Here is a 119,484-nt window from a genome sequence, read left to right on the forward strand (position 1 = left end):
AACAAGGTTGTTCCTAAACTGAATTCAGATTTGAAACTTTCATTGAATCCAAGGAGATAAATGGGAAATGCTCCTTGGATAATTCACACCTGAAATTAAACAAATGGTGAAAAGAATTCCCCATTAGCGATAAATACAGAGGATGAATAGTTCTGCTCTGATGATAAATGAATTTTATAGACAATAGTGACAAGGGGAAGGTTAATCAGAGTCTGGATTTCCACTGAACCAATAAGACTACAACAAGTAACAAGTCACTGAGTTCTCACTGGAAACCCCATTAAAACTAATCATCTTCGCACAGTGGCATGTTCATTTCCATGACAATCTACAAATACAGTTTACAATCAATGCTGAGCTGAGTACTGACCAGTGCAGAAGCCAAAGTGTTCAAATTAATCCTCAGTGAAGTAAATACCAGAATGCTTGCAGAGTACATCGCTATTTCACAGAGGTGTCTGTCTTTCCTTCGCCACAAATCCTGCATTCAGCTTGGTCACTTCATCTGTACACGGCTACAATGGAAATAGAAAAGGTCCAGTCGAGAGTCAGGGCTGTTCAGGCCGAGTGTCTGGGGTGCCTCTCCAGTCCAATCTCTAGTCAAGCAGGAGGAAGACTTGTCTGTGCCTGCCATGGCTCAGATCTCACCTCCACTGGCCCTGGGCAACACAAGTCCTCCCCTCTGTGCCTCACAGGCCCTGCTGTTACCACACAGCTTAGAGGTAGGTGTACACTAAGCCTCGAGCCCTCCAAGCGTCTCCCTGCAGTGTCCAGCTCATTGGCAGATTTAGAGTTAGTGGGGCCCCCCGGCCCTGTGCTCAGCTTCATTTTGGGGGCCCCTCCTTGGGACCCAGCCAAGAAAAAGGACATTCTCTCTTAGCTCCCTCCTGTCCCCATTTTTCTTCCTCCTCCTCCTATAAGTAATAGGAAGTAAATGAAAATAAAGTGAGGTATCTTGATTGTTTTTGTAGTCTAACTTATTTTTCCACAGGCCACTTGAAAATTGCAGAGGGTCTCAACGGACCACTTAATGATCTTTCTAAATATTGTTTGTACCATTAGCTAACTATTGTAAAGTGCTTTGGATAAGAGCGCTTTATAAAAAAAAATAATGTAAAAAAACATTGGGGTGCGGGGTCTGACCAGGACTTAGGGTGTGGGAGGGGGCTCAGGGCTGGAGGTGCAGGGTCTGGGAGGAAGTTAGGGTGCAGGAGCAGGCCAGGGGTTGGGGTGCAGGGTCTGGCCAGGAGTTAGGGTGTGGGAGGAGGCTCAGGGCTGGGGTAGGGGCTTGGGGTGCGGAGCTCTTACCTGGGGCAGCTCTTGTTTGGTGCAAGGGGTGCAGGTGGGGAAGGTGCAGGAGTCAGGGAGGGCAGGGGGCTGGGGGTGTGTGAGGGGGTGCAGGAGTCATGGCTGGGAGTGTGTGAGGGGGTGCAGGAGTTAGGGCTGGGGGTGCAGGGTCTGGGAGGGAGTTAGGATGCAGGAGGGGGTTCAGAGTTGGGGTAGGAGGTTGCGGTATGGAGCGCTTACCTGGGGCAGCTCCCATTCGGTGCGAGGGTTGCAGGTGGGTATGTCGGGGGGGTGCAGGAGCTCCTGTTTGGTGCTCAGGTTGGGGATGGGGGGGTGCAGGAGTCAGGGCATGAGGTGTGGGGGGGCTGGGTATGTGGGGGGGTTACAGGAGTCAGGGAGGGAAGGGAGCTGGGAGTGTGTGAGGGGGGTGCAGGAGGCAGGCAAGAGGCTGTGGTTGTGGCGGTGAGGTCGTGGGGGTGCTCCCAGCTCCCTGCCCCATCCCACTCCATCTCCCTGCCCCATCCCACTCCAGCCCCCTGCCATGAGCAGCTCATGGCACGGGACTGGGGGGTATGTGAAGGGGGAGTACAGGGGCCCTGCCCTTGCTCCGCCCTGCCCTGATTCCAGCCCCTGCCCCAAGGCCCCGCCCCCACGTCTTCTCCGCCTCCTCCCACAAGGGTGCTGTGGCCCCTCTCCTCCCGCTCCCTCCCCGAGCGACCTGAGTGCCGGCAAACAGCTGCTTGGCGGCGGGGGAAGCGCTGGGAGGGAGAGGGAGGGGCAGGAACGCAGCACGCTCAGGGGAGGAGGTGGGAAAGAGGCGGGGGAGGGGGGAGCCTGGCTGCCGGTGCCTGCAGAGTCTGCAGCAGGAGTCCCAGGAGTCGGCAGGACCAAGCTTCGGCCCCCACAGCTGCCTGGCCCTGGGGCCCCCTGTCATTGGGGGGCCCCATGCCAGGGCACCCTGTGTTTTACTGTAAATCCTCCTCCGGTCCAGCTTCTCATCCCCAAGGCACTCACAGTATTCATGGAGTCATTGCTTTAAAAGAAGCTGTGGAACCCAGCTTAGCAGTTACACCTCCGATCACTGCTCCACTCATCATACAGCACTTAGATATGCTTCTAGCTAAATCAAGTGTAAGTTTATTTAACAAAGACAGAGATTCAAGCAGTAGCAAGCAGAAGTATTGGACAGAAATTATGTATAAAACAAAATTGTAACATGCCTTCTGCAGCCCGGATTTAATTAACAAGACACTCTCATGTCTTGTAGAATAATCCTTACCCAAAACACTTGCAGCGTTTTACAGCATCGCTGGCTGTGACCCTCCTTTCATGAGTCAAGTACACTGGCAGCTTGCCTCCAAAGTGAAGGATCCCGTGTGTTCCTTTGCCCCCCCAAAATATACCAGTCCCATGCTTTGTCTTGATTCATAAAAAGGACACCCCCCGCTCTTTTGTTTCTTCTTGTAGAAGTTCTCTCTTGTAGATTTTGCAGACTTTCCACTTCCTCTGGCTCAGAAGACAAATAGGCTTCCATTGTGAGGAGTGCAATACACAATACAAACAACCGGACAGGGAGATAGGTGTCTGTTACCCCCTGCTTGAGAGGACCATTTCAGAGGTATGTCACCTCCTGGTGACCAGCCTTAACTCCTTAGGTATCATCTGTACAGACATTCTGCAATGGTTATGACAACTGCTGGGCTACTGGCTCTTGGTAGATGCCTCATATGCCACCCATTAGTGAACTATGCTGCCTATATCTGACCCAGGGAATCCTTGTGAAATACTGTGCACCATCGGGTTCCTGGCTCACACCAGTTCCTTCCTCTGGCATTGTGACCTGGTGCATGGGGTCGCAGAGCCACTGGGTTCTGGTCCTGCTGCCCCTCCATCATCTGTCATTATGAATGGGTGCCCAGTCCAAACCTGAGAGGTACTGCAACACCGTGAGTCAGGCTGCGATGCCACTTACTCAAATGTGGCCCAGCACCCCCTTGACTTGATGGAGGAGCGGCCAGGGCACTCCTGGGAGGCCCTGCATCCCTATGTGCCAGGTCACAGTGCCCGGAGCAGGGAGCTGGGCCCAGCCCTGCAGGACGGGAACCACCACTGCAGGCTCTCCAACCCCAGAACCCGCCCCACCCGCCCCACCCCTCCTGTACAGGCCAGGGTTTGGATTGTGGTGCCAGCCTGGAGGGTGCATACAAGTCGTGGTGGGTTGCAAGAAAAGCGAAGTGCAGTTAGTGGGTTGTCTTAGCAACAAGCTGGGGAACCGCGGCTCTAATCTACCAGCTCAGGTACCGGAGCAGTGACACTGGGGCCGCACAAGTTTCAACGCAGGCTAGTCCCACGGTAATTACCCAGGGTTCTGGGTGGGCTGGTAGAGACGTGCTGAAGCACATGATGCCTGGTACCTGAGCTAGCTACATTAAAGCTCGTGCTGGTACGTCCGCTCAAGCTGTGATCACACTTTGTGACTGCAGTGCAGACGTACCCTCCACAGTGAAAGGAAAGCAAAAGGCAGTGAATAGCGTAGCTGAAGTCGATGTACTTAGATCTACTCACCGCAGTGTCGACGGGAGAGCGCTCGGCCGTCAACTTATTGTGTCTAGACTACATCGACCCCTGCTGGGTCGATTGCTGCCCATCGATCTAGCGGGTAATGCAGACAAGCCCTCAGAAAAGTCTGCAAAGAAGGCTGGACATAAGAGCAACATCAGACATCTCTATGAAGCTGAACTGGGTGATTTCAGATGATCTTAGCCTCGACCCCAGTCTGTTGTTGAAGGGGTCCAGACTAGTCATCCCCACATGGGGGTGAAAAAGGACATTCTGCATAAACTGCACGGGGGCCACCAAGCCAGACCAAAATGTGCAGAAACAGCTCAACAGTGGCCCTCACTGAGCAACAAGTACCCGAGAGAGAGGTGAGAACTCTGAGATCTGCATTCACATGAGAACCAACCAACCAGAACCATCGTTTCCTTCCCTCTCCCAGACACACCATGGTGGAAGATCTTCTCCAGCTGGCTAATCGAACCTCCCTTCCATTCACTGGCTGCTTGTCAAGACTTATTGAAATAGCCAAGGTGCTGACCACTACATCCCAGACAGTGGGGTCAGGAGGAAATCCGTGTTTGACTGCAATGGAATCCCACTGTAAGTCTGCTCTGATAATGATCCTCAGTTACTATCAGACACTGTTAAATTTACAAATCCCTGCAGTTTCACTCATTACATCAGTTGCCAGTTTTCATAAAACCATGGGGAAGCACAACTCTCTGTGAAAACAGTGGAACAAATTCTTACAATATCTGGCCTTGTTCCCCTGCTTGCCAGCATCTCTGGCAAATGGATTCAGGCCCAATGAGTAGCTGAGTTGAGTTCCATCATCCCAACAATCCCTTCACGATTAGATCTTAGTTGGACTGAATTTCTAATGCTACGAAGAAAGGAAGAACAATCTAAAAGCCGTCAGAAGAGAAACTTTGTCAGGAGTCACAGACTCAGTCCCATGAGGGAGCTGAACGCAGGAGATCAAGTGTGGTTGAAAGGCTCTGCAGAAGAAGGAATAGGACAGGCACAGCTGAACACCCCTCGATCTTACCCTGTTCGGGTTCTGGAGTATCATTTCACACCAGGTTTTTTCAGCAGGTAAATCTCATGGACCATTCAGATCCGTACTTCCGGGCTGAACCTGTGAGTAATGAGCCCCCTGCTCAAATAAACCATCCACCATCTCCTCCGAATCTGACTGAAAGGAGATAGCCAGCTAGATCTAAGAGCCTCCCTCCTTCCTGAAAGATTAGGTCAGACCTTGGATACCTGAGGAACTCAAGGATTTAGTAGCCAAGTGCTTTACTTGGGCAGAACAATCCCCTGGCACGAGACTGAAGGGTCAGGCAGTCTTCCCAGCCTTCACTGGGATGTTTTTAATAGTCTGTGTTGATGTTTAGTGCATGGCTGGATCGATGAATGTTGTATTTTCATTCCCTCCTCACAGAGGAGGATTTTCTCTAGGGACACTTTTTAGACAGGCCACTAGGAGGGCCTTACAGAAGAAGTACACAGCTGCAGGCAAGGAGGAAATTAAGGTTGTTCTGTTATTCACCCTCCCCTTAGTGTCCTCTGTGAATTCAGCTGGCTGGGCTGGAAGGCTGCACAGCAGCAATGAGATTGATTCAGGTCACTGGGATCAGGCAGGTGTTGAGATGCTAATGGCTCACTCTGCTGAAACTCATGCAAGAGGCTCTAGCTGTCTGCCACATCATCCATCTCTCCTGCAGGGAGCTGAGACCCTGCATTCACTATGGCACTAACCAGCTGTTGGCATCAGCACATCTGTGACACTGGACTAACACTGTGAACTTCCTGAGCCCAGCCTGGATCTGTGCTGTTGGTTACATGCACAGGAGGGGAGGGGTTCTCCAAATGCAGCCGGAGAGAAAAAATCATTATAAAAAAGGCTCACAAATGCTGAACCCCTTGTGGGAATCAGGCAGGCAGTGATGTAGTGGTAAAAAAAGGAGATGGGTGAACTCCCAAACTAAACTCCATATTCCCCAAAGGACACCTGGATAAACACTCCTTTATTCCCTCCTTTACTCCCAACTACACGACTGCAGGCCGGTGCCGAAGGATCAACTTGGATGCCTAATTCAGGCTGCTGGTTTTGAAAACCAGGCACTGAGAGTGTTCCTCAGAGAGTTTGGAGGCCATGGACTCTCTTTTATTATGTATTTGTTCAGCCCACAATGTACAATGGGGCCCGAATCCTGACTGGGGCTGTTGCCCCTTTTCCACCCGAGCAGCTCATCAGTGTTTGGGGCTCTGGGGCTGTTCCAGCTGGAAGCAGAAATTGTTGGTGTCTGGTATTTTCTTTGGTGCAATCTTGGTTGTTTCCAAGGAATGTACAAAGTCTGAACACAGGAGGGACTAAGAACAGAAGGAGCCGTTTTTTAGTTTACTAGCCCTCAACTTCCTTAGCCAGCATACCCAAATGCTCTCTTTAGCACAGGGGTCTGCTCTGTGAAGGGCCTGTCCAGCCAGGGAGCAGGAGGATCTGGCCTAAGGAGAAGCTCAGCAGCCAAGTGTAGGGAACCAGCTGATCCAGCTAAGCAGCAGCTAATGAGTGGCTCCAGTTCCCAGCTGGAAGATGTAAGAGAGCACCCAGGCCTGGAGGGAACAAAAGACAAACACTTCCCTGAGCAGTAGGAGGAGGAGGAGGCTACAATAGTGCAGGGCCCTGTAGCCCCCTGAGGCGAAGGGAGGGCGGTGACCCTTGAGCTATTGGGGCTAGAGGACCCTGAAGTATCAGCCCAGGTCAGGATTATCACTTGTGTTACTTTGCCATATGCCTTGTCTTTGTGTGGCAGAGGAACAACAGAGGTGACTAAAGCAGAATCGGGTGGGGCTGGTTGTTTTGCCCCCAGGCTGGTGGACAGGCCCAGCGGAAGGGTGGAGGATGCAGGCTGTGTCTGCCACTCCCCAGGAAACCAGGGATCTTGAATCCTCTTTACAATGGAGGGGGGAGCAACTGTAGCTACAACATCAGCAGCTGCAGCAGATTGTGACCCAACAGCAGCAGTTACACCAGAAGCTTCAGTTACAACAACAACAGTGCCAGCAAAAGCAGCAGGGAGCAGCAGTGGCTTATGCCTCATCTGGAGAACTGGATCCCACAGGTGAGTGCGGGGCTGTGGTTTCCTGTGTGGGAGGGAGAAGCCCTCACCAAAATGGGGACAGAAGATGTTCTTGAGGCCTTCTTAGGGACTTTTGAGCAGCTGGCCAGGGCATACTATTGGCCCTGGGAGGAGTGGGCCACTAAGATTGCTCCCTACTCAGCAGGAGAGGCCTAAGCAGTGTGTCATGACCTGGCGGTTGAGATGGCAAAGGACAATGGGACACTGGAGCAACCCTACTAGCCTGTCTAGGACTTAGTGGAGAGGGCTATCATCGTCCATTCAAACATGAACCCATTGGCTCTAGATTCCCACCGAGGGCTGGAGTCCAACACTTCCAGGATTTGTGTTCTCTCTGGCTAAACTCAGAGACTTATTTGACAGTGGAAATGGTGATGTTAGAACAGTTTTGCCAAACTATCCTGGGATGGCCCAAGTTGTGGGTTGGCTGCCACCGGGTGACTTGCCTGGAGGAGGCAGTCTGCCTCGTAGAGAACTTTCTGGAGACTGAATTGGAGTGTGAACCTCTAGGAAAACCTTGGCAATCAAATGCCCACAGATCTCTAAAGGGGCCGAATTGGTCTATGTAGAGTGTATTCATTGGGATGTTTGGTCCTACCCTGTGGCTAAAGTCAGGTTAATGGTGTGGAGCAGAAGGTTGAAATGTCAGTGGCGGTGGCCTGACACCTAGCTTAACCGATGGTATTGGGCTGGGACTGGGGACCTGTAACCAGTCTTGTGAGGGTAGCTGGGAAGGCAGGGTTGGCACTTAACCTCCTCTTGGCATCCCAGGTTAAGCTTAAAAAACTTTTCCCCTTTTCTGACACTGAGCTGTTCGGTTCCAAACCAAAGTGCTGCTGGGAGCAGTGTCAGGCCAGAAGGGTCAGGGTGCAGTGTAGTTTGGAGCTCCCTGAAGAGCAGCCACAGGCACAGCCTCCTCCTCAGGACAACCCACTGGCCTGAGAGGAGGGGCCCAACTTCATCCAGAGTCAGAGCGAGGAGCCAGTCCTGAGTCTTCCATATGGCCGGGTGACTTGGGCAAATGGATTGTTGGTTGCTCCTGACCAGGATGCCCAGAACCCCCATTTTGAACTAAAAGGGGATCTCTTGGTGTGTGTGATCCGGGACAAAAAAAACAGGGCCTGCCAAACCCAACTCCTGGTCCTTAAGTTGTATTGGAACTAAGTGTTAAAACTGGCCCAAGATGTACCGTGGTCCTGTCACTTGGGAGTGGAAAAGACCCAAGGGAGGATTCTTTCCCAGTTCTTTTGGCCCGTGGATTATTGCAACCTGAAAAATTATTGTTCATCCTGTCCAGAATGCCAACTGGTGGTCCCACAGTCAGCCCACAGGGCCCCTCAGTCCTCTTCTATTGCTGAGCAGCCCTTTTGCCACCATTGGAGTCGACCTCTTGTGGTCCCTGGAACCAAGTTCAATCTGGTGTCAGTTTATGTTGGTGACTGTTCATTATGCCACTTGGTAACCCGAGCCATAGCCATGTGCTCGGCAGTGTCCCAGACGCAATCGCGACCCAATTAATGGATGTGTTTGCAAGAGGCGGGTTTCTAAGAGTTTTCCTGACAGACCAGGGCACAGCGTTCATGTCCCAGTTAATACATCAGTTTTGTGGTCTCCTGAAAATGTACTCAGTTAAAACCTCTGTTGCCCGCAAACAGACGCTCTGGTCGAGCAGCTTAACCCTACATTAAAAAATATGTTTCAAAAATTTGTAACTAAGGTGTAACACTCTGCACCCTATAGTCACCATAGTAATATCATTATGAATATGGTTATGAGACGATTGTGATATGTTTTGGACAAAGTATGCCTTGCGAGACATTTAAAAAGTCTTCATCGGTTACAATTTAACAGGATATTAATGTTTCTGTGCTATCATTATATCTAGAATTATGAAGTTTTGCTCAGCATCTGTCACTGAAATATGTTGTGAAGTTAAAAACACCCAAAACCAGCCTTTCAAGTACAACAATGAAAAGGCCAAACAGCGTTAAAGGCCTATTGAGGGAAATACACTCACAAGAATAACCCCAGGAACCAGGTACAATAGAAACCTCTCAGAGATAGCACTACGCAATGAGGACTGTTTCAGTCAAGTCACAGCAAAAGATCTTTCCAGGAAGATGAAAGAAGCTGTAAAAGGGGAAGTGATATCACTATGGGGCCTTACTCTCCCCCTACAGCACAACACTTGGAAACACCTGAGGAAGAAAGACTGCACTGGGGAAGGGGGGTCCCAGGCAGGAAAGAAGGAAGCCTGCCTGTGTATGGAAGCTTGGTGGACTACTTGTACTATCCAACAGGGTGAGACGCAGCTTGATTCAAATCCTTTCCAGTTTAGAGAACTTAGATTGTGTTTTTTGTTTGATTTCCTATGGTAATCGACTTTGATCTGTATGCTATTACTTATAATCACTTAAAATCTATCTTTCTGTAGTTCATACATCAATTTTATACTTTTCCTAAAAGCTGTGTGGTTTGAATGAAGTGCTTGGGGGAAAATCTCAGCTCAGTTAACAAAGGCGTGTGCATTCTCCTTTCCACATTGAGGGAGCGGTGGATTGGGTAATACACTCATATACTGATCAGGCTTTTGACCAGAGCAGGACAGTGTAGTTCAGGGGTCCTCAAACTGGGGGTTTGACCCCTCAGGGGTCATGAGGTTATTAGGGGGGGGGGGGTCACGAGCTCTCACCCTCAACCCCAAAACCCCCTTCTCCTCCAGCATTTAAAATAGTGTTAAATATTAAAAAAAAAAAATTTAATTTATAAAGGGGGTCACATTCAGAGGCTTGGTATGTGAAAGGAGTCACTAGTACAAAAGTTTGATAACCACTGGTGTAGTTTATGGGGGCAAGGCTAGGGAGCTGGGCATATTTTGGCTGGAGTTTCTCTCTATTGTTAATTCATGAGTGTCTCTGGGAGCATTTATGCAATCTAGCTGGGTATGGGGCTGCACATACTGTTGTGCTGAGTGATAGTAGCACCTGGAGGGGTCTACTGCTTGTCACTACCAAGGCATTATGAGAGACAGCCCAGGCTGGAAAGTTAAGGGAGCACAGCTGCACTGTGGGAATGCCCATCACATAAGGAATCCCAGAATTGGGACAAAATGTCCCTGAATATGTAGTTTGCAATTCAGGAGGTCCCACAATCCTCCACCAGCTTTTCACCTTTTCAATTGCTGTAAAGCAGACAACCCCAGGGGGTAGTGGATCTTTCACAGGAGTCTTGTCAGGAACAAGGCACATCTAGCCAGAGAGTAATCCAGCGTGTCCTCAAGTTGAGAGAGAGATTGGATCTGGTAGGGGGCTTTGCCAGGGAGAAGCTGAGAGTGTCGCAGCACTCCCAGGAACAAGAGTTCAATAGAAACACCAGCCTCTGGGTCTTCCAGCCGGGGGATGGAGTTCTCCTGCTGCTGCCTCTGCAGAACGCAAACTGCTGGGAAAGGGTCAAGGGCCTTTTGCAATCGTGTGGGGTGAGCTACAAGTTTCAATTGGTCAGCAAGCACCACGGGTCCCAGATATATCATGCCAAGCTGCTGAAATCCTGGAGGGCCCAGAATGAATGTCTTGCCCACATCCCAACACCAGAGGCAAAATTGCGTCCCCAGGGGTCAGAGACCGGGTCTTGCACAGAGATGCCTCTTGGGGAAAACCTGTCCCTGGCCCACCAGGAGGAGGCCAGAGAACTGGTCAAGCGTTTCACAAATGTCCTTACTACTAAACCAGGGTGGACCCACTTAGTCGAACCCCTATACATCTGAAATCTGATAGCTATGTCCACAAGGGCTGCTTCCAGGTACAGGAGCGGTTAAAGGACACAGCCAAGAAGGAATTACAAATTGTGTTGCAATTGGGTGTATCTGAGGAATCAAATAGCGAGTGGTGCAGCCCAGTTGTGCTTGTCCCTAAGCCAGACCACAGCATTCACCTTCACATTGATTTTCACAAATTGGGGAGTGTCAAATTTGATGCCATCCTATAGCCCGGATCAGCGAGATGCCTGAAGGCCTGGGGAAGGCTCATTACATCACCACTCTCAGCCTTACAAAGGGCTATTGGGAAATCCCCTTGTCACCTGACTCTAAGGAGTTAACTGCATTCACCACGCCCTATGGGCTGTACCACTTCCAGACCTTTTCATTCAGGCTCTATGGAGCTCTTGTGACACTTCACAGACTCATGGATAAAGTACTTCTGCCCCACAAAGCATATGGCACTGCATACTTAGGCCGTGTCTGCACTTACAAGCTTACAGCAGCACAGTTGTACCGATACAGCTGTGGTGCTGTAAAAGCGTCCGTGTAGCCTTGTTAGGCTGATCGGAGAGAGCTCTCCTATCGACTTAATAAAACCAGCTCAAGAAGCTGTGGTAGCTACGTTGGAGGGAGACACGAGTGACATGAGCACTTACGCCGCCAAAATTTTGTCACTCGGAGGGATGGGGGGGCGGTGTTTTCACATCCCGGAGCAAGAAAAGTTTTGCCAACAAAACATGTAGACATGGCCTTAGATGATGTAATGATCTATTCCACCGCCTGGGCAGTGCACCCACATTGTGTCGGTGCAATACAGTAACTCCACACTTAATGTCCTCTCACTTAACGTTATTTCGATCTTACGTCCCTGCTCCATTACAGAACATGCTCCATTTTAAAGTTTGTGCAATGCTTTGTTATATCGTCGTTTGGCCGCCTGCTTTGTCCACAGCTGGCAGGCCCCCATCACCTCCCATATGCCCCCCCACAGCACCTCCCACCCGCTGGCAGACCCTGCGGATCAGCACCTTCCCCCACCTCCTGTCCATGGCAATCAGCTGGCTTGCAGTGTTCAGGAGGCAGGGGAGGGAGGAGGAGCGTGCATGCCATGTCCTCGCTCTTCCCCACTCCCTCCTGCATGCCGCAAGCCAGCTGATTGCCCCGGGCAGGAGGCAGGGAAGGGAGGGAGGAGGAGCAAGGACGTGGTGTGAGGAATGAAGAGGCGGGTTAATGGTGGGTGCTTGGGGGCAGGGGTGGAGTGGGCAGGCCAAGGGTTGAGCTGCCCGCCACTGGTGCTTGCAGAGTAGGGGAAGCTGCTGCTGTTCAGCATGCTTCTCCTAGCCTACAGCTCCCTCAGCATCCTTGCCTGCCTCATCTCCAGTGCCGGTGGGCTGTGCCTGTGTGGGGTAAGGCGGGGAACCTCCCAACTATAGTACTGTATTGTATGGCAAAAAAAAATTCCCTGGAACTTAACCCCCCAATTTACATTCATTTTTATGGGGAAATTGGATTCACTTAACATCGTTTCACTTAAAGTCACATTTTTCAGGAACGTAACTAAAAGGTTAAGTGAGGAGTTCCTGTACTCCCGTCCCTTTGAGCTGTGAGTCTCACAGCCAACCCGGCCAAGTGCCAGCCTGGCTGCACGGAGATGAAGTACCTCAACTATACGCTGGGGAATGGGAGGATCTAACCCTTAATAGGGAAGATAAAGGCCCTCATAGAATGTCCTGTCCCCACCACAAAGTGGCAAATAAAATCTTTCCAGGGGTTGGCTAGGAGCCATCAGTGCTTCATACCCCACACAGCTATGATTACAGCCCCACTGGCATAGCTACTGTGCAGCCAGGCACCCCAAAAGATGCTGGGAACCTCTGCGTGTATGGCTGTGTATGGTGAAATAAAGCAAATTCTCTGCAGTGCCCTGGTACTTCACACACCAGACCTTAATAAAGAGTTCATCTCACAAATGGGTGCATTGGAATGGGGCCTGGGGGCTGCACTCTCACAGAAATTGGAGAACAGAGACCACCCATTTTGCACTTGAGAAAGAAGTTGTTGCCCCAAGAACAAAAATACACAGTGATAGAAAAATAATGCCTTGTGGTAAAGTGGGCCACCAAGGACCTTAGATACTATTTATTTGACTCTCATCATAGACCATTCACTTTGAAAATGGCTGCATGCCAGGAGAGACACAAACCCCAGGTTGCCCCGTGGTACTTGGCTCCGCATCCTGATGTGTTTACACTTCGCCATCGAGCCGGTGCCACGCATATGAATGAGGACTTTTTTCATGAGATGGGAGAGGGACTGGTAAGATCAAGAGAAGTCTCCAAGTCCATTCCAGGGGGAGGCATGTAGCAGGGCACTCTGCCCTTTTCGGGGCTGAGGAGCCAGGGAGCAGCAAGCCCTGGCCTAAGCAGAAGCAGAGCAGCAGATGTTGGGAACCAGCTGATCTAGCTAAGCTATAGTTAATGAGTGTCTCCCATATCCAGCTGGAAGATATAAGTGAGGAGCCAGGTCTGTAAGACGGGGGCACCAGGACAGGCAAACGCTTTCTTAAACAACAGCAGGGCAGGCTGGCAGGCCAGCTATGTGGTCCCCCTGAGGGTAAGGGAGGGCTGTGAGCCATGAGCTACTGGAGAGTAGAGGACCCTGCAGTATCAGTCCAGGTCAGGACTACCACTCCTGTTACTTTTCCATATACCTTGTGTTTGCGGGGCAGGAGAATAACAGAGCCTGTGCAGAACGCTAAAACAAAGTTGGGTGTGGGTGACTGTTTTGCCCTCCACCTGATAGACAGACACACCAGACTACACACTCTCTTTGGATTTTGCCAGGGTCACATTCTTCTCATTCACAGACTACTGCTTGGCGCTCTTGCCTTTTCTTTCTGCCTATCCCACTCTTCTTGTCTGGTCTCAGTTTCTAAGTGAACTCTCTTCCCCCACTGCCCTTTATAAAACACTACTCAGCCAAAAACTCCTGGGTGGTGTGATGATGCACTCCATATGCCTTATGGAAATATTCTTATGAATGTGAATATGATGTAACTGGAATATGCTTCATGCAAAAGGTCTCTTGTAAGGTATCATTACAAAGCTTATAATCTACTGAGTGTGGTCATCCTATGTGTATGCATGTATCATTCTTGTATCTGAAGCTAGAAATATGAAGTATAACTCTGAGGTCTCATTGTAATTATGCAAAGTGTGGACCATTAATGGTGGTTCAGAATCTTGATGGCTTCCACTGACTAGGACAATTGGTTCTAAATGGCTCTGTTTACTTGCAGACCTTCCTGGGGATGTGCAGGCCAGCCCAGGAAGAATCTAGGCTGGGGTCTCACAGCACATATGATCATGTCACCTGATACTGGAATCCATCTTAAATCTGGTACTTTTCCATTTAGAAGGAGCGGTGGGGACCGAGAGAGACAAAAGATTCCCACCTTGTGCCAAAGCTATAAAAAGGGGTAGAGCAGGACAGAGGGGGCTGCCAGTCATGAGAAAGCCCATGCTTTCCACCTAAGATGTCTGTTGGAACTAACAAGGACTGTAGCAGGGGAAAGGATTTGGCCCAGACTAGAAAGGAGTCTGGTCTGTGATAGAAGCTTATTGGGACATCCCTGAGGATGAGACCGAACCCATGATAGGTGGATTCACAGACACCTTTTGTCTGAGGTGGGGGCTTATGCTGACTGTTATGTTAACTGAAACGTGAGTTCATACTTATCAGTGTCCAGGGGGATTTAACTCAACCCATGATAAGATTTCACGCAGTTCATATGAAGGGCCTTCTGAACACTACGCTAGTACAAATAATGATAAATAGAATGCCTCATTTTAAAGAGCTAGGGATATTCTACAGCTCCGACTGTCTGGCCTATCTCAGTGCAATGGGTTTTGCACATTTTCATAATTTATACATCAAATACAATATAGCGCCCCCTCCCAACACTGCAATATCTTGGGTTGCAACATCTGTCACATCCATTCTGTAAATTCTCAGAACTAGGCGAAATCCAGACATTTTCTCTGTGCTGTCTAAGAGCACATCTGCAACCAACATCTGCTAAACATCTAGTGCCTGCACTATATCCCAGAAGTACTGTTGGTGGTGAGGATAAGGTGGTTTGGGGGTTGTTTTTGTTTGTTTTCGGTTGTTTAATAATGGTATAAATATATCATTTCTTTTTGTGCTCACAAACGGCTGACTCATTTTCACTAAAAACAAATGTAAAACACCTTAAGTAGAGACCAGTCGTGGAAGAATTCAGCCTGAAACATAAAAAGCTATAAGGAAATGAAAAGGGACTCTTTCAAATGGAAATGCTCAGGCAACATTGACCATAGCCTGCAGCGCGGGGGTTGCTCGGCGCTCCATCTACAATACACACAAGATGACCGCCATGCCGCCATACAGTTGGATGTGGCTATCAATGGTCAGCTCTTGGAGTGAATTCACTCAGTTTCGGCAATTCCTGGGATAAATTTGATTCACTAGATCTGGTGACCTCAGTGACCTTAATTTCTCCCAAGTGGAGGCTTCCTAGTGGAACTGTTTGAATAAGGAAAACGATTTACATATCATCTCAGACAAACAGCTCCAACTCCATTTGCTGTTGTTCATGAGGTCAGGCCACTATTCAGGTGACTGCTTGGGACTCTCCCAATTACTTTCCAATCTCATGAATATCATGAATTTGTCCTGGAAATACGTTATTGGCAGGGCCTTTCTTAGGATTTATGGGGCCCTATGCAGTATTATTAAACTGGTGCCCCTATGCCTGAGGGTAACCCAGGCTCAAAACCCCAGAGGGGGGCAGGAGGGACGAGGCAGCAAAGGATACCTAGCCGCCCAGCCCGCCTTATGGGGACGGAGAGTCACATTTCCCCGCAGAGACGCCCGTACCCTCTCCCTCATGCAGAATGTGCAGCACCGACGCATACCGCTCTGTGAATATGGTCCCTGCCTATGGAGACTGCAGTGAGCACTGGGTGTGGGAGAGATGACCTGCTCTTACCTGCTGTCATGGGTGGTGGGTGAAGCTACCGCTTGGGGAGGCTAGCTCCCCAGCCCACCTCTTCTTCCTGTGGCCCCACCCATACTCCACCCCTGCTCTGCCCAAGGTCCCACCCATGCTCTGCCCAGGCCCCTCCCTCTCCCCACTGTCTCCCGCCTCTCTTCCCTCCCCATCCCTGTTCACCCCCTTCCAGCCAATTCCCTGAAAAATCCAAATGAAGCAAATAACATTTGAAAAAAAACCAACCTTCTGCAATTTCTTTTTAAAGAGAATGGAGCATGTTTGCCACTGCATGCCAGAAGGTGAAGCCTGGACATGCAGAAGGTACCTAATTAAAAGCACTAAATTTGGGAGTAAAAAATGTCAGTCCTGAGTGTTTTCATATACCCTGAAGCTTCTCAGAGATTTATCTGCAAAAACTGTGTAGTAAGGGCAAGTCAGCTGCCCTGCTGAATACAACATTAAATATTATGGAATACGTGACACAGCTCTTCTCTGTTTTACATTTTCTTCATCAGTATTTCTAAAATGATTTTATATTTTAAATGTACTCTTAAGCCTTCATAAAGTAATCATTCCAGATTGCTACATATTTAACTCACTGAAACAAAGACATTGTTTTAAATTAATCAGTCAGAGAGTTTTAGCCTCACCGTGTTCATAACAAGGTTCATTGCTTTTAGAAAAAGGGAACACTAATTTACTTTGTGTGATCTCCATAACGATAGACATGTTTATGAAATGTCACCAACTTTAAAAAATGTGTTTCCAAAGATTTTTGGCATAACAAAGGATTTTATATCTTACTACGGTACTGATTTTGCTGAAGGGTTCTCTTAAAACTAGTTCAACAAATAGTCCGAAGTAAAGAAAGGGAGACTCGTTTGTCCAGCTATCTGGCAGGAAAGGGGTGTTGTCCCTTTAAGGGCTCTCTTCAACAGGAGGGTGAAGGGAGAAAAGGATGGACAGAAAGGACAGTGCTACAGGGCGGACCAGGTTTCCTTCTCCTTATCCCTGCGACCTGTGCTTGGGCTGGCCAAAGAAAGGGTCTCAGACGTCTCTTGCAGGTGCTTCACCCTTGTTCTTTTGTTTACAATGGCGGTACAGTCCCTCTTACCCCAACACCTGTCCACGCTCTGACCCCTCACTGGGTCCTCTGGCCTTTGAGGCTTGTGTCAGCCAGCAGAGTCAGAGCCTCAACCCTCCTATCTTCCTCCCTGTCTATCCCCCTCCCTGAGCTTTTCCCTGGGTTTATACGCCTGCCCACTCATCAGCCCAGCTGGTTCCACTCTGCTCAGCAGATCACCCTGAGCCTGCCCTCATTAGGGCCTGCAGCTGGGCTCCCTGCTAAGGGTCTTGGCCCACACACCCGGCCACTGTACAGGGAAACAGGAAGAAGCCGGGTCTTTAGCAGGGCACCCAAAGGTTCCTCCCCCACTCTGAACTCAAGGGTACAGATGTGGGGACCGGCATGAAAAACTGCCTAAGCTTATCTTTACCAGCTTAGGTCAAAACTTCCCCAAGGTACAAAATATTCCACCCTTTGTCCTTGGATTGGCCGCTACCACCACCAAACTAATACTGGTTACTGGGGAAGAGCTATTTGGACACGTCTTTCCCCCAAAAATACTTCCCAAAACCTTGCACCCCACTTCCTGGACAAGGTTTGGTAAAAAGCCTCACCAATTTGCCTAGGTGACTACAGACCCAGACCCTTGGATCTTAAGAACAATGAACAATCCTCCCAACAGTTGCACCCCCCCTTTCCTGGGAAATGTTGGATAAAAAGCCTCACCAATTTGCATAGGTGACCACAGACCCAAACCCTTGGATCTGAGAACAATGAAAAAGCATTCAGTTTTCTTACAAGAAGACTTTTAATAAAAATAGAAGTAAATAGAAATAAAGAAATCACCCCTGTAAAATCAGAATGGTAGATACCTTACAGGGTAATTAGATTCAAAACATAGAGAACCCCTCTAGGCGAAACCTTAAGTTACAAAAAAGATACACAGACAGAAATAGTTATTCTATTCGGCACAGTTCTTTTCTCAGCCATTTAAAGAAATCATAATCTAACACGTACCTAGCTAGATTACTTACTAAAAGTTCTAAGACTCCATTCCTGGTCTATCCCCAACAAACTATAGACAGACACACAGACCCTTTGTTTCTCTCCTTCCTCCCAGCTTTTGAAAGTATCTTGTCTCCTCATTGGTCATTTTGGTCAGGTGCCAGCGTTAGCTTCTTAACCCTTTACAGGTGAGAGGAGCTTTCCCCTGGCCAGGAGGGATTTCAAAGGGGTTTACCCTTCCCTTTATATTTATGACACCTCTGCCCTGCGACAGACAGAATTACTTCTCTTGTCTTGCTTACAACACTCCTGCTAATACAGCCCAGAATGATGTTTGCTTTTTATGCAGTAGCATTATACTGTTGACTCCTATTTAGCTTGTGATCCACTATGACCTCTGGATCCCTTTCCGCAGTACTCCTTCCTCGGCATCATTTCCCATTTTGTATGTATGCAGCTGATTGTTCCTTCCTAAGCGGAGTGCTTTGCATTTGTCCTGATTGAATTTCATCCTATTTACTATGTTACCAGATTTGCCTGTTACTTTGGGGTATGCTTATTTATTAGGGTTACTCTTCTTGGGGGGGGAGGTGTTTCTATAATTCTATTAATGTCCTGTTTGTGTCACTTGTGTTTTTATATGGAGCTCTACCTTTCCCTTCTGCATGTCCCCTCCCAATGGAGCTATCCCGCAGGACTTGGTTCCCTAGGGCTGGGTTCCTCCAGCCCCAGAACCGGATGAACACACACACACACACACGTATTAACAGAGTAAGTCTGAGCGGACTGGGTCAATCAGCACTTTCAAGCTGCCACCCTTATATGCCCCTGGACTCAATGGGACCACCAGGTCACTGTGTTCTGGAACGACCCTCCGGCCTTCAAGAGAAACTTGATCCAGGACATGCAAGTCCTTCCCCCACTTCCAAGTACAAATAGTTACATGCCACGGATGGGGCCAAGCTGATTGCCTCCCAGTGGGCTCTGATCAATTCCGAGGCTCCTGATAACTTCATAGATGCTCAAGATGCTCAAGTGCTACAAATCCCTCTCTGTTTAAAGCTTACAGCATTTCTTGTAGAAATGATATATGGGTCCCTCCTGTCTTCAGGGCCAGTGATACAGAAACAGTACTGCTAGAGACCATAATTCAGAGCCATTGGGAAGTGCTACAGTTCAATGTGATCTATTCTCCACATTTCCCCCTAATTCTCTGTGTCACCTGACTGGAGCAGCATAAGCCTTGCATCTCCTGGTGAGAAAAGAGGATCAGTTTCCTCTCGGAATACTGCCAAAGGGTCTGACTGCATGCACCTAGCCCCAGCCTTCTGGTCTGGGTCTCCTGCAGCCCATTTGAAGTATCTGTGTGGGAACTCCAGTTCATGGTGGCTAGACTGAAGTGGTCACACCCAAGCCTCAGTCCCCATATCCCTGAAAAGTATTGGGATTATGGAGACATTTTTAAAAGAAGAATACAGACATGCTACCTCAGCGCTGGGACTATGACTGCCTCATAGACCTGCAGCCCACAGCAAATGTCCCTTATGGACAGATCTATGCGATGTCTGAGCCAGAATTAGCAGCCCTTCATGTGTACATCCAGGAGAACCTGGCCAAGGGCTTCATCTGATGCTCTACCTCCCAAGAAGGGGGGTGTCATAAATATAAAGGAAAGGGTAACCACCTTTCTGTATACAGAATGATAAAATCCCACCTGGCCAGAGGCAAAACCCTTTCACCTGTAAAGGATTATGCTAAAATAACCTCTCTGGCACCTGACCAAAATGACCAATGAGGAGACAAGATACTTTCAAAGCTGGAGGTGTTTGGGGGGAACAAAGGGTCTGTCTGTCTGTGTGATGCTTTTGCTGAGAACAGATCAGGAATGCTCTTCATAACTTCTCAGAACTTCTGTTAAGTTAGTAAGTAATCTAGCTAGAAATGCATTAGATATCCTTTTGTTAAATGGCTGGTAAAATAGGTTGTGCTGAATGGAATGTATATTCCTGGTTTTGTGTCTTTTTGTAACTTAAGGTTTTGCCTAGAGGGATTCTCTAGGTTTTGAATCTGATTACTCTGTAAGGTAGTTACAATCCTGATTTTACAGAGGTGATTCTTTCACTTTTTCTTCAATTAAAATTCTTCTTTTAAGAACCTGATTGCTTTTTCATTGTTCTTAATATCCAAGGGTTTGGGTCTGTGTCCACCTATGCAAACTGGTGAGGATTTTTATCAAGCCTTTCCCAGGAAAGGTGGTGTAGGGCTTGGGGGGGATATTTTGTGGGGGAAGATGTCTCCAAGTGGGCTCTTTCCCTGTTCTTTGTTTAACACACTTGGGGGTGGCAGCATAGGGTTCAAGGACAAGGCAAAGTTTGTACCTTGAGGACGTTTTTAACCTAAGCTGGTTAGAATAAGTTTAGGGGGTCTTTCATGCAGGTCTCCACATCTGTACCCAAGAATTCAGAGTGGGGAAGGAACCTTGAAAAGGGGCCAGTCCTTTGTGTTAAGAAAAAGGACCGAAAGTGACATCTTTGCATAGTCTATCAGGCCCTAAACTGGGTGACAATCTGAAACCTGTATCTCCTGCCCTTAATCTCGGAGTGTGCAGTGTGCAGATAGTATGCAGCATGCCTGAATTTTCACCAGACTGGACCTCTGTGGCACATGTAAACTTGTTTGCATCAGGTCAGAAGACGAATGGAAGACTGCATTTTGATCCCGTTATGGGCACTTTGAATATTTAGTAATGCCATTTGGGATGACCAACACTCCTGCGACCTTTCAATACTTCATGAATGGCATATTTAGAGATGTCTTAAAGCAGTAGGTAGTCATCTATCTCAATGACAACGTTATGTTTTCACATAATCCTGAACAGCATTGTTACCATGTTCATTCCATCCTGGAAAGACTACAGAAGTATGGCCTCGGAGAAGGGGTCCAGATGGACCCCCAGAAGGTATTCATAGTAGAAGTTGATGCCTCTATGTAGCCATTGGGGCTATAGTCTCTCAGAGCCATGGTGCACAGCAAGTATTGCATCCGTTTGTCTACTACTCCTGAAAACTCATCCCTGCTGAGTAGAATTATGATATATAAGGAACTACTTACAATTAAATTGGCCTTCAAAGAGTGACAAAATTATCTCAAGGGGACCCAACACACAGTGCAAGTCTTTTCTGACTGTAAGAACCTTGAATATCTGCATAAGGCTCGAGCCTTGAACTAAAGACAGCTCAGGTGGGCATTATTCTTCTCTTGGTTTGATTTCATCATCACCTATCACCGGGAACCAAGAATGGGAAAGCCAATGCCTTATCCTGAAAGGGGGAGTGCTACCAAGAGGGTGAGGAGCCTAACAAAGAACCACCTTGTCTCTGAAAACCTCACAACTTCCTTAATGCCACAATATACTAAGACCTGCTTGATCTGATCTGATCTGCTTCGTGGGGAAGTCCATTATCGCAGGAGGTGACAGAACAGCCTGAGCAAATGAGAGACAGAACCAAAATGCAATGTTCCACACACGATGGGATCACTTACCTCGATGGGTGCATATTCATTCCACCAGGATGCCCCGGCTAGAAGTGCTCCATCTCTGCTCTGACATTTCATTGGCAGGCCACTTTGGCTACCTTAAGACTTTACACACAGCTTTCCATTTCTTCTGGTGGCCCCACATGTGAACTGAAATCTGTGATAATATTGATTTTTGTGACCTGTGCGTGCACTCCAACAGGCCGTGTACTGAACCCCTTAGTGCCCTAGTACCCTTGGAGACTCCACCTAGATCAGAGGTTACCACCCAGTCCATTGCTATCTCTGGATGCTAAAAGTCTGGGGGTGTAGCGGGGCTGCCGCTAAGGCAGGCTCCCTGCTTGCCCTGGCCCCATGCTGCTCCTGGGAGGGGCCAGCACACCCCTGCAGCCCCGGGAGAGAGGGGAGGCAGGGGTCTCCATGGGCTGCTCCTGCTGGCAAGCACCACCTCCGCAGCTCCCATTGTCCAGGAACAGGAAACTGTGACCAATGGGAGCTGCAGGGGTGGTGCCTGCAGAGGGGAGCGCATGGAGCCATGTGCCACCTCAGGGGCCGCAGGGACATATTGGCCCCTTCCGGGAATGGCGTGGGCCCTGGGCAGGCAGGGACCCCGCCTTAGTCCTGCTGCGCCACCGCTTGGAAGCAGCCCGAGGTAAGTGTCGCCCAGCGGGAGCCCACACCCCAACCCTCAGCCCTAAGCCCCTTTCTGGAGCCAGCACCCCATACCCTGTCCTTCACCCTGAATCCCCTTCTACACAGCAAGCCCCAGCCCTGAGCCCCTTCCCAGACCCAGAACCCTATACCCCCTCCTTCATCCCATACCTCATCCTGCACACCAAGCCCCTGCCCCAGCCCTGACAACCCTCTCAGAGCCAACACCCTGTACCCCTCCTGAACCCCAACACTCTGCCGCAGCCCGGAGCCCCCTCCTGCACCCAAACTCCATCCCAGAGCTTGCATCCCTCAAACCCTCCTGCACCCCAACCCCCTGTCCCAGGATCAGCCCAAAGCCCTCTCCCACACTCCAAACCCCTCGGCCCCAGCCCAGAACCCACACCCTCTCCCAATCCCCAACCCCCTGCCCCAGCCTGGAGAAAGTGAGTTAGCATGGGGGAGAGTGAGCGGCAGAGAGAGGGGGGTGGAGTGAGCGGCTTGGGGCTTTTGGGAAGGGGCAGGGCCCAGCAGAAGGGGCAGGGTGGATCCTGGATCCTAAATTTAATCCTATTTAAATTCATAAAGTGATCTTGTGCATAAAAAGGTTGGAGATCACTGACTAGACCCTGGACCTCCATCACCTTGGACTTTCATGGTGGAACTCCCTGACTCTCATAACCACACAGTGGTCTTGAGTGTGGTGTGCCATTTTGATCACTTGGTCTACTTCATCCCCTATAACAGCCTGCCCTCTGCTGACTCCAAATGGTTCATGTGATCCATCTTGATGGACTTCCAGAGTGTATCACATTGGACTGAGCCCACAGTTTGTCTCACACTTTTGGCATGAAGCATTCAGACTAATGGATATCTCGTTTTTAACTCCTCCATGTACTGTCCCCAGATAGATGGGCAGACAGAGCCGGTGAACCAAGTATTAGAGCAAAACCTATGGTGCTTTGTTAACTACCATCAAGATAACCGGTTCTGCCTCCTTCCTTAAGCTTAGTTCTCCTACAACAAGCTGAACACACCTCCATGGGCACAGTCAATTCTTTGCAAATTACGGGTTCCACCCTAGTTTCCACCTGGACTTGACAGCAGCCTCCCCGAACCCAGCAACTGCCGACTGGATCCAACAAATTCACCATATCCAGGAGGAGCTTAAGGACCATTTCCAAGATGTGAAAAGGGACTACAAGCCATACGCAGATCATTGACACCAGGAAGGCCCAGCTCTCAGGGTGGGTCAAAAGGTCTGGCTTTCAGCAAAACACCTCCATATGAACCAGCCATACTGCAAGCTAGACCTCCAGTTCCTTGGACCCTTCCAGATTTGTCAACAAATTAACCCCATCACCTTCAAATTGCAGCTCCCTCGATCACTTAACTTACATCCCGTTTTCCATGTATCCCTCCTGAAGACTTACACAGAGGACCGTCGCAACAGCCGCCCCTGCAGGTCCAGGTCCAAGGGCATGAGGAATACATAGTCCATGCTATCCTCCGCTCTAAACTGCAGAGGGGGAGACTGTACTATCTAATCAATTGGGAGGGCTACGGTGCTGAAAAATGCTCCTAGGAACCCACTGCCCCTGTCCATGCCCCATACCTAGTAAAAAGGTTTCATCAAGACCACCCAGATATATCAGGCCCAGCTCCCATCCAGAGGAAGGGTGCCCTGAAGAGGGGGTGATGTAAGAATTCATTGACTAGAACCCAGGTCTGCAGAGCCTGGGACAGCTGATGTTCCCACAGTACCACTGGGAGGCCCTGTGAGCCACTGCCAGGGACCACTGTGGACAGTAGGTGCCGCAGGAAGTATCACCCAAGGGATCCAGAATGACAGTACCCTGATGTCCTCTTATTGGCCAAGTGCGTTATTTAACCCTGGAGGGAGCCCCAGGAAGTCCCTGACCTGTGGGTCCCATCCCAGCAGTGACCGCTAGGCCAGACCACCTACACCTCAGCCCCTAACAATGCTGCTGGGCTGGAGGAGCGATGAGGAGGGCGGGATGGGGAGCAATGGGATGTGGCTACTTCCTGTGTGAAGTTGGGGGTCCCATTCCAGCTCGCTTGCCTCTCTGGGGGCTGGTGCATGTGCACCCCTTGGGAGGTGGTTCTCCCCTGCCTGCGCAGGCTGTTGGGCGTGTGTGCTGGGGTCACACCGGGTCTGGAGGAGTCTGTGGCCTGTGGGTGGTTTGGATGAGGGAGTTCCATGGGTAACACCACAGAAAGGGGAGCCGATGGGCTGTTTTTGTCCTACTCGGGCTGCCCACCTGGGGCATGTCCCAAGCAGGGGGTTCTCATGGGCTGGGAGCATTAAGGCATCCCGGCTGATGTGGGCTCCAGGGCTCCAGGGCCCCAGGCATCCATGATGTTTCTGCTTGGAGGGAGGGAGGCGCCTGGGGGGCATGGGTCTCTGAAGCAGGGTGGAGAATGACAGAAAAAGTTTGGGAATCTCTGGGCTAGTGAGTGTCCAGGATCCATTTCCAAGGACCTAGTTTGAGGATGGAACTGAGGAAGAGTCTGGAGAAGGAGCAGCACAGAGCCAGGAATTGGATTCACAGCGTGGTAAGGATCAGATCTGCCCACCATCTTTATTATTACTTTTGGGGAAAGTGTAGTGTAAGAGGGAGGGATTTCTGTGTTGTGACCAATACAGTTGTTGCAATGGAGGATATTGCTGGCAGTAGGATGGGTTTAGCTTCACCTGAGGGTGGAAGCCCCAAAATTTCCCTGGCAACCATTTCCTCCCCGGCCCTGCTTGTCCTTCTTCTTATGTACATTTGCGTCATGCTGTATGGCCTGGAGTGGGAGGGGGAAGGAGGGAGAAACTGCTCTGTTACCTCTACATCCTAATTCAGCATCCTGGTAATGTTGGCCCTAATTTTCCCCCACTCAAGGCAGGTGATGCCTGCAAATATTTCATCCAGGAGAAATTCTGGATGGTCAGTCAAGTTCAGGCACAGCATAAAAACGCAAGAATGGCCTTACTGCGTCAGACCAAAGGTCCCTCTAGCCCAGTATCCTGTCTTCTGACAGTGGCCAATGCCAGGTGCCCCAGAGGGAATGAACAGAACAGGTAATCATAAAATGAACCATTCCCTGTCCCCATTCCCAGCTTCTGGGAAACAGAGGCTAGGGACACCATCCTTGCCCATCCTGGCTAATAGCCATTGATGGACGTATCCTCCATGAATTTATCTCATTCTTTTTTGAGCCCTGTTATAGACTTGGCCTTCACAACATCCTCTGGCAAAGAGTTCCACAGGTGCATTTTGTGAAGAAATACTTCCTTTTGTTTGTTTTAAACCTGCTGCCTATTAGTTTCATTTGGTGACCCTAGTTCTTGTGTTATGAAAAGGAGTAAATAATACTTCCTTATTCACTTTCTCCATACCAGTCATGATTTTATAGATCTCAATCATATCCCCCCTTAGTTGTCTCTTTTCCAAGCTGAAAAGTCCCAGTCAGATTCATCTGTCCTCATACAGAAGCTGTTCCATACTCCTAATCATTTTGTTGCACTTTTCTGAACCTTTTCCAATTCCAATATATCTTTTTTGAGATGAGGCAACCACATCTGCACACAGTATTCAAGATGTGGGCCTACCATGGATTTATATAGAGGCAACGTGATATTTTCTCTCTTATTATCTATCTCTTTCTTAATGATTCCCAACATTCTATTTGTTTTTTGGGGTTTTTTTGGCTGCCGCTGCACATTGAGTGGATGTTTTCAGAGAACTATCCACGACTCCGAGATTTCTTTCTTGAGTGGTAACAGCTAATTTAGAGCCCATCATTTTATATGTACTGTTGGGATTATGTTTTCTAGTGTGCATTATTTTGCATTTATCAACATTGAATTTCATCTCTCATTTTCTTGCCCAGTCACCCAGTTTTGAGAGAGCCTTTTGTAGCTCTTCGCAGTGTGCCTGGGACTTAACTATCTTGAGTAGTTTTGTATCATCTGCAAATTTTGCCGCCTCACTGTTTACCCCTTTTTTCAGATCATTTATGAACATGTTGCAGAGGACTGGGCCCAGTACAGACCCCTGGGGGACACCACTATTTACCTCTCTCCATTCCGAAAACTGACCCATTTATTCCTACCCTTTGTTTCCTATCTTTTAACCAATGACCAATCCATGAAAGGACCTTCCCACTTACGACATGAGAGCTTATTTTGCTTAAGAGCCTTTGGTGAGGGACCTTGTCAAAGGCCTTCTGATAATCTAAGTACACTATATCCACTGGATCCCCCTTGTCCACATACTTGTTGACCCCCCCAAATAATTCTAGTAGATTGGTGAGGCATGATTTTCCTTTACAAAAACCATGTTGACTCTTCCCCAACAAAATATATTCATCTATGTGTCTGATAATTTTGTTCTTTACTATAATTTCAGCCAGTTTGCCCGGTATTGAAGTCAGGTTTACTGGCCTGTAATTGCCGGGATCACCTCTGGAGCCCTTTTTAAAAAATTGGCATCACATTAGCTATCCTCCAGTCATGTGGTACAGAAGCTGATTTAAATGATAGGTTACAAACTAGAGTTAGTAGTTCTGTATTTTCACATTTGAGTTTCTTCAGAATTTTTGGGTGAATGCCATCTGGTCCTGGTGACTTATTACTGTTCAGTTTATCAATTTGTTCCTAAACCTCCTCTAATGACACCTCACTCTGGGACAATTCTTTAGATTTGTCTGAGGTTGGGTGGTCCATGAACAACTGTATGAGCTAGAGTGGAGAGATGTACTCTGTGCACCCAACCTGCATACAACCTGCATCGTCTCTACAGCCACGTGCAACTTGGGCAACACATTCTGTTGTGGGCAGGAGAGCAAGGGGCACCCATCTGGCACCTAGTTCCACCACCAGGGCAACTGACTGTGATGCCTCAGTTTCAGATAATTGCACTGAGCTAGACTACTTGTCTTTCACTGTCAGGCATCAACCAGCAGTTCATTTCACTCTGCACATTGGTCAGTAGTTATTTGTGGACAAGCTGTGCTCCATCTGCAATGGCTTTAGTCATATTTCTTTTCTTTTCATTAGTTAGTTTTCTTAATAAGTCGGTTTGGTTGGAGAATACGAGGGTGTGGGGTGTTTGCTAAAGAAGGAAGAGGCAGGAAGTTTTGTCTTCAGCTTTTCATAAAGTATTCAAATCTCATAATCATGATAAACCGTTACCTAAGTGACAACAGTCATTGTGATAGGTTTAGTACAACAGTATGAAACCTTACTGCATCACGTTCCCCCAGCACATGCCCCATCACTGCATTACAGGCTCCTATCCCAGGACCTCATCTCCTCCTCCCCCTCCACCCTGGATGTGGGCACACAAGACAGCTCTCATTTCCTTTGCTGGCCTGGATCCCGCCCCAGTGATGATAGAGGCATTGTCTGGTTGCTAGCAGATGGGGCAGGTGAACCAACAGGAAGCTCCAAGCTCAGTCAAAGAGGAGCTGCTGGGAACCCAGAAAGCAAAAGAACTCAGCTAGTGCACAGCCCCGAGAAGGAGAGCTGTGAAACCCTGATCTACAGGGGTGAAATTACAGGCTGGAGAGTATTTGAACCTCACAGCCCCAGAAGGCAGACTGTAGAAACTCTGACCCGAGGGGCTCAGAGACCCTAAGAAAGGAGGACTATTGCTTTGAAGACTTCTTGCTGTGAGTGGATTATTTTGGGGAATCACAAAGGGAAACTGAAAGGTCACCCCAGACCACAAAGGGGTGTCCTGGGACAGCACCTGTCTATAGTCCGAATTTGAGATGGGATCTACATTTTATATTTTGAAAATTTGCAGGATGGGAAAACTGTTCCCCACCCACCAGCTCTACTATTTAGATTTGCTTGTTTCCTGTGTCCCTGTAACAGGGTCGCTGCTTCTGAGCACCCATCATGGCTTGGGATGGTTCTGCAGGTGCCTCTGCCTCAGTTTCTCCTCATCAGGGTTTTCCGTCTCTCCCAGGAATTCACGTTGCTCAGTCCTCTGGCCAGGTCACTCTCAGAGTTCAGCCCCATTCAGGATACTCCAAAGTTCAAAATAAACACCACCTTCGGCAATAGTCTCAAGTTTTTCTCACTTTCATGGGAGCACGGACTCTCTGGGCTTTTCTCCACTGGGAATCCAAGTACAACACAAACAGAAACAGTCTCCTGCGCCCTCCTGGGCTTCACACTCTACTTAAACATTTTCTTACTCCTTACCGCAGCCTGACTCCCAGGGCTTCTCCTGGAGCCTGGCTTCTTCTCTGCCTTGGTAGGTCACTCCCAGCGTGACCTAGCAGGAGTCCTTTTCAGGGTCTCCTGCAGGAAGCTTTTTGCTTTCTGCAGTTCCTGCAGCCATTTACCACTGCCATTCCCCCTTCCTGCCCATGCTGCTGGGCTAAATGAGGCCAGATTGTGTCATGTGACCCTCTGTCATTGTCCCCACCTGGAGAGTGTCACAGGTGGGGCTGGGCCCATTTCCCCTTTAAGGGGCTCGTCATTCTGCGACAATCCCATTTTCTTGTCACCTGTTGTTTTCATGGAAAAGAGGTGGGAAATATGACCTGCAGATTCATCCCTGGAACTTCACTGATTATAGACATTTGTCTCCTGCCCACAGTTCATAGACTCATAGATTATAAGGCCAGAATGGACCATTGTGATCATCGAGCCTGACCAACCTAACACAGGCCACTGGAATTCCCTGAATGAATTCCTATCTGAAATAGAGCTTAACTTTTAGAAAAACATCCAATCATGGTTTAAAAATTACTTATGATTCACCACTGAACTTTGTAGGTCGTTCCAATGGTTAATTGTCCTCATTATTGAAAAATAGTGCCTTACTTCTGGCCTGAATTTATCTCCCTTCAACTTCCAGCCATTGGATCTTGTTATACCTTTGTCTGCAAGATTTAAGAGCCCCTTATCATAGAACCATAGAGAGACTTTAAGAGGTCATCTCGTCCAACCCCCTGCTCAAAGAAGGACCAACCCCAACTAAATCATCCCAGCCAGGGCTTTGTTAAGCCAGGCCTTACAAATCTCTAAGGATGGAGATTCCACCACCTCCCTAGGTAACCCATTCCAGTGCTTCACCACCCTCCTAGTGAAATAGTGTTTCTTAATATCCAACCTAGACCTCCCCCACTGCAACTTGAGACCACTGCTCCTTGTTCTGTCATCTGCCACCACCGAGAACGGCCGAGCTCCATCCTCTTTGGAACCCCCCTTCAGGTAGTTGAAGGCTGCTATCAAATCCCCCCTCACTCTTCTCTTCTGCAGACTAAACAAGCCCAGTTCCCTCAGCCTCTCCTCGTAAGTCATGTGCCCCAGCCCCCTGATCATTTTCGTTGCCCTCCACTGGACTCTCTCCAATTTGTCCACATCCTTTCTGTAGTGGGGGTCCCAAAACTGGATGCAATACCTGAGATGTGGCCTCACCAGTGCCGAATAGAGGGGAATAATCACTTCCCTCGATCTGTTGGCAATGTAGGTTCTTTGATATTTCTTCTTAAATATTGGGCACCAGAATGAGACAGTTTCTCCAGTAGTGGTAGAATCAGTGCAAATGACAGAAGTAATTTAACCTCCCTGCTCCTGCTCATTGTTTCCCTCTTTATACATCTGAGCAATAATTCTTTTAGCCCGAGCATCACACTGGGAGGTCATGTTCAGCTGATTATCCACCATGAGCCCCACGTCTTTCTAGGGTTGCCAAATGTCTTATCACACAAACCCAAACACCCCTGCCCCTTCCCCAAGGCCCTGCCCCCGCCTTGCCCCTTCTCTAAGGTCCCACGCCTGCTCAATCCATTTCCCCTCCCTCTGTCACTCGCTTTCCCTCACCCTCGCTCACTTTCACGGGGCTAGGGAAGGCGGTTGGGGTATGGGAGTGGATGCAGGCTATGGGCTGGGGAGTGGGGCCGAGGAGTTTTGAGTGTGGGAGTGGCTCTGGGCTGAGTCTGGAGCAGGAGGGAGTGAGGCATGTGGGCGCCAGGTGGGAGCTTGGATGCAGGAGGGGGCTCAGGGCTGGTACTGGGGGTTGGGGTACAGGAGGGGGTGTGGGTCTGGGAGGGAATTTGGGTGAGGGAAGGAGCTCAGGGCTGGGGCAGGGGTATGTGGTGCATGAGGGGGCGAGGGGTGCAAGCTCTGGTAGGGAGTTTGGGTGCAGGAGGGAGCTTAGGGCTGGGGCAAGGGGTTGGGGTGCAGGAGGCGGTGAGGGGTGCAGGCTCTAGCTGGGCAGTGCTTACATCAGGTGGCTCGCGGAAGTGGCTGGCATGTCTGGCTCCTAGGCTCAGGGACGGCCAGGTGGTTCTGCGCACTATCCCTGCCTGTTAGGCGCTGCCCCCAACACTCCCATTGGCCGCAGTTCCCGGCCAATGGGAGCTGTGGAGTTGGTGCCCCGGGCTGGGGCAGTGTGCAGAACCCCTTGGCCGTGCCACTGTCTATGAGACTGCCTGCCCCGCTGCATTGATGGACTTTTAGCCACCTAAAATCTCCTGGATTGGCTTCAGTAGCCTCCAGGAAATTGAGCCTGCTTCTGGGAGACTCCTGGCCAATCCAGAAGGGTTGGCAACCCTAAGTCTTTCTCAGGGTCACTGCTTCCCAGCAAAGGTCCCCCATCCTATAAGCATGGTCTATATTCTTTGTTCCTAGAAAAATAACTTCACATTTAGCCATATTAAAATAATATTATATGCTTTACCGGTTTACCAAGTGATCCAGATCATTCTGTATCAATTACCTGTCCTTTTCATTGTTTACTACTCCCCCAGTCTTTTGTCATCTTCAAACCTTATCAGAGATGACTTTATTTTTTTCCAGGCCTTTGATAAAAAAGGTTAAATAACATAAGGCCAAGAACTGATCCCTTGGGACCCCACTGGAAACACACCCACTCAATGATAAATCCCAGTATACAGTTACATTTTGAGACCTGTGTTGACCTGTAACACTAACCTAATCTGAGTGTGCAAGATTCGATTATATATCACATGTTAAAGCATATTCTAATGCTTGAAGATCGTAAAATAGAAGCTATTAGAGCTGTAATGCAAGACTTGCTAGTAGGTTTACATAGGAATCTGTGTAACAACTAAGGAGGGCTTAACAATAAGCTGAGGCCTAGTGGGTCTCCTAGTAGTCATGACAGCCTATGTAGGAAAGGAGTTAGCATTACAGCGTAACCTAACGTTATAAGATTTAACAATAGTTCACAATACGTAGCTTGGGATACACAAGGACACCACAGAAGCTGGAAGTAATGGATTTCTAGGGGATTTATGGGGATTTGTAACATGGAGAAACCACATTTATGTATTGGAACCACTGAAAAAAGAATGACAGGTTTCAGAGTAACAGCCGTGTTAGTCTGTATTCGCAAAAAGAAAAGGAGTACTTGTGGCACCTTAGAGACTAACCAGTTTATTTGAGCATGAGCTTTCGTGAGTGAGCTGTAGCTCACGAAAGCTCATGCTCAAATAAACTGGTTAGTCTCTAAGGTGCCACAAGTACTCCTTTTCTTTTTGAAAAAAGAATGACACCAAAAGAGCTAATGCTAGCAACCAGAATCTAAATTGTGGGCCCCGGAACGACAAATATGGACAGTGGGCGGAGACCTAAATCAAAGATGTGTGGGGGATGTGAGGAAAATGGTATAGAAAGATGTTTGCAGATAAAGATATTATCTCACCTATCTCACCCCTTTTATAAACAGATGGTCAGACCAACCCTTGAGACATCGGGATGACAGTATGGTGGAAGCAGACTGTCACTGCCAACTTTGGGAGCTCTCCACTTACTGTTCTCTTCGTATTTATCTCTAATGGTCTCCATAAGATTTCAAGAATGTGAGCTGTGGGGTGTTGTGTTATATGTATTTGTTTTCATATAATTATGCTTGGATTTATTTGGATTTTAAATAAATGTAAATAAAATCTTCCTAGTTCTATTTGTCTGATTCACCAATATCACTTGATAATAATCTTAGATAGGTCCCTGAGTAAGGAATCTATTATTAGTGACCTGTGCAATTTGCACCTTAAACTTATCAATGGCTCCACTTGTCAGGTAGCAGTTTTTAATCCATAACCACGATGATGCTATTTATCAACAAAACTTATAGTGTCACCAAAAAGAGATATCAAGTTAATTTGACAGGATCCATTTTCCATAAACCCACGTTGATTCACATTAATTATATTACGCTCATTTAATTGTGTCTTAAATGAGTTCCATATTAGAAGTTCTATTATTTTGCCTGCAGTCAATGTAAGTCTCATAGGCCTACAATTACCTAGGTCATGCTGTTCAGCCTTTTTAAATATTAGAAAACATTAGCTTTATTCTAGTCTTGTGAAGCTTCCCCAATGTTCCAGGAGTTCCTGAAAACCAATATTTATGATTCAAACAGCTTCTTGGCCACTTCTTCTAAAACTCTTGGTTAAAAGTTATCCAGACCTGCTGATTCTAAAATGTCTAATGGTAGCTGCTGTTTAACATTCTCCTGAGTTGTTTCTTCATCATCATCCTTATCTTCATGTGATATGACTACATCATCTGACTTTGTCCCAAATATGGAATAAAAATATATAGTGAAGACTTCTGTTTTTTTCTGCATTGCTACTGATAATTCTACCATTTCTGTCTAGTAAATAGACTGATACCATTTTTAATATTCTTTTTGTTGCTAGTATACTTTACAAATTGCTTCCAATTGTCCTTAATTCTGCTGGCTATAGATTTCTCCTTGTATGCCTTTGCTTCCCTTATCAATTTTCTACAGTTCCTGACTGCTCATATATACTCATTCTTATCATATACATAATTTTAATAAAAGCCTTCAATTCCCCTCTAAGGGTATGTATACACTTCAAAATTAGGTAGATTTTATAGAAGTTGGTTTTTAGACAGGTTGGTTTATTTTTAACTTCTTTAACCACTGGGGACCACCCCTGAGAGGAGATTTGACCAATCGGGGGGAGTTCCAGGGTGGGGTGACCCATCTGGAAGTGGTTCATGTGACCCCTCTAAGAATTCCTCCCATTGCCCTCTACCAGTCAGGATGGGTTTCAGCTGCAGAGGACCCCCTGAGAGCAGATTTTACCAAAACAGGGCAGGTTGTGGGGCAGGATGAACCACCCAGAAAAGGGTCGTGTGACCCCTCTAAGAACTCTTCCCACCACCCTCTGACAATCAGAGGGCGTCAACACCACCCCATAAGTCCCAGAGCCTGGCAGAAGAGACCATCCCTTATCAAGAATGCGTGTTTTAGAAATCATAGAAATGGGATTTCTGAGAGGAAACATGGACTCCTTCACCACCCCATGAGAACTTCAGACTTTGTTTTAGCCCCGAGCACTTTTGGACTCGCGTGGAGAAAGCGCTACATCAGCGACAGTTCCGATGAGGGCCCTTTGACTCAACTGTTGATGGATATGCCGGAACCCAATCCCAAAACCCGACCCCTAAACCCAACGGCTCGTGAGGAAGACTGACGAGCATGACGGCGTCTCATTGTCCACTCCTATGGAGGAAGGCGACTCCGGCTCGTGGGCGTCACTGGTGGACAAGATGAATGGAAAAGATGTCACTCAGGTAAATGAACAATTAAGAAGTAATGTTAGAGGATTTGTGAGTGTAATGGGGTTAGGAACCACGGTTACGTAAATCTAAAACAAACAGTGGGAACTTACACTGTTTCTTTTCTGAAAATCTCTTGACAGCTCGACTATGCCTTTCTAGAGGCTTTTGCGAACTTACACATCGGTAGCCCTGTGGGGGTAAATTTATCCTGTGTCAGCTGTTTTTGCTCCTGCCTGAGACAGGGATCTGGACAATCCCAAAAAGAACAAAATGGAGGAATGAACCAGCTCAGACTCCCTAATGGTAGAGGTCATGGCATCCATTTTTGCAGGTGGCTGTGAAAGGTCGTGTTAAACGAAGCGATTAACAAAATTTATTTCAATGTGTCAATGTGAATGTGTCTCCGCTCCACACTCGTGTTAGTAAAAGGTGACACAAGTAACAGTCATACCTACGCATACGGCTCTGTGAAAGAAAATATGTTACACCCCCAAAAGAAGTTGGGAGCTTCAGTGGGGTGAACCCTCTTTTTCAAGTGGCCAAAAAGCATATTTAAAGTTTAAATAGAAGACAGGTAACAGCTTGGCTTTCAGACCAGGATGCTTACACTATACACAAACCGGCTTGAACACGTTTTAAAAGAAACAAGACCATTGTTTCAGATGTGCAAGTGGAATAGCAGGCAGATTTGGCGGACATGCACCGGTTCTCCAAACACAACAGCGGTTTTAAGTACATCTTAATAGTGATAGACATTCTATCCAAATATGACTGGGCCTTAGGCCTTAAAGACAAAACGAGTGGTGAGGTATCCAAGGCCTTTAAAACTATTTTCAGTGAAAGTCGTGTGCCTCAAAAATTACAAACCGATCGGGGGAAAGAATTTTTCAACAAACATTTAAGCAGATTGATAAAACAGCATGGCATTCACCATTTTGTTACTAATAACGAAGTCAAAGTAGGGGTTGTAGAGCGATTTAACAGAACTTTAAAAATGAGGATGTGGAGTTATTTTACAGCCCATCACACCTTTTACTACATTGACATGTTACCTGACTTTATAAAGAGTTACAACCAGAGCTTTGACAGAACTGTACATACCAGACCCACTGATGTTAACCCTTCAAATTCTCTGAAGGTATGGAAAACGGTTTATGGAATCGGTTTTAAAATCAGACTGGTTGTTGCCCCTTTTAGAAAAGGCGACAACGTGAGAAAGGTTATGAACAGATGTTTACTGATGAGATATTCATAGTGGATGAAGCCTTAACCAGGGGTCAGAGACTTGTTTACCGATTAAAAGATTACAAGGGTGAGACAGTTACTGGATCTTTTACCCTGAAGAATTAAAAAAAGTAAACCCCAAACGAGACAGGATTTACAGGATTGAAAAGTTTCTCGCAGAGAAAGGAAAAGGGAGAAAAAAGCAGCTACTGGTGAAATGGTTGGGATGGCCTGGTAAGTTTAACATCTGAGTGGAAGCGTCTCAACGCTGTGACATTTAGACACGAATAAAAAAGATTCCTCCTGCAAAGACAGAGAGGGAGAGAAGTGAGCGATGGTGGGTTTTACATCACTTTGCCCAGCAATGCCAGCTCTGAAACTTTTCCCCAAAACACCAGTTCAAACTTTACAATACAGCTAATTAAGCCCTTTGATCTCCTGGGTGCCTGGGAGGTGTGGTTAGTGGAAATACAATATCCGCACAGCTGGAACACGATCAATGAAGACACCCCTTTCGAAATCACCTTTGGAGATATGACGTGGAGTTTCATCCTGTGACGAGGTTATTACTCGTCCATACCCAAATTACTGGATCATGTGAACAATACCGTGGCTTGTCACCCAGGATCGCCTGAGGTAATCATGAACTATGACCCTGTGGGTAGAAAAGTTCGACTTAAATCCATCGATTTTACTGATATGTTTTGTACCAGCGATAAAACTCATTACGTCCCTGTCAGTAAACACCACAATGACACCATCACCATTGAAATAAAGACAGATCAGGAGAAACACGTCTCATTTCCCTTCGGCAAGGTGATCATCAAGCTGCACCTGCATCCCCGGATTTTTCTAAAAAGCAAAATACTATTTTGGCAATCCTAAAAATTATGGTGACCCCACCAACTACAGAAACTACTCCAGAGTTCAGGCTGGATACGCCCTACCTGGATATCATGGGGCCCCCATGATGTACAGGGCTGGCATGGGCGGAATATTCCATAACCTCTTTCGAAAAGCCTTACCGCTTTTGAGGAGGCGGCTAGAGATTATTAAACCCTATGTAAAAACCGCCACTCAAAACATAGCTAGAGACGGAGTAGGCCATGTCTCCCGTGCTGTTCTGGAGAAGGTGGGAAATCCAGCTTCACAGGAGGGATCGGGGCTGATCTACATTAAAAGGGGGAAGAGAAAGAAAAATGTGTCATACCCATGACGCATAGGTCCCCCAAAACCCTTTAAAAGAAGGGCTTTGACGCGCAGGGCCAGCCATAAGCGAAAGTCCAAGAGGAAGCCTGGTAAAGAGGAGACGCTCTCCGCCTGGTAAAAGAGAGATATTTTAATCAACATGGCTTTTGTTCACTGCAGGTCTGAAGAGTGCACCAAATCTGAACTAGACTTGTTTCAAATAGCCCCTACGCAGACCAGCATTGAGAAAAGCATCTACATCGAGATGCTGCCTCTATCGGCCGTTATGGACAGTGGAGTAGCTGCGGGGGGAGCGGGACAGCAGCCGCTCCCCCGCTGAGCACAAGTGGCGCCTTGTGAATGTCTTGGCGCCTTTTCAGTTTTCCCCTGTTGAGGGAACAGGGGGGAGCGATCCATCTTACTCACCAATCGGCACTCTGGGTCTTTGGCGGCACCTCGGCAGCGGGACATTCACTCGCGCCGGGTCTTCAGCGGCACCTGAGTGCCGCCGAAGACACCCGGAGCGACTGAGGGCCTGCCCCCGGAGCGCCACTGGGTGAGTAAACGTGCCGTAGCGGGTGGTCCCTTTTTTTGGATCGCTCCCCCTGTTCCCTCCACCTGGCTACGCGGCTGGTTACAGAGTCTGCCCCCATTGACTTTTTATAGCAGGGAATGGCATCGATTTAAACAACATGCTGCTGTACCTGTGTTGCAAGATTGTAGAAGGAGACGGAACTGGACTTGCCAGGGACGCCGAGGTGGGGCCTGGTGAATTACCCAGTGGCCTCTATTTTTAGCCGGTTGGACGTTTCACTGGGAGACCCCCTAGTAAGCCAAAGCAACAACTGTCACCCTGTAACGATGCGGCCTCTGGCAGGACGCAACTGAGAGTATCAATGCAGGACAAATTGCTTGGAGCAGGGCAGTTACAGCCCAAGGCTGGGTTCCCTTTATTATCAAGGCACACCAAACCAGCCAAACAGAGAGGACTTCGGTCTCACCCCACTGGCTAACCATAAGTCATACAAGCAACTCCCTTCGACACTCCAGTTTCCCAGTATCGCCAAATCCACTCTTTATGGGGACGAATGGTTGTGAAAACCAATACCCCAGTAAAAGAAAAAAGGTTCTCCCGATCCCAAAGGACCAAGCCCCAGACCCAGGTCAATATACAAGTCGGATCTGACCCACAAATCATGCTGTTGCCAATCCTTTAGAATCTAAAATCTAAAGGTTTATTCATAAAAACAAAGAAATTTAGATGAGAGCTAAAACTGGTTAAAGGAATCAATTACATACAGTCATGGCAAAGTTCTTGGTTCAGGCTTGTAGCATTGATGGAATTACCTGCAGGCTCAAATCAAGTCTCTGGAGAACATCCACAGCTTGGATGGGTCATTCAGTCCTTTGTTCAGAGCTTCAGTGTAGCAAAGTTCCTCCAGAGGTTAGAAGCAGGATTGAAGACAAGATGGAGGAGATGCAGCAGCCATTTATAGTCTCTTGCCATTTGGCTTCTGCTTCCTTTGTTCCAAAAAACAAGCTATCCAGCACATGGCATGGAAAAACCTTACAGTCCTGTGCATAGGCATGTCCCTGCATGCCTTGCTGAGTCACAAGGTGTATCTGCCTTCTCTCAATGGGTCACTTCTACAGCTGATGGTCCTTAATGGGCCATCAAGCAGGCTAGGCAGTGCTGATGGCAACTTGTCTGGGGTGTCACCCAGAAGCATAGCACAAGTTTGAAATACAGACAGTCTAGAGTCAATACTTATAACTTTAAATACAAAAATGATACATGCATACAGATAGCATAGTCATAACCAGGAAACCATAACCTTGTCTTAGACACCTTATTTGACCCCCTTTATACAAGATTTGGTGCCACTACAGGACCTTGATTGCAACAGTGATCTATACGGTCCCAGTTTGTTTCAATAACGTCACATATCCTTACAGGGCCTTTATAGAATCGATGCTCAACTACAGTTACGACACCCTCACCCTGCAATTTTCTGTTGGTCTGTTTTACAAAGACACTCTTGGACAAACGAAGAAAGGGAGTTGGATGGTGGGAGTCTAGGGTTTGTGAGGCATGGAAAGCTGATGGCCCAGAGCAGGATGGTAGAGCTATTGGGTCATTTACACAGCGACCTGTTTTTTCAAGAAAAACTTTTGTTGAACAGAGTGTATGTAAAAATTAAACTGACACGCAGCAAAGACGCCTTCTGTTTAACGGGTGATGGGGCCAAAGGCTTTAAACTGCCCATTGTATCAGCGTCCCTTTTTGTGAAGCATGTATGGGTGGCCCCGGGCATCTGTCTGGGGCACACGGAGGCCCTGCTTACCGCTAATGCTAAATACCCCATGAACCATGTGGGAATGAAAGTGTTTAGCATCCCCGCGGGCAGAAGGGTCAGTAACCAAGAGAATCTGTTTTGGGACAGTTACCCAAAATGCTTGTTCTAGGGTTTGTGGATAATGATGCCTTTAGCGGAAGTTACACTAAAAACCCCTTTCATTTTAAATGTTACGACATTAATTTTGTGGCCTTGTATGTGGATGGTGAACAGATACCAGCCAAGCCTCTGCAACCAGACTTCGAGGCCGGACGGTGCATGAGAGAATACACGAATCTGGTACAGATGGCTGGTAAACACATGAAAGATAGTTCTCTGTTAATCGACCGTGAGGAGTTTGTACAGGGTGACACCTTGTTTGCCTTTGACCTGTCTCCCGACCAGGAATGCGCCGATCACTTTTCCCTGATTAAAAGCAGGAACCTGAGAGCAGAAATACGTTTTGGGTCGGCTTTGATGGTCACCGTCAAGATGATCGTGTATGGGGTTTTTGATAACATCATAGAGATAAATCAGAGGAGAAACATTCTGTTTGACTACAGGTGAATATAGACACCATGCAGCTCTCACGTGTCTTATCAATGGAGCCTTACACAAAAAAGAATTTCTTAGATGTGTTCCCTTGTGATTGGCTCCCTTGTGGCAAACTGTCTCAGAGACCCCTAAGTTTCGTGGTCAACACGCATCTGCACAACCAACCAGCTAAACACTGGCTCACCTTGTATCTGGTGGAGCGCAACCATGGAGAGCTTTTGACTTATCCAGGCATCCCCCAAACTGTGTGTTGTTTCCTAGAAGCATTATGAATTTTTTAAACAAAAATGCCACTGACATTGTGTTTCACAATAGACAATTACAAGACCCCCGCTCCTTCACCTGTGGCTATCACTGGGTGTTTTTCTTACATCATTGTAGCAAGGGTTTATCTTTTGACCAGATTTTAAAATTGTATTCTAATGACTTAGTGCAAAACAACCAGATGGTGATGAATTTTGTAAAAAATATAAAATGTAAATTCTCAGGCATGTCTAGCCTCGCTCAAAACATGTTTCAACAAACCCTTGTATCTTGCAAAGATTTTCATAGCCATGTTACCCAATAAAGCACCCCAGGTGAGGGGTTTAAAGACAATTTATATTTGTTTTTTTTTTTTTTTAAAGAATGACCAATTCAGAAAATTACACAGATTTTTTTTTAAAAAAAGTATAGAAATGTTTTATTTAAAGCAAAACATTACCAGTTTTAAATATATTTTTTTAGAACATGAAAAACATCACACACTGAGCCAATTGGATCTTTTTGCCAATTTTTGGTTTTTAGATCGCAAAAAAGGGGTCACGGTTTCTCGATCCAGCCCCGGTGTTGGCAGTCAAGGCCTTTGAGCGTTCCAAAAGATCTCTGTTGGCCAGGTTGCCCATAACGGAAGATGGTACATTCAGTTCCGCCATGGCATTCATAAACACATCCCATCCTTTAGGTACATGTCTGCTCAGAACAGAGTGCATCTGGGTAATGGCCCAAAGTCGAGCATGTTAGAATCATTAACCACAGAGCCTTTGTAAACAAAAGCCCCTTTATTATTCCACGAAGAGATATTTTTATCCTGGCCCAGTTTATTTAGCAATACTAATGCATTTTTTCTTATTCACATTATCCAGGACCTCCTGAGCAACAGAGTCTGAGGTCGTTGGTGTTTCTGGGGGTTTGGCAGTCACACTCTGTTTCTGTTCCCATAGAAACAGACTTATTTTCCCTTTGTCCACATCGCTCTGCTTCACGTACGTTAGGTACCTTTGAAGCACGGCACTGTAAAGTTTAGCCTTTTTGTATTCAGCTAAGTCAGTTCTTTGAAGAACAGACTTCATTTCAGCATCCAGGAAGTGAGTTGCGGTCGTTCTGATATTTTCCTCCACAGGAAGGGGAGCCCTTAATTGCTCCAGCTGGTGGCTGGGCACCAGGTAAATTTTTTCTGCATACTCCATTATCGATTAGTCAAATGCCCCGTTAAGCAAAACTTAACAGAGGTCCAATAAACCCCCCACGCTGCTTCACCAGATGCTTCTTTCTTTTAAGTGAAACCCTTTGACTACACAGAGTTTTTATAAGTGCACTTGATCTTCTGTCAAAGGTACGTTTCCTTTTAAGGTATTGAGTGCTCTTTCTGAGATGGCCACCACTAAATCGACAGAGGCTGAACACAGTATAGCCCTCCTTTGCTGTGGGGACGATTTGCTAAGTAATTTTCAAAGGACCAGGTTTCTCTTCATGCAGCTAGACATGTTTTCGGTCAGCAACCCTGGCTGTTAAAAAGGGGCCTGCTTATCATTCATCTCTTTTTATACCCGGCTGTTGTTCTTTTCAAAGTATAAACCGCCAGCCAGTCTGGAGGGAAAACACCGGTTCTTAGTCTCTACGCTTCTGGCGTGGAAGCGTTTAAATCCACCACCAGGTAGCCATAAGGTCTTTTGGTGGCATCCTCAAAAGCTTCCAGAAAGAACTGAGCTTTACCGGGGTACAATTGCCGACCTAGCATAGCAATTTGTAATTCATCCCTGGGGTTTTTGAACAGAACCATGTACTTTGTGTTCAGGTTAATCGTAGGACTCTTTTTTCCCTGACAAAATACATTCTGGACTATATACATAATGCTCTGGTTCCTGTGATGCATGTACTTGGTAAAGACTTTCTCGATTTCATTGCTTTCACAAGCAGAGTTCATCAGATCATCCATGATAATCATATTTACTTTATTGGTAGGAAACAAAAGGTCATCCTCAAAAGCATCAGGTAGCCCCTCCACAAAATTGATAAAGAAATATTTACAGAGCGGTTCTTTAAACAGAGGTTGCCAACAACTGTAACATCGCACAATAGTCTGGAGGGAGAAGAGCTACTGTGTTAGGCTTCAAAAACATAAACCTGTACATAGCCATGCAGACAGATACCAGCATTATGTACCGGAAAGGATCTAGACACAGTTTTATCTCGGTGAATTTACCAGGGCCTTTCTCTACTATAATTCCCATCTCCATCATTTTCATAATCTCTTTTCTGTGGAGGATACAGGCCTGTCTCAAAATTTTGACATCCTGCTGACAGGAATACGTGGGCTCTTTCTGCAAGTCAAATGTCTCATATCTGTGGTCCTGATACCAGTCAAGAAACTCTGCTTTCTCCCTTGGCATTATGCTTTCTACACCATAGTGCTCAACACTGGGCATAGGCCCCACGTAATTTTGATTTTCTAAAGTGATAAAAAAATGTGGAAAATACCCTTTGCACCCTTCAAATCCCATTGCCTGCGAGAGCTTGCTAAGCTTCATGGGCAAGAAGTTTAAAGAGTCTATAAAACCAATGCCCAGGGCCTTAACTCCCGCACACATTAGTTTACTACCCTGAGTGATGAGTTCTATGCACATCTTTTCCTTCAGTAACTGTCTAACGACGAAGTGCTCATCATAACCTTTGGTACTGTGCGCTAGGAACGTGTAGTCCCGGAACTCTTTGCCAAAAAAGGTCTTAACAAAGATAGAAAGACACTCACAGCCCTTAAATTCCCAGGATTTTTCTGGCTTTAGGGACATAGCAAAAATTTAATTGGGCACATGCAACCCCATCTCCTGCGTGCATTCAAAATCGTAAAAAAATATACTTTTGGGCTTTCTAATGCGATCCATAAAACAGAGGTGGCTGTGTACATCACCAGCGATCAAACCCTGACACTGCTTACAGCGCCTCCCTTTACACCCGTGCCGCTTGTCCACGTAAGACTGACACTTATCACACAAAGTTTTAGACAGGCATTCGACTGGTTTTTTCGATGCACAGTCAACGTGTCCGTCTAAACTCTCCTTGGACCGACAATACAGTCGACAGCTAGGACACCTCAGCGACACGCCCACACTGTCCGAGCACGTTACGCTCAAGCAGAGGCGGCAACGATACCTGCAAGAGTAGTCGTGACTGTACACCGTGTGGCAAAACTCACAATAACTTATTGCACCCAACAACTTTTTCACACCCAGAACCCCATAGTAATGCTCATTGTACAACAGGATCAAAAAAGTCTTGGGATACACTGGGCCCCCCCGGTTTAAAGAAGCCCCATCCCCCTTTTGCTGCATAAAGCACCACCTGTATGTTGACTCCTAAATGCTGTTCAAACGTTGCTACGTCACTGAGCAGAACCTTTTCTTGGTATGACCGCCCCAGTTTCTCATGCAACTTTCTTGCCCCCACTAACAATTCCGCATCCATAGGTTTACGGTCGGACATGACGGCCAAGAGCCTGCCCACAAAACACAGGTTGGTACCGGTGTAAGTCAGATCTACTAAACATTGTCTCTTTTTATGGACGATTTGAGTACTGAGGATAGAATTTAAAACTCTACGAGCGCCCACACCCCTGTTTTTACAACTGTCACAACGAGACGCAACGTCCCATCGACGTGCAACTCTCTATTGCTCTGTAGCAGCTTTGAGGTCTGATTGAAGAAATCCTCAGCAGACAGCTCATCCGTAGTTCAGACTGTAAACAAAGGGTTATTTAAATTACGGCTCTAAATGTAACTGAACATAATCATCTGGGCCTACCCTACCATTAATGTCATCGAGAACTAACTGTATCCCCCTGTGTATGGCTTCAACAACCTGCTGAATTGAATTTATTCGCTCAAGATTGACGGAACGAAATTCCTCACATTACACTGACCCCCCAAATCTAGGTCATTCACGTTGCCAACTTCTCACTCTCTCCCTATATACCTCTGCATTTTCAGGGTTACTTGGGGGTTCCTCTCTGGGACCGTCAGTGGCATCTTATACATCACATGCTATTTGAGAGTCAGATACCCAGGGGCATCCATGAGGGTCATCAAGAGTAGATGGGGACCCATCTAGAGAGCCTTCTGGGGAATTTTCTAAATCAGACTCTGTGTGAGAGTCACCACCACCCCGCAGGTCAGATTCCGTCTCCCCATTTTCAGACAAGCCAGTCTGAGATCCTCCAGTAGGGGGCATCTCTTTGTTTTGTATTTTTCCACATTACCTCTTTAGCCTTTTTAAAAATTTTTACAGTGATCCTGGCCTGGAACTTTTTGGCAGCCATCTGTTTATCCTCCAAGCGCTGTCCCCGCTTTTGTTCACACCTTAGCTGATGTGTACCCTTGAGGGTGCCCCTTTTACCCAAGGCCCTTTCCACGAATAGTCAGGCCAGCTCAGAGCCACCCTTTGGAAAAAATTGAAGTATTTTTCAAAAAGTCACCCACAAGAGCTTTTGGATTTTTGATGTAGTTTCCAGCCCTCCCAGCAGTTTAAAACCAACAGTTTGCAACAATATACTTTTCAATAAACCCACATGCATTTAAAAGCCAACTGCAGAAAATTACCTTTTACCACAGGGTGAAGGGTTGCTACCACACGGTTGTTCTGTTTTCTCCCATGTGTGTTTGGGCCTTTGGGTTAAAGAACAAGCAAAAATTTTAGTTCGCATTATTCCCTAAATGCATCAACCCGCTATACAATCTGTATAATACCTGAAGTTTTTTAATTTAACAGTATTAAGCACAACTTTTGTTAAAAATGTTTTTTGGCTTTTACCACCTTGGCCTGGTGGTGAAATCAGCTTAAAGTTACTAGTTCTATACTAAACAGATCACACTGCAATTAAGATAGGTACCATTATTTAGTGAGGACAGCATGGCCAAAGAGTGACATTATATATGTAATCCTTCTGCCCATCCGATTTGGCAGCAACAAGGGCCAGGTTCAGTATCTAGGGGTTCTGTTTCAATAACACAATGCAAAACCGGCTCGAGCCCCCACCCAGGGACAATTACATACCACCCACCCGGTGCACCTCTCAGAGGCAATACTTCCCCTCTCGCAAGCACAGAGTCTGAATGTAGCAAAAGCCTTTTAATAAAGGAGGGAAACAATGCTGCATTATTTTGGGGAAACACCACAAACAGGATTCATAACACAAATCATGAGCAAAAGACCCACCCCCAAGTACATTTGGCAACATCCTTTTCCCCTCAGGGTCTTAAGTCCAGCAACCCAAGTCACCCCACCCACAGTTTCTGACCTTGGTCAGTGCAGCCTCCAGAGTTCAGAAGTTCATCTGCAGAGTTACCTCCCAGCCTGGGTGGAAGTGGAGGGAGGTATGGGGGGCATCTTACATGTTCCGCTGCTCGGGTCGACGGCCAAGTACCACGCCTCTCCATGGGGTCCTGATGCAGTCTTCACTGCCAGCTGCACCTCTCTGCTGCTATCCACTCTGCACGCCTCTCCAACAGCCATCCTGCTGTCCACTCCACTCTGCCAGCCACCCTGCTATCCGCTCCACGCACCTCTCTATCAGCCATCCTGCTGTCCGCTCCGCATGCCTCTCCACCAGCTGCCCTGCTATCCACCAGCCACTCTCCAACTTTTCTTCAGGCCAGCCCTCTGAACACAGCTCTCAACAAGTTTAGCTAATAGCAGAAAAGCCTCAGGACCAGTACACCACTAGCCCAAAATAGATCTGAAGCTTAGACTTAAGTATCAATGGTTTCAGCTCTACAGCATGTAACAAGACTCCAAATAGAATAAAAATTAACTCTATTATTACACAACAGAAGAGGAACAAAAAGAAACCACAATAGTATTTATAAAGGAACCCAGGCTCCCAATTATATCTACCTATTCCTAATATGTTTCAAGTCATTGGGTTTTGGAACCCATGTCCCTTGCCTAGCGAGTACTACTTAGTGGAGGGCGAGTCCCTCCATCATAAAATGCCAAGCACAGTTCTACTGTCCCTGATTCACATAACCAGGATAACAACCCTCTATTACTCCTGCCCCAATAACAAAGAGACTGGGGATCCCACAGCAGCCAAAGTGACCATTTGGGCAGGCAGTCCATCCTGCTAGGCAGGGTGGGTGTGCCCATGCAAACTAGATCAGCCCCTGAAGTTCTTTTCCACAGCTCACCACCAGATGTCAGGGTACAGCTCATTCTGACTCTGCTTACATATAATATATATTTTCAGAGTTAAAAACAGGGAGCATACCTCCTCTTGCAGTCCAGCAGCAATTCAATTCAAGATAGTTTCTGTTGAAAGAGGACAGTCTCCAAAAAAATTACGGTTTTTATACAATCCTAACTCTTTGTTTCAAACAGACTTCAAAAGTCTGTAGTTAGCAGGTTGATTTGATCACCACAACTCTGAATTAAGGATTTTAGGCCCCCCCCCCGGCCCCTAACATTCCCTTTTATGATCTGGCATGCGGGAATTAAGTTCTCTGCACAACTGGGCTGCTTTTGGCTAATTTTTTTTCTTTTAGTTAAAATACATTTTTCTGTTTCAATGAAAAAAACAGTAAATCACCATATACAACAATCCTTAATGTTACTGTACCTCATTCCCAAGTTGGGGCTCCTTGCAGATATCAGTGAATATCTTAGGGCTTGTTTGTTTGTTTGTTTGTTTGTTTGTTTTTTAAACATGTTTCTTTCATGCTTAAAGTTTGGGGGTTGTTTTTGAAATAAAATGGGTGTATCACAACCATAGTAAGCACCCTACAAATACCCAGAGCTTTTAAATGTTTGATTGTCTTTACAGCACATGCTTGTTCTAAAGTATGGTGGAGGTTTGTGAGCCCTTGAAACAGTTCAGTTTTGGGTTAGACCCTTGTTTATGTTTGTGAATATATTATTTTAATGACTTTGAGTTGCTAGAAAGAGTGATCCATAGCATTCAACTAACTCCTGGGTTATATTTAAACTGTCCAATAATGTTCTACAAACTTCTTAGGTCATATTTAAACTGTCCAATAGAGTTCTACCAACTCCTGGGGATATATTTAAACTGTCCAATAGCATCTGCGAATTTCTGAGGTTTTATTTCATTTCATATTAATCAGAGCTCACCATCCTCACCCACCCACCTCCCTTACTGTGTGGGTACACCCGTCAAATTTAATTACTGATCACTAATATGATTAACCCTGATGGCAACAAAGGTGGGTAATCTCAGTCACCGTGGTTATTCCGTGGGGGGTTGGTTAAAACCATTCAGTTCAATACGGTAGGTCAGCTCTATTGTACTCAAACACATGTCTGAACCTTCCCTGCTTTTTTTTTAAATTATAAATATTACCCAAAATTGAGCCAGCTAGTAAGCTTAGGGAGGACTAATGACCCACCAGAGTTTAGCGGAAAGCAGCACCTTTATTATCCTGATAGCTAAGCTCAAAAGAAGGGATGGTGGGTGGGGTGTCACACTCACACTCGCATACTCACGCTCCCAGGACAGGCACGGCACTGGAGATGTCAGGATCCTTCAAGGTAAGTGTCCCACAGTGCAGCGATGGACAGTGCGATGAAGGTAAGTCTTCCCAAGGCACGATGGAACGCAACACGGGGAGCCACTGGCCAGGCAGTCTGGGTGAAGGGCTTTCACGGGAGGTCCAAGCTTGTCAGTGCACTCCTGAGCACATGGGCCCTTCCCCTTTTAAGGACCTGCTCCTCATGGCCTGCGACTAGGGATGACTTGGCGGCGTCTGGTTGGTCACACTCCACCCAAGCCAGTGTCCATGCAGTGTCCATGCATTGGGTGTGTGAGCGCTGCCTAATTAGAGTCCCAGGCACCTTGTTTACCTGGGAGCTCTTCTGATCTTCCAGCTGTTCACCCAGCCCATTCGTCCCACAAGCATTCCAGGAGGGACGGGGAGGGGGAAAGCCACTTCACAGGTATTCAAAGAGGGAGAGGAGACAAAGGGGCCGGGGGGAATGTAACAGACCTTTTGAGCATACAGGTTATACATAGCATAGTCATACAGAGCATACAGATCACTGCTGCACCTACAACAGTAAACACATTTTTAGGGTCCCCCTCCCACACACAAGATTCTACACCATACATTTCAGCTTTTTGCTGTAAATGGGTCTCTTTTACACAAAGACACAAGAGCTAGGTTCTCACAAACTATTTTTTTTTATTTAAAAGACATACAGCTCCTTGAAAACAAACCAAGATGCTCCGTTAAAACTATTAGCTCACTCAAGGGCCACAGACACCTTTTAACAGAAACACAGATAGCCACAAAGCCCTTTTCAATAGATTTTTTTAAAATTTACAGCTACCAAGTTTTATATGGCATGTTTGTCCCCTCACCATTCTCTAACTTAATCCTTTTAGATTTGTTAAGCAGGGTTCTGTAACTTTTTGTGCGGAGCAGATGATCAATATAACGCTATATAGATATATAACGCATCTTCCGGTTTGGTCATTTTCTTTAAAACACTTCAGGGTCTCCACTGAATTGCACAGCATTTGTCAAGGTCACCCCTTGCACTAAATATTCTTGAGTTCAGCACAGACATTGCATAGCATCACCTATGGCAATAACAGTGTTTAAGAAGCTTTCCAAACACAGCTCAGCACACAAGCCCCGGAGCTTGCAGTTCATATCCATTGAAGTCCAGGCTACACAGTCCTGGTGCCGTTGGCCTGGCACGTCTATGACACAGTTCTCACAGTCTTCAAAAATCTTTCCCTAAGACAGTGATTAAGGACAGCATAAATTGCAATGCGTACAAGAAAAGTGTGTCTTTTTTATACTCACGACGTGGCACTGGCTCAGTTAGTTCCATGCCAAGCCTCCGCTTAAACTCCTCATAGCCGTCATCCTCGGAGTCCTCTTCAACAATTTGTACTGGTGTTGAGCAAAACCAAGGTGGGCCCGGTTCATCTTCATTGTTTGATGCAACACTGTCCAGGGCCTCCAGGGCCTCTAGAAAGGCATTGTCGAGCTGTCAAGAGACTTTCAGAAAAGAAACAAGTTTAAGTTCCCACTGCTTGTTTTTAGATTTACACAACACCAGTTTCTAACCCCATTACACACACACACACACACAAATCCTCTAATGTTACTTCTAAATTGTTCATTTACCTGAGCGATGTCTTTTCTCAAAAAGAAAAGGAGTACTTGTGGCACCTTAGAGACTAACCAATTTATTTGAGCATGAGCTTTCGTGAGCTACAGCTCACTTCATCAAATAAATTGGTTAGTCTCTAAGGTGCCACAAGTACTCCTTTTCTTTTTGTAATACAGACTAACACGGCTGTTACTCTGAAAGATGTCTTTTCTGTTCACCTTGTCCGCCGGTGACTCCCCCGAGCTGCGTTCGCCTTCCTCCTCCAGGGGGGTGGATGACGAGAGGCCAGCACACTTATCAGGGTGTCTCATGAGCAGCTGGGTTTCGGGGTCAGGGTCTGGCATATCCGTCAATGGCTGGGCCAAAGGCCACTTGGCTGCTCCCTCCTCCTCCTTGGAAATCTTGCTGATGTAGCGCTTTCTTTGCGGATGCTCGAAGGCCTTCGGTGCTAAAACAAAGTCCAAAGTTTTCATGGGGGTGGTGAAGGAGTCCATGTTGCCTCTCAGCATTTCCACGATTTCTACAACATGCATTCTTAGTAAGAGATGGCCTCTTCTGCCCAGGGCTGGGACTTACGGGGTGGTGGTGCTGCACTCTGATTGGCAGAGGGTGGTGGGAGGAGTTCTTAGAGAGGTCACATTACCCTCTGCTGGGCAGTTCATTCTGCCCCAGAACCTGACCTATTTTGATCAAATCTGTTCTTGTGGTGGTCCTCTGTGGACAAAACCCATCCCACTTGGTAGAGGGTGGTGGGGGGAGTTCTTAGAGGGGTCACACGAACCACTCCCGGATGGGTCGCCCTGCCCCAGAACTCCCCCAATAGGTCAAATATCCTCTCGGGGGTGGTCCCCAGCAGCTGAACCCCATCCTGATTGGTAGAGGGCAGTGGGTGGAGTGGTTAGAGGGGGTCACATGACCCACTTCTGGATGGGTCAACCCTCTCTGGAACTCCCCCTGATTGGTCAAATCACCTCTTGGGGCAGTCCTACCAGGGCAAAACCCATCCTGATTGGTAGAGGGCAGTGGGAGGAGTTCTTAGAGGGGTCACATGACAGACCTGGCTTCTGATCATGTGTCCAGATTGACCCCAGAGGTAATACGCCATATGCGGGACTTTTGGTGACAGGTGGGTGGGACTTAAGGGTAAAGGGGCGGGGTTAAAGTTTGATTGACGGGAGGTCCCTTTAACTACTTTGGTGCCATTTCCTCTTTGTCATTACTGTTTGTTTAAGTAGAGGGAGGGTAGAGTGAGGGGGAATGGAAGGATTCGGGTGCAGAGTTTCTTAAAAATAAGGAGACAGAAGGAAGGGGAAGAGGCACATAAACACCTCCCCTGCCAAGCGAGTCACTCACTGTCAAGTGTTTTTCTGGAATCACAACACAGCAGAGTCTCAAGGAGGGATTCAAAGGAGGATCAGGTGCTGGTTGCACAGATTTTCTCAGGGAGTTTTCTCCATACAGATAGGGCAGCACGGGAGACAATGCAAAGGTAAAAAGTTAAAGACGTTTCTCTTAATCCAAGTATTTGTAACAGTTCTCTTGAGGAAGAGCAGGAGGTAGGTGTGGTGCCAGCCAGTCATTATTCTGTGCTATTCCCTTGCCTTGTGTCTGTTCCTTGAATTGTCTGTGTCCCATGAATCAAGTACACTTGTTTCCAAGGAGCCCTCCTGCTGCTGATAGCACTGATGGGCATGGTGTGAGCAGGACCTCCTGCTTGTGCAAGAGAGGGTCATGGCCTACTCAGGAAGCCCTAAGCTCTGCCTCTACCACTAAGAATCATGGTCTAGACAGGAAACCCCAAGGCCGGGGTGAAAGTAACATTAAGCACTTACCGGTACAGGGGCCTGACTCTGGGCCCCTGGAAAGGGCGGGGACTTGGGAAGAAGGGGCGGGGCTGGGGGATCAGCGTCCCCCAGCCAGCCCATCTGCGCTCCCTGGCCTGTACTGCCTGGGGCTCCGTCAGTGATTTAAATTTTAAATTGCTGGCCCCAGGGCAGCTGCCCCTTTTGTGCCCCCCTTTGGCAGCCTGGGTGGGGGGGCAATGATGTTAAAGTGCTGCTGTGGCAGCACTTTAACATTGTCTGTGTACGGGCCTCTACCGGCAGCCACTTTTTACTGGTATGTTGTAGCGGCCCACTTTCCCCCCTGCCCCAAGGCCTATTAGTAGAAGAACTGTCAATATTTCAGAGGCTGCTGAGTAATTCTTCTTCTATAAAGCTGATCTGAGCGACACAACCTGGTTCTAGTGAGTTGTCCTTGTCTGTAATTGGGCATGTCCTACACTGGGAATTGGTCTTGTAATGATCACCTTCGCCACAAGAGATTTCTTTCCTAGTTTATAAAATAACCTGCCTCAAATGTCTCCCAGTTCATGTTTAATATGATATAGAATCTATCAGGGCGAGAAACAGCACGACTACAGTTTGTGCAGAATTTTTCCTTCCGGCTCCAGAGATTGGGGGTTACCCGATGATCTGAGGCTGTGGTAAACCTGACATCAGGAGGGGGCTCATCACTCATATATGGTGATGTTTGTTGCTTTCGAGTTTTATTGGATGTTTTAGCTGCATAAAGTCACAGATAAAACCACTGATAATAACTAAAAAGGCAGATGGGTTTGCTATTGGTTCCTTCCCGCAGCTGATGCCAGCCTCTGAATCTATATATTTCCCTTCCACTGCTTTGTTGTCACTTGTCAGACACAGAGGAGCCCTGGCCGGTGTTTAGCGGCAGCCAGTGCAGTGAGTCGGGGGACAGCAAGTTAGGCTGGCAATGAAGGGACATCTCTCCATTCCGGTGCTGTGGCTTCTTCTCCTCACAATTCAGGACATTGCAGGTAAGTCTCCTCTGTGCTTCACCAGGGGAGCTGGGTCAACTGGAACGAGGGTGGTAACTTTTAGAGTCAGCTTTTTACCATCGGTACCTGGCTTGGACGTTGTGACTTTTCCTTTCGGGATTAGACCTTGCCACTCTAATCAAGGCGTTTGTAACCTTGAGATTAGACTATTCAAATGACCCTAATGTGCAGCTGTACCTTAAAACCATTCAGAGAACAAAGCTGGTGCAAATAGCAGTGACTCACTGATCAGCACATCTCACTGGGAGCATGTTACAGCCGTGCTGGAGGGTCTGCACTAGCTGCCCATCTCTGGGTGGAGGTTAAGGTGTTGGTGATGGTTTATAAAGTCCTGAATGGTCTGGGACCAGCCTCCCTGAGAGATCTCCTCTTTCCCCGTGATGTACTGCCACAATTCTGGTTAGCGGGGGCACCTGAACTGGTTCCCCCGTTTTATAAAGGAGAGGGGTGGCTGGCAGGGTGCTATCTGTGAGGCCTCCACGACTCTGAAACTTCTTGTCCCCTTTGGGCCAAAATAGCCCAAATCTGGTGACCTTCTGGGCATACTGCAACAGACACTTGTCTGGGGGTGCGGGTGGGAAGGACCCAGGCTGTGCGTCACATAATCCATGTCTAGTGGCAGCCGGTATCAAGTGGAGTGCCCCAAGGGTCGGTCCTGGGGCCGGTTTTATTTAATATCTTCATAAATGATCTGGAGGATGGTGTGGATTGCACTCTCAGCAAATTTGCGGATGATACTAAACTGGGAGGAGTGGTAGATACGCTGGAGGGGAGGGATAGGATACAGAAGGACCTAGACCAATTGGAAGATTGGGCCAAAAGGAATCTGATGAGGTTCAATAAGGATAAGTGCAGGGTCCTGCACTTAGGACGGAAGAACCCAATGCACAGCTACAGACTAGGGACCGAATGGCTAGGCAGCAGTTCTGCGGAAAAGGACCTAGGGGTGACAGTGGACGAGAAGCTGGATATGAGTCAGTAGTGTGCCCTTGTTGCCAAGAAGGCCAATGGCATTTTGGGATGTATAAGTAGGGGCATAGCGAGCAGATCGAGGGACGTGATCGTTCCCCTCTATTCGACATTGGTGAGGCCTCATCTGGAGTACTGTGTCCAGTTTTGGGCCCCACACTTCAAGAAGGATGTGGATAAATTGGAGAGTCCAGCGAAGGGCAACAAAAATGATTAGGGGACTGGAACACATGAGTTATGAGGAGAGGCTGAGGGAGCTGGGATTGTTTAGCCTGCAGAAGAGAAGAATGAGGGGGGATTTGATAGCTGCTTTCAACTACCTGAAAGAGGGTTCCAAAGAGGATGGCTCTAGACTGTTCTCAATGGTAGCAGATGACAGAACGAGGAGTAATGGTCTCAAGTTGCAGTGGGGGAGGTTTAGATTGGATATTAGGAAAAACTTTTTCACTAAGAGGGTGGTGAAACACTGGAATGCGTTACCTAGGGAGGTGGTAGAATCTCCTTCCTTAGAGGTTTTTAAGGTCAGGCTTGACAAAGCCCTGGCTGGGATGATTTAACTGGGAATTGGTCCTGCTTCGAGCAGGGAGTTGGACTAGATGACCTTCTGGGGTCCCTTCCAACCCTGATATTCTATGATTCTATGATTCTATGAGAAAAGGGTGGGAAAGACTTTCTGTGGGTGTCTGTCTGGCTGAGTTCCTGTTGAAATGGTCACTTCATACTGCAGGGATTTGAGTGTTATCCATGCTGTCCGGATGCCTAGAGCCTTGGCTTGGCATCGCTTTAGTAATTTCAATCCCAATAAATACATCAATAATTTGGTTTCAGAGTAACAGCCGTGTTAGTCTGTATTCGCAAAAAGAAAAGGAGTACTTTTGGCACCTTAGAGACTAACCAATTTATCTGAACATAAGCTTTCGTGAGCTACAGCTCACTTCATTGAATGCATACTGTGGAAACTGCAGAAGACATTATATACACAGAGACCATGAAACAATACCTCCTCCCACCCCACTCTCCTGCTGGTAATAGCTTATCCAAAGTGACCACTCTCCCTACAATGTGCATGATAATCGCGGTGGGCCATTTCCAGCACAAATCCAGGTTTTCTCACACACACACCCCCTACACACAAACTCACTCTCCTGCTGGTAATAGCTCATCCAAACTGACCACTCTCCTTACAATGTGTATGATAATCAAGGTGGGCCATTTCCAGCATAAATCCAAGTTTAGCCAGAACGTCTGCGGGGGAGGGGTAGGAAAAAACAAGGGGAAATAGGCTACCTTGCATAATGACTTAGCCACTCCCAGTCTCCATTTAAGCCTAAATTAATAGTATCCAATTTGCAAATGAATTCCAATTCAGCAGTTTCTCGCTGGAGTCTGGATTTGAAGTTTTTTTGTTTTAAGATAGCGACCTTCATGTCTGTAATTGCGTGACCAGAGAGATTGAAGTGTTCTCCGACTGGTTTATGAATGTTATAATTCTTGACATCTGATCTGTGTCCATTTATTCTTTTACGTAGAGATTGTCCAGTTTGACCAATGTACACGGCAGAGGGGCATTGCTGGCATATGATGGCATATATCACATTGGTGGATGTGCAGGTGAACGAGCCTCTGATAGTGTGGCTGATGTTATTAGGCCCTGTGATGGTGTCCCCTGAATAGATCTGTGGGCACAGTTGACAACGGGCTTTGTTGCAAGGATAGGTTCCTGGGTTAGTGGTTCTGTTGTGTGGTATGTGGTTGTTGGTGAGTATTTGCTTCAGGTTGGGGGGCTGTCTGTAGGCAAGGACTGGCTTATCTCCCAAGATTTGTGAGAGTGTTGGGTCATCCTTCAAGATAGGTTGTAGATCCTTAATAATACGATGGAGGGGTTTTAGTTGGGGGCTGAAGGTGACAGCTAGTGGCGTTCTGTTATTTTCTTTGTTAGGCCTGTCCTGTAGTAGGTGACTTCTGGGAACTCTTCTGGCTCTATCAATCTGTTTCTTCACTTCCGCAGGTGGGTATTGTAGTTGTAAGAATGCTTGATAGAGATCTTGTAGGTGTTTGTCTCTGTCTGAAGGGTTGGAGCAAATGCGGTTGTATCGCAGAGCTTGGCTGTAGATGATGGATCGTGTGGTGTGGTCAGGGTGAAAGCTGGAGGCATGTAGGTAGGAATAGCGGTCAGTAGGTTTCCGGTATAGGGTGGTGTTTACGTGACCATTGTTTATTAGCACTGTAGTGTCCAGGAAGTGGATCTCTTGTGTGGACTGGACCAGGCTGAGGTTGATGGTGGGATGGAAATTGTTGAAATCATGGTGGAATTCCTCAAGGGCTTCTTTTCCATGGGTCCAGATGATGAAGATGTCACCAATATAGCACAAGTAGAGTAGGGGCGTTAGGGGACGAGAGCTGAGGAAGCGTTGTTCTAAATCAGCCATAAAAATGTTGGCATACTGTAGGGCCATGAGGGTACCCATAGCAGTGCCGGTGATCTGAAGGTATACATTGTCCCCAAATGTAAAATAGTTATGGGTAAGGACAAAGTCACAAAGTTCAGCCACCAGGTTAGCCGTGACATTATCGGGATAGTGTTCTTGATGGCTTGTAGTCCATCTTTGTGTGGAATGTTGGTGTAGAGGGCTTCTACATCCATAGTGGCCAGGATGGTGTTATCAGGAAGATCACCGATGGATTGTAGTTTCCTCAGGAAGTCAGTGGTGTCTCGAAGGTAGCTGGGAGTGCTGGTAGCGTAGGGCCTGAGGAGGGAGTCTACATAGCCAGACAATCCTGCTGTCAGGGTGCCAATGCCTGAGATGATGGGGCGCCCAGGATTTCCAGGTTTATGGATCTTGGGTAGTAGATAGAATATCCCAGGTCGGGGTTCCAGGGGTGTGTCTGTGCGGATTTGATCTTGTGCTTTTTCAGGAAGTTTCTTGAGCAAATGCTGTAGTTGCTTTTGGTAACTCTCAGTGGGATGATAGGGTAATGGCTTGTAGAAAGTGGTGTTGAAGAGCTGCCGAGCAGCTTGTTCATATTCCGACCTAGTCATGATGACAACAGCACCTCCTTTGTCAGCCTTTTTGATTATGATGTCAGAGTTGTTTCTGAGGCTTTGGATGGCATTGTATTCTGCACGGCTGAGGTTATGGGGCAAGTGATGCTGCTTTTCCACAATTTCAGCCTGGCTATGAGTACCCGCATGGCCCCACAGTATGCCAACATTTTTATGGCTGATCCTTAAGCTCTGAGTAGAAACCAGGTCAATCTTTGCCAGAAGATCGTGTTTCACAATTATTGACCTCTTTACATTGTGCGGAAAAACAAATTTGTAAAATTCAGTGGGGTTCAGGCCAACAAATGAGAATATATCAGGGATGGGCCACAGCTGCAGGTCTCACTCCCAGACCCAGATAGCTCAGACATAGGTGAGAGGTTTTTCGCAGGAGTCGGTGGGTGGGTGAGATTCTGTGGCCTGCGTTGTGCAGGAGGTCAGAATAGATTATCATAATGGTCCCTTCTGACCTTAGTATCTATGAATCTATGAATCTGAACTTCCCCAACGTTCAGAGTGCTGGGTGGGGTCATTATTCCAAGTTGGGTCACAGAAGTGGAGCCAGCATATGAGAGGTGCAGTATGTAAATGTGACTGTTATCCTAAAAGGTGCTGATGGCTGCCGTTGGGGAGTCTTCGATCCTAAGACAATCACAGACCTCACGAAAGCCAATGGCAGGGCGAGAACTCTCTTTTAGGCTCAACAGACGGAGCAATCAAGATCCTTTACATAGTGAAAACAGCTGCAGGCAGTGGGGGCTACTGCCAAAGGCACAGGGCACATGGGCAGGGCAAAGCTAAGCCAGGGGTTTCCATCGTTGCCAATGCAGGGGCAGGATACTGGTGTCAGACTGTGTCTGTTGGGGGGAGAAGCCAGTAGAAGGAGTTGTGACGGGGAACTTGGAAGCAGAAAAGAAACAAAGTCAGTTGGAGCTCACTGGAGGGGCAGGCTGGGGGATTTCTGAGCAAGGAAACTGCCGGCTGTTCTTAGTTTCTACTGGGTGCAGGGAAACAGAACTGTGTGTGCACTTAGCTAGAGCAGTGCTGCAGCCCTGGGTCCTGCCACAAGTGAACATCACGGAGTTAACTCCATTGAAAAAAAGCCCCTATTTTTCTTAGTGCAGACCAGGCCCCATGGGTTGCCTGTGGGACTGAACTGAAGTGAGCCGTACCTGAATAAACGCCCCTGTGGTTTGCAGCAAAGTGAGTGTTTTGTATTTCCTTGGCATTAAAGGAGCAGGATGGTCTGGCCACATACTGGTGTGAACTGCACTGTTCTCTGAGCTCCAGGGAGGCTCCATAAACACGTTGTCCCTGGCTCAGCCATCCACTGCCATAGCCAGCCTGTTCCAGGGGTTACAGTGGAACTCTGCATGTAGCCGTAACTCCTGGGCATTGTAACGATGCCCATACTTGCTCCCAGTCTCAGGGACAGTCCTGGATCTTCACACTCTGTCCTGTGGACCAGTTCTCCCAGCCAATATCCCAGGATTGTGTGGCAGACAGTGGCCCCTCCTCTCATTCCCTGTTAACTGCCTCCCTCCCAGCAGCCAGCTTTGTCTCTCCACAACCCCCAGAAATGCAAACAGCTGCAGAGACAACTGGGGGCAGGGGTGGAGCTCAGAGCTACTGGGAGAAAAGCCAGTGTCAGGGAGTGGGGGCAGAGTCTGCTTCTCATGTGGGGAAGGAGCAGTCTGTACATGCAGGGTGGAGAGGCCAGGTAGAAAGGGGAGAAGAGAAGGGGGAAGAGCCCAGGGGAGGCGGGTGGGAAGAGACCAGTGGAAGAGGGAAATGTGTGGGGAGGTGGGGAAAGGAAAGTCCTGTGGGGAGCACAAGGCTCTAATGACAAGCTCCACAGAGCAAAAATTATGAGGTTATAAAAACCATCTGGTCTTGATAGTCTGTCTTTGGACTGTAGAACCCCCATCTACTCTTCTGCCATTGTAGGGGTGAGAATCGCAGGCTGAAAAGTCACCATTTAATGCACCCAAACTGCACAACTCCCCCTGGCTGCTCAGCTGGAGACTGCGCTTACCCACTCCTCATCCCTGAGACAGGGAACTGCTGTCCATTGCCCAGCACTGCCTTCGCTCTCCCTCCTGGTTCAGTTCCTCTGACAGAGAAAGGGCTGGCTGGGAAATAGCTGGACAGCCACTGAGCTAATTCATGCAGCGTAGTTCACACTCAGACAGAACTTTTGTTACTCTTCAGGAGTGAGTTACAGATATTGGAGACCTTCACACTGACATCAACCATTCACATCCGCTGTAATGTTACCGTAACAGGGCAGGGTTGATTTAGCCATTTGCAAACAGCAACACTTCCCAGGCTTTCCCTCCCCCCCCCCGCCCCACAACTTCTCTGCCTGAGGCGGGAAAACACTGCCCCCATTCTAGAGCCCCCTCCCCTTTTCTTCTGCCCCCTCTCACTCCAGACCCCATCCCCTGCCTACTCCAGACTCCGTTCCCCTCCCCAATACTCCCTCCTGTCCCCCTGCTCCAGAACCCCTCTCCTCCCTCCTGTCTACCAGCACCAGACCCACCACACTCCATCCCGATTCCTCCATCCTCCCCAATTCTCCCTCATCTCCCCCTGCTCCAGGCTACCTCCCCTCCCTCCCATCCTCTGCTCCACACCCCTCCCCTCCTCACCCTCTTGCTGCCCCGCTTCAGAGCCCCTCCCTCCTCCCCTACACATGATCATCCTTCCCCACCCCTACCTCCTTCTTCCCCCCTTTTTAGAACCCCCCTCTTCTCTCCATGCCTCCTTCTGTCCCCTCTCTGCTCTCTCCCACTCCCCCTCTCTCCCTCCTACCGGATTCCTCACCCCCTCCTCACTTCTCACTCCTGTCCCCCACTCCAGACCCCTCCTCTCTCCAGCTCTCCATGCAGATCTGCTTCTCTAAACCCCCTTCTCCTCTCTCCTGCCCCTTGCTCAATAACCACTCCAGCCCTATGCTCCCTGCTCCCCCATCCAGACCACCCTGTGCTCCATCTCCACTGCTCCCTCCTGCCCCAATTTCAGATCCCTGTCCCCTCCCCTCCCTTCTGACTTTCCTTCCTACCTCCCTGTTACCCCACTGCAGACCATCTCCCCACTATCTTGCTGGCTTCAGCCCCAGTGACAGGAGATGGCGCCTTCCATCATGTTCTCACAAGACAGGTAACAACTCCCCAAACCACCGGAGTTGGGATAAAATGGGGAGAGCTGCAGCAGTGACAGCCCCGAGTGCGAGGCCCTGAGACGTGAGAAGGTGGCGCCATGAGGCAGCTCTGGGCATGTCCCATTCTCCTGGCTCTGGGCGCGGATCCCCTGCTGCCGGGTGCGGACTCTGCTGTTATAACACTGGGGAGGGGGCTCCCTGCTCGCTCTGACCCTGCTCTGTGTCTCTCTTTGAAGGTGCTGATGAGCTGAGGCTGGCGGATGGAGGCAGCCCCTGTGCCGGGAGAGTGGAGGTTAAACACCAGGAGCAGTGGGGGACGGTGTGTAGTGATCGCTGGGATGTGACAGATGCTGGGGTTGTCTGTAAGCAGTTGGAATGTGGAGCTGCTGTCAGTGCCCATCGTAATGCTCATTTTGGAGCAGGATCTGGACCAATTTGGCTGGATGACGTTGCCTGTGATGGTACCGAGTCTGCTCTTTCGCAGTGCAGGAACGCGGGATGGGGCGTGCATGACTGTTATCATGACTGGGATGCTGGAGTGACCTGTTCAGGTAAGAATCAGCCACCTCTGTCCTGAAAGACAAATCACCTGAGAGAAAAGGGCTGGAACCTACAGCGTGTTGTGTGCCTGTGACCGTAATGAGAAATGAACAAAAAGCAGAGCAAGTCCTGTAATTATTGTTATTACTGAACTGTATTTATTACTGTTCATGTCTCTGGCCACTGGGGAGCCCCCTGTGTGACTGTGAAGCATTTTCATTTTCTCATTTCCAGTTGTTTCAGTGCCACATTGTTCCTTTCTCTTTCCCTCTGAATGGGTCTAAAAATGCAGGTAGGAGAGAAAATGGAAAAGGAAAATGTCACGTAGGCTCCTAAGTCACTGAGGCACTTTTGAAAATGTTACACTCATGCTAAAATCCAGACCCAGACACCCAACCCCAGAGGTACAGAGGCTGGGGCATGTATGTAGCCCCTTTGCCACCCTCATAGGGTGACCAAGGAATGGGCAGATTCTCCCAGCTTGGCCAGAATTAGATTTTGCCAAAAGCACTCCCCCATCTGCTCTGTTACTTATCATATTTTGGACCAACCAGTAACAGAAAATTTCACACTCTCTGATACCCTGTAGATCTAGAGTAGAATAGAGAGCTCAGCCAAAATATGCCTCAATCCTACACAGCACAGGGATATCATATTATGGAGGCATTTGTTGTAACTGAATAGGTAACATTACAGCTACAGACCCATTATAAGTTTTATTTTTAAGTTCTCTCTTCTTAACATTTAGTAGGAATAATATCTTCCCCTGAAATAGCACAAGGAAGAGTAGAATCTTTTCCTATAGTTCCAAAAGTTTTAGCAGCTCCCCCTGGCAATGGGAGCTCAGGGCAGGGTTTAATCTCAACCCTTTCCTGGAGTTTGAGTGTTTCAGTGAGACACCTCAATATTCTCTTCACATGGTTAGCGGGTGGGGGTGTGTGTATGTGTCACCCTTCTGCCAGGTGAAGCCAGCAGCAACCAGGGCTTGGTTCAATATCCAGGGGTTCCTTTTCAACAATATGGCACAGAACCATTTTGAGCCTCCACCCAGTAATCTGGAAAATTACATGCCACCCCTGGGTGCCTTAGAGAGGCAATACTTCCCCACTCACAAGCAGACTCTGCGTGTAGAAAAGAAAACTTTTAATGAAAGGAGGAAAATCAGCTGACCTTCATTAGGGAAAATGCTGCAAGCAGAATTCATAAACACAAAACTGTGAGCAGAACACCCACCCCAGCATGCATAGAGCAGTGCCTTCCACCTCATGTTCTTGAGTTCTACAATCAAAAATTCATTTTCTGTGCCCCTTAGGGGAAAAAAACACACCTTCTAGTTAACCCACCCCTCTCTTCTACTTACAGAGGTCTAGCATTCAAGTCCCTGACTTAACAAGTTCCTTTCAGCTGAGGGTGACCCCCTCATTTGGGACAGGTTAAGCACAGTTCTGCTCCCCTTTACTCATACAGTAAAGACAACAACACTGTCATAAATATAAAGGGAAGGGTAAACCCCTTTGAAATCCCTCCTGGCCAGGGGAAAGCTCCTCTCACCTGTAAAGGGTTAAGAAGCTAAAGGTAACCTCGCTGGCACCTGACCAAAATGACCAATGAGGAGACAAGATACTTTCAAAAGCTGGGAGGAGGGAGAGAAACAAAGGGTCTGTGTCTGCCTGTAGTCGTCTTGGCCAGGGACAGAACAGGAATGGAGTCTTAGAACTTTTAGTAAGTAATCTAGCTAGGTATGTGTTAGATTATGATTTCTTTAAATGGCTGAGAAAAGAATTGTGCTGAATAGAATAACTATTTCTGTCTGTGTATCTTTTTTGTAACTTAAGGTTTTGCCTAGAGGGGTTCTCTATGTTTTTGAATCTAATTACCCTGTAAGATATCTACCATCCTGATTTTACAGGGGGGATTTCTTTATTTCTATTTACTTCTATTTTTTATTAAAAGTCTTCTTGTAAAACACTGACTGCTTTTTCATTGTTCTCAGATCCAAGGGTTTGGGTCTGTGGTCACCTATGCAAATTGGTGAGGCTTTTTATCCAACATTTCCCAGGAAAGGGGGGGTGCAAGTGTTGGGAGGATTGTTCATTGTTCTTAAGATCCAAGGGTCTGGATCTGTAGTCACCTAGGCAAATTGGTGAGGCTTTTTACCAAACCTTGTCCAGGAAGTGGGGTGCAAGGTTTTGGGAAGTATTTTGGGGGGAAGGACGCGTCCAAACAGCTCTTCCCCAATAACCAGTATTAGTTTGGTGGTGGTAGCGGCCAGGCCAAGGTGTAATATTTTGTACCTTGGGGAAGTTTTGACCTAAGCTGGTAAAGATAAGCTTAGGAGGTTTTTCATGCAGGTCCCCACATCTGTACCCTAGAGTTCAGAGTGGGGGAGGAACCGTGACATGGTGGCACAGTGGTGGGATTAACCTGAAATCATTTTGAGATCCAGTTGAGATTTTTTGAACTAGAAATACAGATTTTAAAAAGGAATTTTAGGAAGTCCAGGAAGCAGCTTTGAAACTGAAAGCAGCTTGGTTTCTCTCTGCTTTGTGGCCAAGCAGAGACAAAAGGGGATTATCTTGTGAATTGCAGGTTTTCTTTGCCTGGAGGCAGGGTACTTAACTCCTGCAGGGAAATTCACAGTCTTCCAACCCAGAGGTTTTTTTTTTCTTTTCTTCCTAAAAGTAAATAGGGGGTGTGTGCTCTACCCATTTGCCTGGAGACAAAAGTGGCAGGGTTTTTTTAGGATTTTGATTTTTTTTTGTTTTACAAGGAGCACAGGTTTGAAAAGAATTTTTTTTTTCTTTGGGCTGGGTAAGCAGGTTTCCAAGTAGTTGGAGGTTTTTTGCTTTAATTTGGGCCCAGAGCAGAGACAAGGGAATTGTCTTTTTCTGTAGGCTGACAATCACTATCAGAGAATAGGTATTCTATTCCAGCACAGCAAAATTTTACAGCCACGTTTTGTTTGTTTATTTCTAAACCTCGGGTGTAAAGTTAGTTAAAAACAGAGGGGTTAGAATGGCCAAATCCTCAGCTTGACTACAGCTGGAATTAGCCAAATTTCAGGCTGAGGAAAAACAAAGGGAACATGAAAGACAGATAGAACTCATGCGGCTGGAGAACGAGGTACAGGAGGCTGCCCACAAGAGGGAAATGGAGGCAAGGAAGCATGTGGAGGAGATGGAGAGGATAAAGGCCCAGCAGAATATACCAACAAACCCTAGCAATCCTTCTCCAGGTACCACTTCCCATCCCAGAAAGTTCCCCACCTACAAGGCAGGTGATGATACTGAGGCCTTCTTAGAAAACTTCGAAAGGGCCTGCCTTGGGTACAACATCTCTACTGACAAATACATGGTAGAGCTGAGGCCGCAGCTCAGTGGACCCTTAGCTGAGGTGGCAGCTGAAATGCCTAAAGAACATATGAACAAGTATGAACTGTTTAAATCCAAGGCGAGAGTCAGAATGGGGATAACACCCGAGCAGTCTCGTCGGAGGTTCCGAGCCCTAAGGTGGAAACCAGACATGTCATTTACCCGACATGCCTACCACATTGTGAAACATTGGGATGCCTGGATATCAGGAGCAAGTGTTGAATCTCCAGTAAATTTGCCCTTCCTAATGCAAATGGAACAATTCTTAGAGGGTGTTCCTGAGGAAATAGAAAGATACATCCTAGATGGGAAACCTAAAACTGTAATTGAGGCAGGAGAGATTGGAGCCAGATGGGTGGAGGTGGCAGAGAAGAAGAAAACTGGTCGCAGTTGGAGCGGAGACCAGAAGGGACCACCCCAGACCACACCCTATTACCGGGGGCCGCCCAAAGCCCCACCTACCTCCCAAAGAACCCTCCAGACCCCTTATCGTCCCACCACCCCGTTCTCCAGCAACCCTCCTCGCCCCAGTGACCCGTCAGCTGGACGATGTTTTAAATGTAACGAGCTGGGGCATGTAAAGGCCAACTGCCCCAAGAACCCCAACAGATTACAGTTCATTGCACTGGAATCACACCAGAGGTCCACAGGCCCAGATACCTCCCAGATACCCTTGGAGCGGAGGGAAACTGTGAGTGTGGGCGGGAAGAAGGTCACTGCGTGGAGGGACACCGGAGCACAAGTGTCAGCTATCCATGCTTCCTTAGTGGACCCCAATTTAACCAACCCAGAGATCCAAGTGACGATTCAACCCTTCAAGTCCAACTCTTTCAAATTGCCTACAGCCAAGTTGCCTGTCCAGTACAAGGGCTGGTCAGGAATGTGGACTTTTGCCGTCTATGATGATTATCCCATCCCCATGCTGTTGGGGGAAGACTTGGCCAATCATGTGAAGCAGGCCAAGAGGGTGGGAACGGTCACCCGCAGCCAGGCTAAACAAGCCGTGAGGCCTAGCTCTGTTCCGGAAACTTCTATCAGGACCCAGTCAGAGGTGATGGACCCGGACCCCAGGCCAATGTCTGCAACAGCAGTAGTGGATCCAGTCCCAGAGACTCAGACGGAACCAGTCCCAGAACCGGAACCAGCCAAACAACCAACACCAGACCCCGTGCCAGCACTGAATCCAGTACTTGCAACCTCAACACCAGAGGGCCCCACCGAACCTGAACTGGCAGCAGCCGATAACCCTACACAAGAGGCTCAGCCGGAGCCTGAATCCCAACATAGTGCACCAGCGGAGAGCGGTTCACAGTCAACAGAAACAGCTCCATCCCCTATACCGCTTCCAGAGGGACCAAGCCTAGGTCCACAATCCCATGAGGAACTGATGTCTCCAGCATCAAGGGAACAGTTCCAGACCGAACAGGAAGCAGATGAAAGCCTCCAGAGAGCTTGGAAGGCGGCACAGAGCAACCCACCGCCTCTCAGCTCTTCTAATCGATCCAGGTTTGTTGTAGAAAGAGGACTTTTATACAAGGAAACTCTTTCTGGGGGACACCAGGAAGACTGGCATCCTCAGAGAAAGTTGGTAGTTCCAACTAAATACCGGGCCAAGCTCTTGAGCTTAGCCCATGATCACCCTAGTGGCCATGCTGGGATGAACAGGACCAAAGACCATTTGGGGGGGTCATTCCACTGGGAGGGAATGGGCAAGGATGTTTCTACCTATGTCCAGTCTTGTGAGGTGTGCCAAAGAGTGGGAAAACCCCAAGACCAGGTCAAAGCCCCTCTCCAGCCACTCCCCATCATTGAAGTTCCATTTCAGCGAGTAGCTGTGGATATTCTGGGTCCTTTTCCGAAAAAGACACCCAGAGGAAAGCAGTACATACTGACTTTCATGGATTTTGCTATCCGATGGCCGGAAGCAGTAGCTCTAAGCAACACCAGGGCTAAAAGTGTGTGCTAGGCACTAGCAGACATTTTTGCCAGGGTAGGTTGGCCCTCCGACATCCTCACAGATGCAGGGACTAATTTCCTGGCAGGAACTATGAAAAACCTTTGGGAAGCTCATGGGGTAAATCACTTGGTTGCCACTCCTTACCATCATCAAACAAATGGCATGGTGGAGAAGTTTAATGGAACTTTGGGGGCCATGATACCTAAATTCGTAAATGAGCACTCCAATGATTGGGACCTAGTATTGCAGCAGTTGCTCTTTGCCTACAGAGCTGTACCACATCCCAGTTTAGGGTTTTCCCCATTTGAACTTGTATATGGCCGTGAGGTTAAGGGGCCATTGCAGTTGGTGAAGCAGCAATGGGAGGGATTTACACCTTCTCCAGGAACTAACATTCTGGACTTTGTAACCAACCTACAAAACACCCTCCGAACCTCTTTAGCCCTTGCTAGAGAAAACTTACAGGATGCTCAAAAAGAGCAAAAAGCCTGGTATGATAAACATGCCAGAGAGCGTTCCTTCAAAGTAGGAGACCAGGTCATGGTCTTAAAGGCGCTCCAGGCCCATAAAATGGAAGCATCGTGGGAAGGGCCATTCGTGGTCCAGGAGCGCCTGGGAGCTGTTAATTATCTCATAGCATTCCCCACCTCCAACCGAAAGCCTAAGGTGTATCATATTAATTCTCTAAAGCCCTTTTATTCCAGAGAATTAAAGGTTTGTCAGTTTACAGCCCAGGGAGGAGACGACGCTGAGTGGCCTGAAGGTGTCTATTACGAAGGGAAATGTGCTGGTGGTGTGGAAGAGGTGAACCTCTCCATGACCCTTGGGCGTATGCAGCGACAGCAGATCCAGGAGCTGTGCACTAGCTACGCGCCAACGTTCTCAGCCACCCCAGGACTGACTGAACGGGCATACCACTCCATTGACACAGGTAATGCTCACCCAATTAGGGTCCACCCTTACCGGGTGTCTCCTCAAGCTAAAACTGCTATAGAACGGGAGATCCAGGATATGTTACAGATGGGTGTAATCCGCCCCTCTGAAAGTGCATGGGCATCTCCAGTGGTTCTAGTTCCCAAACCAGATGGGGAAATACGTTTTTGCGTGGACTACCGTAAGCTAAATGCTGTAACTCGCCCAGACAACTATCCAATGCCACGCACAGATGAACTATTAGAGAAACTGGGACGGGCCCAGTTCATCTCTACCTTGGACTTAACCAAGGGGTACTGGCAGGTACCGCTAGATGAATCTGCCAAGGAAAGGTCAGCCTTCATCACACATCTCGGGCTGTATGAATTTAATGTACTCCCTTTCGGGCTGCGAAATGCACCCGCCACTTTCCAAAGACTTGTAGATGGTCTCCTAGCGGGATTAGGAGAATATGCAGTCGCCTACCTTGACGATGTGGCCATATTTTCGGATTCCTGGGCAGACCACCTGGAACATCTACAAAAAGTCCTTGAGCGCATAAGGGAGGCAGGACTAACTGTTAAGGCTAAGAAGTGTCAAATAGGCCTAAACAGAGTGACTTACCTTGGACACCAGGTGGGTCAAGGAACTATCAGCCCCCTACAGGCCAAAGTGGATGCTATCCAAAAGTGGCCTGTCCCAAAGTCAAAGAAACAGGTTCAGTCCTTCTTAGGCTTGGCCGGTTATTACAGACGATTTGTACTGCACTGCAGCCAAATCGCGGCCCCACTGACAGACCTAACCAAAAAGAAACAGCCAAATGCTGTTCAGTGGACCGGAAAGTGTCAGAAGGCCTTTAACAAGCTTAAAGCGACACTCATGTCTGACCCTGTACTAAGGGCCCCAGACTTTGACAAACCGTTCCTAGTAACCACAGATGCATCCGAGCGTGGTGTGGGAGCAGTTTTAATGCAGAAAGGACCTGATCAAGAATTCCACCCTGTAGTGTTTCTCAGCAAAAAAACTGTCTGAGAGGGAAAGCAACTGGTCAGTCACTGAAAAAGAATGTTATGCCATTGTCTACGCTCTGGAAAAGCTACGCCCATATGTTTGGGGACGGCGTTTCCACCTCCAAACTGACCATGCTGCACTGAAGTGGCTTCACACCGTCAAAGAAACTAACAAAAAACTCCTTCGGTGGAGTTTAGCTCTCCAAGATTTTGATTTCGACATCCAACACATCTCAGGAGCTTCTAACAAAGTGGCTGATGCACTCTCCCGTGAAAGTTTCCCAGAATCAACTGGTTAAAATCGTCCTTGAGATGTGGAAAATATTGTTAGTCTTTATGTACTTGGTAGTATATTTAGAGATGCATGTGTCTTATTAACTCTGTTTTTCCTAGAGTTCCAGGAAGAAATCCCAGCCAGTGTTTCACCCTAGCTGAGATTTGGGGGGCGTGTCATAAATATAAAGGGAAGGGTAAACCCCTTTGAAATCCCTCCTGGCCAGGGGAAAGCTCCTCTCACCTGTAAAGGGTTAAGAAGCTAAAGGTAACCTCGCTGGCACCTGACCAAAATGACCAATGAGGAGACAAGATACTTTCAAAAGCTGGGAGGAGGGAGAGAAACAAAGGGTCTGTGTCTGCCTGTAGTCGTCTTGGCCAGGGACAGAACAGGAATGGAGTCTTAGAACTTTTAGTAAGTAATCTAGCTAGGTATGTGTTAGATTATGATTTCTTTAAATGGCTGAGAAAAGAATTGTGCTGAATAGAATAACTATTTCTGTCTGTGTATCTTTTTTGTAACTTAAGGTTTTGCCTAGAGGGGTTCTCTATGTTTTGAATCTAATTACCCTGTAAGATATCTACCATCCTGATTTTACAGGGGGGATTTCTTTATTTCTATTTACTTCTATTTTTTATTAAAAGTCTTCTTGTAAAACACTGACTGCTTTTTCATTGTTCTCAGATCCAAGGGTTTGGGTCTGTGGTCACCTATGCAAATTGGTGAGGCTTTTTATCCAACATTTCCCAGGAAAGGGGGGGTGCAAGTGTTGGGAGGATTGTTCATTGTTCTTAAGATCCAAGGGTCTGGATCTGTAGTCACCTAGGCAAATTGGTGAGGCTTTTTACCAAACCTTGTCCAGGAAGTGGGGTGCAAGGTTTTGGGAAGTATTTTGGGGGGAAGGACGCGTCCAAACAGCTCTTCCCCAATAACCAGTATTAGTTTGGTGGTGGTAGCGGCCAGGCCAAGGTGTAATATTTTGTACCTTGGGGAAGTTTTGACCTAAGCTGGTAAAGATAAGCTTAGGAGGTTTTTCATGCAGGTCCCCACATCTGTACCCTAGAGTTCAGAGTGGGGGAGGAACCGTGACAAACACGGATAACAACATTTCACTACCCCTGCATTCAGTACTAAGGTGATTTGTAACCCACCACTCGCCAAGTTGATCACGTTGAGCAACACGGCTCTATCTGCCGATATCTAGGCAGAGGAGGTGTGTTCATGTAAATACAGTTTGCTCCCAAAGTCTCTCCTCCTCCCAGCAGCTGTCAGGGGAGAACTCATTCAGACCCTGCTTACAGCTGCCATTTCCTAGTATTTTTAAACAAAAAAAAGAGGGGTTGGGCAGGAACTTTACAAAAATGAACTTCATTGTCAGGACTTTGAAACTCTGCAGAAAACAGATCGACCTTCATCAATGTAAACCCCCTAACCTGGAAATAACAGCGGCACGATGCCTTGTGCTTTTGTCATAACTATAAATGGAAGGATAACCATCTTTAAACTTTTTCCTGGCCAGAGGAAAAATCCTTTTACCTGTAAAGGGTTAAAAAGCTAGGATAACCTCGCTGGCACCTGACCAAAATGACCAATGAGGAAACAAGATACTTTCAAAAGCTGGGAGAAGATAGAAAGCCAAAGGGTCTGTGTCTGTCTGTGTGATGCTTTTGCTGGGAACAGAACAAGAATGAAGTCTTAGAACTTAGTAAGTAATCTAGCTAGATATGTGTTAGATTGTGATTTCTTTAAATGGCTGAGAAATTGAGTTGTGCTGAATAGAATGAATATTCCTGTCTGTGTGTCTTTTTGTAACTCAAGGTTTTGCTTAGAGGTATTCTCTATATTTTGAATCTAATTACCCTATAAGGTATTTACTGTCCTGATTTTACAGAGGTCATTCTTTTTACTGTTTCTCCTATTAAAATGTTTCTTTTCAAGAACTGAATGTTTTTTTTCATTGTTATAAGATCCAAGGGTTTGGGTCTGCGGTCACCTATGCAAACTGGTGAGGATTTTTACCAAACCTTCCCCGGGAAGTGGGGTGCAAGGGTTGGGAGGATTTGGGGGGGGAAGATATTTCTAAACAATGCTTTCCTAATAAATAAACCCAGATAAACATTTGGTGGTGGCAGTGAAAGTCCAAGGGCAAAGGGTAAAATAGTTTGTACCTTGGGGAAGTTTTAACCTAAGCTGGTAAAAGTAAGCTTAGGAGGTTTTCATGCAGGTCCCCACATCTGTACCCTAGACTTCAGAGTGGAGAAGGAACCTTGACAGCTGCCTACCTAGTAAGTACCCAGTAGAGAGTTCCTCTTCTCTGAACCTCATCAGAAGGAGGGAACTGCACACGAACAAAGGGGTATCAGAGCAAAAGTCCTGTCTGTTTCTGTAAAACTGCACCTGCATCTCAGCTGGAGCTGCATGTTTGAGGTGGGAATAAAGTTCAGGTTTGTAACAGGGCCCTTGAAGGGCTGGGCTGCCTAGTGGTTGATCTCCAGCTCTTTGTTTAGAAGATCAATTTCCCTCAATCTTTTAGGCAGTGGGGTAGGGAAACCCAGGCCTTCCTTCTCTACCAAGTCCCAGCCCAGGGTCTTGCATGCATCAACCCCTGAATAGGGGAGGTCTCCCAGCAGGGAGTCTGAATTCTCTGCTCTGGGCTACTTCCTACCACTGTCCTCTTTGTTTGGAACCTGCCCCCCCAGTCCCATTTGCTGGGTGGCTTGCATCCCATAGCGCCCTCTTATGGATCTTGGGTGGCATCATGCTGTAGTCTGAGGCTCCTTCAGATGGGGAAGCTGTAAGTTTGGTGAGACTGAACCCCACCATGTCTCTGAGCTTCAGGGACCCAGTTACCTCAGTGTCTGGAGGCTCCTAGGTCTCCTCCACAGTCCCGCTTGGCTGGGGAGACAGTGTTTACGCCCTGGTGGCTGCCCCAGCTGGCAGGCTAGTGACCCTTCCCCTCAGGCAGGGAGGCGGATAGTTCCTGCCTCTGCCTCTTCGCCAGTCAGCCCTCAACTGAGCCAGGCTCTCTCTCCTTTTCTACCCCCCAGCCCTGGCATTGGCTGCAGGTATAGCGGGGTGGGGCTAGCTGGGCCCAAAGGCTCCCTTTAACCCCTGCCGTGCTGGCAGGGTAGTTCCACAGGGGCTTATATAGTCTTTCTCTTGTGGTTGGAACCCCCTTGTACTCCTGTGTAAACTCCCCTCCACAAGATGGAGTTTGCAGTCACCTGGGCAAGTCACGTCTGTGAATGATTCAGCTTTTTGCAGGCCGACGCCATTGTTTAGATGTTAGTTTGAATGTTCCCAGGAAAGCTCAGATTTGGATTGGTGTCTCCCAAAGTCCATTGTCAGTTAAGTGTTTCTTGATTGGGCACTTACTGAGAATAGTCCTTTCTCCAGAAGCCGACCAAATGCTTCACTGAGGCTACTGAGAATCAAATAATTACATAGCCAATATTCATAACTTCAAATACAAAAATGATACATACAGGCAGCATAATCATAACCAGCAAACTACAACCTTCCCTTAGACAATGATCTAAACGGTCACAGTTCGTGGCAATAACATCACAACTGTAATGTGAGTTTGCTTTGTACAGACTGAGTAGAAACAGACTAAAGGACTCAAGATTGGGCCAATTAAGGATTATTCCAGAAATAACCAGTCAGCCCTCTACAAACTGCCCTGTGCACTAGGTATCACTGAGAACAAACACATACGGGAGCTGTGATGGTTCTGCACCAAGCGATTTTTGAGAGATGCTGACCTGACAGAATGCTAGAAAACTTTCCCAAAAGTGACAGTCGTCTTCTGATATGCAGTGTTGCTGTAGCCGTGTTAGTCCCAGGATATTAGAGAGACAAGGTGGGTGAGGTAATATCTTTTATTGGACCCGTTTCTATTGGAGAGAGACAAACGTTTGATCTGACAGAGAAGAGCTGTGTGTAAGCTGAGAAGCTTGTCTCTTTCACCAACAGGAGTGGGTCCAATAAAAGATATTACCTCACCCACCTTGTCTCTCTCAACCCCTTCTCGTCCAGTTTCAGTTTTCATTTCTGGTTGGATTAATACCAAACTTTGCCAAAACATTCTCCTCTGCCAAGTCCTTGCCTCAGTCAGTGCACAGGCTGGACGGTGACAAGACAATGAATAAGGGTTGCACAGTGAAAGAGGCTGTTGTCTGTAGGCCCACAGCCTCATTGGTTGCAGCAGCAGCAGCATCATCATTGGCGAGCCCTCCATTTGAGGATGATCTCTACCACAGATTTACATCTGGGTCCTGAGACGACTCAGGAGTCCGATCCTGAAACCATAGATCTGCCCACAGTAGGTACAGATGTTTCCTGACGGGTCAGCTGCCTGCTGGGAGAAAGTTCTTCTTTCCTTCCTTCCCTCTCTCTTTTCAACTTCGAGGGCAAGGCACTTCTCCTCAAAGCGGGCCACTGCCTGTTGGAGGATGTGGCATCACTGAGATTAGTTGGTTGATTGCTCTTCTCAGCTTGTCATGCGTTTTTTTGAGATACGCTTTCAGTGTGTCTTTGTAGGGTTTCCTCTGACTACCATGGGATCGTTGACCATGGGTGAGCTGAGAGTAGAGGGCTTGTTTCGGGAGGAGAGGGTCTGGCATCCGCACACAATGTCCAGCCCAGCAGAGTTGGTGAGTAAGGATCATTGCTTCAATGCTAGTGATATTAGCTTCAATGAGGATGCTGGTGTTAGTGCAGCCATCTTCCCACTTTATGCAAAGGATCTTCCAGAGGCATCGTGGGTGGTACCTCTCCAGACTCTTGTGGTGCTGTCTATAGGTCACCCAGGTTTTGCGTCTATAAAGGAGTGTAGGAATAACAATTGTCTCATAGACCTGGATCTTGGTTTCCTCCCGTAGGTCATGGTCTGTGAAAATGCTCCAGAGCAGTTTCCCAAAGGAAGCACTTGCACACTGGATCCTGTGCTGGATCTCACTGTCAATTTTTGCATTTTGAGAAAGTTGGCTACCGAGGTAACAGAAGTCCTCAACTCTCTCCAAAGTCTGTCCCTTGATGGTGATTTGTGGTGGCTCATGTGCAAGGCCTGAAGCAGGCTGATGGAGCACTTTAGGTTTCTTGGTATGGAGCGAGAGTCATAGGCTTCGGTAAGTGTGTGCAAAAGAATCCATTGTGGACTGAAGGTCATTTACAGTGTGCGTGATGATGACACAGTCATCAGCGTTTTGAAGATCATGGACACCCTGAGGACTTTAGACTTAGAGCAGAAATGTCAAAGATTAATAAACAGCCCATCAATTCTATATTGAATGTCAACTCCAGTGGGGAGGCCGTGTTTATCAAGGACCAAAATGACTGCTAAATATATGGAGAACAGGGTTGGTGTAATAACACATCCTTGCTTAACCCCAGTTTTGACAATGAAAGGATGCATCTCCAGGCCATTACAGAGAATGGTGGCAGTCATCTCACCATGAAGAAGCCTGGGGCCCTTTACTGGAATTTGGAGGGCAGCCAAATCTGGCCAGCACCTTCCCACAGGACTCCGCGATTGACAGAATTGAAGGCCTTTGTCAAATCGATGAGAGCCATGTATAGGTCCTGATTTTGCTCCCGAGACTTTTCCTGGATTTGGTGGGCAAGGAAGATCATATTGACTGTCCAGCAGGATGGTCTGAAACTACACTGAGATTCCAGCAATATTTCCTCATCAAGGGGAAGTAATCGGTTTAAGAGGCTATGGGCAAGAATTTCCCCTGCTGCAGCTGGCAAGTCAATGCCACAATAATTTCCACACTCCAACTTATCTCCTTTCTTAAAGGACAATGCTGACATTTCTCAGGTCTTCCGGAATCTTCTCATTTTTCCAAATTTGAAGAAAAATGAATCTCCCGACAGCATAGGTCTGAGGATCATTGGAGCACACAAGCCCCTTCACCGCAAGAAGGTGACGGTCCCTGAAGAGGGGCTGCAGCAGTGGCAAGATATGTCACCAATAAAATTATGCTGAAATTGTGCTCCTGGCTGCTGTGGGCCAGATGGCACCAGGCACCAGAATGGAGATGAGGGAGACTGTATCCACCTATTGGGCCCAGGCAGTGTGGGGAGGAAGCTACCCGAATTGAATGCAGACCGGGGTGGCAGGGGAAAGTAGATGAGGATAAGGATGCAGGGGGAATATTCTGAGTCCGGAGGCTGGTGGATGGAGAGAAAGTGGGACTGGGAGAGAAAGCGGGAGATGGGGACTGGCTGGGCAAGGAGCCTGGGACTGGGAGGAGGGGGCAAGAGACTAGGACTGGCTAGGCAGGGCAATTAGGACAGGGATTGGGTGGGGAGAGACTGTGACGTGCTGAGCAAGGAGCTGTGGAGCTGGGGGAGACTGGGACTGACTGGGGGAGGAGTCTGGGACTGGGAACCAATGAGGAGGAACTGGAGGTAGGTGAGGAAACAGACCAGCTGAGGAACCAGGGTGTCAGGGGAGTCTAAGACTAACTGGGTGACGAGACTGGAATAAGCAGCCAGGGTGGGGTGGAGGAGACTGAGAGTAGGTCTACATGAACATTTAGTGCGTGGCAAGCCGGGGTGTAAATCTACCCTGCACTGTCCTGTCATGCACCGAGTGTCCATGTGGACGGTGTAGCTGAGCACTGGGGCCTTGTCTACACTACTGCTTAAGTTGATGTAAGTTACATCGCTCAGTGGTGTGAAAACAACACCCCCTACCCCAAGCAATGTAACTTACATAAACTTAAAGCAGTGTCTGCATCGCACTATGTCAGCGGGAGACGCTCTCCCGCCAGCAGAGCTTCTGCCTCTCGATGAGGTGGACTAATTATGTAGACAGAAGAGCGCTCGCCCATCGACGTAATGCATCTTCACCAGACACGTTAAATCGGCGCCGCTGCATGGATACAGTGGCACTGATTTAGCGTGGGAGCGAAGAGAAGCCCGAGCAGTTCCCTTGTGACCTTTGATCTCTCCCAGTTCCAAGCACTGGGGAACTGTTAGTGCGCAGCAGCTGGCTCCGCACAGACACTGAGTGTGCAGCAGGCTAGTGCGGGGTAAATTTACACCCCAGTTTAACACAAGCTAAGTGTGTGTAGAGAGAAACCCTGAGACAGGAAGAGGCATCCAGGGAGGGGAACTGGGGCTTGGGGCAGACAGGACAACCCAAGGCAGGGATAAGTGTGAGAAACAGATCAGCTGAGGATCCCAGAGGGACAGCACAGAGAACAGGGGGGAAAATGGCAGAGGAAGCCAGAGGTGAAGTCAAGGACTGGCTTGTCCAGGAGACTGGGCCTGGGGATGAGAAGCTTGAGGAGTGGAGACTGGCACTGGGTAGACAAGAAGAATGGGACTGGGACACAGAGCAAGGGATGGAGAAGAGACAGGACCGATACAGGGACTGCTTGGAGGGGATGGGGCAGAAGGGGTTAGGCTTTGGGGAACAGAGGAAGACGTGTCTGTCACTACCAGAACACACACCTCTCCAGAGCCTGGAATGGAACCAGGATCCCTGAGTTTTGCCATTCCCCTGCTGTCAGCAAATATCTGTCAAACCCTCCAAAACATTTTTCTGATCCCGCTCTAATGCTGGTCCACAAAGAGGATGACAACCTACTACTACTGTCAGTTACACCGTTAGCTCAAGTGGCAGTGGTTTCTGTGGTGGATCTAAAGGTTCCAACCCTGCTGATGACCCTTGTGGGTGTCACAGGGTTGCCATCTTTCTCATGGCTGGTAACCAGATTCTTGAGGTTCTACCCCCTGCCCTGCCTCTTCCTCCCAAGGCAACGCCCTTCTCCACCTCTTTCCTCAAGGCTCTTCCCCTTCTCTGCCTCTTCCCCTCAAGGCTCTGCCCTCATCGCTCACTCCCCCTCTCCCCTCGTCACTCGCTGGATCGTCTCAAGCAGCCGGCCTGCAGGTACGAAGCCGCCCTGGCTGAGCAGGGGCTGGCACAGATTAATGACCCGGTCTCCCCCCCCACCCCCCCCCGGCCTGGAAACCAGATTTTTGGTTCAGGTGTCATTTAGGTCCCTTTTCGACCAAATTTTCCAGTAGAAAACCAGGCACCTGGCAACCCTAAATGACACCTGGACACAGAAGCCAAAAAACGGACTGTCCGGGTAAAACTGAGACGGGTGGCATCCGGAGGGTGGCAACATGATTCCGCATCTTGGAACTTCTGTTTTTTCAGTTTGCTTTTTTAAAAACCTAGGAAATTATGCACAAAACACTATTTTCTCCATGAGACCCCTGCCTCATTCAGTGCACAGGACAGACAGCATGGGCATAGTTTGGGAGGGTGCAGGGGGGCATTGGCAGAGGAAAGGCATGGGGGGGGGCACGCGGGGTCGGTGCAGGGAACGGGGGCAGGAGGGATGGAGCCACTTCTCCTGAGGTGGAGAGTAGCTGCTCCGGGTTGTCGCTCTGCAGCTGTGCACGGCTGCCTGGCTCCTAGTGCCTGCCCGTTCCCGTAAAGCGGTGAGTGCCTGCAGCCGGGCAGAGGACACTGGGAAAGGGGGAGGGGCACGGGGCAGCGGGCAGATGAAGGGGGTGGGATGGGAAGAGAAGGAGATAGAGGAATGGGAGCGGGGAGTGGGAGCCCAGCATGTGGCGTCCCCTCGGCAGCAGCAGCCCCAGCAGGGAGGCGGCTGCAACGGCCCTGGGAGGCCCCAGAGCAGCAACATCTCTGCAACAGCCGGTGCTGGAGTGGCCACATCTCCCAAGCTCAGGTCGCTGCAGCAGACACCAGCAGCTGGGGCTCACCCATGGAGCCATCCTGCCCCGCCCCCAGCCCTGGCAGCCCAGAGACCACTCCAGGCTGGGGGGGGGGGGGAGGGAGAGTCAGTGAGCCAAGATAACTGGCTTCAGCATGCACGTGTGTGCGTGTGTGCGCGCGTGTGTGCGTGTGCGTCTGTGTGTGTGTGTGTGCGTGTGTGTGCGTGTGTCTGTGTGCGTCTGTGTGTGTGTGTGTGTGTGCGCGCTCTCTGTCCCCCCCAGATATAGCAGTCAAACTATGCCTGTGCTAGACAGAGTTCTGGATCAGGGTTGGTTGTGGCGTGAAGGAGGCTGGTCTGTGTAGGACCCTGCCTCATGGTTGCAGAAAGTGCAAAGTGTGCTGTGTGTGAGGCAGGGGATTGCAGAAGGAGAAAGGAGGGTCTCTTGTTAAGGCAGCTGAATCCTGCCCTGGGGAACGGGATTCTCTCCCTGCCTCTGCCACAGAGATCCTATGTGATGCTTGGCAAGCCTCTGAAACCAAATATTTCACAGGTGGTCATTAATTGTGTGTTCCTCATTTTAGGGGTGGCCCCTTGTAACCGTGGGGGTCTGGTTGCAGAAGTGCTGAGCATATGCTGCTGTAAACTGAAGTCAGTAGGTCAGGGGTGCGCAAACTACGGCCCATGGGCCGGATCCGGCCCCTCAGGGCTTTGGATCCGGCCCATGGGATTGCCCCCCATGGTGCCACAGGCCCCGCAGAAGCAGCCAGCACCACGTCCCTGGGACCCCGGGCCGGGGGGTGGTGGGTGGGCAGAGGGCTCTGTGTGTTGCCCTTGCCTCCAGGCACCGCTCCCCAACGCTCCCATTGGCCAGGAACGGGGAACCGCAGCCAATGGGAGCTTCGGGGGAGGTACCTGGGGGCGTGGCAAGGGCAGCGCATGGAGCCCTGTGCACCCCCTCCCCCAGGGGCCGTGCAGGGATGTGGTTCCGGCCACTTCCCAGAGCGGCGCGGCGTGGGGCCAGGGCAGACAGGCAGGGAGCCTTCCCTGGCCCCGGTGCGTGCCGCTGCCACCCCGGAGCTGCTTTAGGTAAGCGGCGCCAGGCCGGAGCCCGATCCCCTCCTGCACTCCGCCCCCGAACTCCCTGCCTGCACCTCGCACCCCTCCTGCACCCCAACCCCCTTCCCTGAGCCCCCTCATACACCCGCACCCCTCCTCTGCCCCAATCCCTTGCCCTGAGCCCCTTCCTGCACACCGCACCCCCTCCCACACTCCATACTCCCTCCCGCACCCCAACCCCCTGCCCCAGCCCTGCATACAATTTCCCCACCCAGAGGTGGCTCTCGGCCCAAAAGGTTTGCCCACCCCTGCAGTAGGTGTTCTGCTCTGAACATACTAAGTGCTGTATAATGCTAAGGAATCTGAAAAATCAGGACCTGGGTGTCTCAAGTTGGGCACCCCAAATCAGTTGACACTTTTGATCATTTTGGCCATAGTGTCTCTGGGCTTCAGTTCCCCATGTGTAAAATGGAGATAACAACACTTCCCTGCCTCCCAGGGGTGTTGTGAAGAGAAATTCTTTAATGTTTGTGAAGCTCTCAGCTACCATAGGAATGAGCACCACAGAAAAGCCTGTGAGGAAATGAACAATTCTGTTTTAGGAGTTCAGTTTGGATGACGTGCAGTACATAAGGGCTGGGGCCACACATTGCACAATGAGTATAAAAAGAACGATTGACCATCCACCCATTCAGTCAGCACCACGTGTCCTGTGCAACGAGTGAGGCAGGGGTCCTGGGGCAAAAATAGCATTTGATCGTGTAATTAAAGACAGTATCACAATGGAAATACAAAAGGGGCTAATTAAGGTTACAGAGGACAGCACGCATCTGGCATTCTGAATGTTTGAGTGCTTGACTTCCTTTTAGATACATAGCTTTATAGATTTTAAGGGCAGAAGGAAGCATTAGATCATATAGTCTGGCCTCCTGGGTAACAGGCTACAGAATTTAATCCAGTTACTCCTGAACTGAACCCAATAATTTTTGTTTGGCTAAAGCACATCTTTCAGAAAGGCATCCAGTCTTCATCTAAATACTTCAGGAGTGAATAATCTTCTGCTTCCCTTTTTAGTTTGTTCCAATGGTTAATTGTCCTCGCTATGGAAAATGTATGGCTTACTTCTAATATGAATTTCTCTGGCTTTAACTTCCAGCCATTTGTTCTTGTTTTGCCTTTCTCCACTAGAATAAGGAGGCCTCTACATACCAGTGTTTTGTCCCTGCGCAAGTACTTCTACACTAAAGTACTTATACAGTATAATCACATCATCTCTTGGTCTTCTTTATTAAAAATAAACAGACGGAGCTCCTGGAATCTCTCACTACAAGGCGTATTTTCAAGCCCTTAAATCATCTTTGTGGCTCTTCTCTGCACCCTTTCCATTTTTTTTTAACATCCTTCTTAAAATGTGGACAACACACTGGATGCGGTATCGGTCTCACCATACTGTATACAGAGGTAAAATCATGTCCTTGGTCAGAAATTATCCAACAAAATAGAGCTTCATTGGAAAATGCTGGTTTGTTGAACTGGACATTTCCCATGAAAGTGAGTCGGGTGCAATGAACTTTCTCTAGACCACAGGCAGGGTTGTGGCAGAAACCTGCATGGTTAAGTGCCAGCTGGCTTGGGGAGCTCCAGCCAGCCCTGTCATGCAGACTGCCTTGGGGCCAGGTATTCCAGTCTTCTCAGGTCAGCTGCTCTGGGATAGCTGCACCATGTAGACTGCCCCAAGACCAGAGACCCTGGTCTTCTATCGTCTGCAGCTCCAGGGCAACCCTGCCATGGAGAAGGGAGTCCCGGCTTTAACCAGGGCTCAGCTCCCAGCTCCACAGCAGGGAATTTAGAAATCCTGGGATGGGATCCTGATTCCCAGGGTCTGCGGCTCTGGGGCAGCCCTGCGTTGCAGACTACACCAGACTGGGGACCCCAGAGCTTTGAGACTCCCAGGCCAGCTGCCTATTTGGTACACCAGCTGGCCCAGGAGTCTGGAAGCCCAGGGGTCCCCAGTCCAAGGCAGTCTGCAATGCAAGAGAAATTGACATATTTGTTTTTCTCTTAGCACTGGTGAAACTGACAAGAATGTCAGTGTCACTCAGCATCTGCTGGTGTCCCTGGGAGCAAATTTCATGTCCGACACACCATGTGTTGGTTTTTCCAGAAGAAATTTTGGAGGGGATTTCTGGTTCACAGGAAGTTTTGAAATAGCAAAATTTCCTGTGAGCTGGAAATCCTGCATTTCAGCCAGCTCTTCTCACTGCTCCTCTGCTTAAACCTCCAAGGATCACCGTAGCCTTTTCACAGCATCACCCTGGGACCTCTAGTTCCATTGCTTGTCCACTACGACCCCTGCGAAGACCATGGGAAATATCTGTATGTTTACATATATTATGTGTACCTCTGTTTCTTTTATTGCTGATTTGCCATTTCCTACCAGGGTTCAAAGAGTAACTCCTTGCTTGGATCTCCCCACATGTCCCAGCAAGGCAGACAATGGCTGCAGAGAACCCAGTCACTGGTACTTAACTGACAATACGGGTGTCAAGGCCTTTGAACTTTTGCCTCTGACCAAGCTGGGCACAACCCCCCTAGCTTGGGAGAGGGGAGGGGCCCTTCAAGTGGGAAAGTTAAACAAAGAGCTTGGGAACTATGAAAAGGAGAGCCCTGATGAACAGAGAGGGAGAGGCAGGGTCTGCAAGGAGATTGAAACCCAGTCCCCAGAAGCAGGGGTACCTGGGATAGGTTGGGCCAGCCCAGGTTTTGAGGGAAATGCTGAGGATTAGGTAAGACATATGCCCGTTGGCCTTTAGTTGCCTTAACACTTTTCTCTCTGGTCACTGTGTTCCTATGGATACATAAATAATATCACTCTCCTGGGCCTGGAACTATTCAATATTTTCATTAAAGATTTGGATGATGGAGTAGAAAATAAACTCATAAGATGTGTGGATGACACAAACCTGGGAGGGGTCACAAGCTCTTTGGATGAGAGTATTAGAATTCATAATGACCTTGATACATTGGAGAATTGGTTTGAAATCAGTAAATTAAAATTCAGTAAAGACAAGTACAAAGTACTAGACTTAGGAAGGAAAAATCAAAAGCAAAAAATCCAAAATGGGGAATAACTGACTAAGCAGCAGTTCTGCAGAAAATGTTCTGGGGTTATACTGGATCACAGACTGAAATGGGTGATGCTGTTTTGAAAACAGGAAATGTCATTCTGCATTTTATTAACAGAATTGTCATATGTAAGACAGAGGAGGTAATTGTCCTGCTGTACTCAGCACTGGTGAGGCCTCCGCTGCAGCAGTGTGTCCAGTTTTGGGCTCTCTCTCTACAATGGGTAGGTAGGACAAGAAGTAATCCACTTAGATTGCAGCAAGGGAGAGTCAGGTCAGATATTAGGAAAAACTTTCAAACTATAAGGATAGTTAAGTACTGGAACAAGGTACCAAGGGAGGTTGTGGAATCCCCGTTGTGACATTGCACTCCATATGTTTTATGGAAATATGCTTATGAGTGTGAATATGATGTAACTGGAATATGTTTTATGCAAAAGGTCTCATGTAATGTATCATAACAAAAGTTATAACCTACTGAATATATTCCTCCTATTTGTATGTATGTATCATTCTTGTATCTGAAGCTAGACATACGAAGTATGACTCTGAGGTCCGATTGTAATAATGCAAAGTGTGGGCCATTTATGGTGGTTTAGAATCTTGATGGCTCCGATTGACTGGGACAATTGGTTGTAGATTGTTTATTTACCTGCAAGCCTTCCTGTGTACGTGTGGGCCAGCCTGTGGGTAATGAACAATGAGGTCTCATATGACATCCATCTTAAATCTGGTACTGCTGCTGAGCAGTTTTTGGTTGAAGTCTGCAGCTTTTGGGGTGTGGACCAGATCTGGGTCTGTGTTGCAGCAGGCTAGCATGTCTGGCTCAACAAGGCAGGGTTCTGGAGTCCCAAGCTGGCGGGGAAAATGGGCTCAGAGGTAATTTCAGAATGTGAGGTGACTGTCCCAAGGGGGTGTCTGTGACCGAACCCGTCACACACATCATTGGTGACTTTTAAGAACAAGTTAGACAAACATCTATCAGGGATGGACTAGGTATACAAAACCTGTCTTGGTGTGAGGGGATGGACTAGATGACTTTGTGAGGTTCCTTCCATTCCTACATTTCTATTTATTCCAAGATTTTATAAGATATTCAGGCCTGATGATTTTTTAAAAAAGTTTATCCCTACTAGATACTGTTTAACATCCTCCTTAGTTACCAACAGACTGCAGAGTGGTTCACCCTCTTCACATACTTTGAATACACATCCTGCTTCTATTCAAAACTGGAAATGTTTATTAAACACTTCTGTCTTATTTGCATCATTATAAACTATTTTACCATCTCCATTTGTAATGGGCTACACCTTTGTTAGGATTTGTTTGTTTGTCTTTACTCCTAATATACTGAAAAAAAGGGTCATTATTGTTCCTAGCCCTGCCAACTGTGGAGTTTTCCCTGATAGCTTTAGCATCCCTTATTGATTTTCTACATCTCAGAACTTCCAATGTATATCGATTGCTATTAAATTCCCCTCTCTCCATTTGCTGTACTTTGTTTTTTTAAAAATGTCTAATTGCCGCCTGCACTGTCCCACTGCACCAGGACGGGCTTTTGGCCAAAGTTCTAAGGCAGTGGAACACCTAACTCCCTAAGGCCCCTTTGTAATTTTCATCCTTCATTGGCTTTCTAGGACACCTTGAGCTCCAGCTGGTTGGAGGGAACAGTGCCTGCTCAGGACGTGTGGAAGTAAGACATGGAGACACCTGGGCTACAATCTGTGATGCACACTTTGATCTCAAAGCTGCCAGTGTTATCTGTAATGGACTAGAGTGTGGAACAGCTCTATCTATCCCAGGAAGAGCTCATTTCCGAGAAGGACATGGACCAATCTGGACTGAGGAATTCCAGTGTGTAGGGAATGAGTCACACCTCATGTACTGTCCCAGGATATCACACGGAAGTCATACGTGCTCACATGCAAATGATGCAAGTGTCATATGCTCACGTAAGAATTTGGCACAATGTCTCTAAAATCCCAGTGGTGTGTATTCTAGAATAGGGTGCAGCAAAAAAAATGATCTCACTCTGTAGGGAGCTGGGATAACAAAGCTGCTATCAGCTTCCAGTAAAACCTAAACTCAATGTAATGGGAATGGGTTCAATCCCCCCAACTTTCCTTTCCTTTATTATTTAATATAAAATATCTTAAATGCTCCCTCTCTAAAACCTTCTCCCTTCTCCCCAGGGCTCACAGGGTTCCGGCTGGTGAATGGCAGCACAGCGTGCTCAGGGAGGGTGGAGATCCAGGTTCTTGGTGCCTGGGGAACCCTCTGTGACTCACGCTGGGATTTACCAGACGCCAACGTTCTCTGTCGTCAGCTCGACTGCGGATTCGCTGTATCAGCCCCAGGAGGAGGGTATTTTGGGAAGGGAACTGGCTCTGTCTGGACAGACACATTTCACTGCAAAGGGACTGAAACCCATTTGGGCCATTGCCCTGTTACTGCCCTGGGGGCCTCTCCGGGCTCACACGACAATGATGCCGGTGTGATTTGCTCAGGTAAGTGCAAGAGAGATGCTGGATTAAGGACACCTGCCCCTCAGTGTGTGATGCTGCCCCAGAGCAGGGGAACCTCAGGACACAGCAAGGGGAGGGGGAGCTAGATCCTAAAGCACAGAAAATAACAGTAAATGTATTAAAGATAACATTTAAGTCAATAATATCATCACAAAAGAACAGTTGTGACTGGGGAAAGCCCTGGATTCTCCAGTAAAAACATCAGCAACTCTGTCCTCACGCAGGGCAGCGGAGCAGGGGCAGCACTTTGTCCTTTGGGTTACATCAATGTCACCGATTCATTGTCCCCAGCCTTCTCCAATAGTAATTAGAGGGGGAGCTGGTGGTGACTCCCAATATGGAGCTTGCTTCACACTTTCTATGATAAAATATTCTCTGCACCTTCTTGAGAAGCTCTCGCACCTTCCTTGATGGCTGGAGCCTTTGCAATTTGGGAAGGGGTCAGTGCTGGGGCCAGGGAGGTGCCTTCTCCTCCTGCAGTGAGATTCCTTCCAGGTTTGGCTGAATTATAAACTGCTGAAAATCAGCATTTCCCTTCTCTCACGTGAGTTCCTGGGGGTATTTTTGGTAGCCCACCACAGAGAAAGTAGTGCTTTCACTCACTGAGGTTTTTTTTACTTTTTTCACACTTTTCCAATTGAAAAAACTCCAAAGATTTTTTCCCCTGCTTTCTTACTTTCTTACACATTTTTACCTTTTTCTAACTTTTTACAGTGGAAGAAAAGATGAGCAGGGGATTGGACTAGATGACCTCCTCAGGTCTCTTCCAGTCCTAATATTCTGATTGTGTGAAAAAATAGAAAGGGGGTGGAAGTGGCAAACCTGTACATCCAAAACCTGGAATGGAAAATGGAATGTTTCATTTACCAAAAGTTGAAATGAATCAATATTTTAGTTAGAGTCCAAACAAAATTTTTCATTTCATTTCCACATCCCAGTATCTCAGATCTGTTTAAAAATTGAAATACTGCACTCAAAATACTTCACAGGAAAAATTTTCAGTTGTTGACCCTCTCTAATATTTAGCTTTTATAAAAATAAATAAACAGCATTATTTAGTTCATTTAGTCAAAGCCAAAGGCACAAGAATTAGAAAATACCAGAATTAAGGTTATCTATGTAATGTTAATTCAGTCCCCCACCCTCCCTTCTGCATATACATTATGATACAGTCTAATTGCATCAACATATTCTATTATTCTCACCTCCCCCAGCTCCTGCCTCCTTCAGTGCACAGGGAGGGTGGTGCTCAGGGAATGGAGGAGCTGTAGAATATTTCTTTTTATCCTCCTCATTCAACCTGTGACCCAGGGCCTTATTCACTCTACAGACCGTACAAATACTGCACTGAATACAGAATTATTAATTTCTTCATTGGCTTTTCTATTGTGCTCATTACAGTAGTGTGAGAATGCACCACAAACATTAATGAATTTGTCTTCATAACACCCCAGGAGATAGCAGACTCTTATGAGGTCCATTTCAAAAGTGACTTAGGCACTTAGAAGCCCAAGAATAACATTTTCAAAAGGCCTAAGTGACTTAGAGACTTAAATCCTATTTTCTCTAGTAACATAGGAGCCCAAGTTTCAGAGTAACAGCCGTGTTAGTCTGTATTCGCAAAAAGAAAAGGAGGACTTGTGGCACCTTAGAGACTAACCAATTTATTAGAGCATGAGCTTTCGTGAGCTACAGCTCACTTCCTCAGATGCATATCGTGGAAACTGCAGCAGGCTTTATATATACACAGAGAATATGAAACAATACCTATTCCCACCCCACTGTCCTGCTGGTAATAGCTTATCTAAAGTGATTTCCAGCACAAATCCAGGTTTTCTCACCCTCCACCCCCCCACACAAATTCACTCTCCTGCTGGTGATAGCCCAAGAACCATATAGACTTCTCCCTCTTGCTGCTTAAGTCACTTCTGAAAATGGCACTTAAGCTCCTACATCATTTAGCTGCTTTTGAAAATTGTGCTTACAACGATTAAAGCCCAAATTCCCAACTCACGACTTATTTGGGGTGATTGGGCAGCAACCTGAGACCCTCAGGGCCTGATTCTCCAGAGTACTCACCATTTCTGCAGAGTTTTATGTATTCAGAGTACTCTCCAGACATTAATAAAGCCTCACCAAACTCCAGGGAAGTAGGTGGGGAAGTATTATTATTAGCTCCTGTGACAGGTTGGATCACAGAAACCCCTTGGGGGCTGCCACCTGATGTGCCAAGACTACTTCTGCCCCTGCTTTCCCTGCCAGCTTAGGACTCCAGCACCCTGTCTAGCTGAGCCAGACATGCCAGTCTGCTCTAGCACAGACCCAGGGTCTGAAGCACGTGCCCCAAAGCTGCAGACTTAACTGAAAGCCATTAAGAAGTGTTCCCGTCTTTAACACTCAGATGCCCAACTCCCAATGGGGTCCAAACCACAAATAAATCTGTTTTACCTTGTATAAAGCTTATACAGGGTAAACTCATAAATTGTCCGCCCCCTATAACACTCAGAGAGGGATATGCACAGCTGTTTACCCCCCCCCCCCGGTATTAATACATACTCTGGGTTAATTAATAAGTAAAATGTGATTTTATTAAATACAGAAAGTAGGATTTAAGTGGTTCCAAGTAGTATCAGACAGAACAAAGTGAATTACCAAGTAAAATACAATAAAACACGCAAATCTAAGCCGAATCCAGATAAAATCTCACCCTCAGAGATGTTTTAATAAGTTTCTTTCACAGACTGGATGCTTACCTAGTCTGGGCACAATCTTTTCCCTGGTACATCCCTTGTTCCAGCTCAGGTGATAGCGAGGGGATTTCTCATGATGGCTGCCCAGTTTGTTCTGTTCCACTCACTTATATATCTTTTGCATAAGGTGGGAATCCTTTGTCCCTCTCTGGGTTCCCACCCCTCCTTTTCAATGGAAAAGCACCAGGTTAAAGATGGATTCGAGTTCAGGTGCCAAGATCACATGTCACTGTAAGACTTCATTACCTGCTTGCCAGTATACAGGAAGATTTAGAAGTAAAACAGAGCCATCTACAGTCGATTGTCCTGGTTAATGGGAGCCATTAAGATTTCAAACCACCATGAATGGCCCACACTGTGCATAACTACAATAGGACCTCAGAGTTATATTTCATATTTCTAGTTTCAGATACATGAGTGATACATTTGTACAAATAGGATGACCACACTAAGTAGATTATAATCTTTGTAATGATACCTTACAAAAGACCTTTTGCATGAAGCATATTTCAGTTACATTATATTCACACTCATCAGCATACTTTCACAAAAGCATACAGAGTGCAATGTCACAGCTCCATTTTACAAACGGTAAAACGGAGAGAGAAAAGCCAAGTGACTTGCCCAAGGCAGTGAGTCAGCAGCGGAGACAGGATAAAACTCAGTGTTTTGACTTGCAGCCCTGTGCTCATTCCACCCGACCTCGCTGCCTGACTGCAGAAGAGCGGAGCAGCCACATCTTGTCTTGAGCCTAGCGGCAGTTGTGAATACTCAATACTTCTGCAAATCAGACCCCATAAAAACTGGCTTCAGAGACCTGCTCAGCATCACCTGTGAAGTCTGCAGCAGAGGCAGGAACAGAACTGAGCTTGGCAGGCACCCAAAGCTGAGGCTGCCCGGGGCACACAGGCTGCGGGGCGTGCCTAGGGTAACCAGATAGGAAATGTGAAAAATTGGACACGTGGTGGGAAGTAATAGGCACCTATATGAGAAAAAGCCCCAAATATCAGGACTGTCTCTAGAAAATCAACACATCTGGTCACCTAGAGGTGCCTTTTCTGCAAAGAGGGGTCCCACTAGGGCTCGAGTTCTACTCACCCTTCCAGACCCTGGCTCAGTGTCCGTCAGCCCAGCCACGTCCCTTTCCTGCCGGTGCCGGGAGCTGCTGCCCCGGTCTCCAGCCCCAGCACTAGCCCCACGCAGACCTGCCCTCAGGAGGCACACCCCACGCGGGGCTAGTGCTGCGGTCAGAGACCAGGGAAGCAGCGCACGGCGCCAACAGGAGAAAGATGCGGCCAGACTGACGGACACCGAGCTGGTGGTGGGAGTCCCAGCCTGTGGATTCGGGGAGCTCCGGCCCTGATTTGGGTGGGTCTGGATACTAACCGGGTGGACCACGGCCCACCCGTGGCTACCCCTGCACTACATTAGCTGCATGCAGGCAGTCTCCTGGTCCAGTCTCTGGGCGAACTCCTGGCTCCATTGAAGTCAAAGGAGGTTTTACCATTGCCGTCAGTGGGGCCAGGATTTCACTCTTAGCCTTGAAATGTTATTTGGCTACTGAGATCCTTGAGCTGGTTGGATCCAGTGCGCACACACTGCACCCGTCAGGTCGCCATACTAGTACATACTGTACCCGGCACAGCCAGTGGGTGTGCCCTGCACTGACTCTGCTGTTGTCTTTTAACATGGTCAGTCTCTCCTGGCTGCACCTGGGTCTGAACTCGGGGAGTAATTCCTAGTTTACCACCTTGCTGTAGGACTCTCTGATTCTGGGACACACACAAATACCGAGATTCACATCCCAAGGGAGTCACAATATTCATGAAGAGAGCATGTCTCCTTCTCTGACCCACACACAACGTACTTAGTGTGGTGTGAATTGATCAGCTGGAATCTCACGTTGGACTCAGAGATGACACCACACTTCAGGGGACAGCTCCAGTCAGAACCACCAGTGCCAGGAACTATCTAACACTAGGAGCTCCTGCACTGGATCCACGTGAACCAAGAAAGTTGCTACTGAACAGATATCAGAGGGAACTAAGGGAATTTACCAAAAATAACCTGTTCCTGGCCACCATGAACACTGCTCTTCCATTGGCCAAACTCCCTCAAGGCAAACTTGCCTAAATCATTCACAACCCACCCACTCAGTGCTTGTGCAGACACCATTCACTGGCTTCCAGGCATTTAAGCCTGGATAAAGTGACTACAAACCTCAGCAGCCATTCCACCACCACACACAGAGACTATTTTCCCAATCAGTAATCGGCAGGAATTCCCTTGCTCACTCATTTAGAGAGTCCGTTGGCAAGCCCTTGTGTCAAGCTCAGAGTTTTACAATCCTCATAGCACCTTCCACTTATAGATTCATAGGAATAAGTGTCTTCTGACAGAGGTTGTTCCCTTTAACTCTGTGACACACTCTGATCACTGGCTTCTGCCTTCTTATTGAGAAACAGTCCATAATTTCATGCACACTCTGTATTATTTCTAGTGTATAACAGAGCGTGTTCTTCATTGTGTTTCCCATCTCTCCTGAGCCCAGGTCACTCTGAATCACTCAGACTTCTGAATGGAGAGAGCCGGTGCGATGGGAGAGTGGAGATTTCCCTCCGTGGTGTGTGGGGCAGAGTGCTGGATGACCAGTGGGACATGAATGATGCCAGCGTGGTGTGCAGGGAGCTCCAGTGCGGAGTCGCTGAAAAAGCTTATACCCCCCCTAAGTCTGAGCAAGGAACGGGTGCTGTGGGGCTGAGAAGGGTCCACTGTGCAGGAAATGAGACTCGTCTGACTCTCTGTGACAACTCCACATCTGAGACAGCCCAGACAAGAATTGCTGAGGACATCGGTGTCATTTGCTCAGGTGATTCATTTCCAAATCTCACAAACATTTTCTGTTTAGTTCGAAAATACATATTAACAGCTGCAATCTATCCCTGCAGGGAGCCGGCGGATCAGACTAGTGAATGGGACAGGTCGCTGTGCCGGGAGAGTGGAGATTTATTACAATGGCCGCTGGGGGACGGTCTGTGATGATTCCTGGGATCTATCAGACTCCGACGTCGTTTGCAAACAACTGGGATGTGGACGTGCCATCAATGCAACTGTCTCTGCTCATTATGGGCAAGGATCCGGGCAGATCTGGCTGGATGATGTGAACTGCGCTGGGAACGAATCCAGTCTCTGGGTGTGTCCTTCCAGGGGCTGGGGCCAACATAACTGCAGACACGAAGAGGACGCGGGAGTTCTCTGCTCAGGTCTGTTCTGGGAATGCTCTCGTGAGCTGTGTTACCGGGCAATGTAATGGAGGGTGCAGATGTTTAAGGAGATTGCTGAGAATGACACTCTCCCTGACTGTCTCTGCCTCCCTTTCCTTTGTGTAACTACCTACCAGGGTCACCATTAGAAAGTCCTCAGCTCTCACCCAGCAGTACTGGAGATATTGCAAGATTTCCTAATGTTAGAATGCTGCATCTCAGGTATCTAAAGGAGATTGTATCACAGAAAGCAATGACTGAAAAGGATGTAGGATCCTAGTGGAGAAATAACAGAACATGACTCCCAGTGCCGTGTATGGCAAAACGGGGCTAATGCAAACCTTGGATGTATAAACAGGGGAGTAGTGAGGAGCGGTGAGGACTAGATTTTACTGTTGTATATGGCACTGGTGAGACAAATGCTGGAATACTGTGTCCAGTTCTGATGTCCACAAAAATTTGAGATGGAGCAGAGAAGTGCCACAAAAGTGATCTGAGGGCTTGAAGAAAAGCTTTACGGTGAGAGATTTAAGATGCTGAATCTGTTTAGCTTATCAAAATGATCAAGAGGCAACTTGATTACAGGGCATAAGTCCTGTCACAAGGAAAACATACCACTTACTAAAGAAAAGGAGTACTTGTGGCACCTTAGAGACTAACCAATTTATTTGAGCATGAGCTTTCGTGAGCTACAGCTCACTTCACCGATGAAGTGAGCTGTAGCTCACGAAAGCTTATGCTCTAATAAATTGGTTAGTCTCTAAGGTGCCACAAGTACTCCTTTTCTTTTTGCGAATACAGACTAACACGGCTGTTACTCTGAAACACTTCCTAAAGGGCTCTTTAATATAATGCAGAAAGGCAGAACAAGAGTCGATGGCTGGAAGCTGAAACCAGACAAATTCACCTCAGAAATAAGGCCCGGGTTTTTAACAGGGTGGGTGATGAACCATCGCTACAAACTACCAGGGAATGGTGCATTCTGCATCTCTTGAAGTCTTCCTGTCTAGACTGGATGCCTTTCTAGAAGCTATGCTTACATCAAACTCAAGTTATTAGGCTCTATGCAGCTGTTTTACAGACAGTCAAATTATTTGATCTCATGATCCCTGTCACACTTTGTGAAGTGGCTCACGGCACTGAGTGCCCACCTCAGGGCAGATGGTGAGAAACAGGGCAGTACTCCAAACTGCTGGTGTGTTCTATAAGTAGATTTCACCAAGCTAGGAACAGATGTGAACTCCTGGACCATTGTTCCCTCTACTTTTTAAATCCATGTGTGGAATGAATTTTTTTCTGTGCACCAGCCTAGAGGTGATGTGTGGTGGGGTTGGGGCTGAGGGGTTCAGCATGTGGGAGGCAGCTCAGGGCTGGGGCAGAGGGTGGCGGTGCACAGGGTGAGGGCTCTGGCTGGAAGTGCGGGCTCTGGGGTGGGGCTGGGGATGAGGGGTTTGGGGTTGTGAGGGGGCTCAGGGCTGGGGCAGAAGGTTGGAGTGTGGGGGCTGAGGGCTCTGGCTAGGGGTGAGGGCTCTGGGGTGGGCCTGGGGATGAGGGGCTCAGGGTGCAGGAGGGGGCTCAGGGCTGGGGCAGAGAGTTGGAGTACAGGGGGGAGTGAGGGCTCCACTGGGGACGGGGCTATGGGGTGGGGACATGGATGAAGGGTTTGGGGTGCAGGCTGCCCTGGGGCTGCAGTCGGGAGCAAGAACTCCCCCCAGCCCTCTCCTGCTGCAGCAGCCTGAGGCCAGGGGAGAGGCGCCTCTTTCCCTCCTGCAGCAGCTCCAGGGGACAGGCGCCTCTCCAGTCCAGGCCCGGGTGGCTGTGTGCCCTTGATAGCCTGCGGTGCGGACACATGGCTGTGCAGCTGAGAGGAAACTTAGCCCTGGATCACTAAATCTATCTCACCATGGAGTCACAGACAATCCCCATAGACTCTCCAATCTGTCTTGTCACCCAGATGAACTGGGCTTAGTGATAATTGGTCACTTACACCAAAAATCACACCACATTCAGGTTTCTTTCAATCCCAAGAGACCAGTCACCTACTCAGATCAGCTGGTACCTTAGATCTTACACCAGAGACGATGCCTGTCGCCAATCCTGTAATAAACTATAGACAGGTTTATTCACTGGGAAAAAGAACTAAAATGGCTATTTACAAGGTTAAAGCAAGCAATCACCTACACACAAATGAGACACCATTTACACCAGAGTAGTGACAGAGTTGTAGTGATCTGTCAATTCCAAATGTCCTTCAGCGCTGACCCAGGGGTAACCCCGTGGGATCTCGGACTTCAGTTTGGTGTCTCTAGCCCTGTCACAGTTCAAAAAACCAAAAGGATGAAAAATTGTCACATTGACTATTTTTATTTCCCTCTTCCAGCTTTCAAAGCGATGGGACCAGGCCATCTGCAGGTACTGCGCCCTGGGGGGAATAAGGCCATTAACCAATCCTTTATATTGTGATGATCCTTGATGGTCCTTCTGATTTTGATAGTCTTTGGGGATGGAGAGGGGGGGATGATTCCTGTGCCTGAGTTCACAAGTTCAGAGCCAACATTTTCAGTTATAAAGCAACATTTACATTTTTTTTTTGTAGCATGGACCACTGAGATTACAAGTGAGATTAATGCCTGCAGCAACTAACCACCATTTCATAGAGTCGAAGCACAAAATACATTCTTACAAGACTAATACCTGTTTTGAGCAAAACTAACAAATAAGTGACCTGGCCTGGTCTCCAGCTACGAGATTGTCAGTTCTCAGCTAATGCCTGCAGCCTGGGCAAGAGCTGGCATCTGGCCTGCCAATATCTCAATCCTCTCTGGCCTCTATCAATTAAAATCTGTATGTAGCTGCTGGTAAATGATGGCCTTCCGGAGATACCCACTGTATTTCTAGGGGGCCTGTGGTGTCGAAAAGAGTCTCTGATTCTTTGAATGCTTCTGAGACTTGCTCCTGCAGAATGATGCACAGGATTGTTAGAAATTGCTGGGATTTCACTCTTCACACCCCATTTCATTTGAGAATCAGATGATTTAAATTCCCCTTTTGTGAATTTCCTTCTAGAGTTCACAGATCTGAGGCTGGTGAGCGACAGTAACTGTGCTGGGCGGCTGGAGGTTTTCTACAATGGGACGTGGGGCAGTGTTTGCTCCAATCAGATGTCTGGAGTCACCCCAGCAATTGTCTGCAAACAGCTGAACTGTGGAGACGGAGGGCAGATTGCAAGAGACTTTGAATATGGACCAGGTTCTGGTCCCACGTGGCTGGACCACGTTGCATGCAGTGAGCAGCACAGCTCCCTCTGGCAGTGCCCATCAGAGCCCTGGGATCCAAAGTCATGTGATAACCGAGCAGAAGAGACCCATATTTCTTGCACTGGTAATTCTGAAACTACCTGCATGCGCGTGTACAAACACACATGTACGCGATGTGTTTAATTAATTGAAGGGTTATGATAGATCTTTTGTTTGTGTTCACATCTCAGTGGAGGTAGATTTAAATTCTCAACACAAGATACAAACATATTTTCACAGTCTTTTATAGGAATAACCATTTGTCTGATTAACAACAAACATGGAAGTTAATCAATTAATTTTAAAAGAGACCGGTGTTAGACACTGCGATAAAGTAGTCTGAAAGCCGAGAAAAGCCTCTCCCTAGAGACCGTCATGAGGCAGCTCTGTGGTTATTAATCCTTTTGGGATGAACAATCAGAGATGGGCCCAGGCTGTGCAGTTTGGCTCAGAACTGGAATCCCCCACAAGTCTGGGTGCATGTCGGCCTGTGTGTCTGAGTAACAGCTGAATAGCAAATTAATTAGGTATTGAATGACCCAGAGTTCACATTTCAGTTCAGACGGTGCTGAAATTAGGGGTTTAAAATACAGATAAATTCTCCTCCCACATCACACACACAACCCAGTGCATTCACCTCTGCACTTTCTCTCCACTGGAAAAAAAACAAAACCAACTCAGACCCTGTTTGCCGAATGCCCGAACTCTGCAAGCTGCACAGGTATCTCTGCTTCTCTCTGTCTCCCTCTTGGTCCCTAAGTTGTCCCAGTAACATGTGAGGTTTCTGCATTTCTAGACCAGGACAAGTTACGTGTCGCGGTAGGAGAGCACAGATGCTCGGGGAGAGTGGAGGTTTGGTACCGTGGCTTCTGGGGAACAGTTTGTGATGACTCCTGGGACATGGCGGATGCTAATGTTTTGTGTAAACAACTGGGCTGTGGCTCTCCTGTACCAGTCCCAGGCGAGGCTGCATTTGGCGAGGGGACTGGTCCCATCTGGGTGGAGACGTTGAATTGCAGAGGGACAGAGTCATCTCTCTGGGACTGTCCTGCCAGGCCCTGGGGTGAGAGCAACTGTGGTCATAAGGACAGGTTTCAGAGTAGCAGCCATGTTAGTCTGTATTCGCAAAAAGAAAAGGAGTACTGGGACCCTGTGGAAAAGCCCTGGTATTTAGCTCCCTTGCTGGGTCCCAAGGCCGGATGGGTGGGGAGGTGGACAGGCTCCCACTCCTGACCCCAACATATATGTCTGTGTGGAGTTTCCTGCGGTCAGGCCCCTGGGACCCCCAGTGGAAGCGGAAGGTGATGGTCAATGGGGAGACATTACTGGGGTGGCGAGACCCTGGGACAGAGACAACTGTTGTCAGGCCCCTGGTGGTGCAGCCTCAGAAGCTGAGGGTCTGTGTGAGCTGGATGAGGGTCCCAGGGAAGAAGCCCCTCACCCTGCCTATGGCCCAGATCCCTGTGCAGACCCAGGAGGGGTGGAGCTGGCTGGTCGTTGGGGTTCTCCAGGATACCAGCTGTGAGAGCCACAAGTACTCCTTTTCTTTTTGTGGTCATAAGGAAGATGCTGCCGTGAATTGCTCAGGTGAGTGACAGGAGATGTTTCTGCTACATGCTGTAATTTTCAGGGAGGAGAATGGATCACCCCTGCCCCCCGCCTTTTGTCCCACACCAGGCCCTCCCATCTCCTGTGTGCTGGAGCATCCTGGATGTTGTGTGTTGGATCCTTTCTCATGTCAGATTGGCTCAGACATCAGCCCACAAGCACCCTGCATCCATCACAGGCCCCACTGTGCTGGTTTGTTACTAAAGTCCTCATTTCTGCACAGAGCACAAGGAACGTGGGCCCTAAATCACTATCAAACAGGCCCTTTGCTGCTGTGAAGGAGTCTGTGATGGTGACAGCTGCACAGTGCCCCCAGGGACTCTCAGAGTGAGATTCCCCCAGGGAACAAACACGTCACCTCCCCCTTGCTCCAGACTCCAACTCTCCTCCCTTTCCCTTTGCAGGTCTGACAGAGAGGACAGATTCTCTGAGTACCCCAGGTAAAGCATCTCCCTCCTCCCATCAAGGGTTAAATTTCCCTGGGGCTGGGTCACAGAGGAGGAGCTGCAAGCTGCAGCCTGAGGGAAGGAGCTCCTTTCCATGGCCTGTGACATCTGAGGGCGAATAACACCTGGGTGGGAGCTGCAGGCCCTGCTGAGCAGGAGGATTCCTGTCTGTTGGCTCCAGCTGACAGGGCAGGGCCAATGATTTAAAGAGCAGCCTGTGAGCTGCCCCCATGGTACACAGACTCTGTCCCAGCCCATTATCCTGCTGTCCTGGGCTGTGCAATGAGTGACTGGGGAGCTCCCTGGGGCCCCCCTGACTCTCACAGGCTAATCTCTCCCTGTTGCATGTTCATTTCCATCCAGCTCCCCTACGCCGTCCTGCGACCGACATTGGGAGAGTCACAGTACCCGTGGTCGTCTGCATTATCCTGGGGGCCCTGCTCTGCCTGGTCTTAATCATCCTGGGGGCGCAGGTGCAAAGTGCCAGGGCACAGCTCAGAGGTGGGTCCTGACTGTGTCACTGTGTGAAATGCCTCTGCAATAGCAGGGGAGCTGCAATGTGTCAGGGTGAGGGACGATACCAGGCTGGGTGGGGTGGCCGAGAGTGCCTAACTCTTCTCTCATTTATTATTTCATTAACTGTCTGGCAGTGGAACTCCCTAGCCATCAAATCTGGAGATGATACTAGCTAGGAAGGGTCACAGTTTCAGGGAAGCTGCACCTGTATCCCCCCACCTTCCGGTGATCCATTCCAGGAGTGCCCAGTCATGCCTCGGGCCTCCAGACCTCACCTGTCTCTGGGTAGAACCCCCCATCTCACCTCCTACTGACCAGGAGGCTTTAAGGCTGCACAGCCCCCTGCCTTCCACTGTGATACCCCCAGCAAACCAGTCTGCTTACAGGCCAGCCCCATGCTGTGCGTTCTCCCCAGGGCCTGTGAGCAGTGTATTGCCAGCAATCCCAAGTCACCACCCAGCTCTCTCTCAGCAGACTGCACCTTGTTAGTAGGATAAAAGCCTCGCAGAGAAAACATAAAAAGAAAAGGAGGACTTATGGCACCTTAGAGACTAACAAATTTATTTGAGCATAAGCTTTCTTGGGCTACAGCTCACTTCATCAGATACATGCAGTGGAAAATACAGTGAGGAGATTTTATATACACAGAGAACATGAAACAATGGGTGTTACCATACAGCAATGTAACAAGAGTGATCAGGTAAGAGTGATCTCCTGTTACCAGCAGGAGAGTGGGGGTTGGGGAACCTTTTGTCGTGATAATCAAGGTGGGCCAGGGGAAGTTTTTGTAGTGATAATCAAGGTGGGCCATTTCCACTAACTGCTTGATTATCACTACAAAAGGTCCCGACCCCCATCCCTGTCGTCCCCCCCCCCCCCCCAACCCTCCCTCCTGCTGGTAATAGCTCACCTTACCTGATCACTCTCTTTACAGTGTGTTTACCTTTCTGGAGTTGTTTTCAATCTCAGTGATCTATCTTAATCACCCTTCACCTCCCCCGGTCCCTCGCCCCCCCCCGAGACTGTTTTTCCTTCCCGGAGGAGCTGTGGAAATCCTCCCAGGTGCAGTAGAACACAATCATACACAAACCATTCACAAATTTACTAGAGTGGTTCCCAAAGATCCTGTGTGGGGCTGCAATATCTGTCACAGAGAGGGGTTCTGAATATCAGTGTGGTGAGACATCACGGAATGGGACCAAGAGAAATTGGACATCTTGTCAGGGGGAAAAAAGGTGTATAAAAATCGAGTTGTGGTAAATAGTTGCGAAGAGAGAGATCCAGTAGAAAGGACAATCTTAGGAAGGAGAAATGCTGGAAAGGAGTATTATACTATGTTGTACTCATAGGTGGCATTTAGAGGATTTTTTATCTATAAAACACAGAACAACATTAGCTACCAGCTGCTTGGAAAGAGGGAAGGGAATGAGATTGCCATCAACATACATGTAACATTGACAAATTTGCTGCAAGACAGTGATTCAAATCAGATCTCATGCTCCAGGGCTTCAGCCAGTCACCCGCAGGGGTCAGGAAGGAATTTGGGGAAGCCCCTATATTTGTTTTTCGTCTTGTTTTGTTTTGTTTCTTTTCCACATGCTCAGGGTCAAACCAATCGCCAGTTTTGGGGTCAGGAAGGAATTTTGCCACAGATCAGACTGGCAAAAAGGGACCTTGGGAGATTTTTATCTTCCTCTAAAGCATGGAGCCTGCCAGGATTATCTAAGCATCTCTCACCTCGTCAGTTCCCTGCCATTGTAGGGACCTTGGGCATCGGTGGTACCTTAGTCTCCAGGGTTGTCCCTATGGGGGTGCAGGGCCTGGGGCGGAAGTGACAAATCTGTCACTTTCGGGACCAACCCGTCAATTCCGGGACCGACTGCCCCAGCCAATCAGTCTGCCCTTGGGGGCCTCCAAAGCACGGGGTCTGGAGAGGTTACCCCAATTCGCTGTACCTAAGGGATGGCTCTGTTAGTCCCTCGTGTTTTCTACCTGTGGCACACAAGAGTTTATTCCCCTAAAGAAAGAAATGCTTTAGTCTAAGTGCATCTTTGGGCTCAAACCTAGGGGTATCTGGGTGAATTGCAGTGGCCTGTGTTATACAAGAGGTCAGACTAGATGTTCTAATGGTCCTGTCTGGCCTTAAAGTCGATGAAAAAAAAAAAGGTTATCATCATTTTGCAGATAAGTGTAAACACCAGTGTGGGGGAAGAATTATTTAAGCTGCTCCAAAGGGGAATAACCAGGAATAATGGGATGAGATTGAAAAGGGAACAGTTAAGATGAATGAGAGGAAGCTTTCTGACAGTGGTCTAGCCCTGGGAACCATCGTCAAAGGGATGCTGTGGAGAGGGACATTGTCCCTGTCACCTGGCTCATTTAAATCTAGCCTGGACACAGCAGTGGGAATGTGCTGTAGGGTTCAGGGGAGAGGGGTTGAATGAGCCACAGTGTTTCCCATTTCTGGTTTCTCTGACCCTGTGCAAACCCTGCCCTTTGTTTTCAGGCTCCAGAAGACCCTTGGATCCCTTCCCTGAGGCCGTGTACGAGGAGATTGATTATAACCTGATGAGAGAGAAGCAGGAGATGTTCAGTCGCTCAGGTCCGTGGGTCTCACTCTTAACAGGCAGCAGCTATCTAATGCCCTGTCCATCTGAGGCCCTGACCCAGAGTTAAATCACTGCAGCGTCAGCCCTGTGAGCTTGTCGCTGGAGCTGGGCACAAGTCTCCATTGCAAAATGTTTTGGTGAAAAATGCAGATTCAGAGACAGCGAAACATTTCACAAATTCCTGTCAATTTCACCCAATTGTTCCAAATACACACAGAACGATTCATTTCAATTCAACACTTTCTAAAGAAAACATTTTGGGTTTTTTCAATTTGATGTTACTTTTCCATCAGACATTTCCTTTAATTTTATCTGTCTGTCTATCTATCTATCTAAACCCCACATATCCAAAAGAACATCAAATGGTTTCATTCAACATAACACCTTTTTTTTAAACTTTTGCACTTGCCAAAATTTTAAAAAAGTCATTTTTGGCTCAACCCAAAACATTTTTATTGTATTATTATTATTGTTATTTTTACAATTGCCAAAGAACCAAAACATCTGTTTTTTGCCAAGCTCTAGCATCTGAGGTGAGACCAGCAGCTACTCATGTAGACTAACGTTGCCAGGAGTCCAGTTTTTAACCAGAATCCCCAGTGAAAAAGTGACCCTGGCGGCTCCAGTCAGCATTGCTGTCTGGGCTGTTAAAAGTCCAGTCGGTGGCACAGTGGGGCTAAGGCAGGCTCCCTGTCAAGATTCCTTCCCAACTCTGAACTCTAGGGTACAGATGTGGGGACCTGCATGAAAACCTCCTAAGCTTACTTTTATCAGCTTAGGTTAACACTTCCCCAAGGTACAAATTAATTTTATCCTTTGCCCTTGGAATATCCACTGCCACCACCAAACTCTAACTGGGTTTACTGGGAAACGTAGTTTGGACATGTCTTTCCCCAAAAAATCCTCCCAACCCTTGCACCCCACTTCCTGGGGAAGGTTTGGTAAAAATCCTCACCAATTTGCATAGGTGACCACAGACCCAAACCCTTGGATCTTAGAACAATGAAAAAGCATTCAGTTTTCTTACAAGAAGACTTTTAATAGAAGTAAAGGAATCACCTCTGTAAAATCAGGATGGTAGACACCTTACAGGGTAATTAGATTCAAAACATAGAGAATCCCTCTAGGCAAAACCCTAAGTTACAAAAAAGACACACAGACAGGGATAGTCATTCTATTCAGCAGAGTTCTTTTCTCAGCCATTTAAAGAAATCATAATCTGACACATACCTAGCTAGATTACTTACTAAAAGTTCTAAGACTCCATTCCTGTTCTGTCCCTGGCAAAAGCAGCATACAGACAGACCCAGACCCTTTGTTTCTCTCCCTCCTCCCAGCTTTTGAAAGTATCTTGTCTCCTCATGGGTCATTTTGGTCAGGTGCCAGCGAGGTTACCTTTAGCTTCTTAACCCTTTACAGGTGAGAGGATTTTTCCTCTGGCCAGGAGGGATTTTAAAGGGGTTTTCCCTTCCCTTTATATTTATGACAATCCCTATCTGCCCTGGCTCCATGCAGCTCCCAGAAGTGTCTGGCATGTCCCTGCGGCCCCTAGGCACAGGGGCACCCATGGAAGCTCCGCACGCTGCCCCTGCCTCAAGCGCCAGCTCCATTGCTCCCATTGGCTGAGAACCAGCCGGATCCCACACCCCGAATCCCCTGTTCCAGTTCGGAACCCCGCTCCCACACCCTCACTCCCTCCCCGACCCTGCACCCTCCACCCGCACCCCAACCCCCTGCCCAGGCTCTGAGCCGCCTCCCGCACCCAAACTCCCTCCTGGAACCTGCACCCTGCACCCCCTCCTGAACCTCAACCCCCTGCCCCAGCCCTGATCATCCTCCTGCATCCCAAACCCCTCATCCCTGGCCCCACCCCAGAGCCCACACCCCCAGCCAGAGCGTGCACCCCTTCCCACAACCCACCCCCCTGCTCCAGCACTGAGCCCAATCCTGCACTCCAAACCCCTTGGCCCCACCCCAAGCCCGCACTCCCAGCTGGAGCCCTCACTACCTCCCATACCCCAACCCCCTCCCACAGGTCAGAACCCCTTCCCACATCCGAACACCCGCCCACATCCAAATTCCCTCCCAGAGCCCGCACCCTGATCCCCCTCCTGCACCCCAACCCCCTTTCCAAGCCCTGAGCCCCCTCCCACACCCAAAATCCTTCCCAGAGCCCACACCCCAAATCCCCTCCCACACCCCAACCCCTGCCCCAGCCCTGAGCCCTCTCCCAGAGGCCGAACCCTGCACCCCCCTGCACCCCAACCCCCTACCCCAGCCCAGAGCCCCCTCCTGTACCTCAAACCTCTCACCCCCCACCCTACCCCAGAGCCCCTCCCACACCCCAACCCCTGCCCCAGCCCTGAGCCCCCTCCTGTACCTCAAACCTCTCATCCCCCACCCTACCCCAGAGCCCCTCCCACATCCTGAAATCCTCATTTCTGACCCCACCCCAAAGCCCACACCCCCAGCTGGAGCCCTCACCCCCTCCCGCACCCCGACCCCCTGCCGCAGCCCAGTGAAAGTGAGTTGAAGGTGGGGAAGAGTGAACGAGAGAAGGAGTGGGGCTTGAGTGAGTGGGGGGCAGGGCCTCAGAAAAGGGGAAGACCGGGGCAGGGCTGGAAAGGGGCGGAAGAAAGGTGTTTTGTTTTGGCTTCCTTCCTACCATGCTCTACGAGCCGCAATTGTAGGGACAGTTAATGTCACCATGCCCGTCCTGCAGTCTTGGAGTGTAACCAGTGAAGGGTCAGGAAAGTGACTGTCTGAGGCCAGGCTAAACTATCATTTGAAAATTGCTTCGGAGCTTTGCGGCAGGGGATGTTCTGTGTCCCCCTCCCACCACAGCCACTGGTCTGCTGGGTGGGATCCTTCCTGACCCCAGAGCAGAGAAATCAGCCCAGGAGAGCCTCATGGCTTTGAGTCCCGGCCCTTTTATCCTTTGTGCCCTTTTGTCTCCATGTCTGATGGGAACATCCTGCCCCAGGGCTCTGCTGTGGTGGGGCTCTGGGAACATGCTCAGGGCATCTCCCAGCACCACTGCCAAGATAATGAGAGTGAATCACAGACTCTGCTCTGGGCCTGTCTTGGCCTAATCTGGAAACACCATGGAGAGCTGATCAACTGATTCATGGGGGAGGTGGATATTTACCGTTAAGCAGGAGGAGTCCCCTCTGTGGCTGAGGTGGCCAGGACCATTGTGGAACTTCCCTGGACCAGCAGCCAGACATGTGGCCTTCGCTCACCCCAGGATATTTCAGGTCAGATTGTAGAATCCCGTCAGTCACATTTACCCCAGAAACATGGAGATTTCTCTTGGGAACGCTGTGTCAGCCTCTCACCGCTCAGAATCGCTGTGATTCAGCATCTTCTCTGGAAGGAGGAATAGACTGAGACTGTAAATCTCACTCCAGGCCCCGGATGTGTTCCCTGTCCCTCAGTTCTGCTGTTCTCACTGTGATAAATTTCTGGTTCTCGTCTCTCCAGGCTCCTATTCAGATGACTCAGTGACGAAGCTGCAGTATTACACTGGGGACAGCGAGGGGGAAAATGATCCCGGATCAGAACAAGGTAATGAGGAGTAGACTTAGGCTGAGATACCCAAATCTGGGCAGAGAACAGAATTTCTATGACGCTTGCTGCAGTCGCAGCCATTTCCCCCCCACAGTTCCCATTTTACACAGTCAGGTCTAATCCCATTGAACAGGATTTCTGTCAGAATCTCAGGATGGAAACATGTGACCATCTCCTGAGCACAGATCCCTCTGAGTGGCTCCCAGTGACCTCCCCAGGTGAGGAGCTGGAAGAGATGGGGTCTTTTCTTGGGTGTCAGGCATCAGGGCCCAGCAGGGTTCATCTTACACCCATGAAAGAGAGGGGAAGATTGTCCTGTGTTGTTATTACAGATGGGCTCAGACAAACTCACTGATCCGAACCCACCAGAACTTTGTGGGAGGGGGGATTTGCAGATTCTGACCCAGCTTCGGATCTCAGTTTTGCAGCTGGCACCTGTCACTATATCAAGCTGAAGTAAAACCCTAGTTGTGAACTTCCTGGCTGGGCCCATCTCTAATTATAAATGGAGCGGCATTTCTACCCCAGCTGCTTTCAAGGGAGTCCATGAATTTGGGCCCTTTGGGAGTTTAGCCTGTGGCTGGGAGAGGAGACACTGAGCAAATGAGCTAATCCCTGAGAAGCTGGAGCACTGCCAAGCTGAGCCCTGGGCTGCCTGAGAGGCTAGTGGAGAGCAGGAGCTCGCAAAGGATCAGGCCAGTCCCCTCCTAGCAGGAGATTTAATTCCCATGCATAAATGCTGACTTTTGGTTTTCCCGGTGGGTGCTTCCAAAGAGGCATGTGTTGGGGGGCGGATGGTGGGAGGGAGCACTCAGCCAGTTTTTGGGGGAGGCTCTTTTCAGCATGTTTAGACACTTCTTTCATAGTCTAGTTATTGAATGTGTCTAGCATTGGTATCTTTACTATTTTAATAATGTTATGAACATTCAGTTGTTATGAACTACATAATTTCTTTAGCATGAATTACAGTATAGTAAAATCATTGCAATCACCTACAAGCTGTCTTCACTAACATCCCAATCTTATTTACATCTCGTTCCCTGATATTGTCTTGATGCATGTTAGGGACAGCTACATTCTTAAGTTGCATCTGTCCCATTGAGGACTGAAAATAATTTTAAAGTCTTCTGAAGCTGGAGAATGAGTTCAGGATGACACAGGCACCGTGAGAAGGATTCTTATAAATTTGCAGTACTCTGGAAACATAGTGCTTCCAGAGTACTGCAAATGACTCCACGATCTCTTTCTTGAGGGGTAACAGCTAATTCAAGCACCATCATTTTGTACATATAGTTGGGATTATATTTTGCCATGTGCATGACTTTGCATTTAACATTGAATTTCATCTGCCATTCTGTTGCCAAGTCACCCAGTTTTGTAAGATACCTTTGTAACTCTTTGCCATCAGCTTTGGACTTAACTATCTTGAGTAATTTTGTATCATCTGCAAAGTTTGCCACCTCACTGTTTACCCCTTTTTGCAGATTATTGATGAATATGTTGAACAGCACTGGTCCCAGTACAGACCCCTGGGGGACACCACTATTTACTTCTCTCCATTTTGAAAATGGACCATTTATTCCTCCCCTTTGTTTCTTATCTTTTAACTGGAGTGCCTGGGAATGCTTTCAGGATCACCATCAAGCAGAGTGCCCCAGGGGTCAGTCCTAGGGCCGCTTTTGTTCAACATCTTTATTAAAGATCTGGATGATGGGATTAATTGCATGCTCAGCAAGTTCGCAGATGAGACTAAACCGGGGGGAGAGGTAGATACACTGGAGGGTAGGGGTAGGGTCCAGAGTGACATAGACAAATTGGAGGATTGGGCCCAAAAGAAATCTGATGAGATTCAACAAGGAGAAGTGCAGAGTCCTGCACTTAGGAAGGAAGAATCCCATGCACCGCTACAGGCCAGGGACCGACTAGGTAAGCAGCAGTTCTGCAGAAAAGGACCTGGGGATACAGTGAATGAGAAGCTGGATATGAGTCAGAAGTGTGCCCTTGTTGCCAAGAAGGCCAATGGCATTTTAGGCTGCATTAATAGGAACATTGCCAGCAGATTGAAGGAAGTGATTGTTCCCCTCTATTTGGCACTGGTGAGGCCACACCTGGAGTATTGCATCCAGTTTTGGGCCCCCCCGCTACAGAAGGGATATGGACAAATTGGAGAGAGTCTAGTGATTAGGAGGCTGGGGCACATGATTTATGAGGAGAGGCTGAGGGAACTGGTCTTGTTCAGTCTGCAGAAGAGAAGAGTGAGGGGGAATTTGATAGCAGCCTTCAACTAGCTGAAGCGGGGTTTCCAAAGAGGATGTAGCTCGGCTGTTCTCAGTGGTGGTAGATGACAGAAGAAGAAGCAATGGTCTCAAGTTGCAGTGGGGGAGGTCTAGGTTGGATATTAGGAAACACTATTTCACAAGGAGGGTGGTGAAGCACTGGAATGGGTTACCTAGGGAGGTGGTGGAATCTCCATCCTTAGAGGTTTTTAAGGCCCGGCTTGACAAAGCCCTGGCTGGGATGATTTAGTTGGTGTTAGTCCTGCTTTGAGCAGAGGGTGGGACTAGATGACCTCCTGAGGTCTCTTCCAACCCTAATCTTCTATGATTCTATGATCTAATTATTCTTAATTAATTAAATTTGATTTAATGAGAAGCCTTTTGTTGTCTTCATCCCCCTGCCTCTGTTTATAATCAAACTCCCTGAGCCAAGGGCAGAACTCATCACTTTCCACGCTCAGGCTCGGGCTCCTGGGTGCTGAGCAGCCACTATTTTTTCCCATGGGTGTTTGAGCCCCAGAGCACCCATGGAGTCAGCGCCTATGTGCAGAGAGGAGGTTCCCCCTCCCCAGTGTAACAGGAAAATTCAAACCTGTCTGCAGAGATCAGCTGGATTCACACAGGCCGGCTCTGGCCTGGCAGCGCCCATGTTCCAACCTGTTATCTCAGCACAGGCCCAGATCCTGCTCCCATGGAAACACATGAAAGAGCTGCTGTTGGATTCTGCAGGGACAGGATTGGCCCTGAGTTATTTCTGGGACTCCTGTTTTACTGTAGTTCTCTGACTTGTGCCCCTCTCCCCATGGGCCCCTGCAACTTCCCCTCTCACGTGCCATGACAAACAGCTCTAGTTAGAAGGGTCACCTACGCTGAAGAGACGCTGCTGGTGTCATGGGCTGAGTGTGGTGTTTGCTGTTCCAGAGGGAGTTTCCCCAGGGGGGTCTCAGTTGGATTACGATAATGTGGAGGAGCCTGCCTTGAACGACGTCCCCCAGACTCCAAACGGCCAAGGTGAGCAGTGAATCCGCCTCTTGGAAGCAACGTCACCCTGACAAAAAACTAACTGTATTTTCCAGTAGGGACAATAGTGGTTTGTTAAGAAAACCAGGGAGTTCACCCACCAGTATTGTGTATTGCCGTAACGCTGGGGGCGCTGACCAGGGGCATGACAAGAGCTGTGTGGAGGCCCAGGGGTAGGGAAGCATGTGATGTCCTAGGTCATGACAGAGGCCCATTGCAGGGATGGAAGGAGCAGTTCGCTCAGCAGCTGTCCATGCTGAACTTGACTCAGGTCACTGCCTTGTGACCCTCACTGCCAGGAGCACTAGGGTTACTCACTATTTATAAAGACAACCCAAATCAGAGATCTCTACAGTGCAGCAATGTTCCCTGAAAGCCTTTCCTGGCATGCAGCTATTGCAGCTTATATACATCTGTGTCAGACACGCTGGGACAGGGGGTGGGTGGGACATGGAGATTTTAAACCCAAGGGCCCATGTCCCACCCTTATTAGCTGGCCCAGTGGTATCAGTAGGTTGGAGACTGATGGCAGTTTATGGGGTGAACTGTATCAGGAGAACACACTGAAAAGACATTATCTTAAAATGTCAAGTTTAGGAAGCCGGGAACAAATTCTGGGCAATTCCAAGTTATTTACATTTGTAATTATTATAATAGCATGCCTTGTGGAGCAATCCCTCTGGACTAGATCCCAGTCACCTCTTTCTATAACTCCCGCTCTGCCTCGTCATCTGGGAGCTCTAGGATCCACTCAACCAGCAATTGAAATGTATCAAATCAGTGTGATATGTGAAATCCCCCAGTCTAAGGGTTCCAGAGGGGGCTCCTCTTCCTGTCCTGAGGGTGGAAGTGCTGAGAGATCCCCAGGGACCGGTGAGGCTGGTGCATCTGCAGCTTGTAGTTTATTTCTATCTTCACTGTGAATATTCTCTTAATTACTTCACATCTTCACGTCAGATGCCCCTGCCCTGCCTGGAGATGTCCCAGGGGATGGTTATGATGATGCCAGAGAAGTGTCTGACCCTGAAGGTGACACTGGCTTGGGGCAGAATGAGGAGGAAGGCACTGAGGCGAGTGAGAGGAACAGGGATTCACAAGGAGGTGAGTTTGCACTTCACACTGTCTCTGCAGAGTGGGAGGGCTGGAAATGTGAGGTACGCAGCAAGGGAACAAACCCGGCCAACCCCGTGCCTGTGAGAAAAACTCTCCTTCTCTCTTCTTTTCATTCCCTCAAAGCAGAGGCTTCAGTGCCTGCAATGGTGACAGGAAAAGTGGGGTCCTTGCTGAATGATATTTCATGGTCAAACCAGCAAGATCCCTCAATCCCTAGGTTCAAATCCTTGTGTGGCTGCCACACCCTGGATTACTGGATTGCGACCAATTTACTGCGCGTGTATCTTTTGGGCAGAATCTTATAAACCAAAGTCCTGTTAATGCTGCGCAAATGTTAAAGAGCTTGTGAGGCTTCCTGTAAAAGTCGGGCATTTGCCCATTATCCTTGGCCAATATCTCCCCTCCCCTCCCCATTGTGTCTTCAGCAGAGACACCACCAGCCACCCCAGAGGAGGTGCAGTGGTGATGAAATGTGCATTGCTTCGTACTTGATCAGAATTATGTGTTCATGTTTGTTGTTAGGGCAGAGTGAATTATACAATGTCCTTAACTAAGAGCTCCTTGCTCGTAAGTGATTGGGTTTTGTACATGAAGTGACAGGTAAATACAGTTGTCACTTGGCACCTTTAAATGGTCTGGAAACCAAGGGTTTTACTTCCAGAATACGTACAGAGGTGATGGATTAAAACTTGTCATGGACCCAATCAGAAGAACGAAGAGGGAACATTTTCTAACCCATATTGCAGAGTGCGCTCCACTCTTGCTATGCAGCCAGACCTCGCTATAAAATGGATCCACTGACTGTATGTGTCTCCCTTGGTATTTTCAGGTTGGAATCTGCACTCACTAAGGAATGAAGGTGTTTCTGGGATGGAGAAGGATACCCCATTCCTGCCTCTTGGAGACACAACTTACGATGATGTGGGACATGGTGACTCTGGGAGATCAGTATCAGAACAATGTTATTGGACAAAATAACCTTGTGATGATGTAAAAGCTTTGCCTTTTTCTTTGAGAAATGTTTCCTTTGGCCTGATGCCCAGAGACAGACCCTGCCTGGTAGATAGACAAAGCAGGTGTTTTTATAGAATTTGTAAGAAGTTGCAGGAAATTCAATGGCGAGTGGGAAAAGGTTCACAAATTTCCACTGTATAACTTCCCACTGATTGGCCAGGATGGACTTTTCCTGATTTTTTATCCCTGTAATTTCTTCAGCTTCATTTTGTGCCTTTTTCTTATTAAATCCTTTCTGAAAGTTTTCCCCATAGTGGAAGTTTTTCTTGTCAGATGAATTATGCAATTTCCAGTGTTCACGACTGGGAGAGGCTGAGATTAAACAAACCAAGAGACAAGGATGGGCCACCTCTGGGTATGGCCGGCTGTTTGATGGGAGGTGAGTTTACACTGAACGTTCCGTCAGGCATGTGGTAAAAGTGAGACACCAGCAAGAGAACATTATGAGATGAGCAACAAGGTTATTCCGAAACTGAATTCAGATTTGAAACTTTCATTGAATCCAAGGAGATAAATGGGAAATGCTCCTTGGATAATTCACACCTGAAATTAAACAAATGGTGAAAAGAATTCCCCATTAGTGATAAATAGAGAGGATGAATATTTCTGCTCGGATGATAAATGAATTTTATTGACAATAGTGACAAGGGGAAGGTTAATCAGAGTCTGGATTTCCACTGAACCAATAAGGCTACAACAAGTAACAAGTCACTGAGTTCTCACTGGAAACCCCATTAAAACTAATCATCTTCGCACAGTGGCATGTTCATTTCCATGACAATCTACAAATACAGTTTACAATCAATGCTGAGCTGAGTACTGACCAGTGCAGAAGCCAAAAGTGTTCGAATTAATCCTCAGAGAAGTAAATACCAGAATGCTTGCAGAGTGCATCACTATTTCACAGAGGTGTCTGTCTTTCCTTCACCACAAATCCTGCATTCAGCTTGGTCACTTCATCTGTACACGGCTACAATGGAAATAGAAAAGGTCCAGTCGAGAGTCAGGGCTGTTCAGGCCGAGTGTCTGGGGTGCCTCTCCAGTCCAATCTCTAGTCAAGCAGGAGGAAGACTTATCTGTGCCTGCCATGGCTCAGATCCCACCTCCACTGGCCCTGGGCAACACAAGTCCTCCCCTCTGTGCCTCACAGGCCCTGCTGTTACCACACAGCTTAGAGGTAGGTGTACACTAAGCCTCGAGCCCTCCAAGCGTCTCCCTGCAGTGTCCAGCTCATTGGCAGATTTAGAGTTAGTGGGGCCCCCCGGCCCTGTGCTCAGCTTCATTTTGCGGGCCCCTCCTTGGGATCCAGACAAGAAAAAGGACATTCTCTCTTATCTCCCTCCCGTCCCCTTTTTTCTTCCTCCTCCTCCTATAAGTAATAGGAAGTAAATGAAAATAAAGTGAGGTATCTTGATTGTTTTTGTAGTCTAACTTACTTTTCCACAGGCCACTTGAAAATTGCAGAGGGTCTCAACGGACCACTTAATGATCTTTCTAAATATTGTTTGTACCATTAGCTAACTATTGTAAAGCGCTTTGGATAAGAGCGCTTTATAAAAAAAAATGTAAAAAAACATTGAGGTGCGGGGTCTGACCAGGACTTAGGGTGTGGGAGGGGGCTCAGGGCTGGAGGTGCAGGGTCTGGGAGGAAGTTAGGGTGCAGGAGCAGGCCAGAGGTTGGGGTGCAGGGTCTGGCCAGGAGTTAGGGTGCAGGAGGAGGCTCAGGGCTAGGGCAGGGGGTTGGGGTTTAGAGCACTTACCTGGGACAGCTGTTGTTTGGTGCAAGGGGTGCAGGTGGGGATGTGGGGAGGGTGCAGGAGTCAGGGTGGGCAGGGGGCTGGGGCTGTAGGGGGCAGGTGTGTGAGGGGTTGCAGGAGTCAGGCAGGGCAGGGGGCTGGGTGTGTGTGAAGGGGTGCAGGAGTCATGGCTGGGAGTGTGTGAGGGGGTACAGGGTCTGGGAGGGATTTAGGATGCAGGAGGGGGTTCAGAGTTGGGGCAGGAGGTTAAGTGTGGAGCGCTTACCTGGGGCAGCTCCCATTTGGTGCGAGGGGTGCAGGTGGGAATGTGGGGGAGGGGGAGGAGCTCCCGTTTGGTGCTCAGGGTGGGGGTGGGGATGGAGGAGTGCAGGAGTCAGGGCATGAGGAGTGGGGGGGCTGGGTATGTGGGGGGGTTACAGGAGTCAAGGAGGGCAGGGGGCTGGGAGTGTGTGAGGGGGGTGCAGGAGTCAGGGCAAGGGGCTGGGGTTTTGGGGGTGAGGTCGTGGGGGTGCTCTCAGTCCCCTGACCCACCCCACTCCAGCCCCCTGCCCTGAGCAGCTCACGACAGAGGTTTGGGGAGGTATGTGTAGGGCGACTGCAGGTGCCCCGCCTTTGCTCCACCCTGCCCTGATTCCAGCCCCTGCCCCAAGGTCCCACCCCGACATCTTCTCCGCCTCCTCCCACAAGGGTGCTGTGGCCCCTCTCCTCCCGCTCCCTCCCGGAGTGACCTGAGTGCTGGCAAACAGCTGCTTGGCGGCGGGGGAAGCGCTGGGAGGGAGACGGAGGGGCGGGACCACAGCACGCTGAGGGGAGGAGGTGGGAAAGAGGCGGGGAAGGGGGGAGCTTGGCTACCGGTGCGTGCAGAGTCTGCAGCAGGAGTCAGCAGGACCAAGCTTCTGCCCCCACACCTGCCCCCTGGGGCCCCCTGTCATTGGGGAGCCCCATGCCAGGGCACCCTGTGTTTTACGGTAAATCCTCCTCCAGTCCAGCTCCTGGTCCCCTAGACACTCACAATATTCATGGAGTCATTGCTTCAAAAGAAGCTGTGGAACCCAGCTTAGCAGTTACACCTCCGATCACTGCTCCACTCATCATACAGCACTTAGATATGCTTCTAGTTAAATCAAGTATAAGATTATTTAACAAAGACTGAGATTCAAGCAGTAGCAAGCAGAAGTATTGGAAAGGAATTATGTATAAAACAAAATTGTAACATGCCTTCTGCAGCCCAGATTTAATTAACAAGATACTCTCATGTCTTGTAGAATAATCCTTACCCAAAACACTTGCAGCGTTTTACAGCCACATTGGCTGTGACCTTCCTTTCATGAGTCAAGTACGCTGGCAGCTTGCCTCCAAAGTGAAGGATCCTGTGTGTTCCTTTGCCCCCCTAAAAATATACCGTCCCATCCTTTGTCTTGATTCATAAACAGGACACCCCCCGCTCTTTTGTTCCTCCCTGTAGAATTTCTCTCTTGTAGATTTTGCAGACTTTCCACTTCCTCTGGCTCAGAAGACAAATAGGCTTCCATTGTGAGGAGTGCAATACACAATACAAATGACCAGTCAGGGAGATAGGTGTCTGTCGACGGGAGAGCGCTCGGCCGTCAACTTATTGTGTCTAGACTACATCGACCCCTGCTGGGTTGATTGCTGCCCATCGATCCAGCGGGTAATGTAGACAAGCCCTCAGAAAAGTCTGCAAAGAAGGCTGGACATAAGAGCAACATCAGACATCTCTATGAAGCTGAACTGGGTGATTTCAGATGATCTTAGCCTTGACCCCAGTCTGTTGTTGAAGGGGTCCAGACTAGTCATCCCCACATGGGGGTGAAAAAGGACATTCTGCATAAACTGCACGGGGGCCACCAAGCCAGACCAAAATGTGCAGAAACAGCTCAACAGTGGCCCTCACTGAGCAACAAGTACCCGAGAGAGAGGTGAGAACTCTGAGACCTGCATTCACATGAGAACCAACCAACCAGAACCATCGTTTCCTTCCCTCTCCCAGACACACCATGGTGGAAAGATCTTCTCCAGCTGGCTAATCGAACCTCCCTTCCATTCACTGACTGCTTGTCAAGATTTATTGAAATAACCAAGGTGCTGACCACTACATCACAGACAGTGGGGTCAGGAGGAAATCCATGTTTGACTGCAATGGAATCCCACTGTAAGTCTGCTCTGATAATGATCCTCAGTTACTATTGGACACTGTTAAATTTACAAATCCCTGCAGTTTCACTCATTACATCAGTTCCCAGTTTTCATAAAACCATGGGGAAGCACAACTCTCTGTGAAAACAGTGGAACAAATTCTTACAATATCTGGCCTTGTTCCCCTGCTTGCCAGCACCTCTGGCAAAAGAATTCAGGCCCAATGAGGAGCTGAGTTGAGTTCCATCATCCCAACCATCCCTTCACTATTAGATCTTAGTTGGACTGAATTTCTAATGCTCCTAAAAAAGGAAGAACAACCTAAAAGCCATCAGAAGAGAAACTTCGTCAGGAGTCACAGACTCAATCCCCTGAGGGAGCTGAATGCAGGAGATCGGGTGTGGCTGAAAGGCTCTGCAGAAGGAGGAATAGTACAGGCACAGCTGAACACCCCTCGATCTGACCCTGTTCGACTTCTGGAGTATCATTTCACACCAGGCTTTTCAGCAGGTAAATCTCACGGAGCACTCAGATCCGTACTTCCGGGCTGAACCTGCGAGTAATGAGCCCCCTGCTCAAATAGACCATCCACCATCTCCTCTGAATCTGACTAAAAGGAGACAGCCAGCTAGATCTAAGAGCCTCCCTCCTTCCTGAAAGATTAGGTGAGACCTTGGATACCTGAGGAACTCAGGGATTTAGTAATCAAGTGCTTTACTTGGGCAGAACAGTCCCCTAGCATGAGGCTGAAGTATCAGGCAGTCTTCCCAGCCTTCTCTGGGATGTTTTTAATAGTCTGTGTTGATGTTTAGTGCATGGCTGGATCGATGAATGTTTTCTTTTCATTCCCTCCTCACAGAGGAGGATTTTGTCTCAGGACACTTTTTCGAGAGGCCACTAGGGGGCCTTACAGAAGAAGTACACAGCTGCAGGCAAGGAGGAAATTAAGGTTATTCTGTTATTTACCTGCCCTTTAGCAGACTCTGTGAATTCAGCCGGCTGGGTTGGAAGGCTGCACAGCAGCAATGAGATTGATTCAGGTCACTGGGATCAGGCAGGTGTTGAGATGCTAATGGCTCACGCTGCTGAAACTCATGGAGGAAGCTCGAGCTGTCTGCCACATCAGCCATCTCTCCTGCAGGGAGCTGAGACCCTGCATTCACAAGGGCACGAACCAGCTGTTGGCATCAGCACATCTGTGACACTGGACTAACACTGTTATCTTCCTCAGCCCAGCCTGGATCTGTGCTGTCGGTCACATGCACAGGAGGGGAGGGGTTCTCCAAATACAGCCGAAGAGAGAAAATCCTGATAAAAAAGGCTTTTCAATGCTGAGCACTCGTGGGAATCAGGCAGGCAGTGATGTAGTGGTAAAAAAAGGAGGTGGGTGAACTCCCAAACTAAACTCCATATTCCCCAAAGGACACCTGGATAAACTCTGTTTACTCTCATTTACTCCCAATCATAGAATCATAGAATATCAGGGTTGGAAGGGACCCCAGAAGGTCATCTAGTCCAACCCCCTGTTCAAAGCAGGACCAATTCCCAGTTAAATCATCCCAGCCAGGGCTTTGTCAAGCCTGACCTTAAAAACCTCTAAGGAAGGAGATTCTACCACCTCCCTAGGTAACGCATTCCAGTGTTTCACCACCCTCTGAGTGAAAAAGTTTTTCCTAATATCCAATCTAAACCTCCCCCACTGCAACTTGAGACCATTACTCCTCGTTCTGTCATCTGCTACCATTGAGAACAGTCTAGAGCCATCCTCTTTGGAACCCCCTTTCAGGTAGTTGAAAGCAGCTATCAAATCCCCCCTCATTCTTCTCTTCTGCAGGCTAAACCATCCCAGCTCCCTCAGCCTCTCCTCATAAGTCATGTGTTCCAGACCCCTAATCATTTTTGTTGCCCTTCACTGGACTCTCTCCAATTTATCCACATCCTTCTTGTAGTGTGGGGCCCAAAACTGGACACAGTACTCCAGATGAGGCCTCACCAATGTGGAATAGAGGGGAACGATCACGTTCCTCGATCTGCTCGCTATGCCCCTACTTATACATCCCAAAATGCCATTGGCCTTCTTGGCAACAAGGGCACACTGCTGACTCATATCCAGCTTCTCCTCCACTGTCACCCCTAGGTCCTTTTCTGCAGAACTGCTGCCTAGCCATTCGGTCCCTCGTCTGTAGCGGTGCATTGGATTCTTCCATCCTAAGTGCAGGACCCTGCACTTATCCTTATTGAACCTCATCAGATTTCTTTTGGCCCAATCTTCCAATTTGTCTAGGTCCTTCTGTATCCTATCCCTCCCCTCCAGCGTATCTACCACTCCTCCCAGTTTAGTATCATCCGCAAATTTGCTGAGAGTGCAATCCACACCATCCTCCAGATCAGTTATGAAGATATTGAACAAAACCGGCCCCAGGACCGACCCTTGGGGCACTCCACTTGATACCGGCTGCCAACTAGACATGGAGCCATTGATCACTATCCGTTAGGCCCGACAATCTAGCCAGCTTTCTACCCACCTTATAGTGCATTCATCCAGCCCATACTTCCTTAACTTGCTGACAAGAATACTGTGGGAGACTGTGTCAAAAGCTTTGCTAAAGTCAAGAAACAATACATCCACTGCTTTCCCTTCATCCACAGAACCAGTAATCTCATCATAAAAGGTGATTAGATTAGTCAGGCATGACCTTCCCTTGGTGAATCCATGCTGGCTGTTCCTGATCACTTTCCTCTCATGAAAGTGCTTCAGGATTGATTCTTTGAAGACCTGCTCCATGATTTTTCCAGGGACTGAGGTGAGGCTGACTGGCCTGTAGTTCCCAGGATCCTCCTTCTTCCCTTTTTTAAAGATTGGCACTACATTAGCCTTTTTCCAGTCATCCGGGACTTCCCCCGTTCGCCACGAGTTTTCAAAGATAATGGCCAATGGCTCTGCAATCACAGCTGCCAATTCCTTCAGCACTCTCGGATGCAACTCGTCCGGCCCCATGGACTTGTGCACGTCCAGCTTTTCTAAATAGTCCCTAACCACCTCTATCTCCACAGAGGGCTGGCCATCTCTTCCCCATTTTGTGGTGCCCAGCACAGCAGTAGGAGCTGACCTTGTTAGTGAAAACAGAGGCAAAAAAAGCATTGAGTACCTTAGCTTTTTCCACATCCTCTGTCACTAGGTTGCCTCCCTCATTCAGTAAGGGGCCCACACTTTCCTTGGCTTTCTTCTTGTTGCCAACATACCTGAAGAAACCCTTCTTGTTACTCTTGACATCTCTTGCTAGCTGCAGCTCCAGGTGCGATTTGGCCCTCCTGATATCATTCCTACATGCCCGAGCAATATTTTTATACTCTTCCCTGGTCATATGTCCAACCTTCCACTTCTTGTAAGCTTCTTTTTTATGTTTAAGATCCGCTAGGATTTCACCATTAAGCCAAGCTGGTCGCCTGCCATATTTACTTTCTTTCGACTCATTGGGATGGTTTGTCCCTGTAACCTCAACAGGGATTCCTTGAAACGCAGCCAGCTCTCCTGGACTCCTTTCCCCTTCAAGTTAGTCCCCCAGGGGATCCTGGCCATCCGTTCCCTGAGGGAGTCGAAGTCTGCTTTCCTGAAGTCCAGGATCCGTATCCTGCTGCTTACCTTTCTTCCCTGCGTCAGGATCCTGAACTCAACCAACTCATGGTCACTGCATCCCAACTACACGACTGCAGGCCAGTGCCGAAGGATCAAATTGGACGCCTAATTCAAGCTGCTGGTTTTGAAAACCAGACACTGAGCGTGTTCCTCACAGAGTTTGCAGGCCAGGGACTCTCTTTTATTATGTATTTGTACAGCCCTCAATGTACAATGGGGCCCTAATCCTGACTGGGGCTGTTGCCCCTTTTCAACCCAAGCAGCTCGTCAGAGTTTGGGGCTCTGGGGCTGTTCCAGCTGGAAGCAGAAATTGTTGGTGTCTGGTATTTTCTTTGGTGCAATCTTGGTTGTTTCCAAGGAATGTACAAAATCTGAACACAGGAGGGACTAAGAACAGAAGGAGCCGTTTTTTAGTTTACTAGCCCTCAACTTCTTTAGCTAACAAACCCAAATGCTCTCCTTAGCACAGGGGTCTGCTCTATGAAGGGCCTGTCCAGCCAGGGAGCAGGAGGCTCTGGCCTAAGGAGAAGCTCAGCAGGCAAGTGTAGGGAACCAGCTGATCCAGCTAAGCAGCAGCTAATGAGTGGCTCCAGTTCCCAGCTGGAAGATGTAAGAGAGGACCCAGGCCTGGGGGGAACAGAAGACAAACACTTCCCTGAGCAGTAGGAGGAGGAGGAGGCTGCAATAGTGCAGGGTCCTGTAGCCCCCTGAGGCAAAGGGAGGGCTGTGACCCCTGAGCTATTGGGGCTAGAGGACCCTGAAGTATCAGCCCAGGTCAGGACTATCACTTGTGTTACTTTTCCATATGCCTTGTCTTTGTGTGGCAGAGGAACAACAGAGGTGACTAAAGCAGAGTCGGGTGGGGCTGGTTGTTTTGCCCCCATGCTGGTGGACAGGCCCAGCGGAAGGGTGGAGGATGCAGGCTGTGTCTGCTACTACCCAGGAAACCATGGCTCTTGAATCCTCTTTACAATGGAGGGGGGAGCAACTGTAGCTACAACATCAGCAGCTGCAGCAGATTGTGACCCAACAGCAGCAGTTACACCAGAAGCTTCAGTTACAACAACAACAGTGCCAGCAAAAGCAGCAGGGAGCAGCAGTGGTTTATGCCTCATCTGAAAACTGGAGCCCACAGGTGAGTGCGGGGCTGTGGTTTCCTGTGTGGGAGGGAGAAGCCCTCACCAGAATGGGGAGAGAAGATGTTCTTGAGGCCTTCCTAGGGACTTTTGAGCAGCTGGCCAGGGCATACTATTAGCCCTGGAGGAGTGGGCCACTAAGATTGCTCCTTACTCAACAGGAGAGGCCCAAGCAGTGTGTCATGACCTGGGGGTTGAGATGGCAATGGACAATGGGACACTGCAGGAACCCTACTAGGCTGCCTAAGACTTAGTGGAGAGGGCTATCATCGTCCATTCAAACATGAACCCATTGGCTCTAGATTCCCACCGAGGGCTGCAGCCCAACGATTCTAGGATTTGTGTTCTCTTCTTGGCTGAAATCAGAGACTTATTTGCCAGTGGAAATGGTGATGTTAGAACAGTTTTTCCAAACTATCCTGGGGTGGCCCAAGTTGTGGGTTGGCTGCCACCGGGTGACTTGCCTGGAGGAGGCAGTCTGCCTCGTAGAGAACTTTCTGGAGACTGAACTGGAGCGTGAGCCTCTGGGAAAAGCTTAGGAGTACTTATAGCACCTTAGAGACCAACAAATTTATTTAAGCACAAGCTTTCGTGAGCTACAGCTCACTTGGCAATCAAACGCGCACAGATCTCTAAAGGGGCTGAATTGGTCTATATAGAGTGTATTCATCGGGATGTTTGGTTCTACCGTGTGGCTAAAGTCAGGTTAATGGTCTGGAGCAGCAGGTTGAAATGTCAGTGGCGATGGCCTGACTCCTAGCCTACCTGATGGTATTGGGCTGGGACAGGGGACCTGTGGGGACCTGTAACCAGTCTTGTGAGGGTAGCTGGGAAGGCAGGGTTGGCACTTAACCTCCTCTTGGCATCCCAAGTTAAGCTTAAAGAAATTTTCCCATTTTCTGACCCTGAGCTGTTCGGTTCCAAACCAAAGTGCTGTTGGGAGCAGTGTCAGGCCTGAAGGGTCAGGGTGCAGTGTAGTTTGGAGCTCCCTGAAGAGCAGCCACAGGCACAGCCTCCTTCTCAGGACAACCCCCTGGCCTGAGAGGAGGGGCCCAACTTCATCCAGAGTCAGAGGGAGGAGCCAGTCTTGAGTCTTCCGTATGCCTGGTTGACTTGGGCACATGGATTGTTGGTTACTGCTGACCAGGATTCCCAGCACCCCCATTTTGAACTAAAAGGGGATCTCTTGGGAGGGGGTGTGTGTGTGTGTGTGTGTGTGAGAGAGAGAGATCCGGGACAAAAAAACCAGGGCCTGCCAAATCCAACTCCTGGTCCTTAAGTTGTATTGGAACTAAGTGTTAAAACTGGCCCAAGATGTACCGTGGTCCTGTCACTTGGGAGTGGAAAAGACCTAGGGGAGGATTCTGGCCCAGTTCCTTTGGCCCTTGGATTATTGCAACCTGAAAAATTATTGTTCATCCTGTCCAGAATGCCAACTGGTGGTCCCACAGCCAGCCCACAGGGTCCCTCAGTCCTCTTCTATTGCTGAGCAGCCCTTTTGCCAACATTGGGGTCGACCTCTTGTGGTCCCTGGAACCAAGTTCAATCTGATGTCAGTTTATGTTGGTGACTGTTCATTATGCCACTTGGTAACCCGAGCCATAGCCCTGTGCTCGGCAGTGTCCCAGACACAATCGCTACTCAATTAATGGATGTGTTTGCAAGAGGCGGGTTTCTAAGAGTTCTCCTGACAGACCGGGGCACAACGTTCATGTCCCAGTTAATACCTCAGTTTTGTGGTCTCCTGAAAATGTACTCAGTTAAAACCTCTGTTGCCCGCAAACAGACACTCTGGTCGAGCAGCTTAACCCTATTTCATCCTATTTACTATGTTACCAGATTTGCCTGTTACTTTGGGGTATGCTCATTTGTTAGGGTTACTCTTCTGGGGGGGGGGGAGGTGTTTCTATAATTCTATTAATGTACTGTTTGTGTCACTTGTGTTTTTATATGGAGCTCTACCTTTCCCTTCTGCATGTCCCCTCCCAATGGAGCCATCTCGCAGGACCTAGGTTCCCCAGGGCTGGGTTCCTCCAGCCCCAGAACCAGATGAACACACACACACACACACGTATTAACAGAGTAAGTCTGAGCGGATTGGGTCAATCAGCACTTTCAAGCTGTCACCCTTTTTGTCCCTGGACTCAGTGGGACCACCAGGTCACTGTGCTCTGGAACTACCCTCCGGCCCTCAAGAGAAACTTGATCCAGGACATGCAAGTCCTCCCCCCACTTCCAAGTACAAATAGTTACATGCCATACTGATTGCATCCCAGTGCGCTCTGATCAATTCCGAGGCTAATGATAACTTCATAGATGCTCAAGTTGCTCAAGTGCTACAAATCCATCTCTGTTTAAAGCTTACAGCATTTCTCGTAGAAACAATATACGAGTCCCTCCTGTCCTCAGAGCCAGTGATAGAGAAACAGTACTGCTCGAGACCATAATGCAGGGCCATTGGGAAGTGCTACAGTTCAATGTGATCTATTCTCCACACTTCCCCCTAATTCTCTGCATCACCTGACTGGAGCAGCATAAGCCTTGCATCTCCTGGTGAGAAAAGAGGATCAGTTTCCTCTCTGAATACGGTCAAAGGGTCTGACTGCATGCTCCTAGCCCCAACCTTCTGGTCTGGGTCTCCTGCAGACAATTTGAAGCATCTGTGTGAGAACTCCAGTTTATGGTGGCTAGACTGAAGTGGTCACTTCCAAGCCTCAGTCCCCATATCCCTGAAAAGTATTGGGATTATGGAGACATTTTTAAAAGAAGAATACAGACATGCTACCTCTGCGCTGGGACTATGACTGCCTCACAGACCTGCAGCCCACAGCAAATGTCCCTTATGGACAGATCTATGCAATGTCTGAGCCAGAATTAGCAGCCCTTCATATGTAAATCCAGGAGAACCTGGCCAAGGGCTTCATCTGATGCTCCACCTCCCGAGAAGGGGGGTGTCATAAATATCAAGGAAAGGGTAACCACCTTTCTGTATACAGAACTATAAAATCCCTCCTGGCCAGAGGCAAAACCCTTTCACCTGTAAAGGGTTAAGAAGCTAAGATAAACTCGCTGGCACCTGACCAAAATGACCAATGAGGAGACAAGATACTTTCAAAGCTGGAGGGGGGTGGGAACAAAGGGTCTGTCTGTCTGTGTGATGCTTTTGCCGGGAACAGATCAGGAATGCTCTTTGTAACTCCTCAGAACTTCTGTTAAGTTAGTAAGTAATCTAGCTAGAAATGTGTTAGATTTCCTTTTGTTAAATGGCTGGTAAAATAGGTTGAGCTGAATGGAATGTATATTCCTGTTTTTGTGTCTTTTTGTAACTTTAGGTTTTGCCTAGAGGGATTCTCTATGTTTTGAATCTAATTACCCTGTAAGGTAGTTACCATCCTGATTTTACAGAGGTGATTCTTTTACTTTTTCTTCAATTAAAATTCTTCTTTTAAGAACCTGATTGCTTTTTCATTGTTCTTAAGATCCAAGGGTTTGGGTCTGTGTTCACCTATGCAAATTGGTGAGGGTTTTTATCAAGCCTTCCCCAGGAAAGGGGGTGTAGGTCTTGGGGGGATATTTTCGGGGGAAGACATCTCCAAGTGGGCTCTTTCCCTGTTTTTTGTTTAACACGCTTGCTGGTGGCAGCATAGGGTTCAAGGACAAGGCAAAGTTTATACCTTGAGGAAGTTTTTAACCTAAGCTGGTAAGAATAAGCTTAGGGGGTCTTTCATGCAGGTCCCCACATCTGTACCCAAGAGTTCAGAGTGGGGAAGGAACCTTGACAAGGGGCCAGTCCTTTGTGTTAAGAAAAAGGACTGAAAGTGACATCTTTGCATAGTCTATCAGGCCCTAAACTGGGTGACAGTCTGAAACCTGTATCTCCTGCCCTTAATCTCGGAGTGTGCAGTGTGCAGATAGTATGCAGCATGCCTGAATTTTCACCAGACTGGACCTCTGTGGCACGTGTAAACTAGTTTGCATCAGGTCAGGAGACGAATGGAAGACTGCCTTTTGATCCCGTTATGGGCACTTTGAATATTTAGTAATGCCATTTGGGCTGACCAACATTCCTGTGACCTTTCAGTACTCCCTGAATGACATATTTAGAGACGTCTTAGAGCAGTAGGTAGTCATCTATCTCAATGACAACTTTGTGTTTTCACATAAACCTGAGCAGCATTGTTACCATGTTCGTTCCATCCTGGAAAGACTACAGAAGTATAGCCTCGGAGAAGGGGTCCAGATGGACCCCAGAAGGTATTCATAGTAGAAGCCGATGCCTCTAATGTAGCCATTGGGGCCATAGTCTCTCAGAGCCATGGTGCACAGCAAGTATTGAGTCCGTTTGCCTACTTCTCCTGAAAACTCATCCCTGCTGAGTAGAATTATGATATATAAGGAACTACTCACAATTAAATTGGCCTTCAAAGAGTGGCAAAATTATCTCAAGGGAGTGTTAGGGGGCTTATTCCTTCACCCACTTACTTCCCTGGTCCTTCTCGCATGAACAGAGAGCAACAATACCCGAAGTCCAAAGGTGCAAACAATTCGATGTTTATTGGGGTGAACTTTCAGCAAGCGTGATTCCAGTTTCCTTCCTTAGTATCCTCCTTCCCAGCTCTGACACCACAGAGCCTTACACCTGTGTCCCTGTTCCCATTCCTACCCTTAGCCAAACATGATTCCAACTTCCTTACTCCCATTCCCTGTTCCCATTTCCCCCTTTAGCAAAACATGATTCCAATTTTCTTATCCCCATTCCCTGTTCCCATCTCCCCCTTTAGCAAAACATGATTCCAATTTTCTTACCCCCATTCCCTGTTCCCATCTCACACACCCACATGCCCATGCCCACCCCCCCAGTCACTTCCTCATTGACTACAGATTATATAGTAAAACTTGAGTTCTGCTTAGCTATACCTTAACCAATCATTTTCCTGAAATTTAACTAACCAATCCTAACATATTGTAACATGATTATGTAACCAATTATATCCCACCACCTCAATTAGTTTACACCCAGCAAAATTAATTATACAGCAGACAGGAACAATCACAGAACCAGACAGAGATTATACAGACAAACAACAGCAAAGTGGGAACTATAATGACAAAACAATACAGAAGTGAGGATTTCACATCCCAGCTATTGATAAGTGAGTTCTTGCCAGACAGGATGCTATCAAACTAAGTTTCCTTTTACATTTTCTAGGCACTTCCCTTTCTCTGGAGGTGATAGGAATACAATCCTGTCCTGATAGTGCCTAACAGCCCAATAGCACCTTATTTCAATGTGACTAGTTTGGAATGTGAGGATGTGACCATTCGCTTCCCAGTTTATGGCTGCCTCTGCTGCTTAGCCAAAGGCCTGAGCCTAAGCACAGGGCCACAAACTGTCACAGTAAGAGCAGGCCCTTACACCAGCAGACAGTGATTTTGATTCTTTCTTTTATACCTCTATCACTAGCCAAGTGATAAGAATGCACCTAAAT

The 119,484-nt window shown here is 48.2% G+C and overlaps 1 protein-coding gene across 1 annotated transcript; it reads left to right on the forward strand.

Moving 5' to 3' along the window:
* Nucleotides 1-51,092: 51,092 nt before the first annotated feature.
* On the forward strand, nucleotides 51,093-105,272 carry LOC140898857 (scavenger receptor cysteine-rich type 1 protein M130-like). Its single transcript, XM_073313383.1, has 17 exons — nucleotides 51,093-51,156; nucleotides 58,589-58,903; nucleotides 80,940-81,254; nucleotides 81,495-81,809; nucleotides 87,129-87,446; nucleotides 87,526-87,840; nucleotides 90,907-91,216; nucleotides 91,790-91,857; nucleotides 91,933-92,246; nucleotides 92,699-92,723; nucleotides 93,149-93,184; nucleotides 93,554-93,691; nucleotides 96,213-96,308; nucleotides 99,799-99,882; nucleotides 103,083-103,172; nucleotides 104,139-104,282; nucleotides 105,124-105,272. The coding sequence occupies exons 1-17, from the start codon at nucleotides 51,093-51,095 to the stop codon at nucleotides 105,270-105,272; spliced, it is 3,096 nt and encodes a 1,031-aa protein (XP_073169484.1).
* The last annotated feature ends 14,212 nt before the right edge of the window (nucleotides 105,273-119,484 follow it).

The sequence above is a fragment of the Lepidochelys kempii genome, chromosome 1 (genome assembly GCF_965140265.1).
Source record: "Lepidochelys kempii isolate rLepKem1 chromosome 1, rLepKem1.hap2, whole genome shotgun sequence".
NCBI lineage: Eukaryota > Metazoa > Chordata > Testudines > Cheloniidae > Lepidochelys > Lepidochelys kempii.

Excerpts from the sequence above, each read along its gene's own strand:
- LOC140898857 (XM_073313383.1), top strand. The coding sequence starts at position 51,093 with ATGAAGGGACATCTCTCCATTCCGGTGCTGTGGCTTCTTCTCCTCACA. Across the intron at positions 58,904-80,939 it reads TGCTGGAGTGACCTGTTCAG|GACACCTTGAGCTCCAGCTG; the intron begins GTAAGAATCAGC and ends TTGGCTTTCTAG. Across the intron at positions 96,309-99,798 it reads GGAGATGTTCAGTCGCTCAG|GCTCCTATTCAGATGACTCA; the intron begins GTCCGTGGGTCT and ends TCGTCTCTCCAG.